At 38.1% G+C, this 144,179-nt stretch overlaps 2 protein-coding genes across 5 annotated transcripts; both read left to right on the top strand.

Moving 5' to 3' along the window:
• Positions 1 to 29,900: 29,900 nt before the first annotated feature.
• RAP1B (RAP1B, member of RAS oncogene family) lies at positions 29,901 to 76,022 on the top strand. 2 transcript variants are annotated; one of them, XR_009265541.1, is made up of 9 exons: positions 29,902 to 30,052; positions 65,370 to 65,452; positions 66,509 to 66,577; positions 68,075 to 68,131; positions 69,382 to 69,522; positions 71,183 to 71,326; positions 72,247 to 72,363; positions 74,759 to 75,898; positions 75,931 to 76,022. XR_009265541.1 is itself a non-coding variant. In XM_058742079.1 (7 exons), exons 2-7 carry the CDS (start codon positions 65,396 to 65,398, stop codon positions 72,331 to 72,333), a joined length of 555 nt encoding a protein of 184 aa, XP_058598062.1. In that variant the 5' UTR covers positions 29,901 to 30,052; positions 65,370 to 65,395; the 3' UTR covers positions 72,334 to 72,368. The 2 variants fall into 2 exon arrangements, 1 of the variants encoding a protein (XP_058598062.1); XM_058742079.1 differs by lacking the exons at positions 74,759 to 75,898; positions 75,931 to 76,022 and having other exon boundaries at positions 29,901 to 30,052; positions 72,247 to 72,368.
• A 22,416-nt stretch (positions 76,023 to 98,438) lies between these two features.
• NUP107 (nucleoporin 107) lies at positions 98,439 to 142,310 on the top strand. Of its 3 annotated transcripts, XM_058742077.1 has the most exons (29): positions 98,445 to 98,592; positions 100,177 to 100,343; positions 100,590 to 100,681; positions 101,111 to 101,197; positions 102,237 to 102,352; positions 104,726 to 104,870; positions 108,224 to 108,327; positions 111,032 to 111,159; positions 112,203 to 112,251; positions 114,180 to 114,251; positions 114,655 to 114,743; positions 116,548 to 116,626; positions 118,888 to 119,001; positions 123,297 to 123,387; positions 123,539 to 123,615; positions 125,585 to 125,644; positions 126,503 to 126,648; positions 126,772 to 126,820; positions 130,093 to 130,162; positions 130,483 to 130,601; positions 131,364 to 131,402; positions 131,709 to 131,859; positions 132,193 to 132,305; positions 133,615 to 133,717; positions 134,175 to 134,335; positions 135,110 to 135,235; positions 137,794 to 137,907; positions 141,372 to 141,539; positions 141,908 to 142,310. In XM_058742077.1, exons 3-29 carry the CDS (start codon positions 100,606 to 100,608, stop codon positions 142,013 to 142,015), a joined length of 2,754 nt encoding a protein of 917 aa, XP_058598060.1. In that variant the 5' UTR covers positions 98,445 to 98,592; positions 100,177 to 100,343; positions 100,590 to 100,605; the 3' UTR covers positions 142,016 to 142,310. The 3 variants fall into 3 exon arrangements, with proteins under 3 accessions (XP_058598059.1, XP_058598060.1, XP_058598061.1); XM_058742076.1 differs by lacking the exon at positions 100,177 to 100,343 and having other exon boundaries at positions 98,439 to 98,592; XM_058742078.1 differs by lacking the exons at positions 98,445 to 98,592; positions 100,177 to 100,343; positions 100,590 to 100,681 and having other exon boundaries at positions 101,126 to 101,201; positions 102,213 to 102,352.
• The last annotated feature ends 1,869 nt before the right edge of the window (positions 142,311 to 144,179 follow it).

Genomic DNA, 144,179 nt, shown 5'->3' with positions numbered 1-144,179 from the left:
ACACATATGACATGTATTCCAATGCACTTCTAGCAGAGGTTTTACAGGCAAGAACTATATTTCTTAGACTCTTTTGAAACTAGGGTTCTGGGTTAATCGAGGATCCACCACCAGTCAGATCATGAGGGAACTGTTTTTGGAATGGAGTTAAGTGGGATGAGAAATAGCGTGAGGCACCATTTTGGTGTGAGTCAGTTTGGATCTGCTTGAGGCTGCAGCAGTGCGGACCCAGGACCTCAAGAAAGACTCCTGCCTTAACCGATGGCTTCTTGATCACGGCAGTAGAAGCCAGGCAATTCTATGGGGACTTTGGAGTTGTCTGGAAGCTCAGCCTATTTCTTCAGCTCCCTGTCCCCAAGAATTCTATAAGCCATTTTTATCCTGCCATACATTCCATTCTGCTTCTACTGGCTAGAATTGATTCCGTGCTCAACAGCGACCAAGACTTCTGCTTAAAACATTGCTCATCAGACATGATGCTATCACTGAAAATTAGCTTCTTTGCCCATATCACAATTACAGTACATGTAGCTGGCATCATTTAGTGGTTTGATGAGACAATAGTTCAATTTCCATCTAAACTTAGAAAATTCAATTATCAGGAGTTGAGAAGTCAACATAAAGATGGGATTGTTTCTTGGCTCAGGGTTTTAGGTGTGATTTTATTGGGAGATCGGCTAAATCTAACCTTCTCTGATTACAACTCCCAGGCATTCTGAGGGCATGACCTGCCTTGCATTTATGCAATGCTTTTATAGTTGTAAACGCGCATTCACATACATTGCCTCAGTTGCGGTTAACAACAGTTGGAAAGCAGAAAGAAAAAGCAATGGTCACATCAGCATTAAAAGTGAAAGAACTAAACCTTCAAGGAAATTAAGAAATTTGTTTAAGGCGTTGTAGGTAAAAAGTGCAGGCAGGACTAAGACCCAGGGCATCTGTCTGCTAGTCCAGGGCTCTTCCTTGAGCTCTTCTCTGAAGCATGTGTATCCTTGAGTCTCTGTCTATATGCTGTCATAGGGACCATTGCTGCTACCTAATATCCATTCCCTTGTCTTCTCTAGAAGTAGAGCCCCAGGCACCTGGGTGGCTCAGTTAAGCATCCAACTTTGGCTCAGGTCATGATCTCACAGTTTGTGGGTTCCAGCCCCACATCAGGCTCTGTGCTGATGGCTCAGAGCCTGGATCCTCTTTCAGATTTTGTGTCTCCCTCTTTCTCTGCCCCTCCCCCACTCACGCGCACGCGCTCTCTCTCTCTCTCTCTCTTTCTCTCTCTCTCAAAAATAAATAAATATTACCCAAAAAAACCCAAACAAACAATTTTTTTAAAAAGAAGTAGAACCCCAGGTTGATTGGAGGCAACAATATATCTACTTATGAGTTTACATTTCCTAGTCTCCTTTAAACCTACATGGGGCCATGTGACTAAATTCTGGTCAATGAAATATAAGCAGAAGTGTCAAATGGCTTACTTACTGAGAAGACTGCTTAGAAGAAGCTAATTCAGCTGGGAGAACTTTTTTGTCCTTCTGTATTTAAAAAACAAAACAAAACCTTAATTTTGTTAAAGTCTCCAAGATTCTCTTCTTGGTCCTCTTCTAATGGTATTCACTACTTCTGGGCCATCTCATGCACACCCTTGGCTTTCATTCTGCACACAGTCGACTCCTGGTCCTGTACCTTCCACCAGGCATTTCCTCTGAGCTCTGAGCCAACATTTCCAACCATTTCCCTGGCACCTTCCCTTTAGTGTCTTCAGGCACCTCAAATTCAGGGATCTCAGGCAAATATCTTTCTCCCCAAATCCTTCCTGCCATTTAAAGGTAGATGTGATCATGAGAACTGAATCAGCCATATTGAATCATAAGACTAGATGTCACATGCTAAGATTGAAGTAGCAAAAAAAAAAAAAAAAAAAAATTGGAGCTTGGGTCAATGAATGACTTTAGAGGAATATACTACTCCTGGACTTCTTACCTCTGGACTTGTTTTTAGATGAGAGAGGATAAATATCTATCTTGTTTAAGCTACTGTGATTTGGGGTTTCCAATTATATGCAGCAGATCTTAATCTCAACTGATACACATAATTTTCCCAAATTATTTCTATTTTAAGGTTATGTTCTTTTAAATAAATGCTTTCACCAATGAGCAATCAGAGAATGGAGTGATTATCTCAAGATAATAGCTGTCCCAAGTTACAGAGTTGACATCTGGATATACTGTTAGATCTATATTACATTTCGAAGAGTAAAAGCTAGATTCTCCTGAATGCATGTTTAAGAATGAGGGCTTAAGCTGAGTCAGTGTGTTTTACATATTATGTACCCCCTCAATCTGGGTACAGGAGCACTTAGCAACATAGGTAAGCCAATTACATTGCAATACCGTTAGCAACATATTTTCGTGTTTTCTTGTTTCTTCTTTAATTCCAGTATACTTAAAAACAGTGTTATATTAGTTTCAGATGTACAGTATAGCGAATCAACCATGCCATGCGTCACCCAGTGCGCGTCACAACAAATGCACTCCTTATAATTATCAACATATTTTCTGAATTTGATATCATAATATATGTGCTTCTTTAAGGCACCCAATTTTGTGCATTAAATTTGAAGATGTCACAGTATGCCTAAGAATTACCAGGACTTTAAAGTTGAGAAGAGGATAAATGATATTTTGTGACATCAGGAGCAACTGTAATATAAAAGGAAAATACCTGTGATTTCTATTAGAAACATAATCACAGGTATTAGCAATACGTAATACTATTGTGGTTTGTGGCCTACATTCTTTTTTTTTTTTTTTAAATTTTTTTTTTTTAAACGTTTATTTATCTTTGAGACAGAAAGAGACACAGCATGAACGGGGGAGGGGCAGAGAGAGAGGGAGACACAGAATCAGAAGCAAGCTCCAGGCTCTGAGCCATCAGCCCAGAGCCCGACGCGGGGCTCGAACTCACGGACCGCGAGATCGTGACCTGAGCTGAAGTCGGACGCTCAACCGACTGAGCCACCCAGGCACCCCTGTGGCCTACATTCTTAAGGGAAGGAAATACTACATTTCAGCTAGAGATTAGTGAAAATAAGTATGTGGATTTTTTTCCCCATCAGGTACATGGACCCCTCAATTCTAAACACAGATGCTTTAGGGGGGCTCTAAAGCCCCCTAAACTTTAGGGGGTGCTTAAAGTTTAAGCACCTGTGCTTAATCAGGTGGTTCAATCAGTTAAGCGTCCAACTTCAGCTTAGGTCATGATCTCACAGTCTGTGAGTTCAAGCCCCGGGTCAGGCTCCGTGCTGACAGCTCAGAGCCTGGAGCCTGCTTCGGATTCTGTGTCTCCCTCTCCCTCTGTCTCTCCCCTGATCATGCTCTCTCTCTGTCTCTCAAAAATAAATAAATGTTAAACTTAAAAAATTAAATTAAGTAATACACAAACAAACACAGATGTCTTGGGAGTCTATGAATTCTAAGTTAAGAACCCTACTTTATTATTTTTTAAGTTTATTTATTTATTTTGAGAGAGTGAGAGAGACAGCATGCATGTGCACGTGGGTGAGCAGGGAAAGGGCAGAGAGAGGGAGAGAGAGTATCCCAAACAGGTTCTGCAACATCAACGTAGAGCCCCACACAGGGCTCAGTCTCACAAACCATGAGATCATGACCTGAGCTGAAAGCAAGAGTCAGGGCCTTAATCAGCTGAGTCACCCAGGCACCCCAAGAACCCTACTTTAAGCCATGAAAGAATCCTTGTGATATCTGCATTCCACTAGAGACCACTGAAGAGGTCTGGTTTGTGATGTGACTAATGCCTGACAGGATCAGCCCTGGATTTTAGCACCTTTTGCAGTTCAAGAAACTTGTGAAAGCTGTAACCCGTGGATGTCTGACTCCAGTCACGGTCATCCAGAAAGGCCGGGCTTGTAAAACGTTAATTCCACTGCCAGTGACAAATGACATCGGATTGCAGTTACGGGCCAATGCATGGATTATAGGAAAAATGAACTACCAGTTAGCCCCTTGAGGATCTCCTATCGGAGGATTGAGACCCAGGAAATTGGTTATGTGTTTATTCTGTGCAGAATAAACCTCAGACTGAAAGACCTCAGTCTCAAAGGCCTTATTTGGGACATCCTTCTGAACACTAAAACCAAATATGAAACGAAGAAAAATAATGAAAATCAAATTCCTCTGAAAACTCCTCATAAACATTAAGATCCAAGCTCTCCCCAAAATCCAATTTAGCAAAAGAAATGTCTACGATAAAATGGTACTTGACAAGAACAATTTAAGGAAATAGTTCTGGTGTCTTTGTCTACTATTAAAGAGACATACACACGGAAAATATGATGAAGAATATGTTTTGCAATTTTTTTAAACTGTAAGAGATTTTAAAAGACAGCCTCAGTGTTCATAAAAATGGACTATGATGCAGCCTTGAAGCAATTTTTGAAGCCTATATTCAAATCAGTTCTGTGGAGTTAAAGAAAGTCAAGAGAAAATATTTCTGATTTAAAAAAAGATAGTTTTCAGGGGAGCAAAATTTGAGGGTAAAATTACCTTTAACAAAAAAGGTGCTTCTGTGGAGACCATTTTAGATTAGAAATTTCTTAATAAGTGCAGAAAGCATACAGAAAATTTATAAATGCATCTTGGCAACTCTAAACACACAGGTTCACCATACAGTTACAGATCTAGAGTCAGAGAAAACTATTTCGTATCTTTGCTCTGCCGTATGTTTAACGGTGTGAGCTTGGGCAAGTTACTTAACCTCTCTGATCTTCAATTTCCTCATTCACCAGGGTAATAATTGTACCTGTCTGGGCAGTTGTGAGACGTAAGTAAGCAAACAACTGTAAAACACCTAGACCTGTGCCTCGAATATACTAAGCAATATACATTTTATCATCAAAAAATTCTTGTGAGGGGCGCCTGGGTGGCGCAGTCGGTTAAGCGTCCGACTTCAGCCAGGTCACGATCTCACGGTCTGTGAGTTCGAGCCCCGCGTCAGGCTCTGGGCTGATGGCTCGGAGCCTGGAGCCTGTTTCCGATTCTGTGTCTCCCTCTCTCTCTGCCCCTCCCCCGTTCATGCTCTGTCTCTCTCTGTCCCAAAAATGAATAAAAAACGTTGAGAAAAAAAAAAAAATTCTTGTGAGGGTTAATTGTGATATTACCTACACAGTTCTTGGCACAGTGTCTGATATATACTTAACACTTAAGAGACGATAGTTTGTATCAGAAATTGAAATAAAAGTTCTGGTATTGGCATTTAATAATATTGAAATTAGTATTGGTATTAGATTAATAGATTCTTACTATTAGGATGGGCATTGATATTGGTTTGGATATATACCAGTACATAGTATGATGTAAACCTGGAATTCATGCCAGGATGAGGAACCCTTTCTCAAGATGCTGTTGCTCTAAGGACTTCCCTTTCTGCCTTATCTTAAAAAAGATGAGGACTGGGTCCCACCATCTTTCTTTGGGCATATTCTAGAAATGGATTCCAAACCAACAATTCCGTGGCTATGTGGCTACGTTCAATGATGGCTACACGCTCAGTGCCATTATCTTTGGGTTCAGGCAATGGCTCACTCTCTTTTGGTAACATCCAGCAAAGAACTCACTGTATCGTGAAACATGGTTGCTTTTGGTCCTGCAGCCACTGGCCCAGCTCTGAAAAGGCCGGCTATTTCTGTGCTTAAACTGGGTTTGTGAAGAAAATATTCAAGGGGCACCTGGGTGGCTCAGTCGGTTGAGTGTCTGACTTTGGCTCAGGTGATGATCTCACAGTTTGTGAGTTCAAGTCCCTCATCGGACTCTCTGCTGTCAGAGCAGAGCTCGCTTTGGATCCTCTGTCCCCCTCTCTCTCTGCCTCTCCCATACTTGTTCTCTCTCAAAAATAAATAAACATTTAAAGAAAAGAAAAGAAAATATTCAATAGACTAATGATTTATTCATTTGTTAGTAGTGAAAAAAAATTCCATAGAACCCCATTGTCCTGAATGTCTAGAAATAACATTTTGAACTCACCTATATTCCCTGGGAATAGAAACTAACCCAGAACCATCTATAAATCACCAACCAGCTATGACAAGACCATGAGAAGTGTCCTAGTTTCCACGTCCACCTCAGAAATTCTGAACTATCTCACACTGGCTGAAGGAACTGTACCCATTTAAACAATGGCCTCAGTCACCATTAACTAAGTGCCCAGTATATACCAAGTATCTTCATAAAATACTGTTATTTCTCATAATAATCCTGTGAAGAAGTCATTATTGTCTCCAATTTAGAAGCAAGGAAACAAAGTGCCAATGTTTTAATAATTTGTCCAAGCCTCGGCCCTCCCAGTGCCCCTCTTAGACACACACACACACACACTGACTGCATGACCCGAATAAAGAAGGTAGACATGAGCAGAAGCGCCAGTTAGACCCGAGTAGCAAGGTGCGAGGGAAATGTCACTAGGTGACACAGCCAGCCAAGCTGCACCCAGACCCAGGCAGAGAATACCTTCTTACACTTTTTAAGAAATATACTCACCCACTGCCCAAAGGCTGTCCTGGGCTTTTCTCTGCAAAGTCTTTGTACGAATCATCCCTGAGTAAGCAATTCCCCATCTTGCCCCGCCAGTCCCCAGGAATAAGGTGCATCAGGGACTTCATCAGATTTAAATATCATCTTTTTTTTTTTTTTGAGATTGAGTAGAGAGAGAGACAGAAGTGAGGAAAGGGGAGGTTCTCAGGGGATTTTGTGGTGTACATGAAACTTGTCTTTAGAACCTCACCTCCTTCTCTGCATTTGCACCTCCAGGATCTCTTGGCAAATTTCCCTTTCATCCCTGCGATCAGGCTGATGAAAGATTCCCCCTCAAAGACCCCTAATAAAGGCTTCTTCTCCCCTAAAACTCCCACCACTCAAAATGTATCTCTATTCTTCCCCTCCCTCCCTTCTCCTCTCTCTTCAATAGTCCCTTTCTCTCAGTTTCAGTAATAGAGAAGCAATCTGATCAAACTCAACAATCCCAAGTGTAAATGAAAGATATCCTGCTTTGGGGAACCCTGTAGATGAATGTCTGATAGGAACCATGTGAGCACCGTAGAGAAAATGTCTTTGAGCCGAAAGACTTTTCCTCAAGCACATCTTTGAGAGAGTCCTAGTAGAAGAGTGGGAAAAGGGAGGTCTCACCCGCTCCTCTTGGGAGTAAGAAGGAATTAGAAAACCTAGGGTTTTCTCCAATGACCACAGGGTAATTATGCAGTCAAGCCTTCCCACTCATCTGGGGTGGGGAGTGCTCCATGACCAAGGTGATCTTTGAGGCCCTCAAATGGATCAGTGCAATGACAACAAAGTGCTGGGAATCAGAACGCAGTGAGAATAGAAAACAAGCCACAGTTTTGCTAAAAGCAAAACTATTCCAACACTCTGCTTTGGGTGTTGACTCTGGCATTATTTACTACGAATTGGATTCTGGTGTAACTGAAATGTCCAGATCCAAGCAAGTAGCTGATGGAGAAAGAGAAGGAGATACCAGCCGATTTCTCCATCAGAGGGAAAGATGTGAGCCCTTATCCCTCCTCCCCAGAGAAGAATTCAATGGAACCTCTTGTCTCCCTTCCTTTCAAAACCACTTCTCAGCCCCTTATCTTTCAGCAGAAAAACACAGCTATGAAGGCCCTTGAGTAACAAACTCAAGAGCCTTCAAAGAGGCCCTCAGAGGAGTTTCTTGCTCTTCTTTTCATGTTTCCCTTTCTTGGCTTGGTTGTACAAAATAATTACAATGACACATTAAAATGAACCTACAGTTTTTTCCTTGTTATTGTGCAGCACAATAATTATTATGGCTATCATTAAATATATTTCTAACATCATTATAAGTGTTATTTGATTGGAATCCTAAACTCTGTTCACAAATACTTATATTTCACACTTTATTGCTCAAGTGGTATGATCATTGACTCATAACTTTAAAAATATTAGGAGAACTATTAATTAAGAGGCCAGGTTTTAGTCCCAACTCTGATTATAATTAGCTGTGTGATTTTGGGCAATTCCCTTAGTCTCTTTGGGTCTCAATTTCCTCAACCATCAAATGAAGTAATTGAACTAGAAAGCTCTCTAATTTACCATCCATCTCTGAAATTCCACAATGTTGTGATTATACTAATATTGAACATCCTTTAACATTATTGAGGAGACTTTTTAGAACCTTGTGCAGCCTGAAACATTTCTTATAGAAGATATATGTTGTGATATCCTGCCATTCACCGAGCATTATGTCTGTCCTGGGCACTGTCCCAGGCATTTCCACACAGTGGTTCATTTAATCTTCTTAACACACCTGTGAACTACATACTGTTGACCTGATTTTAGAGGTAAGAAGCCTGAGGCTCAGGATCCCAAAGTCAGCAGAGCTGGAATCCACATAATTGGGCTCTATAAGATTCCAAAATCTGTGTTCTTCAAGCCATAACGTGATGCCTCCAAAATAATTTTGCATAATGTAAATGGGGTAAGAGATTGGTTTGAGTTGGTCCCAAATTTGAAATACACCTTGGAATTTGTGTGTGTGGTTTTTTTTCCTCCTCCCCCACAATCCCCCTCTGTCTCCTTCTCATTCTTCTTCAGCTAAATTTCCCTATACATTGACTTTTTATCATCAGTGTCTTTCTCATAAAATAAAAATGCAGAATGGCTACAAGTGTGCCTATTACCAGAATTAATTGGTTGTTGGAATACAGATAAATTCAAATTGACTGACTCATGCCAAAAGTCAAAAATCATGTAGAAAATGTCCTATAATGATTTATAATCTATATGCAGAGAGAGAACTCAGTGCAGTGAAGTACACAGGCTTTAGAACTAACTAGATGAAGTTCCGATACTAGCTCTGCTGAGGAAAAGCTCTGTAACTTGAGGTCAATTACTAAACTTCACTGGTTATGAGGTTGCTCATCTGTGAAATAGATACAGTAATGCCTGCCTCCCAGAGTAATAGTAAGGACAGAAGGTGCTGATGTACGTGAAGGTAGTCACAACAGCAAGAAGGAATTGCTGATTAAGGACCAGGTACTGTGATAAATATTTTGTTGTACCATCTAGTTAATCCTCTTAACCATATATGAACTGAGTCCTGTCATCCCCATTTGATAGATGACAAAACTGATACAGCAAGATTAAAGAATTTGCCCAAGTCCTGCAGGTCGAGAGTGGCAGGGCCCAGATTTCAATCAAAGAAGTCTATCTTCAGGACCTGGACTTGAAGAAAGGTGCCTGACATAGAAGAGAAACTCAGGAAAGATATGTTTCTTTCACCCCTGTAAATATTTAAAGAGATTTATAGTAAGGAACTGGTCAACACATTATTTGATGGAGTGAATTTAACTCCTAGCCTTAGAAGTCCTAGATTTTATAGAGAATATTGTATCTGACTGTTGGAAAGTATAAAATGACCTACTTCAAGCAAAGCAGCTTTAAATAAGGTCTATTTTAAATAGCACGCCCTAGAGGATTCACCACAAAAAATTACCAACCATTTATCAAGTGAACCAATGTGTGTGTGTGTGTGTGTGTGTGTGTGTGCGCGCGCGCGCGTGCGCGTATGTGTGTGCGTGTGACAGAGAAAGAGAGAGAGAGAAAGGGCATCTCACCCACTGATACGTTCTTCTGACATTTGGTAGACTTTTGTTATTGCCTTTGTGTTTGATACCAAATAGTTTCGTCTGAACTTGACCCTTGAGTTTGAACACAATATGAATCAAGATTAGTCACACTTTACAGGAAAATATTTAGACATCTAAGACCCTTATTAGATTTCTAATTTTTTGGTAGTTGATTTCTATCAAATGATACAAATCCCACACAGGAAAAAAAGAAGAAGAAAGAAAGAAAGAAAGAGAGAAAGAAAGAAAGAAAGAAAGAAAGAAAGAAAGAAAGAAAGAGGAAAGGAATTCTCAAGCTGAGGCAAAGGGATATAGCCACAGTCATCCAAGTCAATAGGAAAATATTTCAAAAATAAATTTAAAAGATAAACAAATGTAAATGTCCATCAAGTACTTTAAAGATAACAATAAATGAAACACCCTACAGAGACAAGAACACAACTGTCCATACATTTATTATATATACAAAAATTCAGGTATATATTCTGTAGCTCTGATAACAAGAGAATGAATCTAGTCCTACAAATGAGAAAAGTAGTTTCATTGGAAATAAAATGTTTTACTTAGTAGGAAGTAATAATTGGGAAGAGAGTCCGTGAGCTTGGGGATATGGGCAACGGACAAGCGATGTGACATGATAACATATGTAGTAGGGCAGAGGTGCCCCTTCTGGTTAGAAATCACCAGTTCTGGGTTCTCTTTCATGTAAGTTACTATGTGGTTTACAATAAATCATTTAACTCTTTTAACACATTAGAAATGATAGTACAATCACAATTAGGCTCCATGGTGTGCTTGAAACTCTTAATTTAGAAATGCAGTTTGAATGAAATATCAGTAACAAAATTTCCCATTTCTATTTGACTTAGTTTGTTTTCAATGTATTTAAGGTGACTTGAGGTTAAACACGCATATTTCACATATGATAGTTTGCTCCATGTTAGAGGCAGATAAGAGATGTAGATAGAAAATTTTTGCTAATGGGTCTCTTCTCTTGGGGCTGTTCTTCATGTTCTAGAAAAAAATGTATGTAAAATTGTGGAAATATAAAGTCTGTTGGATGGGGGAGTGTATTAAGCAAGAATGAATAAAAGTTCTAGCAAATTACACAGCCTACATCCTCAATTTTGTTTCCTTGACTAAAGCTAGATATGAAAAAATTGAAATGCTAATTACAGTGGGATTCAACAGCGGGAAGGAGGAGAAAGCAACCAAACTGATCACAATTTTATTTTCATTTAAATCAGTTTGTTAATTGGGTTAGAATCCTCCCGCTGAAAGAAAGAGAAGGAGGAGGGCCATAGATTAGTTTATTTTTAGCTTGTTGCTACAAAATTCTTCAGCGCTTCTCTCAGCTCAGAGCCAAAAGAAGAGTAAAAGTGTCTTAAGGTAACAAAAGGTTCAAGTTTCTTTGACACTGGCAGCTTCCTTCTCATGAACCAGGAGTTTGCTTTGAAGACGTCAGACCTGTGTCTTGTTCCTCATTCTGCACCATAACAAGCTCCCAAGCCTCTGGTCTATGTGGAAGGAAGTTTTACCTTCCCCGGTGTTAATATATTACAGTTGAGCTCTTTATAATATTAAAACATAAGGCACAGCCTCATATATATTAATTTCAAACTATTTATGGCTCACTGTTTTTTTTTCTTCCATGAATAATGTAGAAGAGAATAAAACATATGGAATCAGCCTTTTATTTCTTCACCAGCAAAAATGAAAATAAATATGAAAAACATCTATACCAGACTTTGCCCAACACCTTTCCATCCAGAATAAGTCAGATGGCCGAGAAGTGGTCAGTGAGCCATCCTCCAAGACTTCAATTCTTACATTGCTCTCCAGACCCATCTCCTTGTCTGCCTTGTGTTGTTATCGTTCTAGGTGTCCGTATTCTCCTTTCTTACGTCTTGAATTCCTTGAGAGCGCTGTCTATGCTTATTTCTCTATTATTACTCCCCAGGACCGATCTCAATGTCTTGCTGACGGTATAAACTCAATATATTTTGCTATCATTTTTTTTCTTTCTACAGAAGGAATTACCCTACTTTATAGATATGGAAATGGAGAAATAGCAAGACTTGCCCAGAGTCTCAGAGATGGCTTTGTGGTCTTTATCATTCTATTAAATGGGCCAGTAAAATTATCCCCGTCACTAAGTTATTGTATCAGAGAACTTGAAATGGAAGTTCCCAGACTTGCTTGGCCACGCTCACATGACTTCAGGCTATTCTTTGTAAAGCCACAAACCTCACAGCCTTTGAGGTCACTAAAAGCTTTATCTCCATTTTCACTGGAATGATCAGCACAGGGACGTTCAAGTCTATTTACTCAGATTTGCCTCAAAGCAAAATGTCAGTTGTCACAGAGTGGATGGGGCTGGGCTGCTCCAACCAGTATTTGGTGGATGGCTTCCAAGTCCAGGTAATGCAGGGAGCGGCAGGTGAGTCACTTCTAGTGGCCCACACTCTGAGTCATTCTCCACCAAATTCCTCAGGATAGTGCTAAGAAAAGACCAAGCTGGAGCATCCCAACCCCAGAGAATTGTGAAATAAGCCACTTTTGGCTCTTCTCTCCTCGCCTACTCTTCTCTGTGCTATCTCCCTGGCCCTACCTGCTGCCCCTCAGGGTGACATTCTTGTCTTCTCTGTCTCTCTGTCTCTCTTTCTCTCTCCCCTGATTCTTCAGGACCAGGGGTTAACTTTGAAAAAGAGTTCTTACTCTTGGTCAAGGCAACTTCTTTCTTGCCAAGAAATATATTTTCATCTCACTGCAGCCTTATAAAGTTAACGCCCTTGTTTTCATTCTCTAACCCAAGGATGACAGGTAAGTTTCGTCGCATGTGTTAATTCCAATTGATCGGTAGTGGAGCCTGGGATGCTGAGCTGATACGGATGCTGAAGCCATTTCTGGACTCAGTGGTGAAGAGGGCTAAAATAGAGTTGGTGCTCTGGGCATGGGCATGTCTGCCATGTATCTATCTGTCTTCCCTGACCTCACAGGAAGTGTTTTTAATGGTAGGAATCTCCAGAGAGGCAGGAGGAAGGGGACTGCCGCCGCTGATGGACGTGACTGATACAGTTAAGTAGATCAGACTCTAGGGCATTCTGCAAAATATCTGACTCAAGAAGCTTCAAACTTTATCATATGCAGGGTCAGTTTACAACAGAAACACTATCCAGCAAATACAATGATCTTAAGAGTTTTTAACTCAGGTTGTCGAAAGCGCTGCTCCATTTGTACACACTTTTTATTGCTTTGTTCAAAAGTAAAGTGTGGGGGCACCTGGGTGACTCAGTTGGTTAAGTATCCGACGCTTGATTTCAGCTCAGGTCATGATCTCACGGTTCGTGAGTTCAATCCCTGCATCGGGCCAAGCCTGTTTGGGATTCTGTCTCTCTCACTCTCTCTCTCTCTCTCAATCTGTCTTCTCTCAAAAATAAATAAGTAAACTTAAAGAAAAAATAAAGTGTAAAACTCTACCTTTTGGTTCTAGCTATCAATTGACTGATTACTTACTTTTTCTTCTCTGTAGAGTCCCAACTAGACACATTATTTTTAATTCCTCTTTTCTTAAAACAATGTTGTCTAATATTATTGCCTAGCTACCACATACCACTGAGCTGAAAATACTGCAAGAGTTGGAAAGTAACCTTGATTTACCGTGTATTCCCAGAAATACGAAATATTTGAGAAACAAATGAATTCTCATCTCTACCTTACAGATCTGGTATGCTCCCAGGCAACAGGACCCATTCCTTGCGTCTGACGTCTATTTGCAGACGTGCTGGAGTCACCCGAGACAATGGCAAAGCTGCAGCTACCACCACCAAAGTTCTTTACAACTTTGCACTTGCCATTGAAGAAGGGGCTGCTTCAGGGGCGCTTGGCTGGCTCAGATGGTAGAGGACATTACTCTTGATTCTGCGGTTGTAGGTTTGAGCCCCATGTTGGGTGTAGAGATTACTTAAAAGTAAAATCTTAAAAAAAGAGGGAGAGAGCTGCTTCAAAGCCCGTCCCTCTGGAGCCTACCATAGTGACCACTGCCTGTGGATCAAAACCATCCCCAGGAGCCAGGAGCTCCTTGCCTCCACCATTACAGCTACCACATAGACACCAGATCACCTGAGATGCCACCAGTGCAGCCTCTAGAGAAGCAAAGACCAGCCCAAGAAAACCTGGAAAGTGGAAAAAACATGTCTTCAGTGCTAGTCTTGTACTGTCATCCAAGAAAGACTCTAAGCTCTGAGAGGGTGGAGACAATGACTTTCTTACTCATTTTTCCATCCCTAATATCTAGTACAGTGTATGGTCCCTAACTGGGACTCAAGAAATCATTGTTGAATGTATAGATGATGGGTGGAAGAATGGAAAGATGGAAAGATGGAAAGATGGAAAGATGGATGGATGGATGGATGGATGGATAAATGAATGAATACTGTTCCCTCTGGGTGGCTTCTGTTAACATGTTGGTGTGAAAAAAACAAACCCCCAGATGGCTGCAGTCAGGAGAAACATTTGATAGTTTGAGACAGGAAATAACTATCAAGCAAATGAAGGTTTTTTTAGTAACAGGAGAAGGCTTTATGATGTAGCAGTCAACCTGAAAGTTGTTTTCTTCCTGTCAAGGTCAGGGCACTATGATACATTGATGAGAAAGAAAAGAAATTCCTGGGTAATAGCAAACAAGCTACAGAAATCAGCATTGGAGAATTTTCCTTGGAGAATGGTTTCCTACACTCCAGGAAAGCTTGGATAGCAAATAGGAATGGGAATAGCTAGAGCTTTTTAAGTACAGTTCATAAAGAACCCCCACCTAAAAGATTCAGGGCAGAGTACTCTTAGACTCCATTGTCTCTACATGATTTCTCAATCCTGATCATAAAACGTCACCACTCTGCAGTGGATCAGTGGGGAGATGGGACGGGACTGGGCATAAAACATTACGAAACCCAAAGAGGCTCTGCAAGTAGTGTTGGACTAAAAGATTTCTTCTTTCTTAATTATTGTCAGCTATGGTTTTTACTGGTAACTCAGTCAGGATTTGTGAGTATGGGACAGAAACTGCTTTACTGAGGTATAATTTACATACCATAAAATTCACCTGCTAGCAAGTATACATTCTAACGATTTTAATAAGTTCGTGCAATTGTACTAACATTACTACAATCTAGTTTTTGAACATTTCTATCACCGTCAACATTTCTGTCGTTGCTGCCTGCAGTCAATGGCCACTCCCATGCCTAGCCCGGGTAATCACTGTTCTGCTTTTCTGTCTTTAAAGATTTGCCATTTTCAGAAACGTCATATAAACAGAAACATGCAAGATACAGTCTTTTGTTTCTGTCTTCTCCACTTTGCATGATGATTTTGAGGTTCACCTATGTTGTCCATATAGCAATAATCTGAGGGGTTTTATGACTGGTTAGTATTTCATTGTATAATGCTACATTTTGTTTAATGGTCATTTGAATTTTGTCTTTTTTTAGTTATTGTAAACAATGGTTCTATGAGCATTTTTATACAAGTCTTTCTTTGAACATATGTTATTTATTTCTCTTAGGTATATACCTAGGAAAAGAATTGCTGGGTCATATACTAAATTTATGTTTAAGACATTGCCAAACAATTTGCCAAAGTGGATGCACCATTTTACAGTCTCACCAGCAAAGAGTATGTTCCATGTCCTCCATACTTGATAAACCAGTCTTCTAGGGTTTTTTAAATATTTTTAATGCTTATTTATTTTTGAGAGAGAGAGGGAAAGAGACACAGAATCCAAAGCAGGCTCCAGGCTCTGAGCTGTCAGTACAGAGCCCGACACAGGGCTCGAAATCACAGAGTGTGAGATCACGATCTAAGCCAAAGTCAGATGCTTAACCAACTGAGCCACCCGGAAGCCCTGATAAATCAGTCTTTTGGATCAGAGGCATTCTAGTGAGCTTATAGTGGAAACTCATTGTGATTTTTAATTTGCGTTTCCCAAACCCAGGATGTCAAACATCTTTCCTTGTGTTTATTAGCCACTTAGGTAGCTTCTTGGTGAAATGTCTTTCAAATCTTCTGCCCATTTTTTAGTTAGGTAGTTTTAATTGAACTGTAAGCAGGGTTGTTTTTCTGGACACAAGCCCTTCATCAGATATATGATTTACAAATATTATCTCCTAGTCTGTGGCTTATCTGTTCATTCTCTTAATGGCACTTTTGGAAGAGCAATTTTTTTTAATTTTGATAAAGTCTGATTTATCAATTTTTTTTGTTTTATAGACTGTGCTTTTGGTGTTGCATGTGTATTTTTCCTTTTTATTTTCTTTGTTTTACTTCTGTTCTTAATGTTTTGGTATCCATATATTTTTTAATTTGTTGCATCTGTATTTATGTCTAAGTTAAACATAAGTTGTCATGCTTGTTTTCATAACAGAGCCTTTATCTGATCGCTCTCCTCTTTCTTTCATAAAATTGCATGTTAAAAAGCACCCCACTGGGTATTTTTAAAGTGAGGTGGACCCATTTGACAATTTCAATAAATATGATGATGCCTCAAAAGCCAGATAATAATAGTAATTTATCAAGGGCTTACTGTGTGCCAGGCACTGTTTTAAGCACTTTGCTGGTATTATTAACTCATTGAATCTTAACGCTTTCATGTAGTAAGTACTGTTACTATTCCCACTCTAGAGGGGGAAAAACAGACACACAGGATACTTACATAAGTTGCCTGGGAGGTGGCCGAGCTGGGCTTTGAGGTCAGGCAATCTAGCTCCAAAGCCTGAACTCCCAACTGCTATACCATACTGCCTGTGAGCAACTTCCCTGCAGAATGACTCTCCATGTAAAATTGGTCTGGGGGGGGGGGGGGCGGGGGGGGAAATGGTGGGTGTCTAATGTGGTGTCATCCCCGCCCTTCATCTCTGCCCACAGAGGGTTCCTGTTTCTGTTGTGTGAACTTCCCACTGCACCAATCCCTTCCCCTCCCCATGTTCAGCCATTGCTGATTAAGCCAACTGCAAAGAATAATCTGAGCCAAGCATATCCTACTCTCACTCTCTCTTGAGCCTGAAGAAATATTGGAACTGAGTGCCACGTCAAGTCACTGGATTGCTATGGGCCGGGACCTCCATCAACTGCCGCTGCAGTCCCAGGACTTTCCTTGACTCTTCCCTTCCTGAGGCCTGGCTGTTCTATAATTCCATAGTTCCCTGAGATACCTCTGTATTCTTCTAATACTGTCCCCTTTCTGCTTAAGGTAGCTCAGGTTGTTTTCTGTTACTTGCAACCAACAGACGGTCACTACTACAGGCAGCTGTGTCTGTCCAGGGTCCCCAGGCTGCCCCATCATTACGTGGGTTTCATGACCCCTGCCCACGCCTGCTGGCCTCACTGGGCCCTCCCTGAGCGCTAGTGACACTTGTCAAGTGTGTCTTTGTTGAGGCTTAGATAGTCTTTCTAGGCTTTCCAGGAGACAACTAGCTTCTCTGAGAGGGAGTGTGAAAGAAACCCTGTCCCTCCTTCCTACTCCCAGGTAGCCCGTGGCTACTGTCACAGGGGAATTCTGAAGACAATGGCACGTTGTTTTCCAAACTGAGTGGCTTTGATCGTGGCCGCTTGAGGTCAGGAAAGGGAAGAGAAGCAATATTTGAGGGCAACAGGGGCTGTACTGCCCCACTCCCTCTGCTTTCCCTGGGCAATGGCTCCTTCCCTCTTCGCAGAGGGCAGGCTGGAGAGCAAAGAGCCACCACTTTATTCCACCAGTGATAGTGGTTGTGACTTCACAACCGGCGGCAACTCCCAAAGTGACGCCAGCCCTCGTGACAGCAACACATGACAAGACGTTGTGGCTTGGGGCCTATGGTTGAGATAAAGAGCATGGACATTGGGGCGCCTGGGTGGCGCAGTCGGTTAAGCGTCCGACTTCAGCCAGGTCACGATCTCGCGGTCCGTGAGTTCGAGCCCCGCGTCAGGCTCTGGGCTGATGGCTCGGAGCCTGGAGCCTGTTTCCGATTCCGTGTCTCCCTCTCTCTCTCTGCCCCTCCCCCGTTCATGCTCTGTCTCTCTCTGTCCCAAAAATAAATATAAATAAAAAAAAAAAAAAAAAAAAAGAGCATGGACATTGGAGCCAAATCAACCTGTATTCAAACTACAGCTCAGTAATACACACACACACACACACACACACACACACACACAGAGGCAAGTTCTGAACCTGTTTCCTCTTCTTTAAAATACAGTTGATGACAGTAGCAACATTGGAGGGTTGAGCATTGATTTGTAAAACACCGGGAACACTGTCTCCCCCATATCGTTCAGGTTTATCCTTTTCAAAAACAGCGACTCCACAGCTCTATTGTTTCTCTCTCTCTTTCTCTCTCTCTCTCTTTCACACACACACACACACACACACACACACACACGAAAGGATCATACTTCCGAGTGTAGAATTGAGACATTTCACAATCATGGTCCTATAATTCGTCAAGTCAGTAGATGCACACTCAGTGCCAGAAAGAAGGACACGATCTAGGCCAGAGGAAAGTTTCCTATAGTCACAACTTGGAGAGCGTCTCTCGGATTATGCTGCCGATATTACCAGACAAGTTTTAAAACCTAGCTAAAGTTTCAGAATATTCAAAAATCAATATCATTTGCCTTGCTTCTTATTTTCGAGCCTTTGAAAGAAAATGGCTGAAAATCGCACCTCCCAAACACGACGGGGTACTTTTATAATTATTCCAATACCTTCGTTCTTTCCACCAAACTTCACAAGCTCATTGGAACTTCATCCCTTCCATCAGTATCTCTGGATCAGCTACCTTTGTTGCTGATGTAGGTAGTGAGCGACATCACCCTCAGGAATCACATCATTAAGACATGTAAATCTGTGCAAAATTCCTAAAAACTCATCAGAAAAATCTGCCAATCTAGCCTCTAAAAGTGAGTCCAGATGTAACTAAATGATAAGAAAATCATAGTGGCTAACATTTATTGAGTACTGACTATGTGCAAGGTGACGTGCAAAGGCTTTGAAATGGATTGTTTTATTTAATTCACACAAGTCTCTATTCTTATTCCAATTTTTAGGTAAAGAAACTCAAACTTAGGATGTGGAAATAGAGCAGGTTCTCACAGCTAATAAGGTACTGAGTCAGAATTTAAACCGAGGCTTTCTCACTCAGAGCCCAAGTTCTTCACCGACACGTTTTTGCATTATGGCAAAATACACGTAACCCCAAATTGGCCAATTTAACCACCTTTAAGTGTACCGTTTTGTGGCATTAAGTACAGTTACCTTATTCCGCAGCCATCACCAGCATCCATTTCCAAAACATTTCATCTTCCCACACTGAAACCCTGTACCCATTAAAAACTACCACCCCATTACATCCCAGCCCCTGGCAACCACCATGCTACTTTCTGTCTCTAGGGAGCTGTCATATAAGTGGAATCATACAGCATTTCTCCTTTTGTGGCTAGCTGATTTCTCCTAGTGTACTGTCCTCAAGATTCACCCATGTTGTAGCAAATGTCAGAATTTCCTTCCTTTCTAAGGTTGAATAATCTTCCATTGTATGTATACACCACATTTTGCTTATCCATTCTTCTGTTGATGGACACTTGGTTTGTTTTCATCTCAGCCGTTGCAAATAATGCTGCTTTGAACATGGGTATAATAAATATCTGTTCTAGTCCCCGCTTTGAATTCTTTTGGGAATATACCCCATAGCAGCCAAGATATTTTAAATACTTTTCTTCGGGGCGCCTGGGTGGCGCAGTCGGTTAAGCGTCCGACTTCAGCCAGGTCACGATCTCGCGGTCTGTGAGTTCGAGCCCCGCGTCAGGCTCTGGGCTGATGGCTCGGAGCCTGGAGCCTGTTTCCGATTCTGTGTCTCCCTCTCTCTCTGCCCCTCCCCCGTTCATGCTCTGTCTCTCTCTGTCCCAAAAATAAATAAAAAACGTTGAAAAAAAAAAATTAAAAAAAAAAAATAAATAAATAAATACTTTTCTTCTCTTTGCTATTGGTCAGTTATTCTTTGCCTTTTGTTTGATTGTTTGTTCGTTTGTTTGTTTTGTGGATGTCTCCTTTTATGAAGCAATTATAAATGTGTAATTATCTAGAAAGATTATTGTGTCATTGGTTTTAAGTTTATGTATTTATGATTCTTATGTCATCGCAAGCGGGAGGAGGCTGGGTTGGCTCACATCTTTGGTAAATAAATGCAGGCACATTCAGGCAAGCTGGTGAAGCAGACAGAATTTTTCAGGCCAAATATATTTTAAATGTAATTTCCCTCCCTTTGCTAACATGATCCTTTGACATGCTTTCTTAGGCATTAAGGACATGACAAGCCGCTGAAGAATTTAGATAGAGATAGTTAGAAGGGGAAAGGGATTCTAGTGAAAAACGTTGTGGTTCTGAGGTCTACTGAGAAGCAGGAAGGAAATGTATAAGCACATTGGTGATGTTAAAGTCTGTCTTTAAAAAAAACAAAGGATATAATTTAAAAAGAAAAAAGACAGGATCAGCTAGAGCAGGGCACTGAGAGATAAATGCCCTCAGAAGACTGCTTTTGCTGCTGTTAAACTTTTATCAGACTTTTACCAATTTTTATCAGAATCCCACTAAATAATTATTTTCTCAAATATATTTACCTTAAGCCAAAATAATCTATTCCCCCTGATATACACTTGGGTAGGACCCTGTTTTTTCTTTTTCATCTGGGTAAAGCAACCACCAGAATTTCCTTTGGTAGTTTCCCCCCATTTAAACCACCCTTCATCACCTCATCACTGTCTTTATTACCACAGAAGCATAGCCCGGTGGGGAGACCAAGAGCCCCTCAGAAAGAGAGACCTGGCCTTGACTCAGGACTGACACTGTGATCCCATATTTTTTACTTAATCCCCCTCAATCTGTTTCCTATCCTAAAAGCAGAGATTAAAAAACCCAACTCAAAGGTTTTTATAAATGATCAAATGAGATAACTTCCTAGTATGTAGTATAGGCTTAATATCTAGACTTCTTGCCTGGATTTGGGGCTGAATGAATTGTTTTCAATCCATCTTCTATATTTTCTTCACATAATGTAAATATGTGAAAGGAAGGTTCTTACTTTTTCAGTCTTGTATTTCTAGATAAAGTTGTGCAATGTAAACGCTATAGGATTTTTGCCACAGAATATTTAGGAAGGTATTGACGGAAAGTGATGCCATTTGTACAAAAGCTGAAAGAAACAAAAAGACACATCACAAAAGAAAAAATACAGATAGTCATTCACTCAACAAAAGGAGGAGAGATGATTAGAGTTTAAGAGACATTCAATAGGCATAATAATTAAATGTAATGTTTGGACTTGTTTAGATGATGAACTTAACAAATCAACAGTAAAAAGTCATCTTTGATACAATCAGGAATTTTTGAGGACTGAAAATATTTTTTATTAACTCTTCAGACTCTGGTTTCCTCTTTCTTTCAATCAAGGAAAACTGGTATATAACATTATATTAGTTTTAGATGTACAATATAATAAATCAACAATGATATACACCACAATGGAAATATTTTTTGTTTGTTTATTTTGGGGTTTTTTTTCAAATTTTTATTTAAATTCTAGCTAGCTGACATATAGTGTTAATATCGGTTTCAGGAGTAGAATTCAGTGATTCATCCCTTACATATAACACCCAGTGCTCAACACAAGTGTCCTCCTTAATACCCATCACCCATCAAGCCCACCCCCCCTCCCCTCCAGTAACCCTCACGTTTTTCTCCATGGTCAAGAGTCTCTTATCGTTTGCTTTCCTCTCTTTCCCCCCCCCAACTCCTTATTTAGAAAATAAGATATATTACTTTTATTATAAAATATTTGAGTCACACAAAAGGTATAAACATAACACGTAACCGTGTATACATCACCCATCACAATGGAAAATTTAAATATGGACAAGATCATGACTTGAGCCAAAATCAAGAGCCAGATGTTCAAACAATCGAGCCACTCAGGTGCCCCCAAACTGTTTTATTTTTAAGACCACTGTTCAGAGAATGGATGGGGGGAGGGACAGAAGTGAAAGTACACAAGCCAAGCTGCTGAGGGAAATAGAGAAGAGTGGGCATATTTTAGTGACTTTGGAAGTGGAATCAATAGGACTTGGTAAGGAATTTGCTATGCAGAGTAAGATAGAGGAAAGTGCTAGATTTCTGTTTTAGGAAGCTGCCACCTTCTATTAAGATGAGGATTCCTGGAGGAAAAGCAGTTAGGGGGAAGGTCAACAAAGGAAATCTTTCCAGAAGGCAATTGGCTTTATGCATCCAGAGCTCGGCAGAGAAGTCTGAGCTGCAGACATAGATCTATGAGTTTCTGGCATTTATTTAAAGTTTATTTATTTTTTTTTGGGGGTGGGGAGAGGCAGAGAGAAAGAGAGACAATCCCCAAGCAGGCTCTGTGCTGCCAGTGGGGGGCTTGAACCAAGCAGGCTCTGTGTTGCCAGTGGAGGGGGGGGGGGGGGGCGGCAGGAAGGGAGTTGCAGCTTGAACCAAACCTGTGAGATTTGGACCTGAGCGGAAATCAAGAATCAGACCCTTAACCTACTGAGCCACCCAGGCACCCCTGTGAGCTTCTGACATTTAGCTGGCATAGAAAGCCATGGGAAAGACTAGAACTTCCCAGAAGAAAGTAGACAACAGGAAAGGGGCCCAGGATCCAGCTCTGGGGGCTCCAACCCTTAAAAGGTCGGAAGGAAGAAGAGATAGCCCAAAGAGAGTGAGAAAAAACAGCCAGAGAGAAAAGAGGAAAACCACAAGGAAAAGGTGCTGTGAGAACTAAGCAAACAGTGTTAGAAATGCTGATTGTGGGTGATGGGCATTGAGGAGGGCACTTACTGGGATGAACACTGGGTAGTGCATGGAAGTGATGAATCATGGGAATCTACCCCCAAAACCAAAAGCACACTGTATACACTATATGGTAGCTAACTTGACAATAAATTATATTTAAAAAATAAAAATAAAAATAAATAAATGTGCAATAAATAAATAAATAAATACTGATTAGTAGTAGTTGAAAGAGTCCAGGTATACCTTGTTTTATTGTGCTTCACAGATACTGTTTTTACAAACAAGCTTTGTGGCAACCCTGCATCGAGCAAGACTTTTGGCACCATTTTTCCAACAGCATTTATTCACTTGGTGTGAATGTATCACATTTTGGTAATTCTCACAATATTTCTAACTTTTTCATTATGATTATATTCGTTATGATGACGTGAAGTCAGTGATTATACTTGCTGAACACTCAGATGATGGTTAACATCTTTTAGCAATAAAGCATTTTTAAATCGAGTTATGTACATTGTTTCTTAGACACGCTATTAATAGCACGATTCATAGACTGTAGAATATGTGTAAACATAATTTTATATGCACTGGGAAACCAAAAAAACTCAAAATTGGTTTGCTTTATTGCAATATTCACTTTATTGTGGGGGTCTGGAACGGAACTGGCCGTATCTCCGAGGTGTGCCTGTATTTTTAGAACTGTGTTTTTAGTATCTATGGATTAAAATAGGCTTTTTTAGGCTTCCTTAATAATCAAGTCATATTTTCAGATACTCATACTGTAAACTTTACATCATTGTTTCCACTGCATACATATTTTCAAGTTATAAGCTACGACATAAAGAAACTTGAGAACACAGCCAATCCTTAATTGAGGACTGTCATAAGCAAAGCAAAAGGAAGGTTTAACTATAACACTTGTTGAATTCTTACTATGTTCGCACAGTTTTATTGTGCCAGAAGTTGTAGGAGGAACCAACATTTATTGGTAATCTTCCAGATGACAATAGCTAACATTTATAGAGTGTTTACTTTGTGGTGGGCACTATTTGCATTGTTAACTCTTTTAATCCTCACAATAATGCTGTAATGTAGGTTCTATTATTGTACTCATTTTACCAATGAGGAAACTGAGTTGCCAGAAGTAAATTCTCTAGGATGAATGGAGCCTGTGTTTGAATACTTGCAGTCTGATTTCTGATTCCAGAACCAATCCACTAATCGCTGCTCTGTATTACTTTCGTTTTTGTATCTGCTCTCTTATTTTTAAAAATTTCAAAGCCCTACGTTACAGGCATTGTCACATGCATTTTGAAGATTACTAAAAGGGAACATGGAAAGGTCAAATAACTGCCAGAGGTCACAAATACATTATGATCAGCTTGGAGGGTCTAACAAAGATTAGAAAGATCCCCTAAACTACATTTTATTTCTACTATGTGATGCCAGGCAATATGGTAGGTAGAAAAGTTGTAAGATGCCGTCTTGGTTCCCAAGAATCTCAGGTTAGAGAGAAAACAAAAGCTATTTAAATAAAGTGATGTCTGATAAGTACCAAATGAGTGGTAAAAACAATAATTATTAGAGAAATTCAGAGAAGCAAGAAACCACTGGATCCTAAACAATGACTAAGCTTTAAATAAGTACAAAAGAGACAAGAGAGATTTTCTGGATGAAAAAACAGCATTAGTTGAAGAATGGTAGTACAGCATGGTGCCAAAAGAAGGCAGACAAAGATAATACATTTCAATTCTGCCCACATATTTCTATATGGCCTTGGTCACTTAGTCTTCTAAGCTTTAGCCTTCTCATCTGTGTAATGGGTCATTAAAACCTACCTCTTGGAATTTGGCCATTAATATGGAGGTATGTGGTTCATACACAGGATTCAGGGGTAACTTGGGCTAGATGCCAAATGCTATCGCAATGATAAAGTCTGAGAGAATGCCTAACTTCTGAGCATCTATGGCATGATTATATTAGCTGTTTTATTTGGAGACAGCCCGGATTCCGAAAGTACTTATATGTGATGTTAAAAGATTTTCTTACTTTAAATTTCTTTTGAAAGTTTCATGACAGCGGGTATTTCATAAAGTTGGTTCTTCCAGTGATTTTCTCCTTTAACACTCATTTGCACAATGGCTTGGGGAATGTCATTTTCATTTGTATGGTTTTTCTCAGCCACAGCTTAAGAAAGGGAGAAATTTTAAGCACTGTCTGTTCCTTACATCATAGACATTCACAATGACAAAATTATAGAACTGTTAGCTTTCTTTAATGTGGCATAGGCAGGTTTGGTGGTTAGGCCTCCAACTGCCAAAATAGAATACAGACAGAATTTGAAATATATCTTGAGACAAATAAGCAGTTATTACACAGAGTAGAAAACATGCCAAGCTGCCTCATTTTTCTTATATGGGAATAGTTGGTTTCCCCAAAACAGAAATCTTAGAAGCAAACAAACCACCCTAGGGGAGTATGAGTTCTGAGTAACAATGGTCTAATATGCTCTTACTTCGTCTCTTGTGTGATAAAAAGCAAAATTTAGAAAATAACTGCATGGAGTTTGAAACACGATCTTTGACCAAGAGAACAGACTGAACCTGAGGAGTTAAGCCATGGTTTTTTGTCTTTTGCATCAGCAAGTAGTCTTCTTATCCTTCTCAGTCTGCACCTCCAACTATGCAGGATATTACAAAGGAATATAACTATTTTAATATACTATACACTATATACAGTGGTGTATATATATTATACATATATGTACGTATTACATATACACTATACACATACATATTATATATATGTATCTATATAAATACGCACACATACATGAATACACACAAAAGAGGACAAAAATAGTAAGAAAGTGCCTTGAAAGAATCAAATTTCAGTATTGTTCATTTGTGAATGAAATAATATGATAATATTTAAGGCTAATGACTTCCAATTCTACTGTTACCATACTTAACTGGAAGTTAAACAGCATGACTCTTGCTAATGCTAATAATCATGAACTGTTAATTCATGAAAATCATAAAAGTTGTAAATTTGAGGGTTTTTTTAAATCTAATTTTAGATTTGCAATAAGATCTTTATTTATGTGGGCTTTTGAAATAGAACTACTGAAGTATAGATGTTATTTGAAGTATAACTTTTTTGTGTGTTTTTTTTGTTTTTTTATAACTTTTTTTTTTAAGTTTATTTATTTTGAGAAAGAGACAGAGAGAATGAGCAGGGGAGGGGCAGAGAGAGAGAGAGAGAGAATCCTAAGCAGGCCCCAACACAGGGCTCAAACTCACAACTGACACGGGGTTCAGATTCACAACCATGAAATCATGAGCCAAAACTAAGAGTCAGATGCTTAACCAAATGAGCCACCCAGGGCGCCCCTGAAGTATAACTTTTAAGGAAACAACATGAAAAATCAGAAATACTATATCAAGTTAAATGCAGCATGAATTATGGATAAGCACACTATGAATTAACTTCCATTAAAAAGGAAAAGATTAACTCTGAGCTTCATCTAGTCCCAGGGGCTAAGACATGACCATGTCCTACATTCCATCTTACAACAGTTCTGTAAGGCAGAGTTTATTATCCCCATGTTATATATGAGAAAACCAAGGCTCTCCATGGTTGAGGAATTTGCCCAAGACCATGCAACTAACAAGTGCTGAAGCTGAGGTTTCTTGTGTTCTCCACTACTCCATAGTGCCTTAGGAATAGAAAATTCAACAAATACATTTTTTTTCAGAGACAAAGGACTTTATTGCTCACAGCAAAAGCAGTAGCCAGAGCATCATGCTTGCACTGGTTCTACATATCCCTCAAGTCCTGTGGGGACAATGAAAATAGACTTGCCTAGATGCCTACACATGCAGAGGGATAGTAATACAGGAGGGAAACCCTGAGCTTGGGAGATGTGCTGCTTTTATAGTGAGTAGAAGCAATTCTGCTTTTGTGGGGGGTGTTACCTCATCCTTCAATATTGCTCAATACAAATACAACCCCGAGAGATCTCTCAACAAATACATTTTGAATGCCTATGATGTGAAAAGCACCATACCAAATGCAAGAAATACACATCCTGATCGTATGGATCTTCTCTTCTAATAGTTGGGGGAACCCAACGCAAAGTGAAAATGCAGGCCTCTTGGGCTGCCTAGGTGGCTCAGTCAGTTAAGCATCCAACTCTTCATTTTGGCTCAGGTTATGATCTCACAGTTCGTGAGACAGAGATAGAGAGACCTGAGGCAGACTCTGTGCTGACAACTCTGACCCTCTGTCTCCTTTTCTCTCTCTGCTCTTCTCCAGTTCAGGCTGGCTCTCTCTCTCTCTCTCTCTCTCAAAATAAATAAACAAAAAAAAAAAAAATGCAGGCCTCCTGCTCAAAAATTATTTAAAATTTCAAGATGGTAACATCAGAGCATTAAACTGATCATTGAGCCTTTCTAAGCACAGGACCCCAATACACATCCATGAAGCTGGCCCTGAGCACAGTAGGGCAAACAGCCCCACTGCCTGGTTTTGTACAACCAGGGGCTAAGAATGGTTTTCACATTTTTAAATGGAAGAAGGAGAAGCAGGAGGAGGAGGAGGAGGGGGAGAAGAAGGGGGGCGGGGATTTGTGACATGTGCAAATTATATGAAATTAAAATTTTAGCGTCCATAAAGAAAGTTTTATTAGAACATAGCCACACTCATTTGTTACGTATCCTATGGCTGTTTTTGCACAACAAAGTTAGAGTTGAGTAGCTGCAACAGGGACCATCTGGCAAAAGCCCTAAATATTTACCATCCGGCTCTTTACAGAAAAAGTTTGCAAACTCCTGTTCTGGAGGAAGGTAGAAAACAAGTGACCAAAAAAAAAAAAAAAAAAAAAAAAGAGCCATAGGGTGTTACAGGGATTCAAAAGAGAATAAACCACGTTCGATTGAAAATATCAGACCATATTAGATTAGAAAGACAGTCTTTCCTGGAGAAAGTAAATGGACCTTGAATAGCAGGCAGGAGTGGGAAGGAACGCTTCAGGCAAAGGAGATCACCTATACCACACCAGAGCAGTGGGACAGCACTATATTTGGGCTAGGCGAAAAGTCCACTCTGACTGTAAGGCAGTGTTCAGTAAGAAGGAAAATAAGATATTATACAAGGATTTTATTTTGGTAGGGCAACAGGGTAACTGAAGGCTTTTTGAGGAAGAGACTGACTTGCTCAATATGCGTTAAGATAATTCATCTGGCAACGACGTGTAGAATAAATCACAGGAGGCATAGACAGGAGGCTACCAGGCAAGGTAGGAAGGTGTGGCTAAAGTCAAGGAGTTGAGACGTAGTGCCAACCTAAACAAGTGTGGTCTCAGTAGAAAAGAATTACTTATAGATGTGCCAACTGACTGATGATTTGAGAAAAGGCAGAGAAAGGAGGATCAGGCTGGGAAACTGTTTAATTTAAAAGATGGTGATACGATTAACAAAAGAAGAGGAGAAGAAACTAGTTTGATGACAAAAGATGGTGAGTTCAGTTGGCATGCATGACCAGTTGAAGTTGCCGGTGGAATATCCTGGTGAAGATTTCAAGAAGAGTTTGGTGCTGAGAGATGCAGATTCTCGCATTCTCTGCATAAAGATAACAGTATGATACAAGTGTAATGATTTCTAGTCTATTAAAAGAGAAACAAATGTATTTTTAATTAAAATAAAGTATTCCCTCAAAGTCTAAATAATCCTAACTCCAAACTTCTAAAACGAGCTTTGAAAAAAAAATAATAATAATAAATCAAATGCCGGAAAGTCAAGGAAAGTTGAGAGAAAGAAGAAAAAACACTGGTATACTCAAGTAACATCTGCTTCCATGAACTTAAGAGTTTCAGGCTTTCAGACTTGATCAAAGTTTCATGCAAAGTCAAGTCAAATTTATTTAAAATTCATTCATTTAGATTTTATAACAATTCCTAAAGACTGCTCTGAAATTTGCCTTTGAAATTTCCATTAAAAAGGGGTTTTCTAAGGAAATGGAAATTGCAGAAATATGTAACATTCAATTCATCTAAATTGCAAGATACCTAGAAAGCACTTACATACAGAAAACAGGAAAATTATAATTCATTCTTGAATATTCTTTAACTTGGTTAGTTTTCAGTTACTAGTATTCTTTACAGGAGTGAAATTAATCATACTTCTCATTACTCTTCCAAATTTATCAAAGTTCATAAAAACTTATTTTAAGAATCAAGTGGGGGTACCTGGGTGGCTCATTGGGTTAAGCATCTGACTCCTGATTTTGGCTCAGGTCACGATCTCACAGTTTGTGAGATCGGAACCCCCAAACGGGCTCTGTGCCAACAGCGAGGAGCCTACTTGGGATTCTCTCTCTCCTCTCTGCCCCTCCCCTGCTCACACTCTCTCTCTCAAAATAAATAAATTCATTTAAAAAAAGAATAGTTAAACTGAACTAAGCAAACGTTAGTTTTCAATTACCTCCCAAGTCTGACTTTTTCCTGCACTTACTCTCTCTTTGAATCTCTTCTTCCATCAAAACTTCCTTTCATAAAAGAGCTGATATTTTGTAAGACGGGTATTTATATTTTAGTCTTTTCTCTAATAATGTAAGTTCCCTTGTCAAGTTCCCGCCCTTTTTGGAACAAGGCATTTTTGGAACAGAGAATGCTTTCTGTCGCCCAGTAGCCTCACCATAAACCTACCTATGAGTAACCCGTTAAAGTGCCCGAGTCATGCATTTAAATATGCAATTTATTTTATTCATATAAATAGTTGATTTAAGTACAAAGTTGTTTGGGATCATAGGTTTGTTAAATGAGTTTGGCAGGGTAATTTGGACAAAGAGTTCACCCGAGTTAAGACACCAGTGTTTGAAATACTTGTCAAGAGAAAAACCCTTTGAAGAATGAAAAAGACCGTGCCCTGGCCTGGTTTCCTTCACGGGAGCTCTAGGTGTGGAAACTGCACGCTCAGTAACTTCCAAGCCACTTTCCCCAGCACAAAGGAATACGCGAGCACCAACTGTTAGGTGGCGTTGGTGACTGAATTACAGTTCGCAATAAAGGCATCTTTTAAGTTTCGGAGGGTTTCTAAGCCCTTCGCACCACTGTAACCCGCTGAAGTCAGGGAAGCCGACACGCCTATGGGTCCCGAACCACGTGGCCCAGGCGAAGCTGAAAGGGGGACGAGAGCAGGGAGAGAAACACCGCAGAGAAGACGCTGCCGCGAAGGGCGCCGCGTGGGTCCGGCCTGCGCTGCGGCGGCGCGCAAGGCCCCGCCCCCTCGGCTCCCCTCGCTCCGCCCCGCGGCCCCGCCCCTTCCTCGGCCGCGCACCCGCGCGCCCCGCCCGCGGACGGAAGCGAGAGCGAGGCTGAACGCCTGACGTCAAGGCGACACCGCCAAACCTCGCCCAGAGTCAGGCGTGTAAACCAGCCCGAGCGGCGGCGGCGGCGGCGGCAGCGGCAGGACCGCCGTGGCGCCGGAGCAGCGACCCGGAGGGAGCGCAAGGCACGGGGCGACGCGGGCTGCGGGGACCCGGTGACAGCGTGAGAGGTTCGCAGAGTGTGTGCGTGGCCGCTGAGGGGAGCGGCGGCGGTGGCGGCGGCCGCGCGGGGCGGGGGCCAGGCGCCGGCTGAGGGGAGCGGGTGGGGTGCGGCGCGGGCCGGGCGGGGCGCGCGCGGCGGTCAGGGACCCTGGCGGCCGCGGCGGCGGCTTCACGGCGCGCGGCAGGTGGTGCGAGGGCCCGGCGGCCGGCCGGCGAACGCGCTGCCTCCCGGGCCGGCGGGGACGAGCCGCCGCCGCCGCCGCCGGGGAACAGCGCGCTTTGCGGAAGGGGTCAAATGTCTGAAATATGGCGGAGGAAGTGAGAGCCCGAGGACCCCCCCCCCCCACCCGCTCGCTCCCTCCTGCCCGCGGCCGCCGCAGCCTCTCCCGCTGCCCGCCGTCCCCCGCCGGGCTCCCCGGAACACTAGTACCCCGCGCCGGAGCCCCTTCGCTGGCCACCCCTGTGCCCTCCTGGGTGTGGGTGGAAGTTAGAACGGAAACCAGAAAGTTGTCCTTTGAGAAGACCCAGCTTCCCCCAGCCCCGAGCCAGGACGGGGAGCGTTCGGGGAAACCACTCCCCGGCGCCCTGCAGGCTCCAGCCTGACAGGGAAAAAGTTTGCCTGAAACGGGACTGGTTTGCTCCATTTGTTGCGGGAAGTGGCAGGAGGAAGGCAGCGGAGGGAGCCCCACCTAGTCTGGCAGCAGCCACCGCGTAGGGAAAAACTGTTAAAGGGGCCTTTCCTTTCGTCAGCAAGAGGAAATCTCTTTTCTCTTACAGAGGGAGACAAAATCCAGGAAGTTTGTCGTCTTCTCTTTTTCGCCATCTCGATGTGTCTAATCTTAAAACTGTCAGCACCATGAATTTTATTTAAAACTGTCCCCAGTTAACTGGGCCATTTGGATTTTTCTATTGAAAAGAACTGATGGCTTTTGGAGAAAAGATCATCCTTGCGAGTTTAAGTACAAGATTTGCTTCCCCTTCGCCGCCACCACCCCCCCCCCCCGCGCCCCACACATTTATTAGTTTAGCAAAGCATTTTTGCCCTGCAACTCTTGTTTGGAAGGAACATAAGCAGTTCTGTATTACAGTAACGGGAAATTACATTTTTAACGGGGTAGAAGTTGACACTAAATGAACATCGTGATTTTAAAATTAATTCAGTCTAATTGGATTTTTGTTTTGCTGGTAGCATCTAATATATATCGAGTACTTACAACTTAAAGCTTCTAACGTGTAAATTTTTGACTTTTTTGTAATTAGAAAGCTGTTTAGACTTGCTCAACAAAACCTTATCTTAGCAAGAAGTAACTAAAAGAAGGGAGATGTTCATTTAACTTCAAAGTCCTATCACTCCTGAAAGCTGACTCTTGAATAGTATTTGAGTCATAACGGAGTCATGGGACTTTTTAAGAGCCGGAAGGGACTATTTAGGTCATCCAGTCCCACCCTCTCATTTTATGGAGGAGGAAACTGAGGCCTAGAAAAGATAAGATTAGTTAGTGGCCTTGCGGACTTTTAGGACAGTATATAATAGAGAAACTGGAAGAAGAAATAAAGTATTTTTATAGTGAATTACATTTTTACAGGATAGTAATCATACACAAAACGATTGGTACCTTAGTCAAATAGTGTGGAAGAACCACTTGGGTAGTTTCATTTCCAGATTTTAGGAGAGGAAATTGACAGTCACGGAGGTTAAATAACCTTAAGGACACAGAACCCTGAATGAGTGTCTTATTTGAGCCCATCTTTGCTTTTAAACTCTGCACTGCACCAAGTGTTTTCACTTGGATTTTCTTGTTTGGCATTCACAATAAATTGTGATGTTGTCTTATCTGAGGAAGCCCCAAAGCAGATCTTTAAAACACCTGTAGCCAGTTTTGTTTTAATGTTCGAGGTATCAATACAACTGAAGAGCCCAATAATACACTGGCTTAATTTAAAAAATGTGATGGGGGCATGAAAATAACTGCTCTGTCTTTTGCATTCTCTCCGTAATACCCCCCTGCTCCATTCCAGGAAAGTCCTCTCTTGCTATGACACCTATCACTTCCAACATTCTGCTACTGTTCTGTTGTCATTATTCGTACGATTTTTGTTATCTTTTACTCTAAATTGTAAAGTCCAAGGACAGGATGTCTTCTTTGTATGCCCCAAAGCACGTACACTGCACATGTATGTGGTACATTGCATATAGATAATACCAGTTTGTTAAATGTAAGCATAATGAGGGGAGGAACTGATCCATTTCATTCACCATTATAATCTTAATTCTGAGAACCTTGCCTTTGCACATAAGGGTTTAGCATTTAGGTAGAAAAATTAATTGTAGTAAACATTTAAGAGAGACTGTTTGGAGAGCACTTTGTCTTCCTTCAAAAATAAACATTAACACATTGGCTTTGGGATCCTTTTAATTTTACAAACTGATTTTCATTTTATCCTCAAGATAATCCTTAACTATAAAATTCCAACATTTCTCTTTGCTATATGAAAGGAAAGTAGGCCTCCATGCTAAGGGGCATCTATTGAGTTGTAATGAAGAATTAATCCTAAAACTTTGATCACATACATAAATATCTTATTAAGTGTATCTTCAATGTAATTCAAGACTGGTAGAAGGCCTATGCAGAGATTGATAACATGGTAACTAATTATACATGTTGTTTTAAGTAGAAAGTCTGAGATTGGAATGAGAGATTGCTCATTCAGTTTTGACTTTTGTTGTAGGTATTTGATAAATATCTGTTAGGGGAGTAAAATTAATGTGTGAACTAGATCTGGATACAAAGAAAATTTCACTGTTTTACACAGATACTTAGTTTTTTCCCAAATGTGTGATTTTAAATAGGTAATTTTATTACTGAATAATACCAAGATCTTATTGATACACATGTGTCATTTTCCTAGACTTACAATAACATGTTCCCTAGACTTACAATAACATGTTCCCGTGTATATGTGTATATATAGACAGTGGGTATTGATCTGTGCTGTCTAAATTTGACACACCAGGAATAGTTTAGTCTTTGTGAACTAAATATTCAAAAGTGCTCTTTTTTTTGTTATGACAGTGATGTCACATGTTCAGTCTAGAGAAAACTTGATAAAGATTTATCTTAAACTTTGTAAGACCACATAAAGTTGTGACTAAATATGTGCCTTGATTATTTTTCCCCTCTTACCATTTTTGAGGACTCCATGGTCTAAGAGATTAGGCTGAAGTTTTTACTATTAGCCTCTTTAAGTTAAATTTCTTTTAGAAAAAGTTAAGGAACAGATATTTTGGCTGATGCAATGATTCATTATAACATTGAACAAATTTTTCAATAAACAGGAGTACCATGTGCTGAAACACTTGGGCTGAAGCCAAATATTTTTCAGTGTTCTTAGATATTTTGCAGTAGTATCAAAAGGTACTAATTACCATTTGAGAACTTAAGTCTTTAGTTTATTAATTCTTTGGAAATCTCATGAATACATTGGAAGCAGTAGCTACAAAAAATAGAATGAATTTATCCATTTGCAATAAAGACTGGCTTGCTATACTTTGAGCCTAGTTGAACACTGGATTTTAAGACCAATCCCTTTTCCATAGAATTTCTCTTTTTGGGGGTGGGGGTGGGAGGAGAGAGCATGCACCTGGACCATGGGGGGTGGCGGGGGACAGACCGAGAATTCCCAGCAGGCTCCATGCTCAGCATGGAGCGATGTGGGGCTTGATGCTACAAACCATAAAATCATGACCTGAGCTGAAATTGACAGTTGGACACTTAATGGACTGAGCCATCCAGGTACCCCATGGAATTTCTGTTTTAAAGACATTTAAAGAAGAACCATTTTTGTGCTGCCTTTAAAGAATTAAAATAACTTTTTTAAATGTGCCACAAACAAAAAGAAATACCAGTATTCCATACTTGATAGCTTTGATGTGTTTATTCCTGATGTTAGTCAAATTAAGGGTATATAGCAAGTGATTATTATTTCAGTAGCAATTTAAAAAGAATTTTTGTTCTGCATTAACACAGGATCAAGAATTTTTAAACTGTTTCTAAGGAACCTTAAATTTATAAAAGAAAGAAATGAACATTTAGGGAAATGTACCAGGTTTTAAATAATATTTAAATTACCAAAAGAAAAAATACTTGCAACATGAACTGCAGAATTTCCATCTGGTTTTTATTATACAGAACAGTATCTGGAATATAACTATGATTAAAATTATTTGTATTTGAGGTACTTGAGTACTAGAAATATGTTTACTTTTAAATTAAGAATCTTAGTCTTTCTAACCACAGAGAGTAATTAATGTTCTGATTCTGGATTTTTACATTGAGCTGGCTTCTAAAGCTTACTCTTGTAGTTATGCTATTTTATAATTTTGTAGATAAGCTCCTTTATATACCTTATATATTTAATGTATGTAACCAGTGAGACCTTTTAAATTTAAACTGGATTCTGATCTTATGAGATAATTTGCTAGGTAGTTTTTTCCAGTGGTGAGGAATTGAATGTTTTTAACAACTGTTGTACAGATAGACTCAATAAAGATATTAAAGGAAGAGAACATCTATTTAAAACAGTTATAAATAATTTTGATTGCTTTAAATTATTGACTTGGAATCAGCACCTTCACTACATTATAGATCTTGCTGAATTTTTCAGTACTTGGTCTGAAAATTTATCAGTAAATATGTACTTTTAATAAAATAGACATTTTTTCTTATTCAAAACTTAGCATTTCATTAAATAACTTTTTCTTGAAAACATACACAGAACTGATGGGCTCACTGGTAGATTACCTGTTGCTTTCCTCTGCTTTGTGGGAAGAGAAAAAAGATGAAAGAAAATCTGTTTTGTCCATGTAATAGCAGTTTTTGGCAAAGGCTTCTGGAAAGGAAATGGAAAATGTTATATAAAATAAAGTTCTAATTATCTGTGTCTTCTAAAACTTATACTTCTAAAGTTTATACATTGGAATATATTTTTCCAAGTCACTTTATTCTAAAAAAAATTGGCAGACTTTCTGAAAGTTAATGGAACTGAGGATATCGATAAAATAAAAACTGTAAATATAAACTGTTTAATTAATAGGTTTTTGGTGTCAAAGTGGTATGCATATTCCATCCAACTGTTACCTTGTGTTTTAAGGTTGCAGTGAGAATATTACTATTTTATGCTAACAAAGTTATAGCTGCTACTTCTAAGATTTATAAGTTATGTTTAAGTTACTTGATAACAAAACTGAGGAATCCTTTGGTAATCTTGAATTCTATACTGTACAAATAATAAGGATAGGGATGAAGTATATAAATATGTGTATATTTTCTTCTGCTCTTGAAATTCTTCAACTTAAAATTGCACTGGGTTTGTATTGGTAAGATAGGCTGCATTTTAAAATGTTTGTCTTTTTAATTTTCTTGTTAAAGTGTTTTAGAATGCAGAAGAATACAAAGAAGACAATATGACTTATAATTCCACCGGTACAGTGAAGTTTTAGGCAAAATTTGTACTTCCCTTTCTGAAGTTTTCCTACTCGTGGTTCCTCAGTGGGAAAAATAACATATATTAGAGTTGTTGAGGATTTGTTTTTTTTTTTTTTTTTTTTTTAAGAGAGTGCACACACCGATGAGGGACAGGGGGAGAGGGCTTGGAGCCCAACACACGGCTTGATCTCACAACTGTGAGATCATGACTTGAGTCAGATGCTTAACCCACTGAGCCACCCAGGCATCCCTTGGGTTGTTGAGGATTAAGTGGAGTATTATCCGTAAATTATTATAGAGACTATACTAATGTAGTATTCGTTCTTGTTGTATAAAACTTTTATTCCTCTGTAGCATTGCTTCTTCCAGCTGAAGTTGATTTTTAAGACTGTTATTAATGTATGAGTAAGGACTAAGACAAAATCATTGTGATTGTGAACAGCGTAACAAATTGTCTAGCTCAGTGGTTTTCAAAGTATGCTCCAAAGAATCCTTGGGGTTGCGTGAACATTTTCAGGAGTCTGCACATTCAAAACTGATTTTACAATAATACTGAGATGTTCTTTACCTTTTTTACTGCGTTGACATGTGTACCAATGGTACGAAAGCAGTGGTGGGTAAAATTTAGGGCACCTTAGAACCGGTCAAGTCAGAGCACCACACTGTATTCATAGTCATTGTATTCTTCACTGCCATGCACAAAAAAACAAAAACCAGAAACAAAAAACTTCACTCACCTAAATGCACTTGAAGAAGTAAAAAAAACAAAAAAAAATTGTTTTTTTGTTTTTTAATCAAATCTTGGCTCTTGTACATATTATTTCAATATACTATGACAGAATGAAAAGATTGCTTGAAACACTATTTTTGCTGGCATATTGAAGATATAACAGTTGTCTATAGGAAAAGCATTTGCGTAATTTGAGTTGCAAGCTGAACCAGCCACTTTTTTCATGAATACCATTTTTACTTTAAAGAATCCCTGAAAAACTACAGTTATTCAGACTTGGGTACTGGGGAGACATTTTCTCCATAATAAACAAAATGAGCCTGTTGCTTTAAGGAAAGGATCAACAGTATTTATGGTCAATGATAAAGTTCCAGTTTTCAAGTGAAAATTAGAATTTTGGAAAATTTATATCAGCCACTGTGCTCTTGACAGCTTCCCAATATTTAGAAAAATTTTTCTGATGATATTAGTGATGTTAAAGAAGATAGTTTTTTAAAAAGAATATATAATGTGTCAACATTTGAAGATCCACATAATTCTGTACAAGCGTTTTCTAAGTGACCAATGCATGATGTTACAAAATCATGCATGGGTAAGAAATCCTTCCATTAAACCAATGGATTTTAATATTCCGGCAGATCTAAAGTTTTTTGGTAAGGTTTCCGTTCCAGTATATTGCAACCAGTTGTCAAGTTTTGGTGTAGTATCAAAAGAGAATATCGACATTTAAGGCTGCTAAATGTTTCCATCTGTGTGGTTATTATTCACCTTTTTGTACACTCATTTTTCCATGCTTTGTTCTCAGTGTTTACCATCTTTGATTTATGTTGGAGGGGAATGTAAGAATAGGAACCATAGATAAATGTGAAGCCATGTTTTCATGTGCTTCATCTTGAAATCTCTTATTAATATGTAGTCATTTTAGGTTGACTTTTTTAATAGGCTTCTTGAGCATTCCATTCAACTTTTGATCATAGTAACAGATTAGCTGATTATTATTTTTTAAGCCTACTTCTTGGTTTTAATATTTGTTTTGTACACCTGGTAATTCATCTATACATAGATTGTACGTGTGCCCAAATTCTGACATAACCTTAAGGTAGTTTTTTTTAATAGTTGACTTTCATGATTTTAGAATATTTAGTAGCTTTCCTGTAGTAAAGCTATCAATTTTCTTCTCATTTCAAGTTTAATAATGTCTCTTTGACCTGAGAATTTGCTGTGTTGTCTACCTTTAGTGGATACATTTTAAAATGTATGTAGTTTTTAAATTTTAGCATGCACAAGGTGGGGAAGGTAAGAGGGGGAGAGAGAGTCTTTATCAGGCTCCCCACTTAGCATAGACCCAAATGCAGATCCAACGGCCCTGGGATCATGACCTGAGCCAAAATCAAGATTCAGATGCTCAACCGACTGAACCACCCAAGAGCCCCTTTAGTAGATACCTTTAAAACAAATGTAAGTTCTTCTGAAAGTTCTTCTTTCATGCTTGTTTAGAAACAGTTGTAGCAATCCTTGTTAAGGATTTTTATAAACTTCATGTCATAGAACAGCTCCAAATCTTTTATTTTTTTTTTTTATTTACTGTAAAGTTTATTTATGTTTGAGAGAGAGGGAGAGAGTCCCAAGCAGCTCTGCACTGTCAGTACAGAGCATGATGTGGGGCTTGAACTCACAAACGTGGAGATTATGACCTGAGCAAAAACTAAGAGTCAGACACGCTTAACCGACTGAGTCACCCAGGCACCCCAGTTCCAAATTTTAAAGGAGTTTTAGGCTAATCTGCATTCAGTTCAAGTAATAAGTTTCAGATTATGAAAGAAGGTGGGTAAGTTGTAGCTTATACTGTACTTAATTTCTTAGAAATTTAGTGCCAGTTATTTCCCTAGAGATAATAAAATGGATGTGTTCTGTGAAGAGTAGTGAGTCTGAGTTCCACTGTTTGAAAGAACAGCATTGACAGAAGAGGAAGAGGCAGAGGCGTGGAGTGGTGTAGAGGAGTAAGTGTAAAAATGCTAACTTTGGGGTAGCTTTGAGGAGTAAGCATTATAGAACTCCTGCCTACAAAAGCTAATTCCACAGTGAGGGGGAGGGAATTTAATAGGAAGCTTTAGTTCTCTCTATATTAAACAATTACCTGGTCAGCTGTTCTGAACTAAGGAACATACTGAGATTATATTTTAGGTTCAGGACACCCAAATTAATCACAGTTAATAGCACTGGCTATTGCTTATGCAGTTTTAGTTGCTAGCTGAAAAAAAATTTGTATGAAATTTCCTCTATTTTAGATTTTCTTATACATTTTTTTCTTTCAAAAGTCCTGTCACCTTCATCATCTTCAACAAAGAGAAGACAGGATGTGCAAGCTTTTAAGAACAGAAGAGCATTCATAACATTTTTCTGTTGACATGAAAGTGATGATGGTGATAATAGGCAGTGAAGAGGTAGAAGGGCAGGAAATAGTGCAGAAAAGAGTAAGGAAGATGATTAAGACGTTCTCTTTCTGATGAGCAAGACTACTGTTAACTGCATTCACTTTAGAGTTCTGATTGAACAGGAATGATAAACACTTTGAAAAGCATTTGTGATGTTTTAGTGATTGATCCATCTTGTCTACCAAAGAAAGGGTCCTAGGTAGAAGATAAATTAATAGTAACTATCTGAGAGTGTGGGGTTTAAAGTAAAAGTTCCGTCACTAAGCAGTGTGAGCTGAGAGTACTTTTATTCCTCAACAGACAGACCCTTTATGTACTTTCCTCTGAACCTTCAGGTGCTCAAATTGGACACTTACTTTTCGCATAAGTTTTAGCTGATGACTTGAAGCTTGAGGGGTAAATTTGAAGAATGATGTGCTAGTTTTCAGTAGTTGCTAGACCTTTGATTCCAGCCTGTTAAGTAGCGTGGCTTAGTGATTATAATTTTGACCTAAGTGTCTCAGGCTTCTCTCTGGCACTGGCTGTAAAACCTTGAACAAGTTAACTTCTCTCTTAGGACTTATCTTTCCATAAAGCAAGTTTGATTAAATGGCTGTTTAGGCCTTTTTGAGCGCTAAAATCCTGTGTTTCTGTGGTATTACTCTTGTTTAAGCCAGTCCTCTCTTGTTTGACTCCTACAGGAGCTTCCTAACTTGTTTCAGTTCTTGTCTTCATCTAGCTCAGTCTACACCTAGAATTTAAAAAAAAATGTAAATCAGATCATGTAGTATCCTCCAGTCCCAATCCCCCCCCCCCCCAGTGTCTTAAAATAGAAACCAGATCCAGTTCTTGCTTATTTCACAACTTTATCTCTTCTCCATTGTTAACAAAGCTCTATCCGTACTGAACTTCTTTCTGATCTTGACCCAACAAGCCCTTTACCATCTTGTGAGATTTGGGGTTTACAGCTACTCTCTAGTGTGATCTTTCTCCAGCTCTCGGCAGTTCTGACTCAGTGTCAACATTATATCTTAACTCAGCTGTACATTTACAGGGAAGTTTCTCTTTATCACCTTATATAAAGGAGTATCCCGTTTATTGTCGTCATAGCTCTTATCATAATCAGTAATTAACATCCACTTATTCTCTCTTGCCCTCTAAACTGTTTCAGGAGGCCAGGAATACCATGTCACTTTGCCACCACAATCTCAAATGGTTAGCCCAGTAACTGGCACATAGTGCTCAACAATTTTTTATTTTAATGAGAAAAATACATAAAGTATTCCGTAGTTTATCAGTTCCCATCATAGACCATTTACACGAATTTTTTTAAGTGTTATATCTGTTTCCAACTATAATTCTTCATTATTTAGGGCATCTGTCTCTTGAGGACTCATTCATCTGACTGAATGTTATTGAGAGCTAATTGTTCTCAGTTACTATATGTTAGAATTAAATCACGTAATTATGCACAAAAGGTTTTAGCAAAGACATGAAAAGTTAATCTGAAATTTAAATAGCAGTTCAAAATAATAATAATTGATACCCAAATGAGTGATAGAGATGAATGGTTATAGAGTCAGAGGAATAGTGAAAAATCTTGGGCTCTACTAGTCCAAAAAGACCTAAAAAATGAGGTGGGTATGATCTATACATGATATCAAAAGAGAACGTAAGGTTTAGACCATCAGTGAATCAGGGTAGGCCACAATACGGAAATTAGAAAATGCAAAGTTTTTCAAAGAAGTGTTTTGCTATCATAGATGTTTATGAAATGAATTATAGGCCCAGAATCCCTCACTTAGAATTCTTGGTCCCAGGTGTTTTGGAATTCAGAATTTTGTGGAAAGATTTGTTTTGAATATTAGTAAGAGTATTCAAACTCTTAATATTTCTAAAGTGAAACATGAATAGTCACACTGAATAGGATGAATAAAAACTTTAAATAGCCTCATGGTAGTACTTAGGTGAGGTTTTGCTCTGTAAAAAAAATTATATCTTCTATGAAAAATGGATCTAAAATTGTTAGAAAGACTTTACTCTTTATTACTTTGTGTCTTTGGGGAGGACATCAGGGTCTGAAAACATTAGCTTAGAAACAGTCTCTGCCAAGCAATTCTTTTCGACACAGATTCAGGCTGGAATGCCCTGTTTAGGGTGATGAGTCTCTTAAGGAATGGGAAAACCACCTAATTCCTTAGAATCCAGTTAAATGTTTGGAAATAGTGAAGATTCATTTGTGTATATTGGTGCCTGGAACATAATAAGTGTTTTTTTTTTTTTCAACGTTTATTTATTTTTGGGACAGAGAGAGACAGAGCATGAACGGGGGAGGGGCAGAGAGAGAGGGAGACACAGAATCGGAAACAAGCTCCAGGCTCTGAGCCATCAGCCCAGAGCCTGACGCGGGGCTCGAACTCACGGACCGCGAGATCGTGACCTGGCTGAAGTCGGACGCCCAACCGACTGCGCCACCCAGGCGCCCCAATAAGTGGTTTTTTAAAATGTTTAATGATTGACAGCTCATATATTAGCCACAATTTCTTAGTAGATTTTTAAAGTCTTTTAAGATATCATGTAGTTTGTCTCCCAGTTCATAAGGTTTCTAAAAATTACATGATACATTTAATTGTGAAGTAAGAGTACAATAGGAGGTTGGAATAGGAATACTATATAGGGCTGACTTGATCTCTAAAAATCCTTGATCCGGAGCAGGGGGGGTGGTGCCTGGGTGGATCAGTCGGTTAAGCATCCAGCCCTTGATTTCAACTCAGGTCATGATCTCACAGTTCTTGGGATTGAGTCCTGAGTTGGGCTCTGCACTGGCAGTGTGGAGCTTGCTTGGGATTCTCTCTCTCCTCTCCCCCGCCTTGCCCATGCGTGCATGCTCTCTTACACACATGCTCTTTCTCTCAAAATACATAAATATATAAAAAATAGAAATCCTTGATGGAATCACTTGTTTTTGACAAGGAAGGAAGGAAATATCTGAAGATGCTTCTTTGGAACTCAGAATTGATTACAGAAAGTCCCTGCATACTTTTTGTGGTTTCCCCATGTGCACTCCTTATTCTAACAACCTAATTAACACCCAAACTTTGGTTCTCATTGCTTTTCTCCATTCATTTGGTATATACGAATGTCCAAGAATGCAAACATGTATATGCTATTTTTTGGATACTGACTTCTATTTCTTAGAATTGCCAAGACAGGCAAGTTCTGAAGCTACTTTAAAAAAAAAAAAAAAAAGTACTTACTGACCTACTAATTATGCAAGTAAGTGAGTAATGTATGAGAAAGCCAAATACAAGCATTATTTGTGGCTTCCAAAGTGTGGCATGCATTTTATTTTTCTAAATGGACTTTATTTTACTCAATAACTGAGAGCATCTTTGAACAAACTGGCCATGGCAAAGTGTAAAAGGAAGAACTTAAATTAGTTAAAAATAACTTCATAAAACAATTAGTTGCATAAACCAGTGTTGGCATTAAGCAGCTAGCATAAACTGCTGCTTACTTAGATTGAGATACTAAAATTACAAGAGAAAACTATGGGAAGTACCTCTGCTTCCACTGTTTTTTTTTTGTTAGTTGGTTAATTTTTCTCCTCTGAATTTTTGGCAGGTTTACTAGGGAATTTTCCATTAGGAATGTCCTGGGCTTGAAATTTCATTTAGAATGTAACTTAGTCATGCAAATTATGAACCCACAGTCTAAATCATGGCATTCCTCTTATGGTTTCAAATGCATTTGAGGGCAGTCACATTAAGCTTTGTCATTTAATCCTAGTTAGGAGGTTAACAGTACAATGAAATAAAATAATTTTTGCAGTCATTTATTCCTTCTTTCATGGAAGACACTAATTCTGTTTCTGAATTCAGCCTTATGTTGAAACAGATTGTAAAATTATGTTTTAAAAAAAATGTTCCCCCATCCTTATAGATGGTGGTGTTTTGTAAAATTTGAGTGTTTATATTAAAAGAAATAGTCGTGGTGTTCTTCCATTTATGAAGACAGGTTGGGTTTGTTCTAGAATCTACCCTCAACTTAAATTCTAATTTACCTGCTAGTACTAAAGCACCTCACTTCTGATTTCTTTTACCTCTACCCTAACAGCTCATAAACTGTACTTAGTGTAGCATTTGCTTGAAATATATGAAAGCAGATATTTTATCTAACAAATAGGGATGTCTCTGTGGTTGTAGTTATCTGATTCTGCAACCTGTTCAGAAGACTTTATTAAGCATCTTTGGTGTTAGTATTAAATTCTGAAATGACAAATCAGCAAACTTGGAGAAGATGTGGCTTCACCTAGGAACAGAAAAATACATCATTAGCTTTCTTACCCCCAATAATGGTCATCTCTTTGCAGTGGTTGTTTTCTCTTTTTCTGTGACTTGTGAAAGTTAAGACATTGAGAGCAAGTTATTTAAATTACTGAAGAATCTGATTTCTGGAGACCTGAGGAACAGAGAGACCCTCTTTTTCTTTACTAAATTGGGGGGACAGTTATTTGAAGGCAAAAAGATGAGTAAGACAGTCTGTGGTGAACTGACCTTTCTTTGCTAGGAATGTAGGTCTTACGGACTTTAGGAAGAACAAGGAGGTTTTATCAGAGTCTTTCAGAAGTGCTTTTAAAGACTTATGCGCGCTCACACACAAACACTTAAAATCCCTACTATGATGAGAGGTCATCAATATGATAACCACTGCTGTAATACCACTTAGCTCTTGTAGGCTTCTGGGTCTTCAGATTTAAATTTGATCTGATCTTGAGACCCTCCTTGTCACCGTTCCCCGCAGTGGTTTTGTTACCTCTTCCCATATCCCACGCATGGCTCCTTACTTCCTGTCGTTCTGGGGTGTGGCCTATATGGGCCAGAGTACATCTAACAGAAATGTAATATCTGCCTTAAAATGTCTTTTATAGATACACAGATGTGTGTGTTCACATTTACCTTTAGAGAGACCAGTGTCTGAAAAGACACAGATCTAAATTTTTTTTTTTTTAAACGTTTATTTATTTTTGAGACAGAGAGAGACAGAGCACGAACAGGGGAGGGTCAGAGAGAGAGGGAGACACAGAATCTGAAACAGGCTCCAGGCTCCGAGCAGTCAGCACAGAGCCTGACGCGGGGCTCGAACTCACATACCGTGAGATCGTGACCTGAGCCGAAGTCGGACGCTTAACCGACTGAGCCACCCAGGCGCCCCGAAAAGACACAGATCTAAATAAGTCCTGTTTAACAACTTGCTTTGTAGAAAATAAAAATGCTGGAGACTAGTTTTCCCAGCCTCCTTTATAGCTAGGGTGCAAGTACTTGTGGTAGGTCCAGCAAACAAAGGAATTTTATTTTCTTTTTTAATATTTATTTTTGACAGAGCGTGCGCGCACACGCGCAGGGGTAGGGCAGAGAGAGAGAGAGGAAGACGCAGGATCCAGGCTGTGAGCTGTCCACACAGAGCCTGATGTGGGGCTCGAACTCACAAGCCGTGAGTGAGATCATGACCTGAGCCAAAGTTGGATGCTTAACTGAGCCACTTAGCGCCCCAACAAAGGAATTTTCTAAAATAATCTAAAGGGAAACTTTGCAGAGCTCCAGTGGTATGAATCCTTTAATGTTAAACTGTTTGCTTTGTTAACTACTTCCAGAATCAAAGGGGGCAGATTTAATTTAGCTTCAAATGTAAAAATGTACTTTACCCAACATGCCCTTTTCAATTTTATCTTTAAAGCTTGATTGAGTTTTGGGGTATGTTGGGGGCTTATTTTCTTGCCATAGGTTCCCCTGGTAACACCGTTTAATCATCCTTAGGAATGGTTCTAAACAACTGAATCTGTTGACCAAGTGAATAATGAATGAATATTGAATGAATGAATGATGAATGAATGAATGTTGTAAAAATGAGCATCAGCAACTATGCCAGAATCCAAAGTCATTGTTTTTGGTAGACAGTCTTCAGCATTCAGGCAAACCATTCTCAGTGATTCCTTTCACGTTTTTTGGGGGGAGAGAGTGTGCATATTATTTTGTGGCTAATTAATACATCTTTGTAAACTATCAAACAGCAGTGCTAGTTATTTAAAATAAAGTTTTCTGGGGCGCCTGGGTGGCGCAGTCGGTTAAGCATCCGACTTCAGCCAGGTCACGATCTTGCGGCCTGTGAGTTCGAGCCCCGCGTCGGGCTCTGGGCTGATGGCTCGGAGCCTGGAGCCTGTTTCCGATTCTGTGTCTCCCTCTCTCTCTGCCCCTCCCCCGTTCATGCTCTGTCTCTCTCTGTCCCAAAAATAAATTAAAAAAAAAAAAAAAAAAGTTGAAAAAAAAAAATAAAATAAAGTTTTCTGCAACAGAAGTTTTCAGTGTTTAATTTAGAGTTACAACCCTATTTCCCCTCCTAAACCACAGTAGTCATTGATAATTAAGAACTGTAATCTTTCCCTTTGAGACCGGAGTTGGTCTCAGAATCCTTCTCAACACTGCACTCCAGGATATTTTGAGTTGTTGTTTGAGCTAAAACCCGTTGGCCACCAGTGAATTAGTGGACAAGAGCTATCCTTACTTCGAGGTTCTAGCTTATAGAGCAGGTATCAGCAAACTTTTTCTGTAAAGTGCCAAATCATAAATTTTTAGCCTTTGTGGACCGTACAGTCTCTGTCACAACCATTCAACTCTACCATTGTAGTATGAGCAACCATAGACAATATGCAATTGCGTGGCAGTGTTCCAACAAAACTTTAATTATAAAAAAACAGACAGTAAATGGGATTTGACCTGAGGTCTGGAGTTTGCCAGACCCTAGGGCAAGAAACTGGTTTTGATTCATTCAACAAATAATTGCATTCTGTATTCCAACTGTTAAGTGCTGGTTATGCAGCAATTAACTTCACACTTAGATCCCTGGCCATGAGATATTTAAGTCATAACTGAGTATTATGTACTTGGATGGATCCATAGCAGCTTTTTGAGGAAAAGTATGGCCTGCCCTAGGAATCTGCCTCATTTGTCAATATAAGTGAGATCTTAACGCAAATACCCTAAGTGGTGCCATGTTGTGTGGTAGCGGTATTAACTAAAAGTAATCTCAGTATGCTTTGGATGTCACATGCTATGGCATCAAAGTTAACATCCTGTTGTAAAAAATAGCCTTGATGTGTATATCTGGTATCTGCACTGTGTGCACATAGTAGGTACATAGTATTCCTACAGTCTTGGAGAATGAAGCTGAAATTACTGATTGTCTTAACTTTTTGTCAGTCTCTTGCAGTTTCTTTCCTCCACGCAGTACATTATTTCTGATCTCTTAATTTTAGTTTTCATCAACTCATTATAGGTTTTTGTTGCAAACCGGTGCATTTTAAAAGTAGACCATATTTAAATCATCTTAATAAAATGCTTAATATTTCTAGATGTATTGTCCAGCCTTCTGTTAGAACTATTTTTATTCATTTAAAAAGTACCTCTAGTTTTTTCAATATTGGTATGTTTCTCTTCAAAATGTCTAGGACTGTTGCTTATAAAAAATGAGACAAGGTTTCTAGGGCTACCTGGGTGGCTCAGTCGGTTAATCATCCCACTTTGGCTTAGGGTATGATCTCATGGCCCTGCATCAGGCTCCATGTTGACAGCTCAGAGCCTAGAGCCTGCTTCATATTCTGTGTCTCCCTATGTTTCTGCCTCTCTCTCTCAAAAATAAATAAACATTAAAATTTTTTTTCTTTAAAATGAGACAAGGTTCTTGACCAAACTCAGAGATCTATATTATGTTAACTGTATGTAGACCTTCTTGCTGTTTTTATTTTCCCATTTATACCCTGAGATCCATTCAGACTGTGCTTCCTATGGAGTCTACTCATATTCCTACATTTTGTTGCCTTCTGTGCCTTTGCTTTCACTTTTCTTTTCTCTAGTATGTTCTTTCCTATTGAAGTGCTGTGCCGTTTGGTCATTTGCCTCCTTCTTCATAAATCTCTCCCTGACCGGTCTTCAGATTTTCACAATATTTTTTCTTTTGATATTTTTCATATTTTTATGTCATTTTTCCTACAAAATTGTAAGCTTCCTGAGACCAAGTATGTTTTGTTCATCTTTGTAACCTTCATTGTGACTTTCACTTAAGGCATATTCAAATACTAATTAGATGAAAGGTACTCCTAATTAAGCAAGGGACAGTGTTTCTTTATGAGAAACGTCCCTAGACTTGTATCCAAATGAGAAAACTCGTGTCAAGATATACAGTAAATTGTAAATGCTATACGAATATTGTCTGTTACCATATAAACACTCAACTTGGCTCTTACGCATAGTGTCACACACAATTTGGTTTTTAATTTCCATATTTCAGAGAAGAGTATGATTCTGTTGCAGAAAAAGATAAGCTATGTCGTACCCCAAGTTTGTGCAAGATGTTTTCTAAGCCTTTGCAGTTTCTTTTGTTTTTTCTTTCTTTTTTTTTTTTTTTTTTTTTAAGAGAGAGTGCACACATGTGCAAGCAGGGGAGAGGAGCAGGAGGGAGAAAAAGAGAGAGAGAGAGAATCCTAAGCAGGCACCATGCTCAAGGTGGAGCCTAACCCCACAACCCTGGGATCATAACCTGATCGAAATCACGAGTCAGACACTCCACTGACTGAGCCACCCAGAAGCTTCTCGTATCTTTAAGATTGTGAAACATAACAGAAAGCAAATTCATATGAAGATGTATTCCTACTAAGATGAACAACTACCTTGATTTGCTCAGAACTAAGGATTTCCTGGGACACAAGACTTACAGTGCTAAAACCAGGACTTTTGGTAACCCTGATTCCACTTTATGCTGTAGCCATCTCCTTTGCATATCACTGTTGGCACAGTTTCTAAGAAGTGTAGTAAATGCCTGGTAACTAGGTGATTGGCTTGGCGGGAGGAGGTGTTGGGGGGCACTTCAGCTTTTATTTTTTAAGTTTCTGAGTATTGGACATTTTTAAATGTTCAAATGAAGATACAAAAGTGCACTTGCTTAATTGATCTATTTGACATATCATTGGTGACTTTATGAGAAAGTGGTGCTGCTCAACTTTTTAATTTAAAATTGCATAATCTGTCAGATGATTAATGCTTTATTTCAGTGCACTGTATTAAATAAAGCAAAGTCTGAGGTGACCTGAAATTTTTCTCTTAGTTCCCTTTACAGTGGTTTGAGTTTTGCTCATAGATTTGCACTGCAGAGACTGTTTCTAAAGAAATGTCTAAGATAGTCTGTGCCTAGTCATTCCTTTGCTGGAATTGGCTTTTGTATGTCCTCATGTATATAAGTCAGAGAAGTCCATGGCTGAAATCTTTCTAATAGCAGGTATGTAACTTAAAATTACCAAAAATCTTTGCAAGTTTTATCAGCAGTTAAGCCATAGTAGCTTAACTATTCTGGGACATGCACTGTGCCTTGGTGGTATTATTGGGAAAGAGCCATTCAAAATATTGATACTTTATACCAAAAGGACATTAATGACCTGGTTTCTCCCCCTTTTCCTCCCTTCCTTCCCCCCCCCCCCATTTTGTGATGATTAAATTTTTTAACTGTACCTCTTGGGGCTATATGTAAAATAATAATAGCATCTTTAATTTGACTAATCTGTTGGCTAAAATAGGCTCTTCTGGAATAGTTTGCTTGGTTGTTATCCTCTTTTTTTCTTGTTTTAAGAATGTGAATAGAATCCTCTGATGTTGTTTTAGCTTTTTATGGTTCTTTTTGCCAGTCTGTGAGACTTGCCAGCTTGTATCTTGGACCACATTGTTGTAGAAAAATTACTTGTGCCTTTAGAGCAAATGTATCCCAACATTATATTCCTATATAGAAATGTAAAGATCAGATTTGAGCGATGAAAAAGCTTGAGAAGACAAGAAAATGGAAAATTTTAGGTTGAAGTTGAGAAAGAATGGTGTTCTTTTCACAAAAGAAGGAAGGAATCTGTACTTTATAGTAGTTTTGGCTGATTTTTAATAGATAAATTTTCCTTTAGACTAGATGTTAATAAAAGAATGTGAAGTAAACACTGGCAGTGGTGTCACCATAGCAGTACTTACTTGTTTAATCCTAAAGAAATGAGAAAATAGGATGCAGGATATTTACTGCCCTGGTCACAAAAGGCTTCAGATAAGGAGGAAAAGAAGCAAGTGTAAAGACACTATTTGACACTTTGTGGGCAAATGATTTTTATATGTTATGGTTTATTGTACAACACAAGTTTGTTACTGAATATTTTGCCCCAAGATACTCATTAAGCCTAGGAAGGCTTTTGGTTTTGTACAGTATTAATTTTTTCTATTCATAAATTGATAAAAGCCTTCATCAAATCAAAGATCATTTGATGAAGACTTAACTAAAACTATAAACCTTAAAATTGAGATTTGTAGTCATCTAAATGAATTATATATTTCAATTAATAAGCCAGGAATATTGAGTGGAACATTATACATGGTACATTTACAGTCTTGCTAAACAAATCAATGTTCTGTTCTATGCCTGAAGCCTTTTGAATACATTGAGCATCTTCTTCCTAATCTCTTTAGTAATAAATCCTACTACCATGTCTATACCATTGTCAGTTTTTACCCCGCCATCTTTTAAGACCTATTGTACAAGATAACATACTTACTGAACCAAGTCTGTTTTTAGGCTCCCAATCTGGTTTAATGGCCTCACTATCCATGTCTGATCATGCTGTATCCCATCCCATTTTCCTCACCCATCTAGTCAGTCACCATGTTTCTTGATTCCTTCTCTCACTGCCCTAACTTAGGTCACCATCTCTCACCTGTGGTAGCTTCTTACCCAATTCCCAAAATTCAGAAAACTAATACTCAGTTTCTGAAACACAGAATATGGTCATATCATTTCCCAACTTGCAAACTCTTTGTCTCAGTTTCTTGTCGAATACAGGTCAAACTCTCAAGCTAAGAGGGTCCCCTTCCTTGTCCATCCACTCCCCCCTCCCTCCACACCATGCATTCATAATCCCTTTTCCCAGAATGTCCTCATTTCCTAGTGAACTCCCCTACTTCTTTAAAATATCCACTGGTCTGGTTTAAATATCCATATAGTTTTCTTGAGCCTTGTTCGACATGTCTGTATAGGCAGAGAATTATCTTCTGTGTACACGTAGCCCTTTGTTCTGTAGACCCTGCTTGATTGTGAGGCAACAGTGCAAACACTACATTGTATTTTATTTTATTTATTTATTTTTTATTTATTTTAGAGCACAAGAGCAGAGGCAGAGGGGGAGAGAGAGAATCTTAAGCATGTTAGATGCTTAGCACGGAGCCCAACACGGGGCTTAATCCCACAACCCTGGGATCATGACCTGAGTTGAAATCAAGAGTCGGATGTTCAACTGACTGAGCCACCTAGGTGCCCCACGAACACTACATTTTAATGTCTTAAACCAACAGTTATTCTGGGGTATAAAGTCCACTAAAATGTAGTTGTCATATTTTTTTCCCTCAAATTTCTAGCTTGTCCTACCTCTTTGTCTTCACAGTTAAAAATAAACTAACATCTGTAATCTGGTCATTGAAATTCAAGTGTACAACATATTAATGTTTTCTCTTCATGTTTGCCTCTTGGATCCACCACCCGTCCCGCCGCACTTTTTCATTGTAGGAAATAATGAGGGCTCTTATAAAGGAATGAAGTGGAGAGAATGGAATTGATTTCAGAGATGCCAAGGTAGAATGGATCAGATTTGGTAATGGGATGGATAAGAGAGAGTGACAACTCCCCTAGATATACAAGTTCCTATAGTATAGTATGATTTTGAGGTACTGTAGGTGCTTCAAATTTTGAGCACTGTAAATAGGTAGATGGGATTTTAAAAATAGCAAGTAATACTGCTTACTATCTGTTAACATTTGCGTATTTCATTTGAATATTTAAAACTTTATGAAGCAAATACTGTTATTCTCATTTTCAGATGAGGAAATGAGGCACATAACCTCTCGGAGGTTAAATAACATGACCAAGGTCATTTAGCTAATAGTTAGAACTGGCATTTTAGGAAATCAGATGTAAAATCTGTGCTCTTAATTCTTATATCTTCCTGTTTTTTCCCTAATTAAGATATAGTTAAATAAGGCGTGTGTGTATCAGATTCTAAATTATATATAACAAATAGTAAAGTTAATATCCATAATTCTATCCATATTTACCTAAATTATGTTTGGGAGACACAGAAGATCTTTTAGTCACTATGTATATATAACCTATAGAATTTACTACTAGATCTGATGAGAAAAAGAAGAAAAAAAAAAACCCTGACAGGTAGATTCTTTTTAATTTTTCTTTTTTTAACGTTTATTTATTTTTGAGACAGAGAGCATGAACGGGGTGGGGCAGAGAGAGAGGGAGACACAGAAGGGGAAGCAGGCTTCAGGCTCTGAGCCATCAGCCCAGAGCCCAACGCGGGGCTCGAACTCACGGACCGCGAGATCGTGACCTGAGCTGAAGTCGGACGCTCAACCGACTAAGCCATCCAGGCGCCCCAAGGTAGATTCTTAAGTCATGTCCAAAGAACTCTTGGGAGCAGAGGAGAGTTCTACAAATCCAACCTGTTGGAATGGATCTGATAGAAACTAACAAACAGGTCATCTTGAGCCCATATTATTTCTTCTTCTTTTCGAAACATGTTGGAATCTCCATTTTTTTTGTCACCTAACTACCTTGCTCTCTTGATTTGGCTGAGAAATGATCAAGTACTAAACTGAAAGGTAACTATAGTAATAACTCCAGTAATAAAACTAGAAACCATGACCTTATATTGCATGTCATAGTATATGTAGGAATAAGCTTTATTTACTGGCAATATTAATCCATGAAAAGGGCAAGAGAAAAATTTTTTCCTTACTTGAGGTATTATAAATGTAGTCAGAACAGTGAAATTGTTGGGTAGCCTACAAATTCTGCACTTAACCAGATTTAAAACTGATTCACAGAGAAGACCTTTCTCAGCAGAATATAAGATTAGAAACATTTCCCATTTTCCCCTCAAGAGAGATGCAGACAACTCAGAAAGTAAATATGATAAGTAATAGTCATTTTAATGGATTTTTGTTTATTTTGTAGTTCATTGTTAGTTTTATTTTTAAAAGAGAGTATGAGAGGTAGTGTTTGGACCTCCAAAAATAATTTTTAAATCTCAGAAGTTTTGATTTCTGTCATTGTGTCCAATGGATTAATACTAGGTTCTCCTAACATTTTAATTAGTTAAATTTATTTAGGAGTGCAAAGAGAACACAGCAGTCCTCTTCAACTGCTAAAATACTTCTTTTGGAGTTGGAGGCGGAAAGGAGAAATCAAATATCATCTCTTCCAGAAAGTGTTCAGTGGGAGAAGTAATGCCACTTGACTTCAGGAACCAGTAGTTAAGTTTTTACTTAGTCCTTTATTTATAATTTAAGATCACAGAATTTCAAGATGGATGGTTGGGGGTGGGTGTTGTAGCAAAATAACTTGAGGATAGAATTGCTTGAGTTAACCATTGTTTTTGGAAAATTTTTAATTTGACTATAGCTATTTGGAGACCCTATGACATTTTAATGGAAAGGAATTATGCTTTTTATTTTTATTTTTTTATTTTTAGAGAGACAGAGCACAAGCCAGGGAGAGAGGCAGAGGGAGAGAGAAAATCCCAAACTTCACGCTCAGCACAGAGCCCGATTCAGGGCTCGATCCCATGACCCTGAGATCATGACCTGAGCCAAAATCAAGAGTCAACACACTGAGCCACCCCGGCACCCCAAGGAATTAATGCTTTTTAAATATCACTTACCACTTTGCAAGGATTTGATTCTTACCATAACCTGCTTTTTACATTTATTAATGAGATTGATTTAAAGAATAAATCAGATTGAGGTTGAGAGCAGGTGTCTCTGGAACCTAAAAGTTGCTTTTAATACTTTTCCTGCTCCAGAGCATTTTCTTTTCTACTTGAATTACATTTCTACATGGGAAGTGTAAGAACTGATTTTTCTCAAGATTTGTGTAATTCATTCTCAGTTGGGATTCTTGACGTCTGTCAAGAATGTGAACTTAAATGGCAACTTATGTACAAAAGGTAACTTGTTTGTGGTCTCTTAAGGATCTAAATAGTTCTTTTAAAAAAAAAAAAAAAAGGACCTGGGGCACCTGGGTGGGTCAGTCGGTTGAGCGTCCAACTTCAGCTCAGGTCATGATCCTACGGTTCGTGAGTTCGAGCCCCTTGTCGGGCTCTGTGCTGACAGCTTGGAGCCTAGAGCCTGCTTCAGATTCTGTGTCTTCCTCTCTCTCTCTGCTCCTCCCCTGCTCACACGCTGTCTCTCTCTCTCAAAAATAAATAAAGATTTTAAAGAAAAAGGATCTAAATAGTTCTTTCCTTTGTTGGAAATGAATTATTAGTCTTTAGTCATTCCTTGATTTAACAAATATTTCTAGACCAAATTGGGACAAAATAACGAGGAACTACTCTTCATCTCGTTGATGATAGTAATGATTAACACTTAAGACTTTCATAGACCATATACGTTTAATCTGTCCATTAAGTTTGTAAAATTGATATTATTGTCTGTATTTTATAGATTAAGACAAGCCTAGAATAAGTAACCACCCTCTGGTAAGTTGCATAGGTAGTCAGTTCTAGGGCTCCCTTCTTTCCACATTCCATGTTTAACACCCTGAGTGAGAGAGAACCTCATGTCCATGCCCTAATCATAAATTAGTTGAAAAGGAGATCTTAATTGCACAAAGCATGTTGGACTAGCATGCCAGAACGAAGAAGAAAATACGGAAAGCCTTTGCATCTTGCCTTGGTTGAGTACCTGGTGGTACTAATGGATTTTCCCAGCTGAGAGCAGCCTGTGAATGTGTACATTGTCCTGTATTGTTTTTAGCCCCTTTATTTTATAATAATTAAGAAGAGGGAGGGGTGCCTGGGTGGCTCAGTCAGTTAAGCGTCCAACTTCGACTCAAGTCATGATCTCACGTTTGTGAGTTCGAGCCCAGTGTCGATCTCTGTGCTGACAACTCAGAGCCTGGAGCCTGCTTTGGATTCTGTGTCTTGGCACGCTCTCTGCCCCTCCCTGACTCGTGCTGTCTCTCTCTCAAAATTAAGTAAACATTAAAAAAATACTTTTTAAAAAAGGGAATATAACATTAAGATACTTTTAAAAGCTCTGTCTATATGTAATTCTTCAAAGCCCTGGTATATGTAACAATACATTTTGGAATTGAAAGGGACCTTAGAGATCATTTAGTACAGAAGTAGAAAACTAGTACCAGAACCCAGATCTCCATACCTTAAGTAGATTTTGTTGGTTTTCACAATATTCACAACTTTCAGAATTTGAATGACTTCATCTGTATAAGCATTCATTCTGCTCACACCATTTCCTAATATTAACACCTTCCTGCTTCAAGCATTTACATGCCTACCTGCCTGATGTAAGGCATCTCTGTGTTCCGTTCTTCCTCCTTCCCTCTACCCTCATTTTACAAACAAGGATACTGTAAATTGAGAATAAAGTAGTTTATCTCAAGTTATATAACTTTTTAAATAGAGCCAAACTTCTTAAACCTTAAGATAATGTTCCTTTCTATAATTGTCCTCTTAAAAGACAGTACAAGATAGTATATAATCAAGTGCTAGAGTATTTGGTGTAGTTTGTCAGAAAGGGGAACTGATTGTGGACTGAGATAGTTCAAGAATACTTCAGAAAGTCTTCCTTGACACTACCCTCCTCAGAATTGCATTCTGAGTATTTGCTGGTCAGGAACATTCTATCCTGATCTGTGTATTATTCTTGCTACATGGTACCTCATAATACCAACTACATTTAGATTGCTACAGAAGTCCCATTTTCACCCATTAGCAGAGGAAGGGACATTGTAGCCATGACCTCTCCAGTGGATCCCAGACAGATCTCTGTGACTTTCCCAAATCCAAGTGTAACTCCAGCCACAAATAAATTGGCATATTACCCCACCAGAGATGTTGATTTAAAAGTAATAAACAGGAGGTGCCTGGGTGGCTCAGTCTGATAAGTGCCCAACTCTTGATTTTGGCTCAAGCCGTAATCTCATAGTGTGTGGGTTCAAGCCCCGCAAAACTCCATGATGACGATGCGGAGCCTGCTTGGGATTCTGTCTCCCTCTCTCTCCGCCCCTCCCCTGCTTGCTCTCTCTCTCTCTCAAAACAAATAATCACTAAAAAAAAAAAATTTTTTTTTAATAAAAGTAAATAAACAATAAAGCCAAATGGTAGAAACTTATGTTGAAAACACAACTTAATCTATTCAAAGGGCTCATTGGGTACAATCTTTTAAATTAGTGAATAGTGTTTTGCAAGAAATGCAGCAAAGTCTAAGATATATCAGTCTGTTTCCTTGATTAGGAGTTGGTTGTAAGTCACACAAATTTTAGGAAATCTGTATAAGTAATTACAATTAGAAATCTTTACATGTAAATGACATACAATACCCAAATATTACCCCCTCCTACTAAATTTTTATGCAAATTTTAACCTCAAGTATTTTTTATTCAATTTATTTATTAAACCAATTTAATTTTCTTCATTTTTTTTTTATTTTTTATTTTTTAAAATTTACATCCAAATTAGCATATAGTGCAACAATGATTTCAGGAGTAGATTCCTTAGTGTTTAATTTTCTTCATTTGTAATCTTAGATGATTAGAGAAGTAATGTGAATCATGCTTCATATTTATAATTGTGTAAGTGCCTGCTTGTTGTAGAAATTACATTTTTTTGCTGAAGAAGTATAAGTGAGAAGTGGCACTATTAACAGCACTGAATTCATTTTGCATATATACAGCATTCTTACCGGTTTAACCACCTGAATAAATTGAGGATCTGAGAGTCCCTTATTAATTTATGACTTAACGTAATAGGTGAGTTAACAGATTAAAGCTTGGTTCAAATGCAGATTAACATAAGCATATTATTTTTTTAATTAGCAATTCATAACTTCGCTTTCAACTTCCACACTTCATTTAATTTTTACAAATAAATGCCATTATTTACAAGGAATGCCACAAAATCATATGTAAATCAACCAGATCCCATTACCTGTATTAGAAACTCAAACTAGAATGTTTCACATTTGACCAGTAGCACCATAATTTTTGGCATAGAGTTTGACCAAGACCTACTTCCCCATTGCTGATACATCTTCATTTATCATTTTCTTGTGGCGTTGCCTTTAACTGCTTGAAGGTTTTAAAATTTCTTCCAATGTAGATTTTTTAGATCATTATGAAATAGTTTTAATTGCACTTCCCATTTCTTCAGGTGACAGTCCATGGCAATAACACCTGACAACTAGAATTTTTAATAATTTCTAATATCAAGTACCCTAATTTTACTTTGTATCTTTTTGTTTCAATCTGTATTTTCTGCTGAAGTACAAGAAGATACAACAACCTAGCCAGCTTTTCAGAATACAAACCTTTGCTCCTGGCATGCCCGTTAAAATACTTAGAACTTAACTCCTTTGCCACCCTACTTATCTTTTCTTTCTAAGTAGACTTTTTTGGCATGCTAATTAGCATAAGGATAAATATCTCTTTGACAATAGAGAGGAAAATGTTTAAAATTTCAATATTTACATTTTTAGAGTAAATATTGTCAGTATTTATGTTGATAGTTCTGTAAAGCACTTAAAACAGTATGTTTAATTTTGTAATTTTCAATAATACCTCTTAGCCCTTTTTCAGAACAAGCACAGTAGTTACTAAGGTTTAAAAATAGCATTAAAAGAATTTTAATTGGTTCTTTTAAGCTTGCCTGTTTGTTTTCTTTAAACATGCACTGTCACCATCAGTATATTATTTATCGGAAAGATACTTTTCTCTGGTAGTAGCAGTATTATAATTATTATTCATTGTGAATTGAATGACTCAACTTGGTATTTTTGAGTTTCTAATGACCGCTTTTTAAAAATGCCAGTGATGGGGCGCCTGGGTGGCGCAGTCGGTTAAGCGTCCGACTTCAGCCAGGTCACGATCTCGCAGCCCGTGAGTTCGAGCCCCGCGTCGGGCTCTGGGCTGATGGCTCGGAGCCTGGAGCCTGTTTCCGATTCTGTGTCTCCCTCTCTCTCTGCGCCTCCCCCGTTCATGCTCTGTCTCTCTCTGTCCCCAAAAAATAAATAAAAAAAAAAAAAAAAAAAAAAAAGTTTAAAAAAAAATAAAAATGCCAGTGATTATAAGGGGTGCCTGGGTGGCTCAGTTGGTTGGGTGACTGACTTTGGCTCAGGTCATGATCTCATGGTTCATAAGTTCAAGCCCTGTGTCGGGCTCTGTGCTGACAGTTTGGAACCTGGAGCCTGCTTCGGATTCTGTGTTTCCCCCTCTCTCTCTGCCCCTCCCATGTTCTTGCTCTGTCACACTCTGTCTCTCAGTAATAAATAAACGTTTAAAAAAATTATAAAAATGCCAATGATTATCAACATTCTTAAATGATAGTAACATGGGGTAATTAAAAGACAACTCCACAACTCCTCTTTTGCCTTCAATTTTTAATTTTCATTTGCATATTTTATAAATATATTGTTTATTAGTAATTTTAAAAACTCAGGAAAAAACAAAAGTAGAAGAAAATGATCCCACCACATTATCACATACACATATCTATTTTACAAGTTCAAAAGGAATTAAAATTCATTTTACATTACCATCTCAAGATATTTCTGCTTCTAAAGTATACTGAGATTCTCCCTAGGTAGTCAAAATAACAGTCTGCAAAACTTGAGGTACATAAAGTAATCTTCATTCACTTGTGTAATTAATGTTAAAGAGCAAAGATAACAACACTATTACAGAAATTTTTGTATAGTACCTTTTTTTTTTTTTTTTTTTTTTTTTAGTTTAGGTATGTATTTGAGACAGAGCGGGGGAGCACGGGCCTTGGGAGAGAATCCCAAGTAGACAGTGTGCTGTTAGTGAAGATCCCGACGCACAAACTCACAAACTGAGTTGGGCTCAAACTCACAAACCCTCAGATAATGACCTGATCTGAAATCAAGAGTCAGATGCTTAACCAACTGAACCACTCAGGGGTCCCCTAAAATGTGGGGTTTTTTTTTAAGTGCTTCTTAGATTTAGTAGAATATAGTAGGAAGCCTTAGAGTCTGTAGCTAAAGAATTACAATATAGTTCAGTTGATCTTAAAATATTCCCAACTGTTCCACTATTCCACTACTGGTTGTAGTAACACGAGGACTTAAATAAGGACAAAAACCCATATATGGATGGAAAACAGTTTTAGCCTGTACATTGTGTCTCTTTACCTACCTAGAAGAAACTTTCTGAAACAAAAGCTGGACTGCTATTCCCTCAACATGTTTTATTGAGTGAGTAGGTAAAAAGGTAGAGCATGGATTCTCAACTGAGGTAACTTGAGCAACAGCTCAGAAGATTGCTGCTGTTGTTTTTATTTTTTTAAGTAAGCTTCATGCCCAGCGCATAGCTCAACATGGGGCTTGAACTCCAGACCCTGAGATGAGGACTTGAGCTGAGATCAAGAGTCAGATGCTAACAGACTGAGCCACCCAGGGACCCCTCCTCTATTATTATTTAAAAAGCTATCTTCTGGGGCGCCTGGGTGGCTCAGTCGGTTAAGCGTCCGACTTCGGCTCAGGTCACGATCTCGCGGTCCGTGAGTTCGAGCCCCGCGTCGGGCTCTGGGCAGACGGCTCAGAGCCTGGAGCCTGCTTCCGATTCTGTGTCTCCCTCTCTCTCTGCCCCTCCCCCGTTCATGCTCTGTCTCTCTCTGTCTCAAAAATAAAAACGTTAAAAAAAAAAAAAAAATTTAAAAAAAATAAAAAATAAAAAATAAAAAGCTATCTTCTGTTGATTGTTACTATGTGCATGGGATCCATGACTCTTATAGAAAAGTACTACTACAGGGGCCCCTGGGTGGCTCAGTTGGTTGAGCTTCTGACTTCGGCCCAGGTCATGATCTCACGGTCTGAGTTTGAGCCCTGCGTCGGGCTCTGTGCTAACAGCTCAGAGCCTGGAGCCTGCTTCAGATTCTGTGTCTCCCTCTCTCTCTGACCCTCCCCCGTTCATGCTCTGTCTCTCTCTGCCTCAAAAATAAACATTAAAAAAAAAACAACATATATATATATATATATATGTTTTTTGTTTTTTGTTTTTTTTTTAAGAAAAGTACTACTACATTTCATTCCTTAATTTCTTAAGCATGTACTATGTGCCCCAGGCACTGTTTCAGGTTCTGGGGATATAGCAATGAATAAAACAGACAAAATTTGTTCTGGAGTTTACGTTCTTGTATCTGCCTCATAACTTTATCGTGTAGGTATTACTGCTTCCACTTTCACCGTAAAGAAAGTGAAGCTCTGAAAGTTTTCATGACTTGCCCAAGGTTGTACAAAACTAGGATTTGAAACTTAGGTGCTATGAACCACTATGCTGTGCTGTCAAAATTGTCCCTTTTTGGGATTCTGTAAAAGAGAGCAGTTATTCTCGATGTCTCAAACGGTAGTTATCACAAATCCCTTAGAAATTCAGATGTAACTCTCCCCATCAGAACTGTGCATGAAATTAGAAATTCAGGTTTCTCAAGTGCTTATTCTTGGGCTTCAAGTTAACAGCACTTGAACAGGAACGTTCTGCCCACAACTCAAATACACAGGTGCCAGCACCTTCTTTCCTCCTCCCCACCAAAAGCCAATGACAGACTTTACTTGCTGAGCAGAGTTGTCTTTTCTGCTAAAACTAGATGCAACCCCACAGTCATTTTCAAAACAGAAGCAGTGGCCTTTCTCAGTCACTAGCATTCACAATGAAATCCATTATTTCAATCTTAGAATCTCTAAACAATTTTTCAAAGCTGGTGTAGTGGAAAGTACCAATTTGAAATGTAGATATTAGTTCAAATCTTGGCTATCATACAGTTAGGTTTTTTGTTTTAAGGAAAAAAATATCCCTAGCATTGGTATTTCTCGGGATTTAAATAAAAATATTTTAGTTGAAGGCACCTGGTGGCTCAGTCGGTTGGATGTCCAACTCTTGATTTCAGCTCAGGTCATGATCCTAGGGTCTTGAAATCCAGCCACATGTCAGCCCCGCCTACTTGGGATTCTCTCTCCCTCTCTGCCCTTTCCCCACTCATGCTCTCTCTCTCTTTCAAGATAAATTTTTTTTTAATATTTTAGTTTGGTATATAAAAGGAGATATTAGTAAAAATTAATGAAAGATAATGACTTTGCTTGGTTGCATTTCCTTATAAGTGTTCCTTGTTACAAACCTTTTTGGCAAGTTAGATGTGTTTTGTCACTATGATTTTAGATTTGAAAGTCTGTTGACAACATCAGATTTCTCTACTTCAAAATTTGAAATGTTTTAAACTTCCTGTGACCATAGGGCTCTATAATAAAAATTCTTTTTGGTTGAATTTCTAAAATTAAAACAAATAGATAAGCATTATTTATACTACCCACAAGCTGAAAATAATCCAAATGTTCATCACCTGATGAATGTGTAAAGAAAATGTCATGTATCCCTACAATGAATATAATTTTTGACCATAAGGAATAAAAGAAACAAAATACTGATGGAAGTAATAATGTGGATGAACCCGATTCTAATTCTAACAATAGGTAATACGGATAAATAAAGCAATTGGGGAATTAGGTCTCAACCTTCTCATTAAGAAATGCAATTCCCATAAATGTTTACTTTTTATAGTCAATATTTTTAATGGTAATTGTTATGTTAATTCAGTCAGCTGTGTCAGTGTTTCGTTTTGGGTTTTAGTAACTATAAAGTTGTGCATCATCACTACAACTAGTGTTAGAACACTTCCATCACCCCCCAAAATTCCCTTGTGATTCTATGTAGTCAGTCCATTGCTACCTTTTGTGGAAAAACGGCAGGAATTGTGGGGTGCTCATGTTTTACTTGGAGCAGCATTATGGGACAGATTTTGAATCATGGTATTTCACTTCTTAGCAAACATGAAACATTGGTCCTTCCTATGGCTCTCCTCCTTGCATTATGTGTCTTCATCCATAAACTCCCATTTCTCATAAAACAAAGACCTTTTTGGTTTGGTTTTTCTAGCTTTTTTACTTTGTAAGGGTCTTTGAAAAATCTCAGCCATTGTAGATTTCTAAATTACTAATTTCTTGTTTTAAGTTTCCTATTCAGGTCTAAGCCCAGTTAACAGAAAGAACAGACATGCCTTTCTTTATCTCAGCTATTGGGTCTAAAACAATATATTTTACACTTTCCTGACATTAATTTTTATTTTGTTTCATATCAAGTCATTTTTATTTTGTTTACAGTTTTAAATCTTGACCCGTCTACCTCTAAAAAAGACTTCTGAAATAGTGTGTTTCCTAAATAGGTTCTTGTTCTGTCAAGGCCAGTTTGTAAAATATGCTGGGTTCTTTGAATCTGGTCTTTCCTATTCTGCTTTTAACATTTTTCTTTATAAAGAGAAAATTAAGTAATTTTCTCTTACTTAAAATTACTCAAAATTAGTGATTAAGTTGAAATCCAGAAACAAATTTCTGTCTTCTAAATCCTGAGATTTAAGAAAATCCTTAACCATAACTTCAACTAAATCTATACTCATGTTTAAATTCAGTTTCTATATAGTTCTTTTACTCCAGCAATTAAAGAGGTGAGTATAATTGTTCCTTTGGTGACAAACCCTCAAGAAAAGTATTTCAGAGGTAAGGAGAAGCTGCAAAAGGAATAGGATTGTGTGGGTAGTGTGAGTAAAGAGACAGAACGATTCAAGAAGAGTAGGCTCTCTTAGTCATTTTATTTTGAGGCCCCAGAATACCAATTAAGGAAGTTGATTATTGAATGTTATTTTGTCTAATAATTTTTTCTGTAGTTACAGTTTCTCTTAATGTATTAATTTTGATATTTTAAAAGTTGGCCATAAGTCCAATTAAGTCATTCTTGTCAGTCACAATTTTTGTCATCTGTCCATATACGTGCAAGAGTCAAGATTAAGGGTGCCTGGGTGGCTCAGTCGGTTGAGCACCCAACTTCAGCTCAGGTCATGATCTCACGGTTTATGAGTTCAAGCCCTGTGTCAGGCTCTGTGATGACAGCTCAGAGCCTGGAGCCTGCTTCAGATTCTGCGTCTCCTTCTCTCTCTGCCCCTCCCCCACTCATGGTGTGTGTGTGTCTCTCTCTCTCTCTCTCTGTCTCCGAAATAAATTAAAAAAAATTAAAAGAATCAAGATTATATGGAGTTTATAAAAAACACAGAAGTTCTTCCTAGGGAAAGTTGTGGCTTTGACAACTAAGAAAGCAGTCCCTAGAGTTAAGAAAAAGGGTATCCCATTAATTAACTGAGAAGAGGCACATTGGGAACTTTCTGGATGATGGAAGTGTTTTAAATTGTAATGAGGGCTGTGTCTGTGGTTGTGAGGGTATTAGCATATGTCAAAATTCATTTCATTGTTTAAGATCTGTTTGTTTCACTGGATAGAAATTATTCCTAAGTAAAATTGATTTAAGAGTGCTTTAGGGGTGCCTGGGTGTCTTAGTGGGTTGAACATCAGACTTTTGGTTTCGGTTCAGGTCATGATCTCACGGTTCAGTGAGATCAAGCCCCTGTATAGCACAGAGCCTGCTTGGGATACTCTTTCCCTCTCAGTCCTTCCCCCACTCACTCTCTTTCTCTAAATAAATATTTGGAAAAAAAATTTTTTAACAAGTGTGTCTTTACAGATTCTCGGGTTCCCTGACCAAGCAGAGGTTAGGGAGGAGCTGCATAATCAACAGCCCCACAGTTATTGACCTTATAATATACTGTCACAAAATTTTCCAAGTGACCCAGGGTGACATTTTACCAATCATTCGCCTCTGCCTAAGGGGCTACTGGTTTTACTCACCTTCAACGTTTAGTGCCTGGGGCCAGCTTGAATTGGACTGGAGGCTTGTGGGGCCTATGCCTCCATTCATTCCAAATGGAGCATTCCTTTATTCAGTGATTGGAAACAAGACAGTCCAGGACAAAACAAAACACATGACACAAAATTTTGCGCACATAGGTGAACAAAAAGCAAGTAGCTGAAGAATTAAACTAATGGCAAAATATTTACCAAATAGTACACCTCCAAGCCATATCCAAAAGGCTTAATTGCATTCTACAAAGACCTGCTTGGTACAAATGCTAGGATAACAAAATAAATTTGGCAGTGTGAGCTCAAGGAGCCAGTTGGAGTTCCCATCATTGTTGAGACTGATCCATCTGATGGCAAATTCATAGAACAAACAAATTGGTCGGACACAAGCATCCCATTCAGTACATTTGTTTGTCTAAGGGCATCATGTGGAATGATGCTAAATGAGGGTCTGAGGTCAAATATCAAAGAGTGGAAGGCACCATTCAATATCTGAAACAAAAAGCACAAAGCTGCAGTTATTGGTTACTTAAGCGAAAGATATCCTGGTCAGACACCTCCCCTCAGCAGACCAGACTTCTAATCTTACAGGGTTTGAAGGAATCTCAAGAGTTCAAACATTGACAAACTTTCAAAGGCAGGAGTGAATTAATGTCAACTGTAGAAACACTGTCACTCAAGGCAGTTGCTTGGCATTTTGGTGTGTGTTCATCGAAGTGAGTTGTTTTTTTTAAGTAATAGATAAACCATGATGAAGTTATCAGAAATTGGCACAGCCCAGCTACATGAAGGATAAAAGAATGCAGAGAGATGAGTCTAGTTTTCTTGATGTTAAAATATTTGGTTTACTGTTACTGAAGTATTTGGGATGTTTAGGAAATTCTTATCCCCAAAATTACCATATTTTCTCTAGTTGGATTCAGAAGCACAAATTTGGAAACCTCTTTCATGGAACCTTAGGTTTTTAAAACAGTATTTCTCAAATTGGTCATTATAGATCCTGTGTGGTTGAGTAATGTCAGCATGGGACTGGTAATAGAATTGTCACCTGAGTAATCCTGTTTTTAAATGATTTTTTACATTAAAAAATAAATTTGCAAGAGTAATTTGTCCTAAATTTGTATGGATACTACTGTGTGAAATATTCTTAAAGCTAAAAGTAGATCCAACTTTTATTTTATATCCCCTTTTCTAAAATTATAATCTGGTAAGAATCATCCAGGTCACAAAAGTCAAGGAGACAATGTTCAAGAACTGGGGTAAAAGTCCATGGAAATGATGGATTCAATCAGTGTAGAAATAAACATAGGAACTAGTTAAGTGGAGAAGTTAGCTAATTTAGTTGGTTGGTTTGGGCGATTTTCCTCCCATTCAGGAGAAGAGAAAATATGCTAGATAGTCTACATATTTAAAGTCAGAAATGGAGAAAGTTTTGAAAGGAAGCCATGGCAATAGATATGGTGTCCTAAGGAGAAATAAAAGAGTGGCATAAAAAGGTAAAACAAATGATATCTTTTCTAAGACTGTAGAAAGTCTTAGAAAAGGAAAGAATATATAAAGAGATTTAACACAAATGTGCCTAAATTGAGTCCCTTCTTGATTGACCGACTTTTAGAAGTAAGGGGCTGATGGTAATGGCTAGTTTGCAGAAGCATGTTCATTCATTGAAGCAATTGGTTATTGGTAGATTAAATGTGTTTAAACCAGTTCTAGTAGTTACTTGTTAATTTTAACTATAGAACTATCATTTCTTGATTAAGAAGATTTAGAACTTATTCTGGTGGCTACTTTATATAATGGCCACTGACCAATTACTGTTTTCTAGGAATGTAGGAGTTTTGTATTCTTACATCATTTTCCTAGCCTGGAAACTTTTAGGATCTTCTTTCTCTATCCTTAGTATACTGAAATTTTAGTTGTTTCTTTTTGGTTTGGTTTTGATTTCCACTAATTCATCATCCTGAACATGCCATAGTTTTTCAGTCTGGGCACTCATATTCTTTAGTTCTGCCTCTGATTCCTGACCATTGTCAGGCTCCTTGTACCTTCCCCCATTTCAGGAATAGATATTTGGTCTGCTTTCTCTGCTAACTCATTTACCATTCATGTATCCCAGGGGTTGGCAAATTTTTTCTGTAAATGCCAGATAGTAAATATTTTAGGCTTTGTGGACCAGATGGCCTATGTTGTAACTACTTAACTCTGTCACTAAAGCAAGATAGCAACTACAGACAATACACAGATGAATGGACATGACTAAATTTCAATAACTTTATGTACAAAAACAGGTGATAGACTGGATTTGTTTGCAGACCTGTGCTGTAGTCTGTTCATCTTTATTGGAATATTGCTCAGTGAGGGCAGGAATTTGTTGTTGTTGTTCATTGGCTATATCCCTGTACTTAGTAGGCACTCTACTTGGGTCTCAAGGTTACAGATGGTTCAGGAAAGGGAGTTAAACATGCCTGTCACTGCCATCTTGTAATCAGTAAAATATCCCTTCATGCTGTTTTTCAGCCCCCCCCCCTTTTTCTACTTAATATAGAGCGAATATTCTGTATAAATTTAGGATAGGGTTGCAAGTTGTAATTTTGTGGCTTCTTTCTACCTCGGATGTTGCATAAAGAGCCCTACCAACAGCATCCTTTAGTAAGTCTGTTTATGGAATGTGCCACACTAGTATGGTAGAGTAATCATTTTTAAGTTACTTGGTTGAATATCTAATTTATAAAAGAAGCACATGAATACAAAGACATTACTTAAGAATTTTTTTTTTTCATTACAAGGTACTAGCTTTTGACAAGCGTGCACCATGCGTGAGTATAAGCTAGTTGTTCTTGGCTCAGGAGGCGTTGGAAAATCTGCTCTGGTAAGTCATTCTCGCTGTACTTAAGCTAATTCACTCCAACACATGTTCTTTTTCTGTTGAGTTTTAGGTTTTGATTATCATTTATTTTGTCTTCATTTATTTTTAAGGTGAAATCTCAGTGATTTTAGAAGCAATATAATATTTTTTTTCCCGTAATTTTAGTCAGCTTTTACTTGTATCTGGGTAGATCATATTCTCTCTGGTGTATTAGTTCCAGACCAACATGAGATAAGCAGAATACAATTTGGGCTAAGCACAGAACACATAAATGTGTGTCCATCTGTATTCTGAGCCAGATAGGAATGAATTTTGGTCTTTCTCACTGTGACTTGGCTTGTAATATACATTTTATGCTAAAAAATATTAAAGCTTATAAAAAACCTTTTTCAAATATTTCCTGTGACTGTCCAGTTTTCACATTATTTTAGCAGCCATGCTTTCCATTTCAAGAATAGTATAGTAAAAAAAAAAGAAAACTTGACAGTAGTGGCTGGGGAAGGGGAGAAACTCAGGCTAAATAACTTGAGTACATGTAGTTCAGTTCAACAAAACCCCACGATAAGACAGATTGACCATCTAACTCAGCCACTTACATTGGCCACCATGCACAGAACTTGATGTATTTAGATCAAACTGCGAAGTATGTACCATGGGACCTGAGCTGTTCTTTCACTTGTAAATGTATCCAAAGTGATGGGCGGTGTCTTGAGGGTGTATGTACTTGTGTACACAAAATAATTAGCCTCTTTCTAATTCAAATTCAAGTTTAAGCCTTGAGTTTGTTTGAAATAGAAGACATTAAAAATTTTTTTAAATATGTGAGCTCTAAAGTTAGAATTACCTAATAAGGAGCATAGTGGTTACTAATGTTTTTTAAAAAAAGCTTTCTAAGGTAATTTTCTCACCTAATGCATACTTTAAATATAGTGGTGGTTTTGTTTTCATCAATGGCATAACTGCCTATATGAAATCAATAGTTTAATAGTTTAAAGCATACAGATTTGGATTTGTAGTTTTCTTTAAGAAGTATAATGGTGTGCTATTTATTTTTTTCAGACTGTACAGTTTGTTCAAGGAATTTTTGTTGAAAAATATGATCCTACGATAGAAGATTCTTATAGAAAGGTACATGTTACCCTGGAAAGCCTTTTGCTTTAGACTTTACTATAAATATAAATGAATATTTTTAGCTTTGTAAGTGTTGAATATTGTTTACAAAGTAGGATGAAGAAGCTGAGTTAATCTATAAAATTAGTAGGAAAAGTTCACACTTGATTATATCCTGACATTGCATCCTTACCAGTTAATGAGAATCTTAAAACACTTGTTCTCTTTCTATCTCTCTCTCAGAGAATTTTAAGTTTACAATTAAAGTTTACAATTAAAATTATAATTTGACACACAAACTTCAGAATGAGGCCATCTCAAGTGATAGTTCCACATCCCCTCACCCTTCCCCCAAAGACTGAATACTCTCAGGTTCCTTTCTTTTTAAATTAGAGATGGAAATACAGAAGTCTCCCCTAACCTTTTTACTTATAACTCTTTGAGAAAGTGCTACTGCTGCTGTTAGTGTCCACTAACACAACATGTGACAATAAAACTTAATATGAAGACGTTTTTAATTAGTCGGGAGAGAGTTCTCTCTTATGTAATAGCCAGCTTGTCCTCTGCTGCTGTGTAGATACTGTTTTACTTCTTATCCTAGGAAATGTTAGGTGGAAAGAGGTCACAGGGATATATAACTTACTTGATACATGTCTTCTTCTTTGCTACCAGAAATGTTCCAGTGCAGCGAAGGGGATGTAGTTATCTAGAGAAGTGAAGGTATATCTAAGTAAAGTATGGCAGTGATGAGATAGAATGACTTCTGATCTTATTTGGAACTACTACTGGTTTAAATTATTTTTTGAGCTATTTTGGAATCCTTTCCTCCCCAGAATTAAGTTCTGAGTGATTCGTATTGAACTTGGATCTTGTAGGTTTCTTTGAGTTGAGAACACATGGTTTTAGGGGCATCTGGATGGTTCAGTCTGTTGAGCGTCTGACTCTTGATTCTGGCTCAGGTCATAATCCCAGGGTCGTGGGATCGAGACCCACATCAGGCTCCACACTGAGCATGGAGCCTACTTAAGATTGTCTCTCTTTCTCTGCCCTTCTCCCCTACTCGTGTGCTCTGTGTCTCTGTAAAATAAAACATTGAAAAAAACAAACAAACAACATGTCGTTTTGCACCTTACACAGTTTTGGGATTGAGACCCACATCAGGCTCCACGCTGAGCATGGAGCCTGCTTAAGATTCTCTCTCTCCCTCGGCCCTTCTCCCCTACTTGTGTGCTCTGTGTCTCTGTGTCTCTGTAAAATAAAAAATTTAAAAAAAAAAAAAAAAAAAAGCATGTCGTTTTTGCACCTTACACAATTGGCGGGGTGGGGGGGGGGGGGGGGTAGGGTCAGTGGACCTTGATTATCTAGCTGTTTTTTTCTCCTGTTTTATTCAGGTATTGCTTGAGATTAGTTGTAAAGTAGCAATCTCTATTTTAAATGTCATATTGGCTTTTGTATATAATGAGGTATTCTTTCATATTTTATAAAAATGAGGATGTATTTTGCTTTTTCCCCCAGCAAGTTGAAGTAGATGCACAACAGTGTATGCTTGAAATCTTGGATACTGCAGGAACGGTATGTAAAACAAGTACCAAAGTATATGTACAACTTGTGTAATATTGACCTTGTAAATACTAGTACTCTATCGACAAATACTAGTTAAGCTTATTTAAAAGTTTACTACTTGCCTTAAATCTTAAAGCTGTTTTGTTCTCTTGGATTCTGTTTTTTATGCGTGTGCTTTGTAATTGCAGCGGGTCATTTATTGAAGAAAAGTAGAAAATTTGTTTGAAAATTTTCAGCCTCACTAGTACTTTTAAAACAAGTTAAGCTGTATTACCATATTTTATTTATTTTTGGACAGAGAGAGACAGAGCATGAACGGGGGAGGGACAGAGAGAGAGGGAGACACAGAATCGGAAACAGGCTCCAGGCTCCGAGCCATCGGCCCAGAGCCTGACGCGGGGCTCGAACTCACGGACCGCGAGATCGTGACCTGGCTGAAGTCGGACGCTTAACCGACTGCGCCACCCAGGCGCCCCTGTATTACCATATTTTAATTAATGTGGAAAATACTTTGGTAAACATTTATTTCTCAGTGGCTCTGTGAAATATCTTGAGCAGTATCTTTTCTCCTTCAAAGTATTTATAGACCAACTTGGATTTGTTGGTATCTGAAGGTGAAGGGAAGATTTATTCTGGGTATATGGTATTCATTCATCTAATGTTTGAGTACCAGAAATGTGGCATGGGCTGTGTTCTTACTTGCAAAGGCTCTCAGTCTAGTGAAGGAGGAAAAATGTGGGAAAATGGCAAGATAAGGTAGGTAAGCATGCTGGTGGTCCCCTTAGAGCTATAGTAAACTAGCTAGTAAATGAGCTGTGAGTAACTTGGGGATTGTTTCCGTACCCTACATATTATATGTTTAAAAACTGCCTTTTGGGGGGCCAGGGTGGCTCATTTAGTTAAGCGTCTGACTTCAGTTCAAGTCATGATCTCACGGTTCATGAGTTCAAGCCCCGTGTCGGGCTCTGTGCTGACAGCTCAGAGCCTGGAGCCTCCTTCGGATTCTTGTGGAGAAAGGATATTTCTTCCCCACTTAAGTATATTTATTGCACATAAATCTGCTTTCGTTGTTTTATTGTTAAGTAAAAATTTCATGAAATACCAGTTTTCAAATAGCATCTTGCCATGGACTATAATTTTAAGTAATGTTACATAATACTACTATATTCTTCATCAAGCACTAATTATAGACGTTTAAAATCATCAAATTAACTGTAAGAACTTTATTGTTTTTTAATGATCCTTTGTTTCTGCTATAGGAACAATTTACCGCAATGAGGGATTTATACATGAAAAACGGACAAGGCTTTGCATTAGTTTATTCCATCACAGCACAGTCCACATTTAATGATTTACAAGACCTGAGAGAGCAAATTCTTCGAGTTAAAGACACTGATGATGTAAGCTGATTTCCTAATGAATATATTTTATTTCAAACCCTTATTGTAGTGATACCCAGTTTAAGAATTTGAATTTAAATCCAATTTAAAGTTCATGTGGTTGGTGGGGGGTTGGGGGACTTGTTTCTCGAAAGCTTTTTTCCTTAAAAGGCAGAAATACATCTTTAACACTCATAATATTTTCAAATATGTATAACGTGGAAAGTAAGAAATCCCCTCCTCCCTTCTTAACCTGTCTAAAATAAATTTTATCCCCCTCCTATCTTTAAATCATGCATTTGGTGGGAAGGAAGGAAAGATGTGGGTGGCAAATGTTACTAATAGATGTTCTATACTAGATGTTCTATACATTTCTGGTAGACTTTAAGAGCTTTTCTAACAAGAATCAGAACTACGTATGAACACACCTCAACTGATAGAAAAGGAGCATAATAATATTTTTTAGAAGGAAGCCAACAAATGCATTAGATTCTAACATTAACCTGCATACCTCTTCACAGTGCACCATAATGGAGTTTAATCCCTGTAGGAAACTTTAAAAGGATTACTTAACTTCCTCATCATACTATAGATAGCAGTTCTCAGAATTGATCTTGCATCAGAACCAGCTATATGCCTGGTTAAAACAGATTGCCAACTCTGACTCCCAGAATTTCTGATTCAGTAGGTCTAGGATTAGGGCTCAAGAATTTCCATTTCTAAGTTAGAAGGTTTCCAGATGGTGTTGATGCTGCCGGTCTGGGTATCACACTTTTAAGAACCACTGTATTATATACATAACTTAATTATAAGCAAATATTGTGAGAGTTCAGAAGCATCTGTGGGAAATGTTCCCATTTCCTCGACTTCTAAAACAGGAGAACTTTCGGGAATTATTACATCTTTACAGCTCAGTGAACATTTCACAATTAGTCCGTTTTCTGCTATTTCTGATAATTAGTGTTCTATCAGTTACGTTAAATTAAATAAGTATGAATATAAAATTTTATATCTGTTCCTAAAAGCCAAAATTCTTGATATTCTAATTTGGATTTTTTTCCCAAAAATTCTCTAGAAAACCAATCTCTAAATGATTAATAGGAATTTTACAGAGTAAGTATTATTTATCTCTATAGTGTCCTTTTAAAATTACAGACATCACATGATTAAGGTTGTCTAAATTTTTAGTAAAAACTAAAACTTTTAGGAGCTTTCCAAATTTCTCTTTTTTGTATTATTAAATTAAGAATGATTATTTGATAAATGCATGTCGGTAAACCAAAAAACTTGTAATTGATTCACATCCCTTAGAAAAACATTTAAAACTTGTGAAATATATTAACATTTCATAGTAATACCCTTTTGTACTTTTTAAAAATATTTTGTGTTTTGCTTACTATATTTAGTTATAAGTCCATTGGGACATAATTTTAAAGTTTTTTTTCCCTCTTTTATAAGTACATCATAGCTTGTTTTCTAAAAATTTCACATGAAAGGTTCTGAACAGAGTTAAGGTTTTCATATTTGATTATAAATTTTATTACATATTGTTTAATTTAGTATTTTTCTTGGGCATAAAAAGTAATCCTTAGGGTTGACTCTTAGAATTCTTTGGATTTGAATGTATAGAGCATATTCACTTACTTTTTTTTACCCTCACAATTTTGTTTTGTATTTTTAGGTTCCAATGATTCTGGTTGGTAATAAGTGTGACTTGGAAGATGAAAGAGTTGTAGGAAAGGAACAAGGTCAAAATCTAGCAAGACAATGGAACAATTGTGCATTCTTAGAATCCTCCGCAAAATCAAAAATAAATGTTAATGAGGTATGGTGACATACTTTAAAAAAAACTCTTGATTTGGAATTCAGGATTTAAAATCAATGAAAAATATGTGTGCTATGTGTTAACACAGCTCCAAGTCAATGCTTACTCCGGGTGCTTGTTGATCTTCTAACCAAAAATCTTATGTTAAATATATACATGTTAATAAGTAGCACAGCTATCTATTATAGCCTCTTTATTAAATGCTGGAATTTACCATGAAAAAAAGAAAGCCTGGACAAAAAAAGACAGGGGTGGGAAAGACAGGATGAAGAGTTCAGGTGTGTGTGTATAAAGGATGTTTTGTAAAAGATGGACACAAATTGGGGCACCTGGGTGGCTCAGTTGGTTAAGCGTCCAACTCTTGGTTTCCATTTAGGTCATGATCTCACAGTTGGTGAGTTCAAGCCCCGCATTGGGCTCCACACTGACAGCATGGAGCCTGCTTGGGATTCTGTCTCTCCCTCTCTCTGCTCCTCCCCTGCTTGCTCTCTGTCTCTCAAAATAAATAAAAATAAACTTTAAAAGAAAAAAAAGATGGAGACAAATTCAAGAAGGCATGCACGGTTCTTGCTTTGAAGGGGCTTAAGTAATATTATAGGATAAAGATACATAGAAAGATTTAAAGAGTAAAAGTTTGTTTTCTTTGAATGGTGTTAAATGTTCTAATGAACTACAATAAGATCTCTGCTGCTTCTTAAGTCAGTGTTTGTTTTAAGGAGAATAATTTTAGCACCCCTAAAAAATAAATAAGAAAATTTAGCAGTTACAGAAATACCTGGTTTTACTTATTCCTTAACTGAACATAATACTTGTTGGAGTTCATATATATATCCATGGAAAGTTCAGTCTTTCATTTCACTTTTTCTTTTTTGGGTTTTTTTCTCCTATAAATTAAAAAAAAAAAAATACTGTGTTTGCAGATCTTTTATGACCTAGTGCGGCAAATTAACAGAAAAACTCCAGTGCCTGGGAAGACCCGCAAAAAGTCAACATGTCAGCTGCTTTAATATATTAAATGCATTGTAGCTCTGAGCCAGGTATGTTAATTTATCTTTTTCCCTAACCTTTAACTTCAGCTTCATTAAGGGCACTCTATGAAGAAAACGAGTATAGAATGTTTTGTTGTTCTAAAAAAAAAAGATGGTTACTTCTTTTTAAGATATCCATAAGTTAGTATGATATCCCAGTAATTAATTATTTCCTTTATATATCATCAAAAGTAGGGTATTTTATGTAACTGAATATTGTAGGTAAGTTCATCCAATGTATACTTATGCCCCACTGGGACATTGGTTTGTGCTGACGGTATTGTGGTGAGCAAAACCAACCTTCTTTCCTATCTATAGCCTTAAGCTAAGTCAGGTCTAGTGGAAGAATTAGACAAACAGTTGCAAAATATGATAAATGCAGGATAGTGTAAGTCCAGCATCGGATTGATAGTAAAAACTCCTGGCACTCAGTATTGTCCACATATTAATTGAATTCTCACAACAGTCCTCTGAGGCAGGAGCTGTTATTCTCATATAACAGATGAGAGAATTAAAGCACAAAAAGATTATTTCTTGTTCATGCCCTGCAGTTAGTAAATAGCAGAGCCAGAATTTGAATCCAGTGATCTGAGTTCATGGCTCAGAATTTAAACAATGAACTAGCTCTCAAGCCCATGCTTAGTCACTATGCTGTTATAGGTCCTATAGGAGCATATATACCTGGGGCACCAAATTAGTCAAATATAAACTGCAGATTCAGGGAAAGTCCATCAGCAAGAGACACTGATAGCCAAAGAGTTCCCAGGCATAGAAAACCACAGAAACAACTCAAAAGATGAGACGACGAAGGAAAACTGAACATGCAACGTTTTTATATAGTTTTTTAAAACAGTCATATTAAATGAGTTAATATCAGAGCACCTGGGTGACTCAGTCAGTTAAGCATCCGACTTTGGTTCAAGTCATGATCTTGTAGTTTGTGAGATCAAGCCCCACGTCGGGCTTTGTGCTGACAGCTCAGAGCCTGGAGCTTGCTTCAGATTCTGTGTGTGTGTGTCTGCCCCTCCCCTACTTGTGCTCTGTCTCTCTCTCTCAAAAATAAACGTTAAAAATTTTTTTTTTTTTTTTTTAAATGAGTTAATACTTGTAAATCACTTAGATCAGTACCTGGTACTTGGTAAACCCTCAACTATCATCTGCTGCTCTTTGCCAATGAGAATGGTTTCTTGCCCCCTTATCATTAAAACTATATTTTACTGTACTTATCCTTGAGAACTTTTAGTATTTGTGGCTCTGCTACTTCCTGTGTTAAAATGGCCCTCTACTATAGCACTTCTGATTCTGCCTCTTAGAGTTTCTGTCCCTACTCTGCATTTAAAGCTTTCTGTTTAGATAAGTGCTCTCATTCCTGACATCCTCTCACTCCTGACCACATGCCCATTCTTGGCACACATGTGCGTGAGCTCACACACTCCCATCTGTGCTATTCAATTTGCTACATTCAGTCTGCTAGGATTTAGAAAAGTTACCAAACTCGTTCAGACTAAATGAGGACTTAAAGTTCAAGGCATTTATAAAAATTGCTTCAACAGCCATATCTATATTAACAGCATTTCTGGAACTTGCAGCAAGTCTGAACCCCAGAGAAACAGTAAAAAAAGAAAACTTTTTCGTAGTCAGGAATGTATACAGAAAATCATCCAAAGAAAATAAATATTTGGCAGAAAGAGTTCTGATTTTACTTCTTTTACATCACTCACAAACTTTTTAAGTTTAATTACGTATGATTTTAGCGTAATGCCAGCTTTTTCTGACATCCATCTTAAGTTGATCTAATTTGTTTAAATATGGAATTAGAACATTGATAACTGTCAACTGTTAAGAGCCATCATGAAATAAATTCTGTTTTGTCTGCTTCTCTGAACTAGCTCTGTAGCCACTCTTCCTGGAAGAGTATGGAAGAAAGGTCTTGGTTTTCTGGTATTAGAAACGCTGGTTAGATGTGCATTCTATACTTCTGTAATTCTAGGATTGGAAACATTCATTTTGTTAATGTCGCTCTGTTTTTTAATCCTAATTCTAATAAAGTTGACCTGACCTAAAGTTTCAATGTGGTGTTTTTTATTATTCTGCTTTTAGTCTTTGGAAGGGTAATACACAGAAATTTGCACTAAGGTACATTCCCTTTTTGTATCTAAAACTTTCATTTGACTGACTTTCAGGAGGGCAGCAGAATAGATGAAGTCATTCCAAAAAGATGAAAATGTCTCCCCATGCTTTGCTTTGCTATGAGTTGTGTGTACATTGTCACGAATGTAATGACAAGGGCCTGTATTCTCTTCATTTTCTAACACTTTAACACTGTTGTTTTAATGTGTTCCTTTGGATCTTGAGTGTGCTGTTTTCAACCCATGTTTTCAGTGTAATTTTTTCGTTTTGACAGGTCTGAAGAACTGTTGCCCAATTCAACAGTGCCAGCATTCCAACTTTGTTAAACCTACCAACATCTTAAATGGACTTTCTGTGGTGGTACCCTTTAAGAGGCGGATGAAAGCTACTACATCAGTTTGCACATTCTAATCACTTTCCAGTATCACAAGAGAGATTTTTACTTATATAATAGTCCTAGAGTATGCAGCTGGTAAAACCAGAGGCTACAATCCAGTATTACTGCTAAGAGACATTTTTCATCCACCAATGTTGTACATGTATGAAAATGGTGTACTGTATACTTTAACATGCCCCGTACTTTGTATTGGAGAGTACAATAATGTAAATCCTAAAAGCACCACTATTTTAGCATAATAAAAGAAAGTCCAAAGAGCTCCTATATAGACTACTCCAGATAACTTCGCTTCTTTGATACTTGTAGCTTATTGTAATTTTTTTTAAGAAATTCAAGGTCATTATCATTGTATTGTACAAATAAGTGCTTTGATTAACACAGCTATATAGTTTTTTTAATTTTTAAAAAAACCTGTGGAGACAGTGATCTTGTCTTTAAAATATGATAGTCCTTTCAGTATAATGTCTTAGATTAAAGACGTTGCCTTTAATATCTGTTGGGAAGGAAATGTCCAGACTTTTCAAATCTTTTATTATATGTTTCCTTTTTTGTTTACATAGGGAACAATGTTTATAGTTGTGTGTACAGTGGGGGTCTACAACAAGAAGTGTATATTTTCAAACAATTTTTTAATGATTTAACAATTTTTGTAAATCATTTTCAGGCTTCTGCAGCTGTAGATTCTCACTGTGAATCCCTTGCTTGCTCATGCATAAGTGTATTTGCAATACCAAATATACAGGTTTAGTATTTTTGCCTGTTAGTGATTGTTTCACATGTGTAACGTTTTGGTTGAGATGTTAAATGGTGGACGAGTACTGTGGATGTGAATGTGGGAAGTAATTTTAATCATGTGTAATTGGTCACAAGGCCTAAGTTGCAGTAACTATTGCTGTTTTATTTAACAATGCCTTGTTGCTTTGTATGCATTAACGTTTGGGTGTAAAGATTGTGTGTCTATCCAACAGGGAGCCACAGTATTTAAATTGACCAACCTAATGTTACAACGACTTTGAGGTGGCCAAATGTAAAGTTACAACGACTTTGAGGTGGCCAAATGTAAACTAAAAGCCTTAATTAAAGTGGTGCAATTTTGTATAACTTAGCATCAGTAGTTCAATAAATTTGGATTGCCATGCAAGGGCTTGCATTATAATTACTTGCCACTTGACTGTGTTTTGTGTAATGTTTAATTTAAATGTAATAGGTGCATTTTACATAGTGTGATTTCATAATTTAAGATTCGGACAAGCCAGATTCATTCATTAATTATAGAAATGGTGAGTGAAAGGGGTCAGATTTTTTTCCCTAGTATTGTTTGAATAGCCACATAAACCACCTTTTGAATTTTTTCTTGGAAAAGAATTTTGTAAATCAAGCAATATTAATGAACGTATGCCTTTTGGGTAATGTTTAGTAGCTCTTTGAAGTGTAGGGGAAAGAATTGAAAATACTTCGACAAATGTTACGCTTCATGGATTTTTTAAAAATACAGGATGAAGTTATACTTAGAATATTATGGTTATAAAGATCTTGGAATGAAGTGGACTCAAGTACTACTTTCTTTTTAGATAACCTGGCTTTTTCTTATGTGTGCTATAATTCAGTTATTTGGAAATTTGTAAACCAGTCTTAACTCAGACTTTCTTAAACTATTTCCCAGTCACTGGAGCATATCAGCAATCGATTAGTGATGCCATCTAATTTAGGGGTGTCTACTAATCTCTTAAATACATGCCATGTGAATGGAACTTTATTTTTTTTTTTAACGTTTATTTATTTTTGAGACAGAGAGAGACAGAGCATGAATGGGGGAGGGGCAGAGAGAGAGGGAGACACAGAATCGGAAGCAGGCTCCAGGCTCTGAGCCGTCAGCCCAGAGCCCGACGTAGGGCTCGAATTTACGGACCGTGAGATCGTGACCTGAGGTGAAGTCGGACGCTTAAGCAACTGAGCCACCCAGGCGCCCCGTGAATGGAACTTTAAAGGCTTTCATTTTAAAGAAAAAGGTTTCATCTTTTACAAATTTAACTCCAAGAGTTCCATGTATTTAAAAGTTTTATGTATCTAAAGAAAAACCTGTTCTTTCAGAAGTCCCACTTAAGAGACTTATCTTGGAAGAACTGGTTTTATTAATAGTCGTTGTGAGAAAAAAACCCCAAAAGGTGGGATTATGGGACACTAAAATTGCCTTGATTTGCTGTGTCCTGTTATACCCATTTGACCTTCTTTGAGGGCATCACCATTAATTTTGTTACCTTTAATAAATGCTGTCTACCGGCTGGGCACAAGGCTGAGTTCTAGGCTCTTGAAAACAAATATTCAGGTAAGTTTAAGACTTACTGGTCAAGCACAATTGTTCTAGGTGTGAGGATAGAGCAAAAACTGAGATCAGCTTAGGACCCTGCCCTTCTAGAATTTATACTCTGTTACAGCACTTCTCAGCCTCGGCGCGGTGTATGTTTTATGCTGGATAACGAGTTGTTGGGAGGCTGTCCTGCACATTACAGAATTTTTAGCAGCACATCCTGTATCTGCCCTGTAGATGCCAGTAATACTACCGCCACCCCCAAGTCGTGACAACCAAAATTGTCTCCAAACATTGCCCAAGTGTTTTCCAGCTAGATTCAGGGAGTGAGGGGTTGTTGAAGGGCAAAATCACCCTGCCTGAGAACCACTGATCTGGTGGGAAACAACACATTAATTACAGATGAGTGTTAGGGGAGTAAAGTGGACACTTCAGTATAGTGAATAAGACTGTGGGAACCAGATTTCTTGGGTTTCTTTTTTTTTTTTCTTTAACGTTTATTTATTTTTTGAGACAGAGAGAGACAGAGCATGAACGGGGGAGGGGCAGAGAGAGAGAGGGAGACACAGAATCAGAAGTAGGCTCCGAGCCATCAGCCCAGAGCCCGACGCGGGGCTTGAACTCACGGACCGTGAGATCATGACCTGAGCCGAAGTCGGCCGCTTAACCAGCTGAGCCACCCAGGCGCCCCATTTCTTGGGTTTCTAATCCCAGCTCTGCTACTTCCTAGCATGTGACAGTGGTTAGGCACCTCTGTTCCCGTATCTGTAAAATAGGAATGATAATAGCACCCCTTCATACAGAGTTAAAGGGAGTGAAGTAAATGCCAGTGCCATCCTCTTGGTCAATATTTTGTTTCGCTTTTTATTTCGTATTTTGCTACTGGAAATAGGACTGTGGTTTGGCAAAAAGCATCATTGTCTCCCATACAAAATGGTAACGACAGGGGCACCTGGGTGGCTCAGGCAGTCAAGTATCTGACTTCAGCTCAGGTCATGATCTCACAGTTCATGAGTTCGAGCCCGGAGCTTGGAACCTGCTTCCGATTCTGTCTCCCTCTCTCTCTGGCCCCTTCCCAACTCATGCTTTGTCTCTGTCTCTCAGAAATGAATAGACACTAAAAAAAAAAAAAAAAAAAAAATGTTTAAAAAAACCAAATTAGTAACTGCAGCTTCGGAATTCGAATCCTATCGATGGACTTTTCTGGTGCTTAAATGGAAAAATACTAAAATATAATTCAATCGGGAAAAATCATGAGTACTTCTTCATGTCCCCAACAATACCTGGAGAAACTTCAATTTTAGGAGAAAACCAGAGTGACATTTCGGCTAATTTTTTCTACAAAGGTGTAAAAAACGCTGCTTTGACTTTCATGTTGTTGTTGTTTTATTTATTTAATATATAATCTTCACATGTGGATATTAGGAGTAGAAAGTTTTAAAATACCCAGTTATGAAAGTAAATTTTGCTTTCTTTTTTAAATCCTTTCATCTTTAGATGTGGGGCAACAAACTTAGAATCAAAACTTATCCCTGCAACATCTTTTCTTTTAGTTTTCCTCATTCTGTGCCTTCACTGAATTTAAGCTCCAGCTGTTATTTTGTCCCCTCCGTTTTAAGTCTTGGAAATGTAGTTACAGTATTTTATGATTAATACTCCTATGACGTTAGCTTAGAAATCTTAGTGTTTTCAGGCTTCTCCTAAACTATCAGTGAGTCTTAACAATTGTGATTTATAGGACCCAAGATTTTGCTTTATTCTGTAATTTGCTCCATTGCATCAATACATCTGGTCTTTTATGAATGCACTAAGAGAAGTGTAATAGATTCAGAGTAGAATGAAACCTAGTTTCTCATAACTGACAATTCAGAGAAAAATGCATGAGTCTTTGTTGGGGTATTGATGGTATTTCTCAAAATTAGCTAGTAAGCCTGTTAATGGAGCAGCTAAGTTTGTGGGCTTGACATTCGTTTCTCTTTGAAAGTAAAATACTGCGAAAGAGGTCTGTTTTCTAAATGCAGATGAAAAGTATTGCACGTGTTGCACATAATTTTAACTTGCTTTCTTAAAACATCCTTGTTTGTAGCCTATAGATTACTGAACTAAGAATTTAAAGATTTTATCCAAAATTAGAGACATCTACCTGGTTTTTGTATCAAAGAATCAGCAGATGTATTCAGTATTCCATGTCTGCCGTGTTCCAGGCATTGTTCGCCGTGTGAGGGATACGGCAGGGTCGTTTCGCCCACATGGAGCATACATTCTATTGGGGGGGGGGGGGGAAGACAAGTGGCAAATGAGCAAAGCTCATTTGGTTATTGTCTTTTAAGTTTTCTCAGAGCTTTGCATTTGGGACAATTTAATGGTTTCAGGAAAATACTATTTTTAATATGTATAAATATCATTTATAAGCAGTTAATAATTTCTCTGATTTGTCTGAAAGGGCATGGAAAGGGATTTTCCTTATACGATGACATAAATAATTACCCAGGTTCAACACGGGTCAAAATCCAGGGGTTTTTTTCTGAAAACGAAACACATATCTTGCAGGATTTTTATGTGAATAATACTTTCACTTAAGTCAAAAGGTTATAGCAGTTTTTAAATAGAGATCAAAGTCTAATGTTTTTGTCATTTGCCATTAATACCCATTCAAATTTCTGTTGTAGTCTGTACTACAGATACTGTACTATAGATAGTATAGTAGTCTATATCCCCTGTGAGCACTAAGTTCAGAACAGGAAACTATTACTGTCAAAGTTTTGAATGTGTAATGTACCATGCTCGGGCATAGAGGAGTAGCAAAGAATAAATGATATAATAAGCCCAGACCCTACTGGCAAGGTGTTTAATGCATCGATGGGGGGAAAGATCAGTCAACAAGTATCAAAAAAGTGAAAATGTAATTATTCATACCTAACCACAGACGGTTTATGCTTATTATCTCTACTGATACTAATGATTAAAAATTGCATTTTGCTTTAAAATATATGGACTATTTGAGGGGTGAATGGGTGGCTCAGTCGGTTAAGCATCCGGCTTCGGCTCAGGTCGTGATCTCAAAGTTTGTGGGTTAGAGCCCCACATCAGGCTCTGTGCTGACAGCTCAGAGCGTGGAGCCTGGCTCAGATTCTGTGTCTCCCTCTCTCTGTCTCTCTGCCCCTCCCCTGCTTGCATTCGCTCTCTCCTGCGCACGCGCTCTCTCAAAAATAAATAAGAAAAAAATTTTTTTAATAAAATATGTAAACTATTTGATTTATATTTCTGTTTTGCTCAGGTCAGTTTTAGTTAGATTCTCTGAGCAAATTAAGGACTGATTGGAGAACTGCATAGCTGGCAGGAAAAAAAAAGTACCTTTCCATGTTGGGAACGGAGTACAATCAAATAAATAATATATATATACAGTGGGTAGTTAGCAGGGAAATACCCTGTTGTTCTAAATGAGAATCATATGATTAAAGCAACAACAGATTTGAGAGCCATGAAGGATAGTCCCAGGAGGAGTGATGGTAGAGCCTGAGTTAACCCAGACAGCTTGTGGGCTGCTGGGGTCTGTAAGCATGAAATGATTGGAGCCGTGGTGACCAGGGAAGTCGAAGAGAATTTTTAAAGGAATAACTAGGGAACTGGTTAATGGCTTAGGTATAGAAACTGAAGGAAAGAGTGAAACAACCTGATCTATCAACAAGACCAGAGAGACTGAGCACCAATGACAGTAACATGGAAAGAAGACTGTAAGGAATTATTTTTAGTGCATGAGTGAAAGAACTTTTTGGTAAGATGTTGATGTTAAGGGAAATATTTTGCTGAGTATATTCTGAGGAGAGGCAGATGGTAACAGTTGGGCCTTGGGGTCATTGACATACAGAAGGCAACTGAAACCGTGAGTGAATTAAATTATTTCCATAAGGATTAAGCATGGAGAAAGTGAAATAGGAAAGCCCAGCCTAAGTGGGCCGGAGTGGAGAAGGTTGGAGTATGAAGGATTGCTGTTACAGAGAGAAGGCAGCAAATAGCCTTCCACAGCCTGAGAATACAGCGCCTTCGAGGGCAAGGAACAAGATAACGTTCTCTACTTGATCCGTAGGCCAGCAGTAATTTTATTCTCTAGACACATCATAATTTATGTCAAAAGAATCTAGACACATATAATTTATGCCTGTCCCTTTATATACTTCTTGGTGGGGAATTGGCTACTAATTGGAGACAATAGGATGATTTTGGAAATTCCAGCCTTTAATTAGTATCAGGTCTATGGGTGTCCGTGTAGCGGCTATAAAGCATTTCAGAGCCAACGTTGACAAGGCTTTTTTCAAATTCTGCTAAACCGAAGCCATGAGGCGTCTTTCAAATACATGCCATTGAAGTATTTCTCCACATACCTTTCCAATAAACATTTTTGCTCCTCTCATTTTTCTTATAAGGCACTTTGGTATTTTACCCACAGAAATGTGTTAGGGAGATAAATTGTTATTAACTGGGCTCTCATCTGTTCTTGCTCTATTTATACAGCTTTCTAGAAAGACATTCATGCCCTAGTTAAGCAGTATGTATTAGTTCCTAGGGCTACTGTAACAGATTACCACACATTTAGTGGCTTAGAGGAACACAAACTTTTTCTCATAGTTCTGGAGGACAAAAGGTCAAAATCAAAAGTGTAAGCAAGGCCTTGCTCCCTAGCAGCTCTAGGGGAGAACCCATTCCTTACTGCTCGCATTCTTTGACATTAAGACAAACATGCCAGATTCTGCTTCGATTTTCATATCTTCTCTATGTGTGTCTCCTGTCTTTTAAGGACTTCTGTGATGGCATTTAGGACCCACCTGAGGTAATCCAAGAAAATCTCTCAGAATTCTTAATTACATCTGCAAAGGCTCTTTTTTTTATGTTTATTTATTTTTGCCTGTTTCTCAAATAAAGGTAATACCACAAGCTAGGGATTAGGACATTATCTGGGAGCCATTGTCAGCCTACTAATTTTACAGTAACAAAGACCAGCATGATAACCCAAAACATGCTGAATTGAATCCACAGACCTAGAGATCGCCCTGGAGAAATCCAATCTCGGAAAGCCCCACGTCTAAGCTACTCTGTAGAGATTCTTTGGAGGGAAACCTAGAATCAGATGAGCCTTCCAGGAGTCGATAAGGGGTCCATTCCAGGCTAGTGCCACAATTTCAGAACCAACATAGTACTCATATAAAATACTCATGTAATTCTGCTAATTTATCCCGCTGAATTACCTTCCACTTGTGTTAGCATACGTCTTGTCTTCACTATATATATTCTATTTTTTCAGTGCTGACAATAATCTCCCCCTTCCACTGGCTTAGATTTAGGAGTGATATAAATAACAAACTTTATTTTCTTACTTTTCATCTTCAGACTCAAGGTTTTCTTTCCCCCCTCCCCTCCACCCTTAATCCAGACATACATGATTCATATTAGAAGAAAGTGAGCGCTTCTGAAACCATCATGATTTAGAAGATTTTACTCCACTGCTGCACTTAATTGAATGTTTTCCTTACTGCTTTTTTGTTTGTTTTTTGTTTCAGTAATTGGAGTGATGGACAGGCACAAGAGCCAAATGACAAGCAAATTAGGGATTAATTCAATCCAATAGGGTTTTTTTGTATTTGTTAGTACATCCTGCATTAAGGGGGAGGTTTCTGTCTGCGTAATCACTTCTCAGAACTGGATTTGGGCCTTCTCCAGAGAAGTTTTATCCATTAATTACCGTAAGTAATGTTATAAGGAGACAGTAACCATTTGTGTGCTTTACATGTTTAAGAAACAAACTTACAGTTCCAGAAATTGAGTTAGTCATTGTCTCCTGGTACTATTCTGGAAAAAGTTCTCATTTCACTCATTTGTTCCTTTGAATTTTCTGACTTCAGTAAAGCATCATACAAGATTTTAACTGGAAACTATTTAATAGAGTCTATTGGATTAGACTAAAAGACGGTATCAATTCCTGAAATACATTTTGAGCTCCTTGCAGAAGCTAGACCAGCTTGTAATTAACTAGTTAGCAAACCTAACAGCTAGCCCTTAATTTTTCAGGAACAAAGAGTATTGTTAGCCACTGCCATGACACTGATTTCATTCCAATGCTGTCATAGAGGATGGCACCTGCTGTCCTCTTTCTACTCTGAACCGATACAGGATATTCTCACGGTCAAGGCATTCTCCCCTTCCCGGGATGTGGCTAATGCCAGATGTAGAGTTAATGATTTTGTTGCACGAGGCCCTCTGCCAAGGCTCGTTCAGGGTGGGTAAAGAGGACGAATCTCAAGATGTCATCCAGAGTAGATGTAAAGTGCCAAACTGTGTCAGCCCTGGAAAGTGAAGACAATTTCCAATGCCACTTCTTCCACCGCTGTCAGGAAAGAGCTGCATCTCTCCAAAGCTATTACATCATAAGAAAGAGCTTTTTTCTTAGTTACTCCTAAAACTCCCTCAAAGAGGCAGTAACATTGGTTACAGTTGACTTACCTGTTTTATCTCGCTTTGAAGAAGAAAGGTAAATTCTAGGAAGCAAAAGATTTTGTGACAGACCTGCGCGAAATAAACTCTGAAACACCACATGAGTTAAACCAAAATATAGTCACCAAGCCTTAAGCCTCATTTGACTGTAACTCCTCTTCAAAGAAAAATAATCTGTAGAATCATAATTATTATAATTATTAATCTGTTGTTATGTAATTACAGTCCGTGGAATGAATCATTCATACACAAGCTATTTCTCTGCTTTCCTTTCCTGCTATTCTGTGAGAGAATCAGAAGGTGAGAGAATCAGAAATAAAAGTTTAAGAAAGCTGTGACCCAGGTTCCCCAAAACCAATCAAAATGGGGAATGATGAAATAAGAAAAACTAGCAAATAATCGTTTAATTCTTGGGTTTGTTTTTGTTTTTGTTTTTGTTTTGGCATGATGTTTACATGAAAGAGACCTTTTCAGATGGAAGAACTCTCAAGCTCTAATGGGTGAGAAGTAATAATAATATTAATCATTTCTTGGGCCCCCTACCATATTCCACCCACTGCTCTAAGCAATTTACGTGTGTTTATCTTATTTAATCCTCAACACAATGCTGTTGAAATAGGGGTTATTAGTGTCCTCTAATACCGTTAACAAAGGCATTAAATCAATAGAAATATATATTTATTATATACACTGGAAAATGAAATTATTTTTGCTGATATTATAAGTGAATACCTCAGGACTCCTGGCTGGCTCAGTTGGTGGACCATGCGACTCTTGGATCTCAAGGTTGTGAGTTTGAGCCCCATGTTGGGTGTAGAGATTACTTTAAAAATAATAGGAAGAGAATACCTCAAAAGCTGGAAAAAAATCTACTGGAATTCTTCAGGAACTTAGGAAAGGGGCTAGATACAAGATAAGTAAGCCAAAAATTAATAGCTTTATTTTATATTCACAATAAGCACTTGAAAGTTGAGATGGGGGTAAACATTTATGATAAAAACTATAAATGCCTCAAGAAATAAGGCTGACAAGGAAGAGGTATTATAAAGTCTTACTAAAGCACGTAAATCAAGATTTAGACAAATACTATATTCTTGAATGGAAAGACAATATCACAAAATATCAATTCCCCCAAATTAATATTTTAATGTAATACAATTCCAATTTGAATTTCAACTGAGTGAAGTTTTGAAGTCGAAATTTAAATGATCTTAAAGTTCAAGTGAAAGAAGCAATGATGCTAATCAGCATAGAATTGAATCCAGAAGTAGCTTCCAGTATATAACAGAAATTAATATATGAAAAAAATATACATTTCAGTAAGAAAGAATGTTACTTAATGATGCTGACACAAGTAGCTATCCATCTGAAGAAAATAAAAGTTCAACTTCTATATAAAGCAAATTCCAGGGGCGCGAGGATGGCTTAGTTGGTTGGGCGGCCAACTATAGCTCAGGTCATGATCTTGCAGTCTGTGAGTTCGAGCCCCACATCAGGCTCCGTCCTGAGCGCTCAGAGCCTGGAGCCTGCTTCTGATTCTGTGTCGCCCTCTCTCTCTGCCCCTTCCCTGCTTGCTCTCAGTCTCTCTCTCCCTCTCTCTCTCTCTCTGTCTCAAAAATAATAAACAATAAAAAAAAAATTTAAAGCAAATTCCAAATATATCTAAAATTTTCAAGCTACAAAGTAAAACAAAAATCTTAGAAGAAAACCTAAGAGACTAGAAGTGTAGTCTAGAGATAAAGAAGACCTTAGCCAATTCAAGAAACTCAGAAGCTATTTTAAAATTAAAACATTTTATGTATTTAAATTATAATAAAATTAAAGAATATATATTTATATATAGATATGTAGATGTGGATATATAATTTGGCAAAATATATTATAAAGTAGATTTGGGAAAGTATAAAATACACAGGGTTAATATCTATAAAATACGAAGAGTTCTTAGAAATTGAGAAGAAACAATCCAAAGGAAAAATGGTTGAAATATTACTAGGCGGTTCAGAGAAGAGCAAATCCAAATGGCTCATAAACATAAAAAGATGCTCTAACTAGTAGCCAGAGACATGCAAAGCAAAGTACCAAGAACCCAACACATGGGCAAAATTCACAGAGATAACACTCTAATTCCAAAAAGGAGGTTAGAGAACAAGAAAGGAGTCGTGTAATGCTGATGGCAATGTGCATTGCATAGCCTTGGGGTAAAGCAAAATCTTAATTTGCGATCTGCTAATATCTGTTGAAAGTTAAAATAGGCATATTTGACCCAGCTATCCTATTCCTGGTGGCTACACCAAAGACATGAAAGGATACATACACAAGACTATTCACTGCCACACACTACTGAAGAAAAAACTGCAACAGGGTGAATGACCATCAATAAAGAATAATTGAAAAGATTATGATTCATGCCTCACATAGAACGTTATGTAGCATTTAAGAATGAGTTTGATGTTTAATGGTTGACTTCGAGGGATTTCTATGAGGTATTGAAAGTGAACAAAGCGAGGTACTGAAAGATACCTACCAGGTTGTTAACATGGCTACAGAGGAGGGAAGGGGTGAGGAAGTTAGGGGGATCTGAGTAGGTGCAAGAAGAAAAGCAAAAATACATCAGTGGGAAAAAGAAAAACAGGAACATGAAGATACAGAGAATCCTCATTGTCAGTAGCAGGTAAATAACAGTTTCTGGAATATACATTTTAAAAGCTATATGAATGTCATCATTATATGTAAAATGTGAATGCTAATATGTGATAGATAATGTGCAATAATAAAAATTACTGTACTAAGCAGTAGTAATATGGATGCTTTTGAATTATTTGTTGTCTCCTAATATTGTTATGCTATCATTAAGTAAAGTTAAAATTTTTTTTTCAACGTTTTTTATTTATTTTTGGGACAGAGAGAGACAGAGCATGAACGGGGGAGGGTCAGAGAGAGAGGGAGACACAGAATCGGAAACAGGCTCCAGGCTCCGAGCCATCGGCCCAGAGCCTGACGCGGGGCTCGAACTCACGGACCGCGAGATCGTGACCTGGCTGAAGTCGGACGCTTAACCGACTGCGCCACCCAGGCGCCCCAAGTTAAAATTTTTTAAATGCAGTCATCATCATAACTTCATACTTAAATCAGAAAAAACAAAAAGCATCATTCAAAAAGTCAAAGAAGTTTAGCTTTCTTTTATTACCTAAAAGTCAACCTTTTTACAAAGCTAGAGAGCTTCCGTTGATTTTGTGAAGGACAAAGAAGCGGTACTCCCCTAGGATGGCAAGCAGTTTCCTAAAGATTAAACTCCATCATTTAAAAATTGCAAATAGGACGCAAGGATGGATTTTGAAGTACAGCTTTACCTAATGCCCTTTTACAACACAGACTAAAGCTTCCAAATAAGTTTCAAGGTCAATGTTCAAGACAGGCACAGGTTTTTTTGCATTACAGCCTACTGCCAATACTTATAGTCTATATTTTATGCTTTTAAATGCACTTCTATTTATAGAACCTGCATAGTTTGCTCTTATATGTCAATATTTTTGTAGCTCAAAATACTCTCAAAGTATTTTAAAAGTCAATTCCTGCTCTTGACTTATGAACCAAATATGCTATATTTTCTTTTCTTTTTTTTTTTTTTTTTTTTTTTTTTTTTTGAGCAGGGGAGGTGCCGAGAGCGGGGGCGGGGCGGGGGGGGGCGGTGGTTGTGTGTAAGAGGATACAAAGTGGCTTGTCATCAGGAGCCTGATGCAGGGCTTGAATTCACAAACCTTGAGATCATGATCTGAGCCCAAGTCAGATGCTCAACCAACTGAGCCACCAAGGTGCCCCAAAATATGCTATATTTTCAATCTTTAAAATAACACCTTTAAAATTTTGTCATTAAAGAATAGACTCGGGGTGCCTGAGTGACTCAGTCAGTTATGCGTCCAACTTCAGCTCAGGTCATGATCTCGTGGTTTGTGAGTTCAAGCCCCGCGTCAGGCTCTGTGCTGACAGCTTGGAGCCTGGAGCCTGCTTCAGATTCTGTGTCTCCCCCTTTCTCTGTCCCTCCCATGCTCATGCTGTGTCTCTCTCTGTCTCTCAATAATAAATAAATGTTCTAAAAAAAAAAAAGGAATAGACTCATAACATTATGGATGCATGATGCATTCTCTTAAGGATACATTTTCAAAGATCCTCTCAATTAGAAGATATTTACCTACAGATAAAGATAATGGTCCATATATGGTAAACTACCTATTCAAATTTTAACTATTTGTTATATTGTTTCTTAAAGGCTATCATTTAGTCAGATAATAGTGTGTGTTTGTTTCCTCTACATTCTTTCCCCCTCCCTGCCTTCTTCCATCTCACTCTGTAGGTAGGAAGCACATTCCTCCCATATTCAGCCAACACACTCAGGCTGGACAATGACCTGCATTAGGTAAAGTGAACTGAAGGCTAAATGCCTTTAGCACCACAGAAGACACTCACTGGATTCTTGTGCAAACCCCAGAAGAGAGGAGAGAACACTGTGATTTCTCGCCTTCACCCCACCAAACCAGGCAGGATGAGGACTCAGTCAGAACTAACACCATAACGCCTGGGTGGCTGAGTCGGTTAAGTGTCCAGTTTTGGCTCAGGTCATGATCTTGCAGTTCGTGAGCTCAAGCAAAGGGTCAGGCTCTGTGCTGGCAGGTCAGAGCCTGGAGCCTGGTTCAGATTCTGCCTCTTTCTGCCCCTCTCCCCACTTGCGCACTCACACACTCTCTCTCTCTCAAATATAAATAAACATTAAAAAAAAATTTTTTTTAAGAGAACACTATATAAGAAAGAAATTGTAATGTGACTTTTCTTACTCAGTTGAATTTATGGGGTAAGGTTCATGCTAGTTATCTTCTTTTCATAATAAAATAAAATCTAAACACCGTATAAAGCGTGCTATTTAGAGAAAACAGAACAAAGCAATGCTCTCTCCAGGGCCTTAATAAATCATTCTTCAGAAACGCAAATGTGTCTGATTTACAGAATTCCTATGCCAAGTAGAGAAGGATGTGAAACAGCATAAGCTGCATTGTGGTCTAGATGGAGAATGCCCTGTATCAACAGAGAATAACGATTTTAGCTTTCCCATTGCTTCCAAGATCATTTCCGCTATTGATGAAGCCTGAGATGTCTGTAAAGAGGAGTCATTGCAATTGATTTATTTGTCTGGCAAACTTTTTGTCAGCAAATTCACCACTACCTTGAAAATGTCACTGACTACTTTATGCTTAAGACACTAGAAACACAAGCCACAATGAAACCTACATTGAGCTAATTCTTACTGTTAGAATTCTAAGAAGCAATAATGTATTTACGATTTTATGTTAAAAATCTGCCAGACATCGATGTTTAAATCACAATTCAGCAGTAAACGGGTCACTCCAAATTACAAAGCTTTACATTTCATCGTTCTATTTTCCTCTTCAGATTCAACATAATTCGAAAGAAGAAAGAGAAGCTGTAACATAAATTATTCACGGGTTCTTCCTGTTTTTAAGCTTCTCAAGATGGAGATGATAAAGAAATCTTTTGAGGTGGTAGAGGGTACTGTGAAGTATCTACATATGACAGAATATAAGTGAAAATAAACTTAACCTGATTATACAAATGTGGATGCTCTTACTAGAATACTTTCTGAGGAATTGAATGCAATTGTATTGATTGGAAATGACCCACTCATTCAAGAAAAATGTGAGCTTTTACTAAATGACAAACGGTAAAGGTGAAAAAAACAGATATGGTCCCTGCCTTCTTGGTGCTGAACAAAAGAGCAAACACTTATATTGAATATTTGCTACATGTGGTGCATGATAATATCAGCCAATGTTGCTTGAGTGATTATTATATACTAGTATTGTTCTAAGTGATTTATGCATTCAAACTCATTTAATTCACACCATAAACTTGTGAAATAAATTTATTTATTATACAGAAGCATCGACATAATTTGTCCAAGGCTCCACCAAGTAAGTAGGGGGGCTAGGATTCAACCCAAGGAGTTTTTGTGTTCTGCACCACCTCTCAAATTGCGGTACAGATATTATTTAATTGCCGGTACAAACTGTGAAATAGAATACTCTTATCTTCTCAAGTTTACAGAAGAGAAAACTGGATTGTAGAGAGGTGAAATAACTCATTAAATGTGAACTGACCAAAATCCTACCCACTACCCTGCCTTACTGGAAAGAAAGACCAGTGTCAACCTGACTCTGCATTGAAACTTTTGACCCTCCTTGACCTCAGCGTAAAGCATTTTGCTTCAAACCAAATAGCATCACCTCCCTCCCTCAAAAAAAAAAAAAAAAAAAAAAAAAAAAAGTCCTATCTGAAAAGACATAATGTACTCAGTCAATAGCTTCCCGGTATTATCACCACAACCACATCCTTGGCTGTAATCCTATCAGTGTCCGCTCGAGCCTTTAGTCTTTCTGCTACTTTGTCTTCCAAACGTGAAGTCAAATAACACATCTGAATCTTGGAGGGCATACACAGTTTACGCTTCACACTTAAGTACATTTTTCCTCCCTGACTCATGAACTTCTTTTTCTTGAAATTTAACATTTTATCCTGTCTTTTTTGCTGCCTGATCTGAACCAAACTTGAACGTTGCAGGTTCCCCTATAATGCATTCAGAGCTCTGTTTTGCTTCATATTATTGATGTTTAACTACTTTTTTTTTTTTTTTTAAAGTAGGCTTCATGCCCAGCGGAGAGCCCAGCGCAGGGCTTTAACTCAACACCCTGAGATCAAGACCTGAGCTGAGATCAAGAGTCTAACGTTTAACCAACTGAGCCACCCAGGTGCCCTGAATTACTTTACAATATCACTGCTCCTTATGTATAAAATGTTTGTCAGAATTTCATCTTAATTACCAAGATCTGATACGTTTTGAGCAGGGAGACGAATTAAATAAAAATTATTTGGGGTTCATTTATATGTATATACTTATAATGATATATATTATATATTTTTATATATATATTTGAGACTAAACATAACTTTGCACAACACTTTGAATGTACTTAACTCCACTGACCTGCACACTTAAAAATGGCTAAAGTAGTAAATTTTATATTATGCATGTTACCACACTTTTTAAATAAATAAGTAAAAGAGCTGGTCAATATGAGGAGGAAAAAAGAATAAAACATTGCCAACCAAGTACTAATATCAATTTGCAAGATGGAATAGTTTAACCTCAAAATAGGTTTTAAGCAAGAGCATTTTAAGAAAATAATAACCAAATTTTATCTGGTAGCTACGATAGTGATTTAAAAGACTTATGTTGTGGGGCACCTGGGTGGCTCAGTCGGTTCAGCATCCAACTCTTTGTTTCGGCTCAGGTCATGATCTCACGGTTCATGAGTTCAAGCCCCGCGTTGGGCTTTGCACTGACAGTGCAGGGCCTGCTTGGGATTCTCTCTCTCTCTCTCTCTCTCTCTCTCTCTCTGTCCCTCCTCTGCTCGTGCTCTCTCTCTCTCTCTCTCTCGAAATAAATAATAAACTTTAAAAAAAAAGTATATATTTGTGTTGTCCATGTTATGATTAAATAAGTATGTTCGAATAGGTAAGTTTACATGATTTTTTTTTTAATGAGTAAATGGTCTTTTTCCCCCAATCTGTATCTTCGAGGTGCAAGCACAGTGCCCAGTGCATAGTAGACATTTAATACAAAATTGTGAGTGGATGAGTAAAGGATTCTTCAGGGTTAGATCCACTGAACTCCTTTATATGGAGAACAAAAGGAGACTTTACAGTCATATTTATATTTTTCAATATAAAGTATTCATTCTTTTGAGCTCTTCATATAGACAGGGGAAATTGCTTGGGCTGTCATTACAGCATCACAGAAAAAAAAAGGATTGGGATTGGTTCAGTTCAATCTATGTTACTCATGCCTCTATCCCTGTGTCTTGAGTTTGATGTTGCCAAATGAACTGATAATTATTATCAGAGTAAGAATAAGATCTTTTTGAATATATATAAATATGCCATACTTATCATAATTCCCGGTACTGTTCTAAGGCTTTACATATATTAACTCAGTAAATCTTTATAACAACCTGATGATCTCGTACTGTTATTACACCCAGAAGAAGAAACTGAGGCATGCACCGGCACTCAAGGTCACCTCACTATTTAGTGGTGGAGCTGGATGTGACCTCAGACGATCAAGCTCTAAAGTCTGAGCCTTTGACCAGTTTGCTCTATTGCTATTTGTGTAGTTAGTCCTTGCAACTACCCTAAAGAGAAGAGTCTCATTTACAGAGAGGAGGTTTAGAACAGTTAAGGGCCAATAAACTGCCAAACTGAGATTCAAACCTGGGAAGTCTGATTTCCAACACTGTGCTCTTAACTTCCAGGCAATAGTGTCTCCTGAGTCAAGCCATGTTTTAAAACCTAGATATTGCAGGGGCACCTGGGCGGCTCAGTCGGTTGAGCGTCTGACTTCAGCTCAGGTCACGATCTCGCGGTCTGTGAGTTCAAGCCCCGCATCCAGCTCTGTGCTGACAGCTCAGAGTCTGGAGCCTGCCTCCAATTCTGTGTCTCCCTCTCTCTCTGCCCCTCCACCATTCATGCTCTGTCTCTCTCTCTCTGTCAGAAATAAACTTTAAAAAAAAATTAAAAAAAAAAAAAACCTAGACATTGCAATTGGTTCATGGCTCAGCCAAAAACTGGCATTTTTTTTAATGTATTTATTTTGAGAGAGAGAGGGAGGGAGAGAGAATCCAAAACAGGCCCCACACTATCAGCACAGAGCCTGATGCAGGGCTCGAGCTCACGAACTGTGAGAACATGACCTAGGCTGAAATCAAGAGGTGCTTCACTGAATGAACCACCCAGGCACCCCCAAAACTGATATTTGTATTCAGTTCATGATCCATTGTTGTTTACTATGCTTTTGGCTGGTGGTTTAGTTTAGTTCAAGTCCATGTCTATAAGTAAATTACTTCAGCTTCTGCAATTCTACTTCTTCAGATTTTCCGAATAGTCTTAGGAAATTATAATCAAATGTTTGCAATGTTTTGAGCTCAAAGAAGAAAACTGCTCCCATAATACTAAAATTTTTTTAAAAATCTCATATCTGAACAAGAGGCTAGTAATTTAAGTACTTCCTTTAGTTTTATAGAAGTTGCAGTGTATCCGACAACTGTATTCAAAATCCTTCTAACTATCTTTTGGGCAGGGAAAAAGTATTTAAGGATGTACCATAACAGGGCCATCTGGGTGGCTCAGTCGGTTGAGCAGCCAACTTCGGCTCAGGTCATGATCTCGCAGTCCTCGAGTTCAAGCCGCGCGTTGAGCTCTGTGCTGACAGCTCAGAGCCTGGATCCTGCTTGGGATTCTGTGTCTCTCCCTCTCTCTCTGCCCCTCCCCCACTCACGCTCTGTCCCTCTCTGTCTCACAAAAAATGAATAAACATTAAAAAAAATAAAAAAGATTAAAAAAGAATGTACCATAACAATTCACCAGATTCACGTCTGACTCACTGGAATTCTTAATGAATTTATTTAAAAATTTTTTTTTGAATTTCAATTAAACCATGCTATGAAAATAAATCACTTTAAATAAAGCAAATCGGTGAACTTGCAACAATAACAAAATCATCCAGTCTCACCAAAGGCAACCGCTATCAACATTTGGTGCGATCTTTGTTTAGATACTTCTTAAGATTTCATTTTTAAGAGCAATTTTAGGTTCACAGCAAAATTGAGAGGCAGGCACAGAGATTTCTCATATGCTCACTGCTCCCAAACATGTGTAGCCTCCCCTCATTATAGTATCTCCCACCAGAGTGGTACATTTGTTATAATCTCTGAACCCACATTTATACATCATAACCACCCAAGACCCATAGTTTACATAAGTTGTGTATTCTATGGGTTTGGACAAATATATATGACAGGGAGGACACTAGCCAAGAAAGCCAGAGAGGACTAGGAGAAGCCCACTACGAAAGCAGTAACACATAGGGACAGGAGAGTGACAGAAAAGAGAGTAGTCTCTGATGTCAAATGCTCAAGAGACGATGAGAAATGAAAAAATAGACTTTTACTGACAAATCATTGGTGACCTTGTTTCGAACAATTTTCCTTTAGCAGTGAGGGCTGAAGTCAGACTGCATTAGGTTGCATTGTAAATGTAAATGGAGACAAAAAGGAATATTACTTTTTCAAAATGTTTGGCTAAGTTAAGAATGATATAGATGAATGATGCTGGATATGATACGATGTTCATACTGTTAAGTGAAAAAGCAGATCATGAAACAGTGTTACGGTATAATCCCACTTGTTCCAGTTATCTGTGACTATATAACAAGCCATCCCAAAACGTAGTGACATAACATGTTAAGTTTCTTGGTTCTGTGGGTTAACCAAACTCAGGTGATTCTTTTTTATTCTTATTATTTTATCGGAGAGAGAGAGAGAGAGAGAGAACAAGCGGGGGAGAGGGGCAGAGGGAGGAAGAATCTTAAGCAGACTCCATGCTTGGTGCAGAGCCCAACGTGGGGCTTGATCCCAAGCTCCCAGGATCATGACCTGAGCTGAAATCAAAAGTCAGATGCTCAACTGACTGAGCCACCCAGGGGCCCCCTCAGGTAGGTGATTCTGGATGAGAGTCTCTTACGTAATTGTAGCCAGATATAGTTAGTGGAATCATAAGAATCGTTTCATTTTCTCCATATCCTTGTGTCTATTTTTGTATCTTTCTGTAATAATCACATCTACTGGATTTATAGTAAGAAAACCACTAACCAGGTACTTACAATTTACCAAAAAAGAAATTGGGCTGAGAAGGAGAAGACTAAAAAGACAACAGCTAGAAAGAGGTGCCAAGTGAAAGAATGCTTTCTTTTGAGAGAAGAGAGAGGTCAGGCAGATTTTGAAACAGAGACAGACTGGCCTCATGTGCCACTTGATGTGATTGTGAGAAGCACCCAACAATACCTATGTAGTATGCCTGTATCCTATCTTCCAACTGCTTGTTTTTATTTTTTTATAAATTTATTTATTTGTTTGTTTTGAGAGAGAGAGAGAGAGAGAGAGAGAGAGAGAGCAAGCGGGAGAGGGGCAGAGAGAGGGAGAGAATCCCAAGCAGCCTCCACACTGTCAGCACGGAGCCCAATGCGGGGCTCGAACCTGCAAACGGTGAGATCGTGACCTGAGCAGAAATCAAAAGTCAAACATTCAACCAACTGAGTCATGCAGGCACCTGGTGTTTTTTGTTTTGTTTTGTTTTTTTAAGTGCTCATGTTTTCATGAGAAAACAATTGGACAAATCCAAATTGAGAAATATTCTGCAAAAACTAGTCTGAAAGTCTGGAGGACTACTCTAAATGAAAGTAGAACGAAGAGACAAGACAACTAAATGCATAATCCTCTGTTGGATGCTGTATTGGAGGAGAGCTGTTATAAAAGGCATTATTGAGGGGCGCCTGGGTGGCTTAGTCAGTTAAGCATCCAGCTCCTGATTTTGGCTCAGGTCATGATCTCACGGTTTGTGAGTTCCAGCCCTGAGTGGGGCTCTGCACTGACAACGTGGAGCCTGCTTGGGATTCTCTCTCTCTCTCTCTCTCTCTCTCTCTCTCTCTCTCTCTCCCCCCTCTCCTCTCCCCCCTCCAAATAAAGAAATAAACATTAAAAAAAGGCATTTGAGACAACTGAGGAAATTGACTATGTTAATTATGGTATTCTGCCAATGCCAAATGCTCTGTTTATTGTATTGGTTAAGAGAATGTCTTGTTCTTGATTTAGGAGATGCCATTCTGACGTATTTAGTGGTGAAGTGTGAAGATGTCTACGACTAACTTTCAAATAGTTCAGGCAAAAAAACCCAAAGAGCAAGCAATTGTGGGGAAATGTTAGCAATTGGCTGTTGCAGGTAGAGAATATATTGACACCTAGAGTACTGTTTTACAGCTTTCATGGAGGTTTGAAAGTTTTCGAAATAGAAAGCTAGGGAGGGGGTAAACAAGTAATGATTTTCTTCCTCAGCTGCTGAGGGTAAGAGAGAGAGCAAAGAGTGCTCCAGATCAGAGACAGTTTGGCTCTGAGTGCTTTGGCGGTAGCTGTTTTCTGGGTTCTAGCTCCTGTGCAACTGTTCCCAAGCCTTTTTTCCAGCTTCTTAACAATTCTGTGAGTTCCTGATAGGCTTCTGGTAAATTCCCCTTTGCTGAAGTTAGCTGTAATGAACTTTTTTCATTGAAATCCAAACATAAAGCCAGAATATATACACCAGGCACCATACAAAAGATTTTATTGCAAATAGTTTTAAGGTAGGTAATCAAACGAATACATTTTCAAATATTTTGGGGGTAGTATGATGTTCATGCCTACTAATTAAATGTTCATGCCTACTAATTAAATGCGTCAAAAGTGACCCCCCCCCCACGCTTTTCAACAAGTGTTTTCTCTTCGCATATGAACTGAATTTTGGGCTAACCCTTCACCCAAGACTGCTCTTCCTTTTTATTGTGTGCCTTATGGTCAATCACTTCAAGTACATTATATGAATAGAACACATTGGAATTCAGTTGCCAGGGGATGCGTGGCAAGAACCTGAACCACTGGCTCACGCTGTGAATAACTTTGCTCCAGCACCACAAAATCATTAGAACCAGATTTCACCTTCAATAAGAGAACAAGAACCAGATTGCACCTTGGATAAGAGAACAAGTGCACTTTTTGCACAGGAAAATTAGGAGACAGGATGAATGAGAGAGCACCAGGGTGGGGACTCATTAAGTAGGTAATTGAAAGAGGAGACTCAATGACTACCATGTGAAGGTGTACATTTGGCATCTTGTCATTAATCTTTGCGACAACGGTGATAAAGGTGGTATTCCCATTTTACAGATGAGGGGGAATACGCGTGGAGGGTTTGTGCCTAGATGGAATCCAAGGTCACTTTTTTTTTTTTCTCCAAATGTCACGTGGTCATGATGTGGGAAACAGAGGCAAGTGAAAAATTAAATTTCCTTACTGTCTACAGCCTGTTGACAAGTCCTTGAAACAGGCAGAGTGACCTCCCTCTAGGAGCTTGATGATGACACTTTGCTGAGGGCAAAAGGCAATCTTAGCTTAACATTATCCTGACCTCAAGATCCTTTAAGTCTACTTTAACATATAAAAATTCCTTTCCAAACTTCCTTTATTTCTACCCACCCCCCGTTATGTTAGGAATCATCCTCCAAACTTATGGCCCACTGATATGCATCTGAAGGGTCTCATGACTGAGTTTTGACTAAACAGTAATAAATGAACTTTTCCTAACGATAGCTAGCCCCCTCCAGGTCCTGGAAACCTTGCTTCCAAAAATCCTTAGAGACTTACGCTATCCCTAACCCCCTCATAATTTGAAGGTATATAATTAGTCACCCATCACAACCCTAGGGCAGCCTTTTCTGCCCACAGGTCCTTTCCCAAGGTTTTAGTAAAACCACCTTTTTGCACTGAAGACATCTCAAGAATTCTTTCTTGGCCATGGGCTCTGAACTCCAACACTTCCACATCAGTCTTAATGGGAATCCAGTATGAAGAGGCCTTCCCAGTACATTACCCAGGAGTGCAGCAGAATGTAAATGGGTAAGGCAAAGCTTTGATTCCTTCAGCGCAGGAATATACTACTTTTTGCCTATCCAGGCACTTTGAAATAGAGGGCAATTCTATCACCCTTTATGCTTTGTTTGTATCAAGTTATTAAATTCCAGTTAGTTAACATATAGCGTAATATTAGTTTCAGGAGTAGAATTTAGTGATACATCACTTACCTATCACTCTTTATGCTTTTTCTTTTAATGTTTATTTTATGTACTTATTTTTTTTAATATTTATTTATTTTGGGGAGCTAGAGAGACAGAGTGCAAGCAGGGGAGGGTTTGAGAGAGAGAGGAAGAAACAGCATCCGAAGCAGGCTCCAGGCTCAGAACTGTCAGCACACAGCCCCACGCGGGGCCTGAACCCACGAAGCGCGGGATCATGACCTGGGCGGAAGTCGGATACTTAACCCACTGAGCCACCCAGGTGCCCCTTCTAATGTTTATTGTTGAGAGAGAGAGCGAGAGAACGAGAGGCTGAGCCAGCAGGGGAGGGGCAGAGAGAGAGAGGGAGTCAGAGGATCCGAAACCGGCTCAAACTTACAACACAGGAGATCATGCCCTGAGCCAAAGTTCAATGCTTAACCGACTGAGCCACCCAGGCACCCCACTCTTTATGGTTTCTAAGGCAAATGATCCTTTTCTCCTTAATAGGGAAAAATACCAAGTTAAAGAAAAACAAAGAGCCATTACGGAAAACAATATCAAGAACTGTAGGGGGTTTACGCTACAGTTCAAACAAGATGAGTTGAGTGAGACTGGCAGGGACCCCGGAGGTGGAGGGGAGAGCCTGCATGTCTGAATTCAGGGTCCAGGTTCCTTCTCAGTCCCGGCCTCCTGAGAATACCAGGAAATGACCGCACATTTCTCTAGACTATCAATACAAGCCAAGTTTCCCTCTAGGATAACCTGGCGCCTGGACCACGCCCACAAATGCCAGTCAGGCAAAGCGGCAGCGTCGCCACACCGCTAAACCCACCGGCCCCGCCCTTGCCCCGCCCCCTGCTCCGCCCCCTCAGCCCTGCCCGGCTCAGCCCGGTCGCGTCAGACGCCATCACACTGAAGCACAGCCTTCGCGCCTGCGCAGACCGGACCTGCGGCAGGAAGGCGGAAGTCGTCGCGCGTGCGCTCAAGGGGAAAGGTGTTTCTTCCTCCCTCCCCTTTTTTTCTAAGACGGCTTAGCTAGGACATGCTTCCGGGTCGAAGGGTTTGCTTCCGGAGAGCGGGAAGGCTGAAACGCGGTGGTTAAGCTGGAGTCGAGTTGGCGAGCTTCTCGGTGGAGAAGGCTGTGGCCATGGACAGGTCAGTTGAGGTGGTAATGGTTAAGCTAGGACATTTGCCCTTCCTGCTTGTAGGGCGGAACTAAACAGTCGAAGTCCGAATCCCACAGGAAGCCGAGGAAGGCCCGGGTGCTAACCCTAGGACTCCTTCCCCGGGCTGGGAGTCTCTGCAGATGATGGAAGAAAGGCAGCTTGGGTCGGGAATGGATACGGACAGTGATCGTCCCTTGCGTTTTCGCGGCAGCTCTGCCATCTGTTCTGCGTTTTGGGGCAACGTTTTTCGTTGCTGGGGTGGGCGGAATAGGAGGTGGTCTGGCTTTCGACATGCCGACTGACCTGACCGAGATCACAAAGCCAGACAGTGACGGAACTGGGATCTCAGCCCAGACTTTCTGATACAAGTTCCAGCATCAGGTAGTTACAGTATTAAAGTCTTTCTATGACCCTGGTACTATGCTAGCCTCCTGCTATACAGGTGAGTTTTTCCTGTTCTTGGCCTCTGGGAATTAGTTGTAGTGGAGGAGACAATGGAGCAGTGCAAAATGATGTGTTTTAACTTTTCTGTGGGAAGAGAAAATGAGGATGCGATAAAAGCCTCTCTGCCACGGGATCTATCAGGAAGACTTCTCAAAGGAGGTAACTCTCTAGTTGGCCTGAATAATAGCTAACATTGAGTGCCTTAAATGCTTTGTTATTACCATATATATTGTATTAGCTAATTTAGTCTTCCTACAGTCCTATGAGGATAGGTACTCTGATCCTCTTTTCATAGATTACACTGGGGCTAAAAGAGTTTAAGAACTTGGTGACAGTTAGGAAGCTAATAAGTAGAAGAACCAAGTTGCCCACCTGATATATGTGTCTCCAGACTCTAGGAGGCTCTTTGGTGAGTAAGTGTTCACCAGGTGGATGAGAGGGGCAAAGGTAGGCTTCTGTGGAAGAAACATCTACAGGGTGCAAGAATATGAAAAGGAAGGCATTGTGTAGCTGAATGGTCACATGCAATGTATGTTTGTATGGGGATGTTTGTGGTTGAATATAAGACTGAACTGGTAAGTCGGGGGTTAGATTTTAAAAATAAAGGAAATTTGGACTTGATTCTATAGGCTTCAGAACTATCTTAAGATTTTGAGTGGAGGAAAAAGCATGTTAGATTCTTTTCTCAAAATACAGGTCTTTTTTTTTGTTTTTAATGTTTATTCTTTTGTTAGAGAGACAGAGCATGAGTGGGGGAGGGTCAGAGAGAGAGGGAGACACAGAATCTGAAGCAGGCTCCTAGCTCTGAGCTGTCAGCGCAGAGCTGGACACGGGGCTCAAACTCACGAACCATGAGACCGTGACCTGAGCCAAAGTCAGATGCTTAATTGACTGAGCCACCCGGGCGCCCCTCAAAATATAGGTCTTTTAATTCACACGATTTATTTTCTAGACCTTGAGCTGAGAACAACGGGAGATCAGGACAACTGCAACAGTACTGAGACAGGAGATGCCATTAGTGTACTTTGTGGAGAAATGACTTGAAGAGTCATTTCTCCAATTTATTAGAATTCTTTTTTAATTAGCTTCCCATCTCACCAGTCCCAACAACAGATTTTATTTTTCGTAGTACCCATGGTTTGAAGACTTTTGGAAACTGCGGAAGATTCTTTTAAGAGATGGTTCCTGCAATTTCAGGGAACTCCTCAATTCAACCAAGGAAAGACCTGCCTTCATGAAGCAATTATGTAAAACAGTGCTATGATATAGATGCCAAGTGTTGAAATCATTCCATAGGTGAGAATAACATAGTGAGTGCTAGAAACTCAAAGATGCCTGTGCAGGAAAAATTTGAGAAGTGGGCTTTGGGGGATAAGCAGGGTTTGGAATCAAAGAGCGCTGTTAACCAAAAGGTCAAAGACTTGGCTACTGGGATGATCTATGCTTTGACTGACCCAGGGTCTTTTGCTCCAGTCATGATAGAGTTCTTTGCAAATGGTACATTGTCATTTCACTCACATGAACTTAATTATACTGTTTTAGGAGCGGCTATGGAGAGATGTCATCTCCTGTGATCCGGGAGGCAGAAGTGACTCGGACTGCACGGAAACAGAGTGCTCAAAAAAGAGTTTTAAGTATCCTTTACGTTGTAAGCATCATTATTCAAATTACAGCATGCTTGGAATCAGAATTATAGAATTGCCTTTTTATGAGAGATATTAGACATTCAGTATTATAATAAAATGATAGGGAAATTGTTAAAATTTGTGTTACCCTGAAAATAAGGACGTTCTTGCTATCTTGTAGCTAGCTTCTGCTGAGATGAGATATCCTTTTTTTATTTGAAATCTAAGTACTCTTAGTTCACTGTGTAGTAATATAAGACTGATATCTGAGAAATTAAGCGGTAGAGGGAGTGATTTACTCTTTGCATAGAAAAAGTGGTAGCCATCAAAATCTTGTTGAAAAGTGTATTCAGATATTTTATGTCTGGTAAATATGGTTGATTCTAACTTTAATGGTGTCTTTTTTGTATGGAAAACTTTTCTTAACTCTTCCTATAGTTCGGCCATCCCAAGATGAAATTTTTGCTAATACTACACCAAGAAACCAGGTTATCCCTCGAACTCCCAGTTCGTTTCGACCACCTTGTAAGATTTTTTTTTTTTTTACTGTTTTATTTATTTTCGAAAGACAGTGTGAGCCGGGGAAGGGCAGAAAGAAAGGGAGATAAAGGATCCAAATTGGGCTCTGCGCTGACAGCAGCAAGCCTGATGCGGGGCTCTGACTCATGAACTGTGAGATCATGACCTGAGCTGAAGTGTGATGCTCAAATGACTGAGCCACCCAGGTGCCTCATAAGAATTTTTGCTTTTAAAGCATTTAAGAATATAGTAATGTATATTAATATGTACAAATATATAACAAGTATTGTATATATAAATATTATGTACAATATATAATATATATATTTACATATATGTAACAAGTGTTTGTCATATATATTTGTATATGTTAAATATACGTAATATTTAATAACATTAATATAATATTTAATAATAGTAATAGCTATATGTTAAAGCTTACAGTACACATGATAATCTTTGGTTACAATATCAATAGTTAAGAACAAATAATAATGATTGCATTACTATTTGTTGAACCCTTACCATGTGTGAGGCACTATACTTTATATAAATACACAATAACTGTGATGTAGGTATTCTATCTCTATTTTACCAAAACTGAAATTGAGACGTGGAGAAGTTATTCAATGAGGATAGCATGGCTAAGCATATATGTAAGTGATGGAACCAAAATTCAGACAATGATCTGTTTACTTCAAAGCCTGTGCCCTTTACACTAAACTACCTCTTCAGTATTTGTAAAATTGGAATATGAATAATCCATGGACTCATTAGTGTCTTTCTTTTTTTTACTAGTTATGTTATAATGAAAGCATCTCTGTTTGCAGTAAAAGATTTTCCTGCTGGGCTCACTAGTACCAAAAGATCAAATTTACAAAAATAAGTTAAATCTTCATATCATGGAAATGTTAATATTTAAAGGATTTACTTGGTTAGAATCTAAAAAATTAGAAACAAAGTTATTTATTGGTTGTTTGATTGTTTTGTTTTCATGATCAATGTTCATGCACTTTGGATTCTTTTTCTAACCTCTTGTTTGTAGTTACTCCACCCAGCCGAAGCTTACTGAGGCATCCAGATGTTTCCTGCATTCTTGGAACAGGAGGGAGGTCTCCCCGGCTTACACAGTCTTCAGGGTTCTTGGGAAATCTGTCTATGGTATGTGGAAAAATGGGGTAAAAATTTCCCCCTTTTCATATAAGTAAGATATGGAGCTTAAAAGCCTTTAGTGAGGTTTGAAGTCATAGTCCTCAAAAGAGTTAACTAGGTTACGTAGATTGAAATTGTTTTTTGGTTAGGCTTTCAGAAAACTGAAAACCTTAAGCATCTCTTGTCACAGTTGGAAACTGTAATACCAGCAACATTTGGGTGCAGGTAGAATGTGTTAATCTGACAGTCTGCTCCTCTGAAGAAATACTTGATTGGTTGCTGATGAGCCCTGTTTTGAAGCATAGAAGAGTAGGAAGCCAAGAGAAATGGATGAAGAGTATCATAAGGAAGAGAGACAATGTATTAAAGGAAAGAAAAGAGAAAATGTTGGAAAAGTAGATGAGACACTCTTTAGAAATCACTGTGTGGTACAGTATTGAAAATAGAAGAAATGTCGTATAAACATACAGAATGACTTGACCTAGGTGTTCAAAATACCCTATAAAAAAGAAAGGATTCAATCTAATAAGAGAAGGAAACAGAAGAGTTCTGTTGGAGTAGTAGAGGATGATGGAAAATTTAGTGCTAAAAACAAAATAAAAACAGTTCTGTGTTTGGCTCTGTGCTTATTAAAAGGGCACAGCGATTTTTTTTTTTTAAGTTTATTTACATTGAGAGAGCAAGCAGAGGAGGGGCAGAGAAAGAATCCCAAGCAGGCTCCACACTTGTGAGTGCAGAGCCCGACATGGGCTCCATCTCACAAACCGCAGATCATGACCTGAGCCGAAATCAAGTCAAACACTTAACTGACTGAGCCACCCAGGCGCCCCAGAAAAGTCACAGGGATTTTTGCACACATTTGAAATTGTCTAGATTAGGTGTTTTCTGAAGAATGGTTTAGCTTGTTAAACCTCTCCTTAAAAGGATAAATTGATTTGTTAAATACTTCTTATTGTCTTACGGATTTTTAGAATGTTAATGTCTAACAATGATATAGTCATTGAATAATTTTACGCTGCTTTTGAATCTGGTTATGTTAGCAGCATTTATCTTATTTTGCTTAAAAACATGAGTGAATTGACTGCATCTGGGGTTAAACAAAAGAAGATGACTTATTATTTATTGCTTCAGAACTGCAAGATTAATAGTAAGATTTCTAGTCTCATAAAGCCCAGGACAGAGTAAATTATTAATAATATGGGCATTATTATAAAATGCTTGGGTTTAAATAAACATTTTTATTGTTGCTTGTGCCTGGATTTTAATAAAGACAAATTTTTAAACCTTCAGACAGCTTTCTCTGGCTTTCAGAAGATCTTAAATAAAGGTGATTTTAAGTAAAGGTGAATTTAAAAAAATGTGGGGGCGCCTGGGTGGCTCAGTCGGTTGTGCGACTGACTTCGGCTCGGGTCACGATCTCACGGTTTGTGAGTTCGAGCCCCATGTCGGGCTCTGCTGACAGCTCAGAGCCTGGAGCCTGCTTCGGATTCTGTGTCTCCCTCTCTCTCTGCCCCTCCCCCCCTTCATGCTCTGTCTCTCTGTCTCAGAAATAAATAAACATAAAAAATTTTTTTTTTTAAATGTGTTTGCACACACTTCAGACACGTCCGGAAATAGAACAAGCCCTCATGTGCTCTTTGCCCAGTTATTAATATATGGCTGATCCTATTTCATCTACACCCACAAGTGTTTCCCCTTTGTTACTTTACACCTCCCAGATTTCATACCATTTTACCCATAAATATTTTTGTGCATATCTCTGAGACATAAGACAGTTCTTTCTTTAACACGATGCCATTAACACATCTAACATTCCACACACGCACATACGTACACACAGAGTAATTTGTTTATCATCTTAAATATCCATTTTGTGTATATATATGTTTTCATTATTGTATATATTTTACTAAGTGTTCACATTTCCTCAGCTGTGTCAAATTTTAAGTTGGTTTGTTTAAAATTTCCTCAGTTGTGTCATGTTTTCTTAAGTCAGTTTGTTTAAATCAGGATTCAAATAAGGTAAACACACTGCATTTGCTTGATGTGGCTCATCTTTTAATCTGTAAGTTCTTCCATCACCCTTTTTGTTAGCGTTTATATGTTGAAAAAACTGGATCATTTGTCCTGTACGTTTTCCCAATAGTGAAAAACCGATGTGAACTTAGAGCAGTATGACCGCCTTATTTTACATGTTAATATCAGCTTAAATGTTACAAAATGCAGTATTTATTGCCTTTTAAAAAAAGATACGGAGTGGTACAGAGAAGAAAACAGTATAAAAGCTGTGATTTCCTTAACAAAATAGCCATTAATGTCTTTTTTTGTACTCAGTGGCAATAGCTCATTACTTTTCCGTATCTTCCTTTTTTTTTTTTATAGGTAACTAATCTGGATGACAGTAATTGGGCTGCTGCATTCACATCACAGCGTTCAGGACTCCTCACAAGTACAGAGTCCCACAGTGTAACAGAGGATGTAACTCTCAGTGCCGTTATGTTACGTGAGGATGATCCGGGCGAAGCTGGTAAAATGGCGTTAACTCTTTAACAATGTAGCCTGTTGGCTTGACTGAGACCCAGGAAACTATCTCCTATTCCTGAGTGTCATTATAAAATATTTTTCATTAAGCTGATTAGTTATGGTTATGGCTGAGCCATTTGATGTAGTAGCTCTGGAAGGTTGAGAATCTCACCTTCGTTCTCAGTTGGAGCGGCATCTTGCCACTTCATTTTTCAGTTCAAATACCTTGTTAGGTTATTAGATAAGTCTCATATCTTCATTCTTTTCGTATTTCTGTTGAAAGGGCATCTCTTTTTCTCTAGGTTTAGTTTTTATCTAATATTGACATGTTTTCACCTGGATGCTAATGCTGTCTTTCTTTCAAATAGTATGAAGACCTTTCTAGTTTCAGGTTGGTTATTACCATTCCCCTTTGGAAAGAAAAGTTTGCTTTTCATGTGCCTGTATGTGTTCATTACCACATGGGATCTTCATTTTATCATCATCGTCAGCTAACGTGCCAGAGTCCGTGTGCTTACCCCTGGGTGGACATTATCTTCTGTAGCTGTCCATTGAAGAGTTACAGTAGCTATTACCGTCAGAGGGGAAAGGGAACTGCTGCTCAGAATGGGTAGCTTGCATAAGCTCACCTGGCTAGAAAGTGATGGCACCAGGATTTGAAACTAAGCAGTTTGATTATACAGCCCTTCTCTTAACACTGTGGTAACCACTGCTTCCTTGTAGTATCTGCCAGTAATAAGTACTCAGATTTTGAGTGATTTAGATATCCTTTTTACTAAATAGATAAAATAGAAAGAAAAAAAGTTCATTTTTAGTATGAACACTGGATGAGACCTTCAATATGATACAGTACTGTAGTGGAGTGTGTATGTTTTCCCTGAGTAGAATATATCATCTTAGTATCTGTTACAACTTTCTCAGCTACTTTGTTATGTGTTTAAAATACAAATCAGATATTTTAAAATTTGGCTTATATTTTTGTAGTAATTGTTGACAGATTAATAGCCAACACATCCGTGTGCTCTTAAAAGACTTGTAGGTAACAAGAGAAAAAAATACATTGAACTACATCAAAATCTAAAATTTTCATGCATCAAAAGATACAGTCAGTAGGGGCGCCTGGGTGGCGCAGTCGGTTAAGCGTCCGACTTCAGCCAGGTCACGATCTCGCGGTCCGTGAGTTCGAGCCCCGCGTCAGGCTCTGGGCTGATGGCTCGGAGCCTGGAGCCTGTTTCCGATTCTGTGTCTCCCTCTCTCTCTGCCCCTCCCCCGTTCATGCTCTGTCTCTCTCTGTCCCAAAAATAAATTAAAAACGTTGAAAAAAAAAAAAATTAAAAAAAAAAAAAAAAAAGATACAGTCAGTAGAGTGAAAAGGCAGCCCACAGAATGGGAGAATGTATTTGCAAATCCTATGTCTGATAAAAGGGTAATATCTAGAATGTAGAAAGAACTATAACGTGGGGTGCCTGGGTGGCTCAGTGGGTTAAGCGTCTGACTTCAACTCAGGTCATGATCTCACAGTTCTTGAGTTTGAGTCAGACTTTTTGACTTTTGCTTTTGTTTCTTGTGCTTTTGGTGTCATATCCAAAAAGTTGTTACCAAGACCAATGTCAAGGAGCTCTTTGCCTATATCTTTTTCTAGGAGTTTTATGGTTTCGGGTCTTAAGTTTAAGTCTCCATTCCATTTCAAGTTAATTTTTTTTTAACATTTATTCATTTTTGAGAGACAGAGTACGTGAGCTGGGGAGGGGCAGAGAGAGAGAGGGATACACAGGATTTGAAGCAGACTCCAGGCTCTGAGATGTCAGCACAGAGCCCGATGTGGGGCTCGAACCCATAAACTGTGAGATCATGACCTGAGCCAAAGTCGGATGCTTAACCAATTGAGCCACTCAGTTGCCCCTTTAAAAAATTTTTTTTAGTGTTTGTTTATTTTTGAGAGAAGCGGAGCACAAGTTGGGGAGGGGCAGAGAGAGAGGGAGACACAGAATCCAAAGCAGGCTCCAGGCTCTGAGCTGTCAGCACAGAGCCCGACACGGGAGTTTGAACCCACAAACCATGAGATCATGACCTGAACCAAAGTCAGATGCTTAACTGACTGAGCCACCCAGGTACCCCACAAGTTAATTTTTATGAGTGGTGTAATCTAGGGGGTCCAATTTCATTTTTCCATATGTGATCATCAGTTTTTCTAGCACCATTTATTGAAAAGGCTGTTCTTTCCCCAGTGAGTATTCTTGGCTCCCCTGTCAAATATTAGTTGACTATACATGGCGGGAGTTTGTTTCTGGACCCTATTCTGTTCCATTGATCTATGTGTCTGTTTTTATGCCTTCTCATACTGCTTTTTTTTTTTTTTTTTTTAATTTTTTTTTCAACGTTTTTAATTTATTTTTGGGACAGAGAGAGACAGAGCATGAATGGGGGAGGGGCAGAGAGAGAGGGAGACACAGAATCGGAAACAGGCTCCAGGCTCCGAGCCGTCAGCCCAGAGCCTGACGCGGGGCTCGAACTCACGGACCGCGAGATCGTGACCTGGCTGAAGTCGGACGCCCAACCGACTGCGCCACCCAGGCGCCTTTTTTTTTTTAACTTTATTTATTTTGAGAGAGAGCATGTGCACGTAAGAGTTGGGGAGGGGGCGGGGAAGAGGGAGGGAGAGAGAGAATCTTAAGCAGGCTCTTTGCTGCTTGATCTCAAGAACTGTGAGATCATGACCTGAGCCCTAATCAAGGGTTGGACACTTAACAAGCTGAGCCACCCCAGGGGCCTCTCATACTGTTTTAATTACTCAAGCTTTGTAGTATAGTTTGAAATCAGGAAGTATAGTACCTCCAGCTTTGTTCTTTCTTAGGATCGCTTTGGCTATCCTGAGTTGTAGTTCTGCAAGATGAAAAGAATTCTGTGGATGGATGATGGTGATGGTAGCACAGCATTGTGAATGTACTTAATGCCACTAACCTGTACACTTAAAAATGGTTAAGATGGTAAATTTTGTTATGTTTATCTTACCACAGTTACAATTTTTTTTAAGTTTAATTTATTTTGTTGGGGCGGGGGGAAGGACGGGGAGAGAGAGGGAGAGACAGAATTCCAAGCAGACTCCACACCACCAGCACGGAGCCTGATGTAGGGCTCCACCTCATGAACTGTGAGATCATGACCTGAGCCAAGATCAAGAGTCAGACACTTTAACTGACTGAGCCACCAGGCACCCCACCACTGCTGTAATTTTTTAGAAAATACAGCAGAAAAAAAAGAGATATGTAGCTGTGTTGTTAAGTTTTCATAGAAACATAATTACCTAGGAGTATGTCACTTAACTTTCTTGTTCCTTTTCTTTTTAATGTGTTCTAGCATCCATGAGTATGTTTTCTGATTTCCTGCAGTCTTACTTGAAGCACTCTTCAAATACGGTTTTTGACCTTGTAGAAGAATATGAAAACATCTGTAGTAGTCAGGTAAGTTACTTTCACTCCATTGTTGGTCAAACTTCAGTACTCTTAGTTTTTTGAACAGCATCAACCTGTGAATTTCCATACTGTATTTAAGGGGGGAGATGTCTTAAGGGTGTAGTGGCAGGGGTAGCATGGTTGGGAGGTTAGCCAGGGCAGCTCTGCTTTTTTGCTTATTGAAGGTCCATATGAGATTTCTTTGGGAGACCGAAGGATTCTGCTACTTAAAAAAAAAGGAGAATCTAGAATATACAAAGAACTCTTTAAACCCAATAATTAGAAAATGAACATCCAGGGGCGCCTGGGTGGCGCAGTCGGTTAAGCGGCCGACTTCAGCCAGGTCACGATCTCGCGTCTGTGAGTTCGAGCCCCGCGTCGGGCTCTGGGCTGATGGCTCGGAGCCTGGAGCCTGTTTCCAATTCTGTGGCTCCCTCTCTCTCTGTCCCTCCCCCGTTCATGCTCTGTCTCTCTCTGTCCCAAAAATAAATAAAAAACGTTGAAAAAAAAATTTAAAAAAAAAAAAACAAAAAAAAAAAAAAAAAAAAAAGAAAATGAACATCCAATTAAAAAAATGGACAAAACACATTAACAGACACCTCACCAGAGAAAATCTACAGATGGCAAAAAAGCATGTGAAAAGGTGTTCAACATCATATGTCATCGTGGAATTGCAAATTAAAATCATGAGATGTCATACGCCTAGTAGAATGGCAAAGGTCCCCAACACCTATCAATACCACACGCTGGCAAGGGTGTGGAGCAGCAGTAACTCTCATTCGTTGTTGGTGGGATTGCAAAACGGTGGAGTCACTTTGCAAGACACTTTCTCAGTTTCTTAGAAACCTGAACATAGTCTTATCATGATTCTACAACATTCATACTGTGGTATTTACCAAAACGAGTTAAAAACTTAGGCCCACACAAAAACCTACATATAAATGTTTATAGCAGCTTTATTTGTCATCGCCTAAATTCAGAAGCAACCAGGTTGTCTTTTAGTAAGCGAATGGATAAATCAACTGTGTGTATCTAGACAACGGAATATTGTTTAATGCTAAAAAGAAATGAGCCATCAAGCCATGAAAAGACAAGGATGAACCCTAAGTGCATATCAGTAAGCTAAAGAAACCAATTCGAAAAGGCTACATATTAAATGAATCCAACTAAACAATATTCTGGAAAAGGCAAAACTTTGGAGAGAGTGAAAAGATCAGTGGTTCCCAGAGGGTGGGGGAATATAAGGATGAAAAGTGGAACCTGGTAGATGTTTAGGGGAGTGAAACTGTATGAGATAATGGTGGTGGATACATGTCATTTATGTCAAAACCTGTAGAATATACAACACCAAGAATGAACCCTTATGTAAACTATGGACTTTGGATGATAGTGACCTGTCAGTGTAGGTTCATTGTTGTAACAAATGTTCCACTCTGGTGCTGGATCCTGATAGGCAGAAAGCAATGGGAACTCTACTTTCCACTCAGTTTTGCTGTAAACCTAAATCTGCTCTAAAACATTAAGTCTGTTTTTTTAAAAAAGGAAGAAGGAAGAGGAAGAGCATTTGGCTGGCTCAGTTGGAAAAGCATGTGACTCTTGATCCTTAGGGTCATGAGTTCAAGCCTCATGTTGGGTATAGAGATTACTAAAAAAATAAGCAAATAAATAAATGGGCTTTATTACATTCAAGAATGATTACAATATAATAGCCAACATTTCCTGATCGTTTCATATTGTTTCAATAATCAATCTCTGAATTGTTCCATTATAAAAGCAGTAGCTTCATTAAATAACTGAAGCAGTAACAGTCACTTAGTGAATTACTAGAGTTAGGGTTCCAATAGAAAATAATGAGAAGTACTGATAACACTTTTATTAAACACTGGCCTTAAGACAAAAGTAACATTATTTTGTGAGTACTTTTTAAAGAGAGGGAAAAGGTGTTGTGGTGGTAATGATTCTTCATGTTCTGAATAAGAGCGATTCTGTGTCTGAATTTCACTTCAGAAGATTAAGAGGTACTGTTCAAAACCTTTGAGAAAGGTTTCCTTTACCCTGGATTCTTAAACCTTCTGATAAATAATTTTGTGTGTGTTTCTGGGGAGAACATCCATGCTGTTCGTTAGATTTTCACATAATGCCTCAACCTGAAAAAGGTTAAGAACTCTGGTTTTAGAACAAGGAGGGGACTTTGGTTAAGTTGTGGTTAGCAATGACAGTGTTTTAGTACCAATCTTAAAATATTTTTCTTGATTTGATATATGGTATAAATTTTTCAGGCATAAATTGAAGATAACTTTATTTTCAATTTTCATTGCTATGCTGTTAGTCCATGTTATCATTTTGTCAGGAATAGGTTAGATTTGGCTTATCTTCTGGTTAGATATAGGTTAGATTTGTCAGGAATAGGTTAGATTTAGCTTATAAAAGAAGAAAAAAATGTATCCATGGCTGTTCCTGTTTAATCTGAAATTTGGAGTATATTAAACTTTTACATATATACTCACATAAACACACCTTACTTCAAATTAAGACCGTTTCGAGTGGGAATGTTATATTTCCATTCAATTTAAAAAAGGCAATACATAGGAAAAATTCATACTCTAAATGTGTGTGTGTGTGTATGTTTAGTTTTAGAGCTGTGCACTTGAAGAATACGCAGTTATGGCTCAGAATGATAGAAAACCTCTTTACATCTGTGTCTTTACGTTAGGTGAATATACTGAGTAAAATAGTGAGCCGAGCAACACCTGGACTTCAGAAGTTCTCAAAAACAGCCAGTATGCTCTGGCTTCTTCAACAGGAGATGGTCACATGGAGGCTGCTGGCTTCTCTGTATAGGTAAAGTTGTGTAGGCCTCATAAGTGAAATAAACACAAGGTAACCAATAGGCAAATTAATTAATTTAAACATGGTTTGTCTTTTTAATGTTTATTTATTTTACAGGGAGAGAGAGAGAGAGAGAGAGAGAGAGAGAGAGAGAGAGAGAGAGAGAAAGGAAGGAAGGAAAGAAGGAAAGAAAGAAAGAAATCCCAAGCAGGCTCCACGCTGTCAGCACAGAGCCTGACATGGGGCTCAGTCCTAAGAACTTTGAGATCATGACCTGAGCCACCCAGGCCCCCAAATAGGCAAATTAATTTAAAAGTTAGAGTAGGATGTGTGGAAATAGGTTCTACTATCTTTGGTACTTACTGTTTCTAATGCCTCATCATTAGATGATTATCAGGAGTGAGTGAGGAGGGAAGAGGGGAATATTAGATCATAAAGCTGGTAGCTCCCAAAAATAAGATCAGGAAAGTACTGAAAATACTGAAGTACTTAGGATAGACAAGAAAAAGAACTCTGCTTTGGATTCTGTGTCTCCCTCTCTCTCTGCCTCTCCCCTGTTCATTCTCTCTCTCTCTCAAAAATAAATTAACAGTAAAAAATTTTAAAGAAAAGGAACTGAAAAATAGACTTTATATAAAGTGGCAGTTTGAAAGAAGTTAACCAAATATTCCTTCTCTCAGATGCTCAGTGGTTTTGCCTCTCATTCTGCTGCTTTCTCACTGTGATGAGAAAATCCTGAAAGAAAATTAGATTATGTAATTTTTGCCATGTGAAAACAATTATATTAGCAAGTTCAGTGTGTGCCTTAGCAGGTAGCCAGGAAAGACTTTTTGCAGTGTCTGTTTTTAGTAAATATCAGATTTGCTCAGATGTCAATATCCGATCCAGAAGGTACTTACTACTTGTATCTTTGTTTCAAAAGAATGATTAAGTTTATTGGAAGCTCAACTTGTTTATGCTGGAGAGAATGTAGGTTTGTGTATATATATAGTTTAAAAGGTGATTTCATATATTTATGCAATTTAAGCCTTTTTCATTTTGTTATTTTTCCTCAGAGACAGAATACAGTCTGCATTAGAAGATGAAAATATGTTTGTACTTAGTGTAAGTTTAAGATTAATTTTTTTCCTTTATAAATGTTTAAAACTTAAAATGGTTTTTAATAATAGGATTTGATTTCTGACCCTCCATCTTGAGTTTCTTCATTTAAAAAATTTTACAAGTAAAAGATACAATCTCATAAAGTAATCAAATATTGATTTATATTATAGGGTAAAAGGTAAAAGTCCTCTTTTATCCCTTACTGTTCTAACAATTTGCAACCAGACACTTTTCTGTGCATCTTTATATGTATATATACACATGGTTGTGTGTGTGTGTGTGTGTGTGTGTTTTAATGTTTACTTATTTTGAGAGAGTGTATGCACACGAGAGGGAGAGAGTATGTGTGTGACGGGGCAGAGAGTATCTCAAGCATGCTGTCAGCACAGAGTTCCAGTTTGGGGCTCAAAATCAAGAGTCAGAGGCTTATCTGACTGAGCCACACATGCGCCCCATGGGTTTGTTTTATTTTTTTAACATAGAGTATGATTTCATTTATCCATTATACTAAGAGTTTCTTTTTTAATCACCAATATTTGTTTTTTCTGTCAGTTCATGTAGGTTTACCTTATTTTTTCATAATATGCCAGAACTGAAATTTTTTCAGACATTCTGATAGACATATTTAGGTTGTTCCCACTATTTGTGCTGTAGCAATCAGTAAGGCAGTGAACATTCTTCTTCGTATTTATCTATGTATTTCAATATTTCCTACATTTCTGGAAGTGAAATTGGGTCAAAATTTGATAGATTGTCATCTTGCCTTCCTAATGCTGTGTACTGACAGTGGGTGAAAATGCTTCCTCTAACTCATTTGATGTTGCCAATTGGAGATTAGGTGTGTCACTTTAATGTGTATATTATCGATTATTAGCAAGGTGGAGTGTTCTTCATTTTTAAAAAAACATTTTTTTTTTAACGTTTATTTATTTTTGAGAGACCGAGTGCTAACAGGGGAGAGTCAGAGAGAGAGGGAGACACAGAATCTGAAGCAGGCTCCAGGCTCTGAACTGTCAGCACAGAGCCCGGCGCGGGGCTCAAACCCACGAACCATGAGATCTAGACCTGATTTGAAGTCGGACGCTTCACCCACTGAGCCACCCAGGCACCCCTAGTATTCTTCATTCTTAAGCCTTAATATTCTTACATGAATTCTGTAATCATACACTTTGCTCATTTTCCAATTATTGTTTCCTCTTGTATATGTTAAAGATAGTCCTCCTTTTACTTGTCGTTCAGTTTTGTTTAAGGGGTCTTTGTCAAGTAGACATTCCCATTTTTATATGATCACATCTGTGAAGTTTTCCTTGATCATTCATTATCTTGTGTCTTGTTAAGGAAAGCCCTTGGATTGTGAAATTTTATTACCTATCAACTTCTGCTATGTAGAATGAAAGAGTTTCTATTATGTTTTTCAAATTTTTATTTAAATTCTCATCAGTTAACATATGGTGTAATAATTGTTTTCAGGAGTAGAATTGAGTGATTCGTCACTTATGTATAATACCCGGTGCTCCACACAGTTTTGTCCTTAATGGCCATCACCCATTTAGCCCACCCCCACCCAAGAGTTTAGAAGTTTTTAAATGTTCACTTTCTGATAATGTCACATGATTGCATCCTGCCCTTTACTATGATTTTTTTTGCTTGTTTCATTTTGTTCTGTGCTTTGTTTTCCCTAAACATCTCTGAGGAAGTAGAGTTTTAAAATTCCACAAATAGCTAAAGAATGAAAGTATCAAGAAAAGCTGCAGATTGATCTAGCAGTTTGAAATTTGCTTAAGAAAAATTTTCACACATGAATGTACAGATCTGTGTGGTTAAATGTTTATGGGTAATTGAATACATGTCAGGTTCACCTTTTCTTTTCTATTAAAATAATATTCTTAGAACATCTTTTTTTTTCTTTCTTTAAATAATTTTTTTAATAGGCTCTTAATGCCAGTGAGAAAGTGGTGGTGGAAACATTATTTCAGAGAGATCCACTTGTCCGACAAAGTCAGGTAAGATTAGAATTTTAAAATATTTTTTTATGAAGCATGGAGAAAAGGTAAATGACACACAAAGAACTGAAACTTTTATAAATTTAAAACTTAAAAAAACTGTTTTTCTTTTTGATGTTTTTACTTACAGTTAAAAGGAGTTAAGAACCTTGTTCTTCAGTTTTCAAATAAATAGCCCTAGCATTTCCAGGAATAGCTTTTTAAGAACTGTATTATTCCTATAGAAAATTTCATTCTTTTGCTATATTTATGTATCTTAAAAAAGCAAAAATAGTGGTTGGAAAAATTGTTAGTTGGTATTTTTTAATCAGAAACATTTTGAATTAAGGATGGAAGTACCATTTCAAGTAAAACAGTAACAGATTTTATAGTTAATGGTCTTTTTTTTTTTTTCCTTTCCTAGCTCGTGGTGGATTGGCTAGAGAGCATTGCCAAAGATGAAATTGGAGATTTTTCTGATAACATTGAGTTTTATGCAAAATCAGTTTATTGGTAAGTTACTAAATGCTTATTCTTGAAGTCACTCAGTGTTGGTTTTGTTTGTTTATCTTTCAACAAGTATTTAAATTCAGTCTGTCAGCAAAGCAGACAAAAACCCTGCCTTTATGGTGTTGACATTATTTAAGGGAGTTACACCACAAATAAATATTTATCCTGTTGGGCAATTAGAGCTTTGAAAAAAAGAGTTGATGGATAGAAGATGACAGTGGGTACAACTTTAAATAGAAGAGGTAATCAGGACAGGCCTCTTCTAAGGAAGTAACATGTAATGAGTGAGAGGAGGCAAAACGTGCAAAAATTTGGGAGACAAGTTGTTCCAGACAGGAACAGAAACTGCAAAGATCCTGAAAACAAACTATTTATGCAAGGAGGCCAGTCTGAACACAGCAAAGAAAAGTATGGTAGGAAATGAGATTGAAGAGAGTCAACTCATATGGGACTTTTATAGGCAGGCTAGGGTAAGGCTTTGGGACCTTATTTTAAATGTAATTTGGTTATCAAGAAGATACTTCTGTTATGTTTCTGGCTACTTGTGCTTTTTTGAAAAACTTTGGTCACTACATCCTTTAATACTTCTAAATTATTTTAGGACCTTGAAACCAAAAAGCATCCCTAAGTTAAAGGGACAGTTTATATTAAGACTCGAAGAAACTGTTTAGATTGCATTTGAATTCAGTAACATTATGCCTGTACAAAATCTGCAAGTCAATTATTATATCTTTTCTGTGCTTAACTAGGAAATTAGTGCTATTCAGTGGTTGTCAAAAATTAAATCTTGAGTAGTTGTGATTTTTCTGGGAGAAAGAAATTTTCATTTAAAATTGAAAAAGTTAAGGTAAATGTCTTCGCACATTTTTTATGAGTTAGTCTTTTCTTACTGATCAGTGGAACAGAATAGAACTGTAAAACAGACCCACACTTAGATGGTCAGTTAGTGTTCAATAAAGGCGTCTAAGCAATCCAATGAGGGAATGAATGTCTTTTCAACAAACCTTGCAGAAAAATGAGATATCATGCAAAAAAACACCTCCCTCACACCATACCCAATATTTAATTCAAGATGGATCATAAAAGCTAAAACCACAGAGCTTTTAGAGGAAAACATAGGATATCTTTGTGACTTGTGGATAGGCAAGAGTAAGAAAGATCATAGGAAGCAATAATTGGGAAAGATTGATTCGATTTCATAAAAATGAAAAACTACTCATTAAAGACATCATTAAGAAATGAGAGAGGGCGAGCCACAGACTAGAAGAAAAATATAAGACTTGTAGCTGATAAGAGAACTACAACTCAATAATAAAAATATAATATAGTAAAAGAAAAAAGGGCGGGGGACAAAGGTTTGAACAGATAAGCTCACAAAAGCAGACAGATGAGTGGCCAATAAAGACATGAAAACATGTTTAGCATCATTAGTCATCTGAGCTAAAATGCCTCTTAAAAAAAATTTTTTTTTAAATATTTATTTTGAGAGAGAGCAAGCGAGCATGAGTGGGGGAGGGGCAGAGAGAGAGAGAGGGAGACACAGCATCCGAAGCAGGCTCCAGGGTCTGAGCTGTAAGCACAGAGCCTGACATGGGGCTTGAACCCACAAACCTCAAGATCGTGACCTGAGCCTTAGTCACTTATCCGACTGAGCCACCCAGGTGCCCCTAAAATGCCTCTTTATATTTAGCATTTTTGCCTGATTTTCTGAGTTTGTACTCTCTTTTTCTACTTTGACTTGATTTTATTTCCTTAAATAAACATATTAAAGTTACTCCTTTTAAAAATGTTATATTTTTTCTTGCAGGGAAAATACTCTGCATACCCTGAAGCAGCGGCAGCTGCCTTCTTATATAGGAAGTGTCCGTCCCCTTGTCACTGAATTGGTAAGTTTCTTTGAAATGAAAGTTGTCTTCAAGGTTTTGTGTTTTATTTTTTATTTTTATTTTTATTTATTTTGTGTGTGTGTGTGTTTGTTTTTTAAAGGCTGAGAATTTTCTTCATAGGGATCCTCGTTTTGGTTTCCCAAAGATTGGTATATACCGTTTACCACTAACTACTTGGTTGCCTTTGAATTTGATGGAATGTATTTGAACATTTGAACCTATTGCCTATGAATTGTAAATTGTAAAAGAAGGTAGAGAAAGTGATTTGCCAGCTTTAAAAACAAATTAATTTGGTCTTACAGTAAGGTTTGACTCTTCAACTTTAAAGTGATGACTCATGAAGCCTCTTACATGTAAAAAGTGGCGGCGGGGGGGGGGGGGGTGGAGGAGAGGGGAGCTTTGCATAAGCTTGAGGTTAGAAAGGCCATTCTAGGATATGAGTAATAGGAATGACAATAGATTTGAAAAGAACAGGAGTCTAATTCTTGTAGAAAGAAAAGAAAGAAAGAAAAAGAAAGAAAGAAAGAAAGAAAGAAAGAAAGAAAGAAAGAAAGAAAGAAAGAAAGAAAGAAAGAAAGAAAAGAAAGAAAGAAAGAAAGAAAGAAAGAAAAGAAAGAAAAGAAAGAAGAAAGAAAGAAAAGAAAGAAAAAGAAAAGAAAGAAGAAAGGAAGGAAGGAAAGAAAAGAAAGAGAAATAAAGAAACAGGAGTCTAATTCTTGTAGAAATAAAGAAAGAGAAATAAAGAGAGAAATAAAGAAAGAGGAAATGTGCACTAAATGTTTATAATGAAAAGTAGGAGAAGTAAGTAACAGATGGAAAAATTGATAGAATTCTTTGGGAGCAAAAGTGGTTTTGATGAAAATTGTTTGGAAGCTACTGGAAGAGCTTGAAATAAATCATAGCTAAATCACCCTGTAGCAAACAACTAAAAATCATTTACTTTTAACATGTGGAAAGTGGTGATTTCCTTTTTGCCAGAAAGAGACCATGTTCCAAAACTGAATGATTGTATCGGTCCACAAAATACTTGTGAAAGTAGCCATTTCACCTAAAATGTACTTTATTTTCTGAATTGATATATTACCTACATAAGAGTAGCATTTAAAATAAGAGTCACATTAAAATAGTTTTTCAGTTAGGGGCACCTGGCTCACTCAGCTGGTTAAGCATCCGACTCTTGGTTTTAGCTCAGGTCATGATCTCACAGTTCGTGGGGTTGAGCCCTGCGTCAGGCTCTGTGCTGACAGCAAGGTGCCTGCTTGGGATTCTCTCCCTCTCTCTTTGCCCCTCCCCTGTTCGTGCATACGCGTGCTCTCTTTCTCAAAATAAATAAACGTTTTCAAAAACTAAAATAGTTTTTCATTTAAAATTCATCATGAAGACCACTTGTGATGTTTGCTGCAAAAGTGAGGACAATATGTTATCCCAAATGTTTAAAGGCACATTTCTTTATCCATGAAAAATAATAGGTGGGAATAAACTGTTCTAGGTAGATTTATTTATTAGAAATCTGTTCTTGGGGCGCCTGGGTGGCGCAGTCAGTTAAGCGTCCGACTTCAGCCAGGTCACGATCTCGCGGTCCATGAGTTCGAGCCCCGCGTCAGGCTCTGGGCTGATGGCTCGGAGCCTGGAGCCTGTTTCCGATTCTGTGTCTCCCTCTCTCTCTGCCCCTCCCCCGTTCATGCTCTGTCTCTCTCTGTCCCAAAAATAAATTAAAAAAAAAAAAAAAAAGTTGTAAAAAAGAAATCTGTTCTTGAAAAATTATTTTATTGGACATCAGTGTGTTGTATATGGCCTTAATCCCACTATGGCTCTCCTCTCATGTGAGAAGCACTTTCAAGTCATAGAATGTATTATTGACTGTTCCTTCAGTGTTTCCTCTGTGCTCATTCTCCATCTAGACCTAATTCTGTTTAGGATTAACTTGGAGGTACAGTTGCTACAGCAGGCTACAGCTCATGTTGTAGCATTTTTAAGAGTTGCCTGGTTTGGCTGCCATTGTGTTTCTGCCTTGTCTGACGGAGGTATGTACCTTTGTGGGCCAACAGTCTTTTTTGAATGGGCAGCAGACAGTTCTATGGCTCTCTGGAATGCTTGTGTGATACTTCACTCCCTTTGTTACTTAACTAAATTGTAAATAAACTTATTTCAGTATATAAACTCGAGAGTTTTATCATCTCTTGGAGATGTTTAAAATGTATGTGGGTACAAAGAATTTATTGTTATTTGTTTATTTATTTGTTTGTTTGTTTGTTCGATAGGACCCTGATGCTCCCATTAGACAGAAAATGCCCCTTGATGATCTGGATAGAGAAGATGAAGTCAGATTACTCAAATATCTTTTCACTCTAATCCGTGCTGGAATGACAGAAGAGGTAAGTCATATACACCCTGCTAGTTCAGTTTCAGAAGTCATAGACTCTTTCAGTTGGAAAGGACCTTTGTGACTACCTCGTATGTCTCCTCAATGCTGTAATCTCTGCCACATTATTTCTGGATCTACTTTGTGTTTGAACATTTCCAGTGATGAGAAACATTACTTCAGAAAGCAGTGCATTGTAGTTTATGCAACTCTAATAGAAAATCTTTTGTAAGAAGTCAGACTTTGCCTTCCCAAATTGTACTGCATACCCTAGGCATATCCCCATTATTTTTAGTTCTGATTTTTAAGAGTTAAGTTTCTTGAGTCTGACCGTAATTGCTCTTCTAGGTGACACTGTTTACCTATGAAAACTACAGTGGCCCTCAGACTTCTTCCTTTTAATTTCATGTTTTAAAATCTCTTTTGTTGGGAGGGTGCCTGGATGGCTTAGTCAGTTAAGCATCTGATTTTTGGTTAGGCTCAGGTCATGATCTTGTGGGATTTGGAGTTCAGGCCCTATGTGCCGGGCTCTGCACTGGCAGCATGAAGCCTGCTTGGGATTCTCTCTCTCTGTCCCTCCCCACACTTGTATTGTCTCTGTTTCTCTCAAAATAAATAAACTTAAAAAAAAAAAAAAAAAAAAGATCTTTTGTGATAGTGAAGATATTCTATAGAGAATGTTTAGTATCTAATTAGACAACATACTGGATGGCTTTGCTGACTCTTGAGGACATCCGGTGCCTAGGAGCTCCAAGCTTACGGTAATAGGTTGTACCTATTTTGCAGTCTCTTTGGCAATGTTCTTTAGATAGACATATATTTGAACTATTAGAATTTCTTATAGTAATAAGTGGTAATAAGCATCATTCCTTTTTTTTTCTTTTTAATTTTTTAATGTTTATTTTTGAGAGCGAGAGACAGAGCATGAGTTGGGTAGGGAAGAAAGAGAGGGAGACACAGAATCTGAAGCAGCCTCCAGGCTCTGAACTGTTTGCACAGAGCTCGACACAGGGCTTGAACCTGCGAATCGTGAGATCATAACCTGAGCCAGAGTCAGACACTTAAACGACTGAGCCACCCAGGTGCCCCTCTTTTTTTTTTTTTTTTCCAATTAAGAAAAGAAGTGTTTATTACATATTAATTTATTCAGAAAATAGTTAAGTTCCAGCCACTCTGCCAGGTGGTACGGAAAATAACTAGGAATCATAGTGGCAAATAGGGATGTATTTTAAAAAACAGAAAACAAAAATATGATCACATTACTGAAGGTTTGAAAAACAAAAACTTTCAAGGTCCCACTGCCTTTACAAAACCATAGATAATGGGGTTTTTCTTTCTTCTTATTTTTTACTTCTAGCATTCTTTTTTTTCTTAGAGCTAGAAAGAGCTTCAGTATAGTCCATGTTTTCCAGTGGTCTCATTTACAAGCAAACAGTAATACAACACTGAAACTTGGAGAAGTTTGGTGACTTTCAGGGTCACAGAATCAGTGAAATAATCAAGGCTGGAATCCAAGGCTGTGATCTCAGTTCAGTGCCTGTTCTATTACAGTGTGGTCACTCTGGCTGTACCACTCACTGTCCGTGTGTCCATGAGTAAGCTAATCACCTTTGTGCCACGATTTTCTCATCCATTGAACAGGCACAGAATTAGCACCTCTCTTTGGGTTCATATGAGAAATGAGATAATTCCTGTGAAGTATCTAGCACATTGTCTGGCTTACAGTAAATATTCAATAAATGAGAACTTTCATTATTAACATTTTCATCTTACATATGATGAAAATTCTTTTTCTTTTTTCCTTTTTACCTTTTGACCCCCTTCATCCATTTCTCCCACTCCCAACCTCTGGCGACCACCAATCTGTTCTCTGTATTTATGATCATGTTTTGTTGTTTATTTTTTTAATTGCACGTATAATAAGAGAGGTCCTATAGTATTTGTCTTAGTCTGACTTCAGTTAGCATAATGTCCTCTAGGTCCATCCATGTTGTTGCAAATGGCAAGATTTCATTCTTCTTTGAATGATATTCCATTGTGTATGTGTATTGGTATATGTATATATACCACATCTTTTTATCCATTCATCTGTCAGTGAACACTTATGTTGTTTCTATGTTTTGGCTACAGTAAATAATGCTGCAGTGAACATGAAGGTGTATATATCTCTTCAAGTTAGTGTTTCTATTTTCTTTGGATAAATACTAGAAGTGGAATTGCTGGGTTGTAGGGTAGCTGTGTTTTTAACTTTTTGAGGAACCTCCTCATTGGTTTTGGTGTTTTTTGTTTGTTTTTTTTTTTGAGAGAGAGAGGGAGCAGGTGAGCCAGGGGCAAAGAGAAAAGTGGGGCTTATCCCAAGCGGCGCTCATGTTACACCTAATGCGGGGCTCGTGCTCACTTGAAGCGGGACTCTAGCTCACCTGATACGGGACTTGAACTCATGAACCATGAGATCATGACCAGAGCTGAAGTCAGATGCTTAATGACTGAGTCACCCAGGTGCCCTCCTTATTGTTTTCCTCAGTGGCTGCACCAGTTTACGTTCCCACCAACAGTGCACAAGGGTTCCCTTTTCTTCACATCCTCACCAACACTTGTTATTTACTATCTTCTGACAAAACCTGTCTTTTATACCTCTTTTGAACGTAAGTGTAATCATAGCATACATTAAGGTTTATTAATAACTTTGTTTAGATACAATTCACCTACCATACAAAACATCCATTTAAAATATACAATTCAGGTGCACCTGGGTGGGTCAGTCAATTAAGCATTCAACTCCGGGTCAAGTCATGATCTCGCGGCTTGTGGGTTTGAGCCTTGCGTCGGGCTCTGTGCTGACAGCTCAGAGCCTGGAGCCTGCTTCAGATTCTGTGTCTCCCTCTCTCTCTCTGCCACTCCCCTGCTCACCCTCTGGCTGTTTCTTTGTCAAAAATAAAATAAACAGTAAAAAATTATTTTTAAATCTACAATTCAGTAGTTGGGTATATTGCATTATTCATTTTTTTTCACTGTGGTAAAATATAGATAACACCATTTGTCGTTTTAACCATTTTTAGTGTACATTTCAGTGCCATTAATTGCATTTCCAGTTTTGTGAAACCATTACCACTATCTATTCCCAAAACCTTTTCATCACACCAGACAGAAACTCTGTAACATTGTGTAATAACTCCCCGTTTCTCCCTTCCCTCAGCCCTTGATAACCTCTGATCTACTTTCTGTCTCTCTGAATTTGCCTATTCGAGCTATTTCATGCAAGTGGAATCATGCAATATTTGTTCTTTTGTATCTAATTTATTTTACTTAGAAAAATGTTTTCAAGATTCTATATTCAGTTTTTATCCTTCCTTTTTTAGATAGCATATCAAAGCATTTCCCCATGTTAATACATAGCTTTCATTATGTTTAATGGCTATAAATCCAGAATGATGTTTTGGGGTATGATATTCTTTAGTTACATTAGTTGGGTTCTCTAGGTTCAAGTGGTAGAAGCCCAACTCAAGTTACTTACATGGGGAAGAATTGATTGGCTTGTGGAACAGGGAAGTCTGTGGGGTCATAATCTGGTTTTAAGCAGGAGCCAGGGATGGTATTTGGATACTGTCTCTTTCCCAGGCTCTTGGCCCTGTCCTCCTTTCTGTGGCTTCATTCTCAAGAAGCCGCTCCTTGTGTCTCTGATGGCCCCCAGCAGCTCCAGACTTGCATCCTCCTGCCAGCTAGCAATTCCAGCAAAAGGAGTATGTCCCTTTGCCAGTATTTCCAGCAAGAGTCCTAGGAGTGATTCTTGTTCGATCACATGGCTAATCTTAGCGTTTGGAGGTGGGATCGTAGGATCTTGCCCAAACCATATGAAGTAAATGACGAAGAGATGGTTCCTAAAGAGGTGGTCTCTCTATCTCACTGATGTATCTTGCTGGTTACTCTAAGTTCATCTGATTCATCACAGTGCACACAAATATCAGTGGGCTGAATGAGCACTAGCACCCTGTCGTTATAGAGACTGACAATGTTTTTATAATACTTGAAGTCAAGGGTCATCAACCTCTTTAGCCCCATTTGTCTCTAGCAGAATTAAATGCCTGTGAGCCCCATGGGAGCCTCCTCTGCAAGCCCAGAACCAAAGAGCAAAGGGTAGCAAAGTGAAATGCCATGACTAGTTGTTAGTTGTCTGCATCTCCCTTTGAAGTATCATGCTTTAAGTTACCTAATCCTGATATGTATTGCTTGTACTTTTCTGTAAGGCACAGTGCTTTTCCAGTATCACACTTGATTATAGGACTGACTGCTCTTTTTCTGTTTCTAAAGGCACAACGACTCTGTAAACGTTGTGGTCAGGCATGGAGAGCTGCGACACTTGAAGGCTGGAAACTCTATCATGACCCTAATGTTAATGGAGGTATTTTAGTAGACTTTATTCTGAGAATTTAATCTCTGGGTATGTATTTAGCTCTAAATGCCAATCTTTGTGAAGCACAGCTTTTGTTTTTAGAAAACAAAGGAGTTCTATATTTTATACTATAAATTTTATTTCTTTTACTGTTTTATAGGAACAGAATTAGAACCTGTGGAAGGGAATCCATATAGAGTGATTTGGAAAATAAGTTGTTGGAGAATGGCAGAAGATGTAAGATATTTACTGATACTCATTTTTACTCTAATTAATTGAAGGCCTGCTGAAGGTGCTTTGAAACATTCAGAGTAGTGTAAGACTAAAGTTTCTGTTTTCAAAAAACTTCTGATCAAATTGAAGAATAAGGATGGTCAGGCTTAACTACTAATCAAACACTGATAAAAGATGAAAATATGAAAGAGGTACCAAATGAGTTCAGAGAATAAACATTTGGGCTAACCTGGCTTCCCAGGAGAGAGAACTGAATTGCACTTTAAAAAATTACTAGGATTTTGAGTTGTTGGGTGTGAAAAAAAGAGGAAGGAATTCTAGGTAGGATGTATAGGTTGGACAACTCAAGGGAGGTAGGTCTACCAGGTTGGAACAGAAGGCTCACAAAAGAATTATAGTCAGTCCTATTATGACATCACGTGACTTGTGCATTCCTAAAAAATCACTACAGCATGCAAAATCATGCAAAAAATCCACAGGGCTTTTGGGGAAAATGGAGTTGAGAGCACAATACTAAAAAATTCTCAGTGATACATAAAAGGGTAAAAACTCAATAAAGCACTGTTAAACAGGAAATACACAAATGCTACAATAACTACAGCATTTTACCTTGAAAAAGCACTGAAGTTTACTTGTGGAATTGAGGGTCAGAGGGTTGCAGTTTGTGAGTTACTGTGAAGTATAGAAGGAGGTCAGGTGAAATCAATCAAACTGAAAATTGTCACACAATATGGATGGGTTTAGCTTATAACACATGTAATGAAGTGAGGTAGTAAGTAGGTGTTTGAGGTATCTCAGTTTTGTGTAGTATTTCTAGGTGACATCATTCAACCAGGTGTAGTTTTCTGCATTCACCTGGTATTACTTTCAGATGAAATTGTATGTTATGGGAAATTTGCATCATGTTTAAATAGTTCCTTAATAGATCAGTTGCATTGGAACCAATTCACAGTTTCAAAACAAACATTGTAACAGGACTAATGGGAAAGGTGATTGACAAGGGTAAATTAAGAACAGGCATTGGTGGTCCTCAAGTGTTGCTCTAAAGAATGAGTATATCACAGATAGCAGTGAACCATCAAAACCTCAAGGCACATGACAGCAGTGTTTTCAGATTAGCATGACAGTGAAAAATAGGCTTAAAAATTGAATGGACTAGAGATGTCTGGCTGGCTCAGTCGGTGCAGCATGTGACTCTTCATCTTGGGTCATGGGTTTGAGCCCCCACGTTGAGTGTAGAGATTAACAAAAAAAGTTAAAAATAAATAAATAAATAAATAAATAAATAAATAAATAAATAAATAAATAAAATGGACTAAAGGCTGAGAAACTAGTTAGGACCCTGTTAGAATTATTCAGACCCTAAGTAATAAGGGCCTGTCCTAGAATAATATTGATAATAGAAAGGAAGAGAGCAAGAATGGTCAAGAGGGTGATTGGAAACAAAGGCAGAGGACTCAGAAATACAGTGATAGTCTCTGAGGTCACTGGATAATAAGAAGACTGGAAATGCCATCAATAGAATGTGGTAGTGAAATGGGCTAATTTGCTGAATATAATTAATTCTACTTAGGAATTAGATGCAAACTGGTGCACGACAGGTTCCATCCAGGTGCCTTGCTTGATGTTCTCAGAGAGGGATCAGGTGGTGTTAGGTATTTAGAAACTTCTTAGGGGAAGTTCTGGCTGAAAGAAAATTTGACAGTGATACATAATCAAAGCATCCGCTACAGTTGGATCTGCTTTCATCCTGTATTTGAAATTTAGATGGTTGATATTTTCTGAAGTTTTCAGCACTGACTGTATCATCGAATTAAAGGGTCCTTCCCCTTTTTTGCCTCACTAGATTTTTCACTAAAGTTTACAACTGTCAAGTGAATAAGTTCAGTTTAGAAGACGTAAAATTTCAGATTATGAAAAAAATTGACAAGCTGAGGAAAACTGTAGTTCAAATTTATATTCTGTATTTCAGGAGCTTTTTAATAGGTACGAGAGAGCAATTTATGCAGCTTTAAGTGGGAATCTCAAGCAGGTATGTAGTCTGTTTTAATTCTTTTTTCCCTGTGGAACAAAATCAGATATATAAAATATTCTAATCATATAGAATAAATTTTATAAGCTTTTTTTTTTTTTAATTTCTATCCAAGTTAGCATGTAGTGCAATAATGATTTCAGGTAAATTTTATAAGTTTAAGTTACTTTGTAAGAAGCAGCAGCGATAGCGATAATCGTGAAATGGGATAGTGACTTGAGCTGCTTAATTTCATGTATCCTGTACACCAAGTGATGTTTTAATACATAGGATCAGATTTTAATTTCTGAGAATTGTAAATTTAGTTACAACACACTTTTTTTGCAGTACACATTTATTGCTGACTTCTAGTGCCTATAGCTTTATACAGAAGTGTGTCCCTAAGGCACAGGAACTGTTTGGATTGTCTTACGTGTGTGGGCTTCTTGCAGACCCCGCCATCCCCTGCACTTTATAGTTATTTGAGGGATGTTATAATAATTAGTTGAAACACCATCTTACATCAACATGGAAAATTGATGCTATTGTGAATTCAGTAGGAAAAAGTCTCAGTAGTTCAAACTTTTTAGGGGCGCCAGGCTGACTCAGTCAGCAGAGCATGCGACTCTTGATCTCAGGGTTGTGAGTTTGAGCCCCACGTTGGGTGTGGAACCTACTTTGAAAAAAAAAGTTAATAGTTCGAGCTTTTTAGAAGATGTGGGGGGTGGGGTAAAGGATTATTTGGTATGGTATGTTATAATCCACAGTGTTTTATGTTATTCTAATGATTTTATAGTCCATATCAATGGAAGTTAACTGTTTTTCCCTTTTTTTTTTCGTTGACTGTGTGTATGTTTCTGGTTTGGAATGGGGGAATAGCTGCTTCCTGTCTGTGACACCTGGGAAGACACAGTGTGGGCCTACTTTCGGGTGATGGTGGACAGTTTGGTAGAACAGGAAATCCGGACATCAGTACTGACTCTGGATGAAACTGAAGAACTCCCCAGGGAATATTTGGAAGTAAAGTGAGTTTATTGGTTTGGTTTTTGTCCTGGTAATTTGTAATACGCTCTGTAAAGTTTTATTTTGTAGCCCTTGTTCATATTATTAATACTGTTTTATCCCTTTCTTGTACTTTCTTTTTAAAGTTGGACCTTAGAAAAGGTATTTGAAGAACTTCAAGCTACTGATAAAAAGGTAAATATTGGTACGAACATTTTAGGATAATTGGAATAGGAAACACTGAATGTTATGTTGGTGTGCACTGTAGCTGAAAGGCAAAAAAATGTATGAAACTGTTCTATTCTCTTCTTTTCTTTACCTCTTATCCAAATGAGAGACATTCTTGGAAAGGAAGAGACTTAGTTGCATACTTAAATAATGTTTCATTTCTGTCTCTTTGGTTTAGGATTGGTTTTATCTAAAAATAAGAGTACGGAGGGGCTCCTGGGTGGCTCAGTTAGTTAAGCATCCAACTGCGGCTCAGGTCGTGATCTGGCGGTTTGTGAGTTCGAGCCCCCTGTTGGGCTCTATGCTGACAGCTCAGAGCCTGGAGCCTGCTTCACATTCTGTGTCTCCCTGTCTATCTCTACTCCTCCCCCGCTCACACTCTATCTTTCTGTCTCAATAATAAAAATAAGCATTAAAAATAAGGGTATGCATGTAAGCTAATTTATCCCTTTCTTTTTGAAAAGTAAAACTATTAATGGGAAATTAACAAGACTTTTCCTAGATCTTAAAATAATCTAATATTTTTAAGTATTATTTGCCTAACAAATTGTAAATAACTGAAGTATGTAACAAAATAATCCAAAAATATAAATAAGACCTATATAATAACTTCTTCCCAACCCCTTTATGGTTATTCTCATTCCCCAGAGATGATAAATATATAGCTCTGTATTCTTCCGTATCCTTCTCCATACCATTACAAATATGTGTAAATAATGTATACAGTTCAAGATAGGATTTTGATTTTTGTTGTTGTTTGCATCATACTTACATACATTACAACTTGGTCGGGGGAGAGTTGTTTTGTCTTGTTTTTTCATTTAATGATACTTTATCCAAGGTAGTGGATATAGATTTAATGTAACCTAACTTACTCTTTTTAAGCATTCCTCTTTTGATGGTATTTGGGTTGTTTCTTAGCACTGCAGTGAACATTCTTTCATTCTAAAGTTGCTGTTAAGCTTATATACATATATGCTTATCTACCAAGCCTGTTACAGGATAAGTGTCCTGAAAGCAGGGTTGCTGAGTTAAAGGGTAGATGTATAATTACCTGATTGTAGCACTTCATTTACATTCCTGTAAATAATTTATTAGTGTGGCCATTTCCCTGAATTCTCACCAGTCCCAAATGTCACACTTCTAATTTTTTTTGCTAATCCAACAGGTTAGGTGGGAAATAGGAGCTCACTATTCTGCTCTTATTTCCCTTCCTGTTCGTAAGGCTGAGCAAGTTTTCCTATGTTTATTGACCATTTGTGAATTTCCTGTTCAAATCTTTTACCTGTTGTTCTGTTGAGTTTTATTTTTTCCGTATTACTTTACTTTGTATAGTAAAGAAATTAGTGTTTCTTCTGTCAAGTATTCATTACCAGTCTGTTATTTTGGAGATTCCAGCTAATGAAAAATAAAGGAATAAACATAAATATTAGAAAGGGGGAATGTTTACATATGATAAAAGTATAAATCTAGACACTCAAGATTCAATAAGTTATTAGGATTAATAAAATAATTAATAAGAATAAGAGAATGTTGGGGGTCCTGGGTGGCTCAGTTTGTTGGGCATCCGACTTCGGCTCCGGTCATGATCTCACGGTTCGTGAGTTCGAGCCCCGCATCTGGCTCTGTGCTGACCACTCAGAGCCTGGAGCCTGCTTCAGATTCTGTGTCTCCCTCTCTCTCTGCCCCTCCCCTGCTCAAACTCTGTCTCTCTCTTTCAAAAATAAATAAACATTAAAACATTTTTTTAATTAAAAAAAAAAAAAAAGAATAAGAGAATTTTTTAAGTATAAGTTCCAGACAAAGTTATCCCCCCAAAAATCATAGCCTGTCTGTACTTTCTACAACTAATTAGAAAAGTCCCATTTAAATTATTGACCGAAACTATAAGACACATAGGAATAAAATTAACTGGGGGTGTGAGGACCTTGGTAAAGAAACTATAGAATCTTATGGGAAGACTTGAATAGATATACCATGTTCCTGGATGAGAAGATTTGATGTAAATATTAGCTATTCAGAAATTAACATAGAAACTTAATACGTTCGGAAATTTTTCTGAACAGAAAAATTTACAAGTAAAATAAGTGAGAATGGCAAAAAAAAAAAACTGGAAAAAAACAGTATTATGCAGTACTTGTCTTATTTGATAATAAAGCAGCATAAAGATACAACAAAATAATATGCAGTTGGTATGGAATGAATAGATCAGTGAAGCACAGAAGTCCATATGAGATCCAAGTATGTATTAGAACTTAATGACAGTGGTGATCTTTTCATTTCAAAGGAAGAGAAATGGTTTATATACATACATGGTATGGGCATAATTGACTTTCCATCTGGATGAAAACAAAGCTAAATCACTACCTCATGCCATGTTTTAAAATCAATTCAGATGGAGCAAAGATTTAAATGTAAAAAAGAACAAATGTGGGGCACCTGGGTGGCTCAGTCAGTTGAGTGTCAGACTTTGGCTCAGGTCATGATCTCACAGTTCATGAGTTCAAGCCCCACGTCACGCTCTGTGCTGACAGCTCAGAGCCTGGAGCCTGCTTCGGATTCTGTGTCTCCCTCTCTCTGCCCCTCTGCCACTCGTGCTCCGTCTCTGTCTTAAAAATAAACATTAAAAAACAATAATAATAAATGCTGAAAGAAAATTCAGATAATGAAATAAAAATTAAAACATATTCAACAAAAAAGAAATAAACTCTTTGCTTCTAAACGCTCTAACAGGTTACTTGGTTTTTCTACTCTATCTAATCACTATTTTGGTGATTTCTGTTACGCTTGGTGCCATGTGCAGAAGAGAATACCCAAGGAATGCCTGCAGGAACTGCCGCCCACGTTCGAAGGACTCGTAGGGTTTGTTTTGCTTAGGTTCCATGTGCCCTCCCTTTCTGGCTCACCGTGGAGTGCCAAGAAAAACAGTAGTAAAATATAAAAAGTAAAACTTTAATAATATTCATAGAGATTAAACCGTTTTGTCATAGTTCCCTGCTTCTTTTTTTTTTTTTTTTTTTTTTTTTTTGATGTTAATTTTTGAGAGAGAGAGGGAGCACGAGCGAGCTAGGGAAGGGCAGAAAATATCCTTCTCATATTTTGTTTTGATCTCCTGAGACCCTTCATTAAAACTTTTTCTTTGTATATATTGTTTCAAAAGTTGACATTTTAGTTTGCCAGTGAACAATACTATAGAATGACCACTGGAAGATTTATGGAAAATGTAAACATTTTTTCAGAGAGTTCTGGAAGAGAATCAAGAACATTACCATATAGTTCAAAAATTCCTTATCCTGGGAGACATTGATGGTAAGGTACTATACTTTTCATTTTAGTTGGTATGAATTCTTTTTTTTTTTTTATGGCAATTTTGTAAAAAGTCAACAAAACAATGCATGACTCACCACATCTTTTAATCTTTATATTGAATGCAAGTATTGTTAAAAAATGGAGTTTGAAAAAAAAAATGGAGTTTGAAGTTAATCCAGGATCTGTTTTATATGTCGCATATTAACAATGAGGTAGTGATTTAATAGCACTATAGGAATGCAGTAAATGTCTTTGATAATGTTTATTTCTCCTTTTGATTTTTATCCCTATTGTTGAATCTTTGCTTTGATGGCTTGTAGGTTTGATGGGTGAATTTAACAAATGGCTTTCCAAAAGCAGAAACAATCTACCTGGACACCTCCTCCGCTTCATGACTCACCTCATTTTGTTTTTTCGCACACTGGGACTACAGACCAAAGTAAATAAAAAAGAACAATTTATTCTTCTTTGCAAGGCTGATGCTATATGCCTCTCATCAGGAAAACACGCTTATTTTTTTGTTGTTGTTTTCTAGAAATGGTGGTATGGGTGCAAAAGTGTTCTGTATAGTCTCTTATGGTCACTTGGTGATAACCCACTGCGGGTAACCATTTAGGGCTCTAGTCTGTGAATGTAGAATGCTGGTGGTTATGTGGTTTTTGATAAATTCAAGAACTTTATCCCCATCAGCACCCAACTCTAAATCAGTCAACTAAGCTAACTGAACCAGACTCATTTTTGTGTGAGATTTAAAATTTCTGTTTTCTTTTTCTTTTTGTTACTTTTTTCCTAAATGATGATAACATTTTGGTCAGAGTACATGTAGAAGGCAGATGGTACAACAGTTGAAAGCTTGGGCTTTGAAGTAAGAATCCTGGGTTCACATCCTCACTCGGCAGCTTCTAGCTGTGTAATTCTGGGTAAATAAAACCTCCCTCGTTCCTTAGTTTAGAAATTCTTAATTCCCTCCTTGGTAAATTGTGAACAATAATAGTAACCGCCTACAAAAAGCTATGGTAAGGTTAAATCAGGCAATACATGAACTTTGCTAAGCGCTTAGCCTAGCGTATAGTGATTGCTCAGTGGTAAATATTAAAGTCATTAAATCATTTGATAGAATTTTTATTAGATATATTGCTGGTACACATAAACATAAACAGTTGTGTTTATAATTGGGTTGTATACTTTTTTTTCTATCAAGGAAGAAGTCTCCATTGAAGTTTTAAAGGCATACATCCAGGTAAACTTTGAGAATCCACAATTTGATTTTTTTTCCCCACCATTTTGATGAAAACAAAAATCAGAACAGTAGTGTGTTAATGCTCAGTGGCAGGAGAGCCATCAGAATCCATAAGAGATCTTTTAATTATTATAAGTACATTGTATTTGGAATTTTAAATTATCCTGTTTAGCAGCACAAATCCATGTCTATATGAATCTCTCATAAATATGTTTGAAATTTTGAAGTGAACTTTTTAAAAAGCACTGTTGATTCCAGAACCTGTTTTATTATTAACATCCTGTGATTTTTTTTTCTGTTTTTTAGCTTTTAATAAATGAGAAACATACAAATCTGATTGCATTTTATACTTGTCACTTGCCACAAGACCTAGCTATTGCCCAGTATGCGTTATTTTTGGAAGGTGTTACAGAATTTGAACAGCGTCACCATTGCCTGGAGCTGGCTAAGGAAGCAGGTAAAAATGGTTGAGAACTTTATCTGTTGGGCTTTGTAGGCAAGTTACCATTTTGGCATCAGTAACATTTATCTTTCCAGGTTTAAATTTTATTTCTTTTGAGAGAAAAAAAAATAAAAATTTTCATGGAATTCTGTTTTAGGAATAAAATGACTTACAACTCGTGTGTAAAATATCCTCATTTTGGCGTTTTCTTTTGTAACGTCTTTCGTATTTTATGGGTTACATTTTTAAGGAAATTTTATCCCAGTTTACCAAATCATTGTGACCATTTAGAGAATATTAGTGTGAATGATTAGTTCTTATTTTTGTCTCTTAAAAAAAATTCCTTAGATTTGGATATTGCGGCTATAACAAAGACTGTAGTTGAGAATACCCGAAAGAAAGATAATGGTGAATTCAGTCATCATGACGTGGCCCCAGCCCTAGATACTGGCACTACAGAGGTAATATGACTGGCAAGGGAGGTGTGTGTGTAACTCTGAATAATCCCTCATGTTGCTTTTTGGTCAACTTCCAACTTAGAATATTCTGGCGTCTTTTCTTTTTTTAAGAATTTTTCTTTGTCAGCCAAAACCTTTTAAATTATAAAAGCTGGCAGGAAAATGAAGGTCTTACGTAAGGGATTAAAATTATTTACAGTAGTATTGTGTTAAAGGAAGCTTCTTTATTATTATTTTTTAATGTTTATTTTTTGAGAGACAGAGACAGAGTGCAAGTGGGGGAGGGGAGAGAGAGGGGGAGACACAGAATCCGAAGCAGGCTCCAGGCTCTAAGCTGTCAGGACAGAACCCGACGCAGGGCTTGAACGCATGAACGGTGAGATCATGACCTGTGACCTTAGCCAAAGTGGGATGAGCCGACTGAGCCACCCAGGTGCCCCGGGAAGCTTCTTTAACAGAAAAAAGTGAGCTTTGGGTTTTTGCTCTTCAGACTATTCTAGATACTTGACCAATCACTAACTCTTCAGTAGTTTACTTATCCTATTTTCAGACAGGACACCTGGGTGTCTCTGTTGGTTAAGCATCTGACTCTTGATTTTGGCTCAGGTCATGATCTCATGGTTTGTGGGATTGAGCCCCAAGTTGGGCTCGGTGCTGCTATTGTAGAGTCTGCTTGGGATTCTCTCTCTCTCCCTTTCTTTCTGCCCTTCTCTTGCTCTCTCTTTCTCTCTCTCAAAATAAACATCTTTTTTAAAAGGGTTTTGTTTTGTTTTGTTTTAATTTTTTTTTTTTAATGTTTATCTATTTTTGAGACAGAGAGAGACAGAGCATGAATGGGGGAGGGTCAGAGAGAGAGGGAGACACAGAATCTGAAGCAGGCTCCAGGCTCCAAGCTGTCAGCACAGAGCCCGACGCGGGGCTCGAACCCACGGACCGTGAGATCATGACCTGAGCCGAAGTCGGACGCCCAACCGACCGAGCCACCCAGGCGCCCCTGTTTTGTTTTTTTAAAGAAAGTTTTATCTAGGAAAGAAAAATTTTTTAGAATAACAGTTAAGTAATGACCTGGTTAAGTTGGTGGGACACAGAATATTTAATTCCAGATTCACACTCCAATATGTTTTTTTGTAATTTAGTAGAGAGCTATTAAATGTGAAAAGAAACTAAAGAAAGGTAGATTCTTTCATAATTCTGTATAACTTGGGGGAAAATCATGTTTACTAGAAGTGCAGATGTAAGTTAATTCTACTAATTTGCAAAATATCTTAGAAAAATAGCAAAACTGATGTCTTTTTTCCAATTAAATACATAGGAGGACCGCTTAAAAATTGACGTAATTGACTGGTTGGTATTTGACCCAGCACAGAGGGCAGAAGCGCTAAAACAAGGCAATGCGATAATGAGAAAATTCTTGGGTATGCTTTATTTTAATACTTTTTAAAGTTTTTGTTTGAATCCATATATTCCTAAATTTAGTTTTAACTGGTTTTCTAATCCTTCCAATGGGCAGGGGAGGACAGATGACAAAACAGCCCTTCTTGTATATCAAATCTGATGTTATGAAACAAAACATATAACAATGGATTTTCATTGTCTAATCAATTTTTCATATAATCTCAAGGCTTTGAAAAATATAATTGCTTTAAGACACAAAAGTAGGTAAAAGCAACTGCATTTAATGTATCCTTTTGTGGCTGTCGCATTGGAATAAGGAAAATCCTGGTCATTAGGTAGAAAGATCCCCCACACCTTTAATAGAAGTACATTGGGACTGGAGATGCTTATAGCTGACTGTAAAAGTTGCAAACCAATGATTTGGCTCCTTTATAAACAATTATACAGAAATTCACACGTGTACCATCTTTTTCACAGCATCAAAAAAGCATGAAGCTGCAAAAGAGGTATTTTTGAAAATTCCTCAGGATTCGATAGCAGAAATCTATAATCAGTGGGAGGAACAAGGAATGGACAGTCCACTTCCTGCTGAAGATGATAATGCTATCAGAGAACATTTATGCATTAGAGCTTATTTGGTGAGATTGTAAAGAAAATCACAAATGTGCCTATCTTCCTGATGACTTTTCTGATTCACTCTCAGACTTTGAACTGTTTTTCAGAAGTGGTGATTGACTTATTATCTTATTTCTCTTGTGACTGTGGTACTGACTGATCCACAGGAACATTGAAATCGTGATCTGGCCTTCATTGGCCTTAAGTATCTAATCAATGCCAACCAACCAAGAACATCTCCTGCGGTAGTGTGTGTGATGTCTGAAACTTAGTTTTCTTAAGATTCTTTGAATGCTTGTATCAACTTTAATATTTCTTTTTCTCTTTCTCTTTTTTGGCAAAAACAGAAAAGCGAAATATTCTAGAGTCTTTATAACTAAAATAACAACATACTCATTTAAAATTCATTCAGCAAATAACAATTACATTGGGCTAAGTTCTAGAGCTACATCTGTGGATAGCAGTCTATCCTTGCCCTCTAGAAGCTAATGGGCTAGTCAAGAAGACAGACAAGTAGACATATGTACATCACAGAATGGTAAAGGTCAAGATATGTGTATGACCAGGTGCTGAGATAGGAGTAGGTGCCAGAAAACACAATATATGCGTACCTTGCTGGTGTTTACCACTTGACAAAATATTTATTCACAGTGATTTTTTTTGTGTGCAAAAAATAAATATTGAACAGTTCTGTTTCTTGATGCCGCAAAATTACTTCTAAGAACCAGATTTTAAGTACTGTGTTGAACATATGGAAAACCCGTGGTTTTTTTGTATTTTTCTATTTTACATCTTAGGAAGCCCATGAAACCTTTAATGAGTGGTTTAAGCATATGAATTCAGCTCCACAAAAACCTACATTGATACATCAAGCAACTTTTACGGAGAAAGTGGCTCATGAACACAAAGAAAAGAAATATGAAGTAAGTTGAATATAGATAAGATGTGTCTATTGCATCTTAAAAATACAGGTCATATGTTTCACATTTTTAAAAAAAATTTAATTCCAGTATAGTTGACATACAGTGTTATGTTAGTTTCAGGTGTACAATATAGAAATTCAGCACTTCCATATATCCCCCTGTGCTCATCACAAGTGCGCTCCTTAATCCTCATCACCTACTTCCCCCATTCCCCCCACCCCATTCCCCTCTGGTAACCATCAGTATGTTCTCTGTAAGAGGTTAAGAGTGTGTCTCTTGGCTTGTCCCTCTTTTTTTTTCTTTGCTTGTTTTGTTTCTTAAATCCCACATATAAGTGAAATCATATGGTATTTGTCTTTCTCTGACTTATTTCACTTAGTGTTACACTCTCTAGCTCCATCCCTGTCGTTGCAAATGGCAAGATTTCATTCTTTTTTTATGGTTGAGTAATTTTCCATCATACACACACACACACACACACACACACACATTCACATCACATCTTTATTCATCTATCAATGGACATTTGTGCTGCTTCCATAATTTGGCTATTGTAAATAATGCTACTGTAAACATAGGGATACTGCATGTATCCCTTTGAATTAGTGTTTTTTTATTTTTTGGGTAAATATCCAGTGGTGTGATTTTTGAGGAACCTTCATACCATTTTCCACAGTGGCTGCCCCAGTTTGCTTACCCACCAGCAGTGCACAAGGGTTCCTTTTTCTCTACATCCTCGCCAACACTTGTTGTTTCTAGTGTTTTTGATTTTAGCCATTCTCACAGGTGTGAGGTGATATCTCATTGGAGTTAAGTTTTGATTTGTATTTCCCTGATAAGGAGTGATGTTGACCATCTTTTCATGTGTCTGTTGGCCATCAGGATGTCTTCTTTGGAGAAATGTCTGTTCATTTCTTCTGCCCATTTTTTAATTGGATTATTTATTTCGAGGATGTTATTTGTATAAGTTCTTTAATATATTTTGGATACTAGCCCTTTATCAGATATGTCATTTGCAAATATCTTCTCCCATTCAGTGGGTTGCCTTTTAATTTTGTTGATTGTTTCCTTCACTGTGCAGAAGCTTTTTATTTATTTGTTTGTTTGTTTATATTTTTTTATTTTTTCTTCTTTTTTCTTTTTTTTTTAATTTAAATTTCTTAAAAATTTACATCCAAATTAGCATATAGTGCAACAATGATTTCAGTAGATTCCTTAATGCCCTTTACCCATTTAGCCCATCCCCCCTCCCACAACCCCTCCAGTAACCCTCTGTTCTCCATATTTAAGAGTCTCTTATGTTTTGTCCCCCTCCCTGTTTTTATACTATTTTTGCTTCCCTCCCCTTATGTTCATCTGTTTTGTCTCTGATATTTGTCTTTCTCTGACTAATTTCACTTAGCATAATACCCTCCAGTTCCATCCATGTAGTTGCAAATGGCAAGATTTCATTCTTTTTGATTGCCGAGTAATACTCCATTGTGTGTGTGTGTGTGTGTGTGTGTGTGTGTGTGTGTGTGTGTACATACACACACACACACACACACACACACACACATACATACACCACATCTTCTTTATCCATTAATCCATCGATAGACATTTGGGCTCTTTCCATACTTCGGCTATTGTTGATAGTGCTGCTATAAACATGAGGGTGCATGTGTCCCTTCAAAACAGCACACCTATGTCCCTTGGATAAATGCCTAGTAGTGCAATTGCTGGGTCGTAGGGTAGTTCTGTTTTTAGTTTTTTGAGGAACCTCCATACTGTTTTCCAGAGTGACTGCACCAGCTTGCATTCCCGCAGAAGCTTTTTATTTTGATGTGGTCCCAATAGTTTATTTTTGCTTGTATATGTAGAAAGATGTTGCTACAGCCAATGTCAGAGATAATAGTACTGCCTGTGCTCTCTTCTAGGATTCTTGTGGTCAGGTCTCACATTTAGGTCTTTGAATGAATTTATTTTTGTGTGTGGTGCAAGAAAATGGTCCAGTTTCATTCTTTTGCATGCTGTTGTCCAGTTTTCCCAACACCATTCATTGAAGAGACTTTTTCCCATTACTCTCTCCTGCTTTGTTGAAGATTAATTGACCATATAACTGTGTGTTTATCAGGTTATATATTTAAAGAAGCAGGTTTTTTGGCAGTTATATTCTTATTGTAATAGGTGATATTTCTGTTAATATTCTTTGGGAAAAAAAGCCATGTGTTTAGTTACTTTTCTGTAGGTTATTAACCAAACGTGAAAAATGCCTTCAGATGACATTAGTGTTCAGTTTTAGTGTTTTATTTAACTACAGTCTGTTGATACTTATTTTTGTATTTGGCTGATTAAAGTCAACTCTTTTTTTTTTTTTTTTAAGTTTTATTTATTCGAGTAAGCTCTACACCGCACAGAGCTCAAACTCAAGGTCCCAAGATCAAGAGTCGCGTGTTCCTCTGTTAAGTCAACTCTTTAGAGTGATGTTCCATGTAAATATTCCTGTGTGTGCTTTACAAATACATTATTTATTGGTTTTGGTCTGTTATATGTCTGCCCTTATGTTTGTTTTGCAGATGGATTATGTTATTTGGAAAGGGCATTTGGATGCCCTAACTGCTGACGTGAAGGAGAAAATGTACAATGTCTTGTTGTTTGTTGATGGAGGGTGGATGGTGGATGTTAGAGAGGTAAGCTTGTGCCTTGTGTACAGCTAAAAAAAAGTCTTTTTTCAAAAGGCTCTTTCTCTGAATAGGAGCATCTACAGATCTTATATAACTGTTGTACTTAGAACATCTCATAATTGAAACCTAAACTGAAAATACTAGCTAAGGAATAGAAATCTTGACTCTTGGATAAAGTATTTCTTCAGATTTAATATGTTCATTCAGGATACTAAAATCTAATTTTTTTAAATTCTGGACCTGAAAATTTAATTATATGTCATATTCAACTCAATTTAAGGATATGAAGGTAGGTCTAATAACCGTGGCTCTCACCTATGAGCTATTCATGTAAATGACTTGGGGAGCTTTTCAAAAATGGGGTGCAGCCTCAGAGATTCTGGTTTGATTGGTCAGAGGTAGGTCAGGGGAGGGTGGTTGTTTTCTGTTTGTTTTTTTTAATCTGGCATGAGAGCTTAGATGTGTATCCTGGGTTGAGAACCAGTTACAAAAGTACTAAATGTCGTAACAAAGCACAGGTTAAGTATTTTGTGAGTTCAGAAAAAGAAAAGGTTGCTTCTCACTAGAAGAGGTCTAGATAGGATGCTTGAAATGTATAGCATTTGACTGATTTCTGAATGAATGGGGTAGAATCTGGATGAGTTGAGATAGGAGAAAGGAGGCATACTGCAGGTAACTATTCACATGAGTGGAAGACGCTGAGGCCTGATCCTAGAGCGTAAAAGAAACCAGGAGTGACCAGCTTTGCCTCTGTAGACCTCATGATCTGTCTAAGGGGAAGTGGAAATGCTGGATTTTTGGATGTGTGGTGTAGTATTTTGAACAGAAAACCATAGAAGCATTCTCAGTATCTTTCCTTCTGCTATTCTCCATATCTTGATATATTCCCTTTTTTTTTTTTTAGGTACTATATTTTTCTAGCTCCTCTAGCTCCCCTTTTCTGACCAGAAGCAAAAAATGATAGGTTATAAGGCTAGATTAGAGCCCCTATTTACTACTACTCCTGATACTGTAGTTATCTTAAAATTCTCCCTGAAGTTCATAATAGAACTCTGCTGATTTCTTACACGGTTTTGAACCTTCAGTAGGTTGCTTGGGCTAAATTTTTCTCTTCAGATTCATGCTGGTATTCATGAAGATAAAATTTTAATGTTGCCAAATGCTACTTAAGTATTTAAATTTTGAAAAGACTTGAGTATTTATACATAAATCTTTGTTCTAAATTATTAATTTTAGTAGGTCAGATGATGAAAGTTACAAAATGGACGGTCTGGAGTATTGTAAAAATAGAGTTGACAAGAGTCACTGGTTCTGAGTGACTGGGTCGCTCGCATCTTTGCCCCTGCAGCCTTGGGGACAGACGGCATGGAAGCACAGATAGCAGTCACTCAGAAGGAAGCAGGCTTCTCATTCTTAGCAGGCTCCAGCTGCTCATTTGACTTATGAGTAAGACCTTGATTTTAAATCCCCCTCTGAGAGTAGGGAGTGCCTATTTGAGGAAAGAAATGAAAGTGCTTTCCCTTTTAAAGCTAAGAAAGCATGAGGTATGCATTTTAATATTTACCGTTCTATATTTCTATCTCAAAACAAGACTAAAAGATTGATAGTAATGTTTCCTGTGTGTGGAAACCTGACCTAGGTCAGCATCAGTCAGTACAATTATTCATTGGTAGAATTACCACATTACATTTTATTGCTTCCTGCCACCACGTACATCTACCTTTGAAAAATGCTTTAGCAACTTAATACTCTAGTCTGTCACATGAAGATACTTTCACTGATTCATATAAGTGGTCCTAAAGGAAGAAAAGTCCAAATTCTAAGAAGATTCTGCCTTTAAAAAAATTAGGTTTTTAAAAAAAAATTTTTTTAATTTTTAAAAATTAGGTATTTTATTAGGCTTTTCTAAAGATCAGTTATTTAGCTTGCTTTTTTTTTTTTTTTCTTTTTTAAGTTTATTTTGAGAGAGAGTGAGAGCCAGGAAGGGGCAGAGAGAGAGAGAGGGAGAGAGAGAAACCCAAGCAGGCTCCGTGCTATCAGTGCAGAGGCCAGTGTGGGGTGGGGCTCGATCTCCTGAGCCGAGACCCAGAGTTCGGACGCTTAACTGACTGAACCACCTAGGAGCCCCTAGTTTGTCTTGTTTTCTGTTTTATCTTACACTATGAATTCTGTGGATTTCCTTCCTATATTTAAGATTATTTCATACATTTTAAAGCTGGATACTTTATTATTATTTTAATGATTCTAGTTTTCAAATCTGTTATGACAAAATGCCTTGGATATATTTCGGTACTCTTACTGCCCACATAATTTTTAGAAGATCCACATATATTTAGAAATGCTAATTGTTTTCTCTACATTAAGTTTTCCTCATATATCTGTTAGTTCTCTCATTAATGGTATTTTTCAAATTTATAGGTTTTTTTAGTTATATATATGTATATAGATAGGTAGATAGATAGATAGATAGATAGATGTTTATTTTTGAGAGAGAGAGAGGAGACAGAGTGTGAGCAGGGAAGGGGCAGAGAGAGGGAGACACTGTATCCGAAGCAGGCTCCAGGCTCTGAGCTGTCAGCACAGAGCCCTACATGGGGCTCGAACTCACGAACCATGAGATCATGACCTGAGTCGAAGTCAGACACTTAACCGACTTGAGACACGCAGGCGCCCCTAGTTTTTATATTTTTGAAAAATTATACAAAGGAATCCTAAATTCACATTGCTTAAAAACAAAGTTTGCAGTGACATTGTCCTTCTGTGTATGCCTCTCCCCACCTTCCCCCACCCCCATCATGACCTTTCTCCCCAGCAGCAATCACCACTGTCAGTTTGGTGTCCTTTCTGGATGTTTTTCAATCTGTACGCATACATCCAGGGGAAAGGGGCTTATTTTCTGTTCTGATTTTTGTTCTAGCAATATTTAGTCTCTAACTCTTACTGTTTTAAGCATTTTTTTTTTTTTAAATGTTTATGAGAAAGTGACAGAGAGTGAGTCGGGGAGGAGCAAGAGAGAGGGAGACACAGAATCTGAAGCAGGCTCCAGGTTCTGAGCTGTCAGCACAGAGCCCGATGCGGGGCTCAAACCCACGAACCTCAAGATCATGACCTGAGCCAAAGTCAGACGTTTAACCAACTAGCCACCCCAGGCGCCCCTAAGCATGTTTTTGTTCAAGACATAATTATTAGACATACAAATTCAGAAGCATTTTGTTTTCATTATCAGACCTGGGACTCCTCTAGTATATTTTGTTTACCTTCATGCTTTTTTACCAAAAAATGGTGTCTCTAGCTATCATGATTAAAATCCTGCCTTGTTTTATTTTGTTTTTAATGGGCATCACAAGCTTTAGAGAAACCCCATTAGGTTCTACCTGTTACATTTTGGTTTTGATTTACTACTTGATTTTTTTTTTGTGACACTACTTAGCTTAAACTTGTTAAGATGACAACTTGATGTCTGTCTATAGGATGCTGAAGAAGACCATGAAAGAACACATCAAATGGTTTTACTGAGAAAGCTTTGTCTGCCCATGTTGTGTTTTCTGCTTCATACCATATTGCATAGTACCGGCCAGTATCAGGAATGCTTGCAGTTAGCAGACATGGTATCCTCTGAGCGCCACAAACTGTATCTGGTAAGTTCTAGAGCATTTGCAGTTTTAAATTTTAGTGATTTGAGAAGCTCTGTAGTAATATTTGACTTTGTGAGATGTGTCTACATTTTTTAGATGTTCTTAGATTTTCTTAAAGTAATGGTCCAGTTCTAATGTTTGTTCTTTTCTCCAAAAATATGTACATATTCGTAAGCAGTTAGAAGTAAATAGATTGGCTCAAAGAAATAGCTTTGAAGTTCTTGGACCACGCTAACATACTGGCCTCCAGCTACATAAATCGTTTTAAAGAGGAATTTCTTCTTACATTAAGCTAATCTGGTTGATTAGGTGACTCCAAGTTCATAGATTCTTCCTTGTTCTCATTCTCTTTTTCCTTTTCTTAAAATCAGGTATTTTCTAAGGAAGAACTGAGGAAATTGCTACAGAAGTTAAGAGAATCCTCTCTAATGCTCCTAGATGAGGGACTTGATCCATTAGGATATGAAATTCAGTCATAATCCATCCACTCTTTGTGATCTCGCTAATTTCCATGATAAGTGGACTTTTCTGTAAAATATACATATTTGTAACTACTGGGTTTTTTTCTTTTGCATTGTCCTGGGGAAAATGCTTGAAAATTTAGACATTTGAATTTTGTATTTTTTGGAATATTATGGTGATATACTTTGAAATTTTAATGTATTATGTCAGTATTTCCCTGTGTTTATTAATAAAATTATATAAAAATTAAAATTTTCTGTTCTTACAAGTTCCAGGATTGTCTATTATGTAATGAATGAGAAGTTGAATTTCTTATTATCATATTTTTCTTCTGTGATCATAAGTACTCTAATATCTCAAAATTATAAAGAGGATGAAAAGTAGATACGTTTCTAAGCCAGTTATGTAATTGCTCATAAAACGTAATACTTTTTAAATACTACAGGTAACATGAATATAGCAAGACTTTTGTCTAATATTATGCTCTTGTTTATTTTGAAAACATTTCTCTTTTATTAACCTCTCAGCAAACTGGCTACTAAAATAAGTGGGGGGCACCTGGGTGGCTCAGTCGGTTGAGCATCCAACTTCAGCTTAGGTCACGATCTCGCGGTCCGTGAGTTCGAGCCCCGCGTCGGGCCCTGGGCTGATGGCTCAGAGCCTGGAGCCTACTTCCGATTCTGTGTCTCCCTCTCTCTGGCCCTCCCCCGTTCATGCTCTGTCTCTCTCTGTCTCAAAAATAAATAAACGTTAAAAAAAAATTTTTTTTAATAAAATAAGTGGGATCTTGCAAAGACTTAATGTAGTATCTGGTACATAGAAAGCACTGAATAAACTAGGAAATACAAAATGAGTGGAATCTAGTCCAGCCCTTCTAGTAGGGGAAATAAAACAAATACATTTTTAAAATACCATCAAGGGGCGCCTGGGTGGCGCAGTCGGTTGAGCGTCCGACTTCAGCCAGGTCACGATCTCGCGGTCTGTGAGTTCGAGCCCCACGTCAGGCTCTGGGCTGATGGCTCGGAGCCTGGAGCCTGTTTCCAATTCTGTGTGTCTCCCTCTCTCTCTGCCCCTTCCCCGTTCATGCTCTGTCTCTCTCTGTCCCAAAAATAAATAAAAAATGTTGAAAAAAAAAAATTTTTTTTTAAAATAAATAAATAAAATAAAATAAAATACCATCAAAAAATGCAAGTAATCTGGGGCACCTGCGTGGCTAAGTTGATTAAGTCTCCAACTCTTGGTTTTAGCTCAGGTCATGATCTCATAGTTCGTGGGTTTGAGTCCTGCATCAGGCTTCATGTTGACAGTGTAGAGTCTGCTTGAGATTCTTGCTGTCCTCTCTCTGCCCTTCTCCCCCCCCCCCCCCATAAATAAATAAACTTAAAAAAAAAAACGCAAGTAATCTGAGCAGGAAGAAACTACTTCCAGCTAGGACGTCTCTGAGGACGAAGCACTGGAGTTGCCGTTTGAGTAATGCACTGAATTTGCAAAGGCAAAGATACGGCCCAAGAAGGGTGAGGCACTGCATGTTGGGAAATCGGTATGTGCAAGGCTCAGAAATGGTGCTGCCTGTTCATGAATCAGCAAATACGCCAAATTGACGAGAGTTTAGGACTTACAAGGGGGAATAACTAAGATAATGTGACTCTAAAAACACGGTCCAGATTAGTAACTCCTAAAGCTGGCTGAACATCTGAGTTACCTGAGGAATTTCTTAAATACATATTTATAGATGCCACCACTACAGATGTCTGGCAAGGGGGCCTGGGATAGTGTCTTAGAACTTGTACTTTTAAGTAGAATATGCCATAGGGGATTCTAATTAGTTTGGGATATTCTGGCTTAAATGATCCTCCCCTTGTACCCAAGGCAGACAGCAGTAGTTGTCCTAACATTGTTCTGTCATCAGCTGGGGAAAGGTGGAGAAGCAGTGGACTCTGCCTCAAGTTTTTACTGATGCTAGTGAAACTGATCCAAAGATGAAACATTTACTTCCCAAAACCTCTTTCATTTTTAGACATTAAAAAAATGAGATGGGGCACCTGGCTGGTTCAGTAGGTTAAGCGTCTGACTCTTGGTTTTGGCTCAGGTCATGATCTTGCAGCATCATGGGTTCAAGCCCTATGTCGGGGTCTGTGCTGACAATGTGGAGCCTGCTTGGGATTCTCTCTCTCCCTCCCT

This window comes from Neofelis nebulosa, chromosome 8 (assembly GCF_028018385.1).
Source record: "Neofelis nebulosa isolate mNeoNeb1 chromosome 8, mNeoNeb1.pri, whole genome shotgun sequence".
NCBI classification, from domain to species: Eukaryota; Metazoa; Chordata; class Mammalia; order Carnivora; family Felidae; genus Neofelis; species Neofelis nebulosa.
This window is presented reverse-complemented; position numbering and strand designations above follow the sequence as displayed.

Bases quoted from the DNA above. Each gene is read 5' to 3' on its own strand.
- NUP107 (XM_058742076.1), top strand. The intron at 108,328-111,031 runs GTAAGTTACTTT...TCTTTACGTTAG, and splicing joins AAAACATCTGTAGTAGTCAG to GTGAATATACTGAGTAAAAT. The intron at 131,860-132,192 runs GTAAAAATGGTT...AAAATTCCTTAG, and splicing joins GGAGCTGGCTAAGGAAGCAG to ATTTGGATATTGCGGCTATA.
- RAP1B (XM_058742079.1), top strand. From the start codon at position 65,396: ATGCGTGAGTATAAGCTAGTTGTTCTTGGCTCAGGAGGCGTTGGAAAA. The intron at 65,453-66,508 runs GTAAGTCATTCT...TATTTTTTTCAG, and splicing joins GCGTTGGAAAATCTGCTCTG to ACTGTACAGTTTGTTCAAGG. The intron at 69,523-71,182 runs GTAAGCTGATTT...TTGTATTTTTAG, and splicing joins GAGTTAAAGACACTGATGAT to GTTCCAATGATTCTGGTTGG.